This window comes from Pleurodeles waltl, chromosome 9, assembly GCF_031143425.1.
Source record: "Pleurodeles waltl isolate 20211129_DDA chromosome 9, aPleWal1.hap1.20221129, whole genome shotgun sequence".
NCBI lineage: Eukaryota > Metazoa > Chordata > Amphibia > Caudata > Salamandridae > Pleurodeles > Pleurodeles waltl.
Window position 1 is genome coordinate 335,225,633 of NC_090448.1, and position 144,179 is coordinate 335,369,811.

Genomic DNA, 144,179 nt, shown 5'->3' on the forward strand with positions numbered 1-144,179 from the left:
CTTCTTACTGATTGCAGAAGATCCGCCTGAATGGAGGGGTCCACCACTCCACATCAATGGCAGTCTGTCTGGCTGTGTTATTTTGTTTGGGTTTTTGGGCGACAGATGCTTCCAGGGTAGAAGTATGGGGTGGGGGGCAGTTGGGGGTGGGAAGTTCACCAAGAAGTTAAGTAATCTTGTTTCCACAGAGTTTATTTATGGTTCTTTTATGTTATTCCTTTGTTTGAGACTGGGCTCTATGATGGGCCTTCAATACTCTACCACACCGCAGTGCTCCACACATCCACCACACTGACACAAGTCCTTTCATGGAACGTGAATGGACTCCTGGACAAAATTAAGGGATCCGCAGTGTTCAATATGCTTAGCAGATATCCCCCCTCAGTAGCTTTCTTACAAGAGACCCACCTGCTTGGCACCAAATGCTAGCACGAGGAGGGTATGATAGGGTTTACCAATCGGGATTTTCAAGGGGCTCCAGGGGATCGGCTATCCTGCTTCTTCGCTCACTACCCATGGTGGTTACCGCCACCCAGTCTGATCCACAGAGACGATTCGTAGACGTGACCGGTTCAGTCCACGGGGTGCCGATTAATCTTGTAAGTGTGTACGCTCCCCCAGCAGCCTTTGATAACTTCTTACTCTCGCTTTGCGGGGCTTTGTCAGGACTCCCCCAGGGGACAACCCTAATAGGTGGGGACTTCATCTCCGTCCTAGACCCCAGGCTAGACGTATCTGGTTCCGTATCTGCCAGCCGCTCTTCCTGTGCAGTGAGATTGTGTGGATGGGCTGAGAGTCTCGGCTTGTGTGAGGTTTGGAGAATCGGGCACCTCAGGTTGAGACAATACACATACACCTCGGCAGCACACCAAACGCACGCCAGAATAGACCTTATGTTTATGCCGGCGTTAGACGTTGCTGGGGTTACCGGGGCTGAGATATTACCGCATGGGGTCTCTGCTCACGCTCCACTACAAATTCGAATGGGAGGTGCGGACTCAGCACAGCGCCCGATATGGTGCCTGAACGCATGGCACCTGCAGGACAGTGAGTACATCCAGGCGGTGCGAGACCATCTTACTCAATACTTTGAGCAAAACGTGGGGTCTGTACAATCTCCAGGCACGGTATGGGCTGCTTGCAAGGCAACATTACGGGGCCATGGCAAGCATCTTCTCCGCATACGGGAACACGCACGCAACTCGCAGGTGTCAGAACTTGAAGCTAGGGCGCTGCGGCTTGAGCGCCGTCATGCAACCTCCTCCTCGGCCTCCACCCTGAGACAACTCATCACGGTTAGGGAAGAGATTAGACACTTATTGCTGGAAACTGTGAAGCATCTCTGGCGAGCTTCAGCAGCCTGTGTGTATGGCTGGGGTGATAAACATGGGAAGCTCCTACATTGGCTGTCCACTCGACCGCTGGCAAATAGAATTATTGCTGAAATAACTGACGCGTCAGGAACTCTGATTACGACACCGGGTGATATTGCAAAGTGCTTTGCCTCCTACTACGCCCGTCTCTATACGGAGCGCCCCCGGCCAACAGCCGAGAGGGAGTCCCCTCTCCTGGATGATATTACCCTCCCCGGGATTTCACAGGCGACCAGGGAGAACCTAGATGAGACCTTAAGCCTCGAAGAGATCAAGGAGGCGATAGCCAAATTGGCATCAGGCAAAACACCCGCCCGGATGAGTTCCCGGCAGAATTGTGTGATAGATGCAGGGATATCTTGGGCCCTCACTTGCTAAGTATGTGCGAGGAAGCCCAAAAAGCTGGTTGCTTCCCTTCTGGGATTGACCAAGCTACAATAGTGGTGATCCCGAAGACACAACATCCGTCGCGGCACTGCTCGGAACCGTCCCATCTCTCTTTTAAACACTGAAATCAAAGTGCTCTCTACAATTCTTGCCACCAGGCTGAAGCAGGTGCTCCCCTCACTGATACACCCTGACCAGTGCGGATTTATGCCCACGTGAAGTACAAGACACTGCATAAGGCACCTGCACGTGGCATTGGCCCACCGGGAGGACTTGGCCCAGTCCTCCTTAGCTCTCCTCTTGCTGGACTTCGAGAAGGCCTTTGATACCATGGATTGGTCCTACCTGGAACGAGTCCTGCAAAGTAATGGATTTGGGCCCAAGGTCCGTGGCCTCGTGAAGCTCCTTTACTCTAATCCGACCACCCGAGTCTTAGTAAATGGGGTGATCTCAGATCAGTTCCCCATCTGCCGGGGCACTCGTCAGGGGTGCCCGCTGTCCCCATTGCTCTTCGCAGTTGCATTAGAGCCCTTTGCGAAACTGCTGAGAGAGGACCCCTTGGTTGAGGGATGGTTATGGCCCGCCGGGCCAGAGGACTGCGTGGCCCTTTATGCTGACGATGTGCTCATTTATCTCTCTAACCCCGCCAGGAGTGGTTCCCGAATTTTGCAACTCCCGAGGCCTCAGGCTTGAGGCTGAACCCCAACGAAACTCTGCTGGTCTCCCTGTATCCCTCTAGAGAATGCATTGAGTGGCAGCAAAATATTCTGATTAGACGCAACAGTTTTAAGTATCTGGGCGTGCAAGTGTCCTTATTACCGGAACTGGCATGGGCGCTCAACGTCGCCCCGCTCACCCGGCACATTAAAGATGACCTCCAACATTGGCGGGCCCTGCCCCTCAACCTGCTTGGTAGAATAGCACTCTACAAGATGATGATCCTCCCCAGGCTCCTTTATTTACTACCAAACTTCCTATACCCAATTCCTCGGAGATGGTTCAAAGAGATGGACACAGTGGCACTTCACTTTCTCTGGGGCAATGCCCGCCCAAGGCTGGCCCTCACCACCTGCCAGAGAGACGTCTACGATGGAGGCCTGGGAATGTCTAATATGTACTACTATCACCTTGCTATGCACCTACTGGTGATTAATGACTGGTTGGGGGGAGGTTGGTCAGACCCAGCTTACCGGCTGGAGCTCCAAACAATGGGCTTCCCTCAGATCCTCGACACACTATACGGCTGTCCAATTCCCCGAGCAATGCCCGAGGTAACTAGGGTGGTCTTAATGGGGTGGCATGAGGCCCAGAAGGAGTCGGGTTGGTGGAACCGTCTCACTCAACAGACCCCACTATGGCGGGGAAGATTACTGGCGGAGACGTCAGCATTGGAGGGATTTCGGAATTGGGACAACATAGGAATTTCCCTGCTCTGGGACGTCTGGGGAGAGTCACATATGCGATCCTTTGAGAAGCTTCAGCGACTCTTCTCTCTGAACAAAACTAAATTTCACAGATACCTACAACTCCGCCATGCACTACTGGTGCATGTCCAGATGGGTGAGACTATACCTGAATACAGTCCCATGGAGGCGAGGGTGCTGATGGGGAGCCCGGGCAGGGGGGGTCTCACAGATATACTGCTCTCTAATAGCCAGTACGTCTCAACCTCTTGATGGTCCCCGCCGGAGATGGGAGGACTGGGTGGGCCACATAGAGGAGGAGGATTGGAGGGAAGCGCTAATGGCCCCACAGACCCTAACCATGGCGACCTGATTCCGACTACTACAGTCCCTCTATCTCTACACAGCTTATCTCACGCCTGTTAGATTACACAGAGTGGGCCTCCGGCCCCGGGCTGACTGTCCCCGCTGCTCGGGCCCGGACGCCGACTTCATTCATATGGTATGATCCTGTCCATCCATAGCAACTTACTGGAGGGCGGTGTTGAGGGAGATCTTGGGGATCCTGGGAGGTGAGGTTGAAATGGCTCCGGTGCCACTTTTGTTGGGGGCCATGGGGGAGACGGGACTGAGGAGAGCTGATCGGACCTTCTTGGGAATGGCATGCCTGGTGGCTAAAAGAGACATAGGTGGTGATTCCTATCTTGGCGGGCGGCGGTCGAAAGACCGTACCGCGGTCGAAAGACCGCGGCGGTCCTTCTGAGTTTCCCGCTGGGCGGGCGGGCGACCGCCAGAAGGCCGCCCACCCGCCCAGTGGGAAACCCCCTTCCAAGAGGATGCCGGCTCCGAATGGAGCCGGTGGAGTGGAAAGGGTGCGACGGGTGCAGTTGCACCCGTCGCAATTTTCAGTGTCTGCATAGCAGACACTGAAAATCTTTGTGGGGCACTGCAGGGGCCTCCAGGGGCCCCAAGACACCCGTTACCGCCAGCCAGGTTCTGGCGGTCAAAACCGACAGAACCAGGCTGGCGGTAAGGGGGTCGGAATCCCCATGGCGGCGCTGCCTGCAGCGCCGCCATGGAGGATTCCATAGGGCAGCGGAAAACCGGTGGGACACCGCCGGTTTTCCGTTTCTGACCGCAGCTGTACCGCCGCGGTCAGAATGCCCATGGATGCACCGCCAGCCTGTTGGCGGTGCATCGCGGTCCCCTACCCTGGCGGTCTCGGACCGCCAGGGTAGGAATGACCCCCATAATGGCGAATTGGAAGGCTACAAAGGCTCCGGCATTGACCAGATGAGACGAGGTGTGGACTGGTGTGCCCGGCACGAAAAACTTGTGTATGAAGCCAGGGGTTGCCCAAATAAATACTATAAGATACGGGGGAGGTGGGAGGCCTCATGGTGCATCCGACTCTCGCTTCCGGGATGGGGTTGTCCTCTCCATCCCCTTCTTCTCCCTCCCCCTCCCTTCCCCTCCTATCCTCCTTTCCCCTCCTCTATTTCTCTTTCTCTTTCGCCTTCTTCTTTCCTCCCACCCCCCTCAGCACGAGTCCGGAATATTAAATAAGGTATCTTGATCGTAGCAATTACTCACGGGGTTCGTTTGGGACTGAAGCGGTGCCCGACTCCAGGCGCCGATTGGTGCCTTGTGTTGTTTATTTCTTTATGATTTATCTTTTCAACTCGTTCTGTAAAACCAATAAACTTTTGTATAAAAAAAAGAGCTGCATTATCCATGAAGGGCAACTCATAGGCAGCTTCCCCTAGCAAGTGCACCCTCAAAGTGCATGTCTGGTAGTGAGCCCTCAGCGAGAACATCACAGATCAGCGTCAATGCCGGGTAGAAAGGCAAATGTCCAGTGCACATTCGAAAAGGCACCAGAGGCATCAAAACATGGGCTGCACACAATCCAAAACCAGTCTGAATGACAGGGACCAGTTGTACTCCAGTTCTTCTAGGAGTGGTGCTCCGAAATACTATATTCACAACACAGTTGCACTGGCGGAAGCGCTTTCAGTCCTCCTTGTTGTGAAGGGACAGCCATTACGCAGAAAAAAAAGCAACAGCAAAATGCCACCTATTAAAGCCACAGCAATCAGAAATCCCCCCAAAACACTCAAACATATTTAATGCATGGCTGAAGGTAGTAAGCCAAATATAGAGGAAAAGGTGTGAACGAAACCAGAACCAACAGCCTTAAAAAAATTTGCAATTCGAGTATTACTGGAGGAGTTAAATATCCGTCTCACGAGTTCACCAAAGTGTCTCGGAAAGTTTGTACTTAAGAGGGACTAAATCTCTGTAGATGACCTCGCAACTTGAAGCACATAGGCCTTGCGCGCAGATGTAAACGCCACATGTTTTTCAATGAATAAAGCTTTGAGTCTGCTCAACTAGTCCAAATTCCAATCTGAAGTAGCAATATGAGACCAAATCTGCTACTTCCCTGTGTTGTGTAGGGGGAAAAAGGACATTCCTGCAACAGGTGACAATTTGGGAGACCGAAACGACATAAGCTATTCCGGCTTGCATTCCACAACAACTTTCACTTTTAAGGAGCACATAGCTACCATTTGAGCGCACCTGGAACGCAGGTCTAATCAAGGGGACTGGAACTCCCTTCAGATAGCAAGCCAAGTTCGCTGCCGAGACATTACACGCCCCGTGCAAGGACTGCTGCTTACAAACCATCAAATGGCTCACAAAAGTCTTGCATTCACTGCCGCTAAGAAAGACCTCTTTCATGCGATTGAAACATTTGTATGAAAAGGGAAGCTCCCACACCTCGTGTATATAACTATCTCCCACATCTGCCTACTGGAATGTGTTTCCAGCAGGATGTGAATTGAAGTGTTGAAATAGGCAGATTAATAACCCCGTGTACAAATCATTCAGCAGATGGTATTTCAGCCACAGTTAAAGGCAACTTTTTAAATTTCTTGATGTTAAACATGACATAAGTCGCTTCCTTCTTAGCCATTATTTGTTGTTGTTGCGTTAAATTAAATATTGAAAATATGTACCTTGAGCGAATGTGTTGCTAGGGAACAAGACCTGTTTTCAATGTTCGTAGTGTCCATCATAACTGCATAATGGACCTTAGCTGACTCTGTCCATGGTGTAAAGCTGACATGTCACTCTGGGCTATGTCTATAGCAGAAGAAACAATGTTGTTTAAAGTATATATCCGGTCGGACAAGGTATTAATACTATTATCTACAATGGCTAATGCTTTTTGTAAATTATCCTGATCTATTGTCCTTAACCGGGCAGCACTTATTGTTGGGAAAGTTTCCAAATCTCATTATATACTGCATATAAGAAGCGCTTTCTGCGTTATCTTCTGGGGCCTAACAGGAAGTCCTGTAAGTAGTTATTGTTAGACAGGAGACTGATGTGTTCTTTAACAGCATCAAGTGAGGAACTCTTTAACCATTGCTGGCATAATATCCCTACACTATATGCTATCACTATACCAGAGTGTTCTGATGACACATAGCAAGAGTCGGCCTATTTGTTCTAAAACTCCTGTGGAGCTTACAAAACGTGTATGGCACCCATTGGTGTCTACTGGTCACAATAACCACCCACAAGGACGTGAAAGTGATGTGTTAAATGTTCCATTCTGGACCTACTTTTCGAGCTGATCTTCAGATGCATTTATATATTTTTGCCATTTGTCACATTTTGCAGGGGCAGGAATACTGGTTGCATTCAAATCTTTAATCTTTGCTAAGCTTAAACAATTTGTCTTCTGTACGGTTTCATTTTAAAATATCATTTGAACAGGTATCAGGCATGCTCTAAATAAAGCTTTCTTTCCCCTTAGTTGCCAATTTTTAGTTCCCCACACACTTTTTAAGTCAATTGACTTCAACCAATAGTCATAGCCTTCAATAGCTAATCGGAAAACAAAGGAATCAGAATAAATTAATTTTGTATCAATCAATAAGATATGTTGACTTTCCATTACTGACAATTTAAAATAATATGACTCAGCATTTTTTACACTGTACCCAGAGAAATAGGCAAACTTTTCAACATCTGCATATAATTGAAAATGGTCTTTGTGATACTTGTTCTGTGAATAAAATGATGTCCATAATAATTATATCAGAACATATCTCCATAATTTTGGTTAGATTGATAAACATCCTCACTTTCAAATACAGTATAGTACTGCAAATCAGTCATCCTAGAATCAACAGTTTTTACATCCCAATCACCAGAAACTAATCTGAGTGTTATTACATTGTTCATGGAAAGTTTGAATGCATACAGAATTTTGATGACCTCCGTCTGGCCATATAGATTAAACAAAACTTTATCCCAAACAATCCAATCAGGTATTGGTATACTGGAAATGTTCACTAGGGACAAGTCTCTACGGACTTTGTGAGAGGAAAAATGTGGTTTTAGGACCTCATTCACCAGTTCAACTGCAGAGCATTCAGGAAGGTAATGACCATGTATCAGTAAAAAGAAAACGATGACAAACCCAATTCAAAGGATGAAGGCAAGTTCAGTTAATAAGAGCCATAGATAGTTCCATGGAAGAATAAAATAGTTAATTTTGAGCCAAATTATCAGCGTACGTGCTCTTGATAGTTCTGTTGTAAAGGCAGATGAGTCAGTGAAAATGTCATTGATGTCGGCAAAATATCCAGAAGCAGTTTGTGCAAAAACTGGAGCCGTGTTTGGAAGAGGAGAGCTGGCAGAAGTTTTTCGCGGTGGTTCGTGATAGACTACACCATTTGTTTGTGTGGAATTTGAGTAGAATCGCTCAATGTTGTTGATGTTACCTGTCACAGAAGAAGTTAGTGGAACTAATGAAAGACCATTTTCCACCCTCCTCAAGCTAGGAGAGGTATCAGCGTTGCTGCTTAAAACCTGTAGAAGAACATCCTGGTCTGTAGTGAGAGGGATTCTTGTACTGCCCTAGAGTTCTCTAGGTCTGCTGTGCAGGATCGGTCATATGGTGTAGCTTGACATTGTCGATGGAGACAAAACGATTTTCTTTAGACCAAGGCAGCAGTGGTATAATAACAGTTCTGGTACCGTGTATTCCTAGGACTGGAACCGGTGCACGATAGGAAGAACCGAACTCCTTTTTCACAGCAATCTTTTCACACACTAGATTTCCAACTTTTGGAATCCAGCCGGTAGATGTTATTGGTACATCCCTTATTCCAAAGGAGGCGGCACTGGCAGATGCGTTGTCATCACGGAACTGTTGTAAGCCATGCAAGACGGTGACACATTAATTTATATCAAAAGGTGTATCTGCCGCCTCTGAGCCAGGACCATCAAGATCTGGAATATACATTTGTGTTCCGAACAGGCACTTGCACGAGGTATGCCCCCCGGGACCTTCTGGGCAGATTATTAAGTGATCTCTGGACTCCATACAGGTGAGTAAGTCAACTACAACCCTTGCCTAATACTCAGGCTGTTAAGAATTGCTTTAATTCCCGGTTTCTTCGCTCTACAATGCTATTTCACTCAGGATGAAATGGAGACGAATAATGCAGTTGGACCCCAAACAAAGCCCTGGCGTCCGTGAACGCCCTTGAGGCAAATGCAGGGTCCTGGTCCGAGTGGAAAGCCGCAACAGCATATGTGCCGATAAAGACTTGCAAATCTTTAATAACAGTTTGAGCGTCAGCTGAGCATTGTGGCTAAACCCATAGAAATCTGGAGCATGAATCAACAGTGACTAAAATGTATTTGTGTGCACTGTCAGGTGTTAGGGGACCACAATGGTCCAAGTACACACATTGTAATGGTTTGTTTGAAATTAGGAGGGATGTCTGCAGTGAGTATTTGATGGTGGACCCTTTTATGTGTTGAAACAACAAAGGAAAAACTGCTTGATCTGTTTGTATAGACCTGGCCACCAGTAACATGCTTGTAGCAATAATATTGTAGCTGCCACACCAGCATCAGCAGAAGCAACTCCCTCATGTGCTGCTTTGATCAATTCTGGTCTTTGAACTTTGTTGGGAATCGCACGATTACCCACCCCGGTATTACTGCTAGGGCTGTAGTGAGGCATGATATGCATAGGAATATTTGGCAGTATGTGCCTTTGGAAAGGGTGTGCCGTCAGCCGAAGCTTTCACAGCAGCCAGTGTTTCATCATCCAATTTCGTTCTACAACGAGTTCTAGAAGCCATAGCTACTGCTGCTTTGGCTGCTTTCTCAGCCAAAGTATTGCCAGCAACACGTATGCCAACACGTTGTTTCCTAGTGTATGTACAACATGGACATTAGGTAGCTTTTCCTTCAGATCCGCTACTTTCCCCAACAGAAGTCTGTGATTAATGGTGTTACCTTTTGAATCAGTGAACCCATTCTGGCGCCAGTAATACAGTTATTCACTGGAGGACTGGACACAATAGTACGAATCACAAACAATCACTGTCAGCTGTTCAGGATCCGTGTGTTCCAGTGCCATCACCAGAGCCTTAAGCTCTGCCAATTGTGTAGTGCAGTCCCCTAAGGTCTGTGTATAGGTATGCTGTGGATAGAACTCACTATCCTTCATGTAGCCACTCACGACTGTGCAAACAGCGGAGTATTGATGTTTTGTGTCTATAGTTGGTTGGGGTAAACCATCAGTGTACTTAATTGTCTGATATTGTTCAAAAGGCAAAGTGTTTGCTGGACTGGGTATTCAAGTTAGTATTGCAAAAATTCTTGAGTTTGTAATTTTGAATCAAAAGCATAGTCAACATCAGTGGCCATCAGAGATATTGCCCATTGAATCCAACGTGGATCTAGTGCTTTAGCGCTGGGAACTCTAGCTTTAGTAATGGCTTGAAGGGCCGTAATTGGGAATACGACAAAGATGGGTTTCCCCTGGGCCAGAGGTCTTTTTTTAAGGACAGCCATCTGAACAGCAATGAGAATTTTCTCAGTGGTAGCAAAGCACTGTTCTGCTGTAGAGTACAAATGTGATTTGTATGCACTCGGGACGGTCTCACCCTCATTGAACGTTACATAGGTAAAACCAATGGCACCAAAAATGACTCTGATAACAAAGTGTTTTATATTGTCCCTTGTGTGTAAGTATTTAGTTGCAAGCATGTCTTGTTGTAATGCTCTGAGAATGTATGTGTGTTCGACTGTCCAGTATTTGCCAGAAAGGTCAGGACATATTAGGTAGTATAGAGATTTAATGCATTGTGCATAATCTTGAATCTATGTTCTGCTAAACTTTAAAAAGCCCAACACTGACTGGAACTTTTTGATTGTGTTTGGAGGTTGTAATTGTGCTCTTCCCTTCATCTGACAATTCGTATCCCAAGAACAGGACACTAAGGAGGGCTACTTTTGTTTTTTTAAATTGAATTTGTAGCCTATTTCAGCAAATCCCACAACAATGCGGGCTACCCGTCTTATATGTTGCATGAGGTCGTCGTCCATGAAGTAGATCTCATCTATGTAGGACAACGCCTCATTTTCAAGGCTGTGTAAAATAGATGTAACACCAGTTGAAAACAGTAATGGACTGTTCTTGTCCCCCTGTGGGAGTTGGCAATTTTTTTTCTGAGAGCCTAAAGTCTGAAACTTGTTAAGTCCCTACTTTCAGGTGCCATATTTTGGCTGAAAAACCCATTGGCAATACCTAGGGTTGTTTTGTATTTTTTGCACACTATATTGTTCATAAATGCTGTGCTGTGTACATTTTGTATAGCAAATGTACATGTGTGACTGTTTAAATGTATGTCTGGTTTAGCTACGGGGAACAATGGATTGTTCATTAGTGAGACACAGGGTTCAATTATGCCCTGGTACTCTAACTGTGTGAGGATTTCACTCACTGGTGCTTTAGCTTCATGCTTTCTTGGATATTGGGGTTGAGGTTGGGGTTGGTATTTAATGGGTATTACATGATAGGGTGAGTCTTTATCCCACCCTACGTGGTTGTCGTGTAACGCAGGTGCTTGCGCCACTGCTCAATCAATGGCATGTATTTCTACGAGCTTTCAGGGAACAAGGGGCGAGAAAGACTGTTCAATAATTTCTACCCCGTAAGAGAGATTACGTACAAATTCTGGTGCCCAATCCTTCTCGGGCAGCAAAATATCATAAATGGTCACGACGCGATCCCAAAAGATGGCGTTGATTGTGCTTTCAATGTCTCCTTCTAAGTGCATAGCTACTTCATACACCCTGTCAGGTGTGGAGACACGCATGTCCGCAGTCTCAGCTTGTAAGAAGTCATCAGTTGCTTTCACCTCCAGATGCTCTTGAAGATCCTGGTGAACTATTGTGACCTCTGCTGCACTGTCTACAAGTGTTAGTGCCCACTTCCTGTTCTTCAATATAGCCCTCTTCCTGAGTGCCATGTCGTATTATAACTGCTGCCACCTTTTTCTTTTTGAATTGTTCTTTTTGTTGGGGAAGTTTCTCTTCTTTCTTAACAGAAACGTCAGCCGAGCATTGTGAGTCCTTTCTTGGTTTCATGTACTCTGCTCGCTGCACTGAACGCCCACCACTCTCACCGCATTTTTCCGGTGAGTCCTGAAAGGAACGAGATTGGAGTGTATCAGTATATTGATATCTGTCAGGAGTTCTTATACCCTTTTTATTTCTAGGAGTATAGCGGTTTTGAGGGGTCTCTGTAAGCAGAGATTCTCCCCTTTCTTTTTTTATTGTTTGTTGTTTTTTATCCCAGAGTTTTTTAGATCCTAGTGGTGCTTCCTTGGTAGAATATTTATTAGCTTTACCCTGTAATTGTAGTTTAATGGGTCTGGCCCCCAGACTATCTCGATCAATACTAGAGTAAGTCTCAGTGATAATTTTTGGCAGCTCACATTCTTGATCCTGTACAGGAACATCCCGGAACCGCATACACACTGCTAGTGCATCTGCCTCCCCTTTGAGATTACTCAATATTATTGAAGACACTGTAGGTAAATTGACCATCAATTGCACCCCCAAATCAAGGGCCAGGGCAGCCCCATATTCATCTTGAATTTGTTTTAACACCTCCAGAAGAGGGCAAGTGTTGGTGTACTGTGTGCGGTAATATAGAGCGTGGAAAATATCATGCCCCAAGTGTTGCAGTTATCTACTGTGGCAACCATCCCAAATGGCAAGCGCATAGTGAGTATTCTATGTTTATCCTGAGGACTCGTATGGGGAGAAACTGCTTCCAGCGCATTAATTTGTTGAGGTAACAAAATGGAATTTCCTTCCGCTTGGCAGGCCCTTTACCCATGATCGAATGTACAGTCGCAGGGTTAGTGACTGGCGTAGCTTCATGTTGTTGCACTGGGGCAGCACGTGCTGGGCTAGTATTTAATGTTTGCATTACAAACTGTACTAACAGTCTGTAAATTGCCATGAGCTCTGTATATAAGAAGCCAACTTCAGCTACTGCCAAGATTGCTGCATCAGGGTGCAGTGTGTATGTGGCCAGTAAAGGCTAGGTAGGACCATCATTGCTCAGAGGACCTAACGTGTAGTATTGTATGTGGTAGGGCGCCATCAAGCCTATTATTATGTTCTCGATAAGATAGATAGATCTTTAAATATGCATAAGCTCTGTATTGTGCAGGTATGTTAGCAGGTGTGTAGTTATGAAATGTGTTAGTGTTCCCATCAACTGCTGGAAAATGGACCCAAGAATAAAATATTTCCGTTCTGTAGACTGGATGTGCCTCAGCAACAAATGTGACTGCACCCCCCTGGCCCGTGAGACCATTTGCCAATAAATGTGCTGTGAGGGGCGGTTGCATGTTTACTTCAATTACTACCCGTTGCGGGTTCACTATTGTAATGGTAAAGGTATTGTTCAGAGATAAAGACACCAAATGGGGATCGATCCTTTTAAGGTTCAAGCTTGAACAACCTACAGTGTTAGTTAGGTATTACCTACTTAGCTGAGCAGGAAATCCTCAATACCATGGAGGTCTTCATATGTAGTATAGAGGTGCTGTTTTGCTTCTACTTCAGACTGAAAGGAAACACAAATAAAAGGAATTCCAACATAGCAGAGTTCTTAGTCTCAGTAATACATTTATTAGAGCACTTTTTAAGGTTCGAATAGAGGAAACATGCAGGTCAAATGCAGCAACATGAATACACTTCCGAAAATAATCACAGCAGGAGAATAATAATGATCATAGAAACAAACAATGAAAATACACTACTTTAATCATGGATGATATATCTGCATATACAGTGATTATATATTCATTCACAATGCAAAGTAAAAAATAAGAATTCAAAATGCATCACCATAGACCAGAGTAAAGACATCATCTCTTTGCCAACGTCAAGCCGGAAACCTAAATGACTGCAGAAAGAGAGAACTGCCCTCACTGGGAGTAAACCAGGCAAAGACATCCCTCTTCTGGAATGAGTTTGATCTATAACCCCAGTCGTCAAATTTCCCTCTTAAATACCTTAAACAAGCTAGGTAGGAGAATTCTAGAAACTCCCCCCTCCCATATTGTGAGTTGTTGTTCTAATGCTGGCTGTACCAGTCCGTGTTGAAAGAGCAAGTTAGAGATTTGGCCACATCCCAAGGTTCGATCCCAAAACCGAACTGTTCCCTGCTGTACCATAAACATTCTCCTCTGGTACATCTTATCATCTGTGCTCTTTACTTCCCCATATTATGTACCTTCCCTTGGTAAGAAAGAGCACTAAGAGTGAAAACATGAGCAAAAAACATGTTGCATAAGTTGTGCGCAGAAAAATACCTGAATGACCAATGTAACGGTGATTGAAGCTAAGTTAAGCACAAAATGGAGTCAGTGGTCAAGATGGAGCAGTGGATAAATACAGATATCATTACAGGTGCCTTTAGCACATAGTGAGACAGAGATACTTAGGAGGATTAGAATATTAGTGCCTGACCAAACGTTGGTGGTGCCATGTCACATAGGTTCTTGTTCTCCTAATGGGACTACTGGATTTGGGCATCAGAATCACCTGAATTGTGGGTACTAAGTACAGTTCCACACAATGTGATGCCTGGCGGCCTGATCCGGGTTTTCTGGCTAAACAGAATTGCCTCATCTCCACTGAGAACAGGGATGATTGTGCCAACCAGGTGCATGACAGAGAAGACTCCTCAAGGAAATCGTGGTCGATTAGCTCTCATCCCTTTCTCTCAGTTACATTAGTCTCACACAGGCAAAGACAAACAGAAGCAGAATATAGTTCAATAAGGTTTATTGAAGTACCTGTATCTTAGATAAAATGGCATGTATTGTAATAACTAGGATGATTAAACACAAGAGAAGCAAAATTGTGACAAGGAGAGTGAAACACAAAAATAGTCCCACCATACTGTCACTAGAAATGATATATATATATATATTGCCTACCTAAGCTGTGTTAGAGCGCAGCGTGATAATCCCTAATCCGCCCTTCAGGCTTCCCCCCTGGGAAGACATCATCCCCTATACCTGAGCAAGGAAGTCTGTTGTCTAGAAAGATACCATCCCCATATAGGCCAGGGATTCAACAGCCTAAGAAAGCATAATAAAACAACAGATGTTCCACGAAAGGGTCCCCACGTAACGATATGTATGTTTCTGTGAATGTCGGAGACACAGCGTACCACTTTTGCCACCAACCCTAACTGCAGCCTTGAGGAAAGCACAAAGTGTAATAAATGCAGTGCTAAGAAAGTGATGTTTCCTAGACGAAAGAAGATCTAGATAGAGAAAAAAACACCGCAAATGTGGCTAATGCTAGAAAAATAAAATGATGCTTAATAAAATGTAACTGGGCTAAAGTGCATGACGGAAGGCCTAGTTTGCTAAAATAACGAGCCTAAAACATGGCTAAAATAGCTATACAACAGCAGTGCGCTTCAAGACCTGATACACTGATAAGGAACTAATGAAATTGTAATTTCTGGCATATCAGAATCTAAATACATAAATTCCAATGCAATTACTTCATTATTCCAAAAGAAGAACAAAAGGCATATTTGGACAAAAGCAACAGATGCTTTCAAATGTTTCTAGAAACACCTAAAATTCATGATATTTAAATCCAGTCTAGCCATCAATGCTTTTTCTTAATTTAGAGTCATACCAGTGCTTGCTATCATCTGTCAACAGGACACGCAAGGAGTGCCAAAATTAAGGCTGACCTTGTGGATTACATGGCCAGTGAAGGATCGACTTCTTGCACACTCTTTTCCGAGAAAGTAAATATTTAGACATCTTCACCTCTTTATCTAACAACACAAGAACAGCTACATCCATCTTCTCATCGAGCAGCCTCTGTTGTGCCATAAAAAAGGCGTGTCTTAGGAGCCCACATTCAAATCCATTAGTACCAAGAACAAAGACAGTCCTCCTGCTCTTATAAACAGCATCACAGAGGTTTTCTAATCTGGATTTACCAGCAACCCAGTCCCTTTCTTCTAAACAGAGTTTAAAATGTTTCCTTTCTTTTTTCTCCAGGTGTGACACAAGTTCATTGTACACCCAATCAACAATAGCATACTTTTGGGTATCAAACACAATAAATGCATCATATTCACTATTATATGCATTTTTGATACAAGTATTTTCTTTTCGAAATGCTGCCTTGAGTATTTGGGTGGTGTACCAGATGTCCCACCAAAACAGTTTCTTTAGGATTGGAAAAAGCGTGAAAAATGCTACAATTGAAGCAGTGGAAACAAATAACAGGTTGCCATATATGTCCTGGCAGGATTGAGTGTCTATGGAAAACAAACTCTGCCCGTGTTTTGACTCAGGCAAATCACAAACCAAGCCAGTAGAGGCATGCTTCAATAAGAGTTTGGCTGATTTAGAAAACCTAATAAACCAGTGGGCATCACATGTACACTGTAATGGATTTCCACTCACATCAAGGTATTGTAAATTTTGTAAGAGTGTTTCTGGAAGACTGTTTTCATTAATCAACTTAATGTTATTGTTTTTAACAATCAAATATTTCAAGGTGCTGCAATTAGAGAAGAATGCTTGATTTAGGGTTTGAATTTTATTGGATTCCAAACTTAGAAATGTAAAATTGCTTCCAAAGTAAACTGGTTCTTTCGGCAAGAAATTCAGTAAGTTTTGACTAAGATCTAGAATGGTTAAGCTGACAAGGGAGCTTATGCTTTTCCAGTGGAAAAAAGTAATTTCATTAAAGGTGATGTATAACTTTTTCAAACCTCTAGGGAGGTTGTCAATAACTGTATGTGGCACAGTCTGTAATTTATTATAAGAAATATCCAAGATTTCCAATTGATGAAGATTTGTAAATAAATTCAGATAGGTATATGTCCCTCCTTCCCACATCATGTCCAACCTGTTATATCTGAACACTAAGACCTTGAGTGAATGACTCCTTAGCTCACTAGATATCCTTTGACCGATTGTATTATAAGAAAGACTTAAAAATGTGAGGGAAGTCAGATTTTCAATGAAATCAAAACTATGACACAATCCTTTTATCATGAATTGGAATTCGTTATAATTGAGGTACAGTATCTCCAAATGTGGAATCTCAGAGAAAGAATTATTATGGTACAAGTCAAATCTATTATTTGCAAGATCTAAAAGCTTTAATGATTTTAAGTGTAAAAATTGACTCCCATTTAATCGTTGGTCGATGAAATTATAGCTAAGATTGAGGCACTGGATATCGTCCAGACCTCAAAAGAACTCTGGTTCAATTCTTCTGATGTTATTAAAGGACAAGTCAAGCGTCCTGTTGAAGTTTTCACAAGATGGGAAGTCAAAATAGTAAGTATGGTGAGGAAGGGTGCCCCTCCCTCCTGTTGAATAGCTCCAGTGAGGATAGTATTCAGACAAAGTCATTTCTTGGGACAGACTTGGTGGCACATTTTCTGTGAAGCCTTGGGATCTCTCACATAGGTTGGCAAGTGTTAAAATATTTCGAGACAAATCAATGAGCTTCAGACTTGGGGCTTTAGCAAACAGAGTCAAGTTCACTTGATCAATGAAGTTAGTTCTGAAGGTTATGATTTGTAGATCTGACAGCATCAGGAGAGGTTCTATTCCCTTTTCATCCAAATGCCCAAAAAAGTATCCATCAAGAAAAAGGTATTTTAGCGAGTGCATATCTGCAAAAGATGGGGAGAGAGTCAGTTTTGGAAAGAACATCCCAGGCACATAGTTATAGTTCATACACAGCTGTGTGACTGTACTAAGCATGGAAAAAAATGTCCCATTAACAATATCATATGCCAGAAAGTTGTCAGATACATCCAATGATCTTAGGCTGGTTAAAGACACAAACAAAGAATCATTGATTTTGCGCAGAGAGTTCCCTCGAAGTTTCAATTTCCTAAGGTTTTTAAGGTGATGGAATGCATCAGGGTGGATCCGAAGGGCAGAGTTGTTAGCACACGGAAAGCAAGGTTGAGACGAATGGTCACATCTTTGGCAGTTCCACTGGAGATTCAGATGTTCCAATTTGGTAAGACTGTTAAAGTCAGAATTCTTTATTTCAGCTATCTGGTTTTCTGAAAGGTCAAGATGTAGCAGAGTAGGTGGAAGGCCAAGAGGAACACTTGTAAGGTTGTTAAATCTCAATGATAAGATACTCAAAGATTTTGCATCTTTGAACATGTCTTTCAAGAAAGTAAATGAAGAGTTACATGGGTTCCGATAGTAGCAGTTCATGCCAAGATAGAGTTTTCTAAGATTAACTATGCCAGATATATTCTGCAATCCCAATGTAACTATGTTGTTCATTTCCAAATCCAACAGTTTTAAGCTAGAAGGCAGCCATGGCACTACAGTCAAGCTATTTCCTGCAAGTGATAGACTCTGTAAATTACAGAGTCCATTGAAAGCGTTGTGCTCAATTGTCAGTTTGCACGTTTCACCCTCAGCTCGCACTTTGCCAGGTGCACAGTTCCAACTTAAATTGAGAGAAATGAGATTGGGGATCCCTGATAAAGAGTAATTAGCTATAAGTTCAAGGTGGTTACTATTAAGGTCCAGCGTGGTCACATTCTGAGACTTAATGGATGGAATCATTTTTAAATTTCTGTTGCTGCAGTCCACATAGGTGGAGTTGTTGGTGTCGTCACAAGGCAGAAATTGAGGGAAGTCGCAGAAGCAATGAGTATGATCCTTATTACATTAATCTTCAACAGCAGGCTGTTACAAATAGAGATCTAAGAAAAAAAGAAATATTAAATATTTTATTTGTAAGTAGCAAATAAACAGCCTTTTTGCAGAAACCATTACCCACAGAGAATTGTAAATGCAAATGTGATATAATTTCAAGTTGCAGGTGACTGTGATTGAAAAAGGAATTTTAGGAGGATTTCTAGAATGTTGTATTCTAATTTAGCTTGAGTGGTTAACATCACTTAATACAGGAACCTATTATTTCATGATGATCCTGTTGTTGTAGGTCCAAAGGACAGTCAAAGTACTGCAACCTAACTTTCATAAAAGACACATTTTAGATTTATTGATACACTGCACTGGCAATATAAACAATGAACTTATGTAATTGCCTTGATCTCCCTCCTTTACAACTTGGCTGGAAACCCTTCTTCAGACTGGGCTAGAACATGTATCTTAACTATGTTATAGAACTTTGAGGACTGCCACCCTCACATGCCCACCTTATGCCACATCCCTGGTCCACCTATGTAACTGTTGCCTTCAACTGTGATACTAGTTGCTCAGACTAAAGTATCAGGCCAGAAGGCAGTGAGCTGTATGCATTATGGAGAGGTCTGTGGATGCTGCAAAAGAGTGACTGAATAAACAAATTATGTATTTTGTATTCCCTATACAGCTTGTTCTGTCTCATTCAAAAAATGTCTGGGACAATCCCACACTTCCATTTCCAGCCACAAAATGGGGGGAAGCATGGATCACACAGTAACACAGGTAACACATTGCACTGCTGTCATTTGTGTACACCTGATCAACCTTTGCATGATTTATATATCAGTCAAATACATATCAGAGATGCCATAGTTTTTAAGCTTGCAAAATTATAGAACATTACATAAGTGATGTACAGAAATTTTGTTCTTATTGACATCCGAAACTCAAGACATATATTTTATCTCATGTCCATCAATAATTCATAATAAATCATTTCAACAAGTCATCTTTGTTGTCCCAAAGAGGACCATAGTTACAATGATTGGATCTTTTTTGTATGTTTACAGTCAGTCAACACATGTTTCATAGTGGGAACAGCTTCCTCAAGGCTGTAATACTGGAAATGAAACATCAATCAATCGTATGGTAAATTTGTAATCTTAGACCTATTTACTTTTCCCAAACAATCATACTACCATTTCCATTGTAAGAGTTCACCCCACAAATTCATAATATTTATTAGGCACATATGTAATGTTAGCCTCTCTAAGTCCACCCAAACTATAATGTTCCAACATTATTGCAAGAGTCAATCACACAAATACTTAATGTTCAGAACACCAACGTTTAACCAATTGATAGGAATTACTTCTACTATGACTATTACAGTAATAATAGGCCCATATTTATACTTTTTTAGCCCCTCATTTGCGCTGTTTTTTGACGCAAAAGTGGTGCAGACTTACAAAATACAATTATATTTTGTAAGTTTGCACCGTTTTTGCATAAAAAAAATTACACAAATGCAGCGCTAAAAAAGTATAAATATCGGCCATAGTTCCTATTATCCACCTAATATTATTCACAGAAACAGAATATACATGGGTTGACGAAATCAATTATGTACCTTCTTATTATCAGAGGGCCACGTCTATATGCAGATAAGATAACAAACCTGTTCAAATTCTAGCAATAGTTAATTATTGTCTTGCAAATAAATAAATACACAAACCATACAATTAGTATACCTCTGTAACCTCCAACACATATCCATGTGCACCCTTGTGTGAAGCCCACAATTTAGTTTTTCAGCCCTTTAATCAGTAGGAAATACATTCCTATCTTGCTACTTCATTCTAATGTTTTTTCTGAACATGTTTTTACTTTTGATTTGTAACAATTCATTGACTGTTATGCCTTTGGACACTCAGATCCCTAGTTGTTTCTCATTTCAGTATTGAATTGGTATACGTAAACTACTCACTCAATCATCTTTTTAGAATCACACTAACTCGCCTCAAATTAAAATATTTAGACGTTTTTTATGTTATTCAGATGGGTAGACCTGTTAATTATAGGACCATGAATTCTGTTAAGGTGAGACGCATAGAAAGATTGGTATGAAGGCTACTTCACTGGGCTTATGAAAGTATTTCTGCATTGCAAAATATATCATTGAAACAAACTCACCTCAAGGTGTTTGCCATTAATATTTTGCAAGATGTTTACTTAACCCATGTTACAGTCTTCTCCAAAACAGGTAAGAGATAGAAAGCATTTTTGTTTACATTCCTAAAATAAGCCACAACTTTTAATTTTCTTTCTAAAATGTTTTACAGAGACATTTATTTTGGTTCTTTTATAAACATTTCTGTGTTTTTATGAATTCTGTCTGATGCTATTGCAGGGTATGATTTTAAATTTGTCTTTTATACTGTGTTTGACATGTGCACCAGAATCTGGTCACACAGTGTGTCCCAGAAGTGAAAACTATCTCCCTAAACCATATTGGATTACCAAGAAACAAATGCTGTGCTTTAATAAGGTGAAACAGTAAACATCCTAGTCCTGTCACTCGTTTTAGAAAAGCATTTTCCTGTTTTTAGTTATAGTTATTACATATTATATTATATCTGCAAATGTTGATGTTTTAACATTAGGAACTGAAGAATAAAAATATTTTTAAAACTGTCTATGGACTCAAACCCTTACATTCCTCTCCCTTAGGTGATGGTTAATTGACCTTTACTTGATGTCGATGTGAATTATTTTGTATTTAAAGACTACAATGCTTCAACGATAAACAAACACCCTTACTATTCTAAAGTAGAATTACTAATCATGGGGCAAGCGTTTCAAAATCAAATCATATGAGTCCTGGTTACCATTCTTAGAATACCAACTACATGGGAAAGTGAACAAAAGGTAAGTGTTTATTACCTCCATTCCAATCAGCGATCCCCCATAGTCTCACACATGTTTTCTCAATGCAGAGATAGATAGGTAAAGCAAGTAATTTAAATAATGTTATTAATGTAATCAAAATCTTTAGTCATCTAAGTGTTTATTTTATTATTAGTGCTGAATTCTAATCACAGTAAAAGTTTAGTATGGAAAAATCTTTATTTGGATATTATTTGCCAGTTCTTAACTGGATTTGAACCTTGATCTCTATATTTCTGATAGCACAGTTTGCAAGTTTGTGCAATGGATCAAAATATTGGAGCTGGTTGACAAATTCTCCATCACATCATAAACAATAAACATTTAACAGATTCAATTAAGATATCATTCTGGCCAGCGGAGGATGGCGTGGGAGAGTTTCTGAGGCCGATATGGATGCGGCTCCCACGTTTAGAGATGTACTGGAGGCTGCGATAACTCTGGAGGAGGTGAGTGAGGCAGTCACCACGATGGCTAAATCTAGGTCTCTGGGTGGTGATGGTTTTCCAGTTGAGCTGCATCAGACTTTCTCCCTGTTTTGGGGGAAAAGCTCCTAGCGGTGCTTGAGGAGGCCCAGGTCCGAGGCATGTTGCCAGAAACTATGCATCAGGGCATTCCTTGCTTGATGCTCAAGCCTGGAGGGGATCCTGGTGACCCTTCCTCCTGTCGCCCGCTTACCATGTTGAATAATGATGTAAAGCTACTGTGCAAGATATTGGCCACTCAGCTTCGTGGGGTGATTCGGAGCTTGGTACACGAAGACCAATGCAGGTTATCCCTGGTCGCAGTACGACTTATAATTTGCGTCGCTTGGCACATGTCCTGCATGTAACGGAGGGCGAGGAGACTGAGTTGGCGCTAGTATCACTGGACCTGGAGAAGACCTTTGACACGGTTGAGTGGGGCTATCTGTTAGAGGTGTTGAAGGGAATGGGGTTCGGGCCAGGTTTTTGCGCATGGGTGAGGTTATTGTATACTGCCTCCACTGCAGGTGTCCAGGTAGGCGGAGAGCTATCGGACTCCTGGGAGATTGGCAGGGGCACAAGACAGGGATGCCCGCTCTCGCCTCTTCTCTTTGCTCTAGCAGTGGAACCACTGGCGCTCTGGCTACGGGAGAAGCTGGGACCATAGGGTATCCGGCTGGGGTGGACTACTCATGTTGTTTCCCTATATGCAAATGATGCGTTTGTATATCTTTGGGAACCCCTTGTTTCAGAGCCATTGATACTGCAGATGCTGGGAGCATTTGGAGATGTCTCTGGTCTTAAAGTAAACAGAAAGAAGTCCCTCCTGTTCCCCTTGGGGTACCTTTGTGGTGTTCCTCATGATGATTTACCGAGGGTAGGACTCAGGTGGGAAGTCGAGTATTTCCGGTATTTGGGCATATGGGTTACTCACAAGGTGGCTGGACATGAAAACCATAACGTAGAGCGAGTGATCACCAGCCTGGAGCGTTCAGTATTGTTCTGGAATAGATTGCCTCTTTCCGTAATGGGCAGGGCTGCTGTAGCAAAAGTTTAGTTTTTGCCACAGTGCTTATGTCTGGTCCAGAACTCCCTGTTTCCACTGCCGCTCGGCTATTCTGACGTCTGGATAGCTTGCTGATTTCATTGGTGTGGGCAGGTCAACGTAGCAGGGTGGCGCTGCCTGTGTTGCAGAGGGATCTTGAGGAGGGAGGGATGGTGATTCCCTATATTACATGCTACTATTATGCAGCACACCTGCAACTGCTGCAAAATGGATGACGGAATCCGATAACTGGGAAAAGAGATTGTTGGCAGGAATGCTGGATGGGCAGATGCTGGCTCATTTATTGATGTCGGGTGGTCGATCTGAGTTTGTCTTCCCCTATCTAGTCAAGACCACTGCTTGGATTTGGGAGCAGGCAGTTAAGAATGTGGTTCGTAGGGCCCCCTTTGACAGAGAGCTGAGGATATGGGACCTAGCACCCGTTAGGGAAATGCAAATGTTGATGTCCATGGAGGGTTCAATGCAGGGAGGCTGTGAGGTGGTAGGAGATCTGTACCCCAATGGAGAGTTAATTTCCTTTACTGAAGCTCAGGAATCGTGTGATCTGGGCCCTGGGCAGTTTTTGCAATATGCCGAAATGGAGAGTGTGGCCCGTGAGCGTTGGAGTTGTTTTCCGGTGGTCCCCCAGGCCTCTGCAGTGCTGAATGGACTGATTAATTGGGGTGAGGGACACACTTGATTACCCGGTTTTACAAAGCTCTTCGGGAGGATCAGCCGGATGCTCCGAGTGTGGCACGTAGGGTGTGGGAGTACGAATTGGGGGAACACATAGAAGACACTGATTGGGAACTGGCGTTGTCACTGGTGCGTACGCTGTCATGCAACAATAGGTTTAAACTATTACACTTTACTTTTGTGCATAGGAAATACCTCATTCCTATCCGGGTAAACAAGATTGACCCGGGACGCGTACGGGGGTGTCCCAGGTGTGGCCCTTTTGGTGCTTCCTTTCTGCACTTAGCTTGGACCTGCAGGACAGTATATAACTTCTGGATGGAAGTAGCAGGGAAAGTTGAGGAGGTCACGGGATTGGGGGTGGAAGCAACTCCAATGACATGTCTTCTGGGAGTGATACAGAGACCACGGGGCAGAGGGTCCCATACAAGTTAGCGCAGTTGGCGCTGGTATTGGCCAGGCGCAGAGTAGCAATTGGTTGGATGACTCCCCAGAGTCCTTCAGTCCCCCGTTGGATGCGAGAATTAATGGAATGGGGTGCAGTGGAGGAACAACATATGCGCCTGACACGACATGATGAGGGGACTTTAACAGATGTGGTGGCTTGGGGGGCATTACTGGAACAGTTCTCTGGTGTGAGGGAGGGAAACTCGGTGGGCAGTATGGAGGATGAGGAGGGAAAGGGTACGCCTTGAACATACTGGGCATGTGACGGTCAACTTTGATGTTGATATGTTTATGTCTTCTACAGTCTGTATAATGACTGGTCTTCTGTGGATATCGATGGTGGGGGTTGGAGGGAAGCTCGGATGCAGTGGCTCCGAATATATCTCAGCCTGGATTTCTGTACATGAGTCCCTCTGGTACAGTGACATCATGATATAGCATTGTCTCGTAACAATAGCACTGGACTGTATGTTTATTGTTGATCATGTTTTCTAATTCTATCAAAACAGAGTTATAAAAAAAAAACAGATATCATTCTGGAATCAGCATAGTTTTCTAAGGTTATGAGCAATATGTAGCCAAACAACCCCCTGACTTGTTTCTGGCCAGGAGTCCACTTAGCTCCACCAGCCACATCTGTGCCCCTGATCCTCGTCTGCTGCCTGGAATCGAGATGGAGGCCCTCCACCACCCACAGGCACCCGCCTGCGCCTCATCCCTGGTGTCTAGTGGTAGGCTTACTGTATCATTGCATTTAGCTTTTTTTGTTGTTTAAAACTGTTATTCAAGTACTTCTTTGGAATTGCCATTGTGCCTTTGTTTTTGCCCATTTCGTTTTTACTGTGCCTGTTTTCGAGCCCGCCCGGCTCATCTGTCTCTCACTGCTCTCCCAGCCCCTGCTGCTGCGACCCCTGTGGCCCGCCCCCCCCCTTGCGCACCCATTGGTCCCTCGCCTACCACCTCCAAGCTGCCCCTCCCTCCCACCTCCCCCTCTTAATGGTGGCCGCTGGCCCGCCAGAGGCACACCAGAGGCAAGCCCGTTTGCGCCCGCCTGCGCCTGAACAGCGCCCAGCTCTGGTCCCCCTGGTCCTCTCAAGCCTGCGTCCAAGCCAACCCCAAGCACAGACATGGACCCTTTACATGCTATGAATGCCGGTTCCCCAGCCCCCCACAAACACCAAAAACACCCACACGCCCCAGTCCAACTCCAATACGCCCCACAACAATGCTAGCTTGCCCTACAACAACACTACCACAACCCAAAACAACACTGACACCCCCCACAACAACACTATCACGCACCACAACAACACCAAAAACACCCACACAATCCACGCCAACCCCAACACGCCCTACTCCAGCAACAACACGCCCCACAACAACGCTAGCACGCTCTACAACAACACTAACACCCCCACAATGACACTAACACCCCCCACAACAACACCATCACGCACCACAACAACAACAGCCCCTGCAGTCACCTTAACTGCATACTCCTAAACACCCGCTCCATACACAAGCATGCCATCGAACTCTAGGACCTGATCACGTCACACTCCCCGAACATTGCCTTCCTCACGGAAACTTGGATGAATCCCTCATCTGAGCCCGACATAGCCATAGCCATAGCCATCCCAGAAGGCTACAAAATCTATTGTAGAGATCGTCTAGACAAACCAGGAGGTGACATCGCCATTGTACATAAAAACACCATAAAGATCACCACCAACACACAAGACACTCTAGACAGCACAGAACACCTGCACTTCCTAATTCACATAAACGCCAACACCACCCTCTGAGGAACCCTCATTTACAGACCACCAGGACCTCAGCCCCCCTTCTGTGACGCCATCACTGACACCATCAGCCCCCACACCCTCACTTCCACAGACTACATCCTCTTTGGTGACATTAACTTTCACCTGGAGAACCCCCACGAGCACAACTCCACATCCCTAGTAGACAACCTCATGAACCTATGATTCAAACAACTACTCACATCATCCACCCACTCTGTAGGACACACGCTAGATGCGATTTTCACCTCCAGCAACCACATAACCTTCACACACACCACCGAACCCCACTGGACCGACCACCACTGCGTCCATTTCTCCTTCTCTCACACAATGGATTACAACTTGTGCTGACTCACTCGCCCCTCTTAGAAGAAACATCACCACCTGCAACATCAAGAATGCCCCCTGGCTCACCACTGAACTCGAAGCCTCCAAGCGTGAATGCCGCAAAACAGAAAAAAGCTTGGCACCAAGATCCCTCAATGACCAACTTCTCCACCCTCAAAACCACCATACGCAAACATCACCAACTCATACGGACCACCGTAAGGGCTTACTACAAGGAACGCATAGACAGTAACTCACATAACAGCAAGAAACTCTTGACCATCATCAAAGAGCTCACCAAACCCAAATCCTGCAACATCGACCCCACTCACACACAGAATGTCTGCATCTCCCTCTCCAACTACTCCTCCTCAGAATTTTAGACATACACAACAGCTTCACACCACCAGCACTCACCACCTCCACCACCGACACAACCAACCAACCTACTACACACCTGGGACCCTACCACCGACGAAGAAACCGAAGAAACCATGAATTCCATGCATTCAGGCTCCCTCCGCTACAATGCAGGAATCCGACACAAGGCCCTGGACTGGCTCGCCTCCTTCCACGCCGAAAGGACCCAGAAAGTCTGCCTCCCTCCCTTCCAATCCCCAGCAACCAAGATCATCTGCAGAGTTCCCCATGGATCCTCCCTCAGCCCCACCCTTTTCAACATTTACATGGCCCCGCTCACCAACATCCTCCGCCCACACGGAATCACCATCATATCCTACGCAGACGACACCCAGCTCGTCATCTCCCTCACCAGGAACCCCACCACCGCCAAGACCAACCTCCACGCCAGACTCCTAGACACCGCCAAATGGATGACAGCAAGCCACCTCAAACTAAACTCCAACAAAACTGAAACCATCATCTTACGCCCCAACAAAACAATATGGGACGACTCCTGGTGGCCCACCACCCTACGATCACCGCCAACACCCACCACCCACGCACGCAACCTCAGCGTAATCTTAGATTCTTCTCTCTCCATGACCCAGCAAATCAATTCTATCACCTTCTTCTGTTTCAACACCCTCCGCATGCTGCGAAAAACCTTCAAATGGATACCCATAGAAACCAGAAAGACTGTCACCCATGCACTCATCAGCAGCAAGCTAGACTACGGAAACGCCCTCTACGCTGGCACCACAGTCAAGCTTCAGCAGAAACTCCAAAGGATCCAAAACGCAGCCGCACGCCTCATCTTGAACCTCCCACGCCATGAACACATCTCCGCCCACCTCAGATCCCTTCCCTGGCTTCCTATCAACAAAAGGGTCATCTTCAAGGTCCTCCTCCTCGTACACAAATCCCTCCACAACACTGAACCAGCCTACCTCAACGAAAGAATGAATTTCCACAACCCGCTCGGCACCTCTGCTCCGCCGACCTCGCCCTCGCCACAGTCCACCGCATCCAACGCACCACCTCCGGAGGCAGGTCCTTCTCCTACCTCACCCCCAAAACCTGGAACTCCCTCCCCACCAACCTCCGCAAGACCCAGGACCTCCTGTCATTCAGAAAACACCTCAAGACATGGCTTTTCGAACAGTAAAATGGCAGCCTCCTCTTCCCCCCCAGCGCCTTGAGACCCTTACGGGTGAGGAGCGCGCTCTACAAATTTTTTGATTGATTGATTGATTGATTAAAACAACTACAAGTTATCTGACCTGGCTTTAATTTTATTCCACATCCAGTTGGTTATACATTCTTAAAATCGCTTACACACTATATTTGCATTGTATAAATAGTAGGGATAATATTTTTTTTAATATGAAAAGATCGGAGCATTTCACAATTTTCTTTCAGCATGTTAAAACATAATTTAATTAATCAAAATGTAGTGCTAGAGTAATCTGTATAGTTCCCTATCTGAATTCAGTCCACATCCCAATACATCTAATTTATTGATTTATGTTGTTTAAAGGCACTCTAATCTTTGTTCAGCATCTCCTCCATGGTTTTATACAACATGTTCGATACCCAAGAATCCAATTCCATTGGTATTGAGTGTTTCCCTAACATGTATATCATCATGGCATATTTTGTATGCTTATTTCTCAATTCTTTGAAATGTTTTCCATCTTTTGTTTAATTTTTTTGTGTATACACAATATACTGCAATTCACATACACAAATGATCAGATATATACCAAACTTAGCATTAGAATTAATAAATGTTCTTGTTAGAAACTTCTTTTTCTTACTTGGATATTTAGATTCATTGATGTTGTCAAGAAAACATTTACAACAGAAACATTTGTTACATTTGAAGTTGTGATCATTCTTGTTTGCATGTCTAATTGTATTACTAGGAATAAGTATTACTGCTGGAGCTTTTTAAAAAGCTATTAAAGGTTTTTCAGACATATAATTACATATATCCTTGTCCTATTTTAACACTTTGCAATGTTTACATAGATGATTATCAATTAAATCATTATCAGCACTAAAGGTTATGATAAATTTGACTTTTTCCTCATAGCTATGCTCAGTTTTATATTTGTCCTTCAGTAGATATTTTCTTTCAACCTTTACTCTCGCTTGAGCTTGTTCAATGTTCTTAATTCTATACCCTGTTTCTAATAATTTGTTTCAGTTCAATTCAATTTACTTTATTGGCAAATTTTACCATGAAAGCTACAACTCATTCAAACAATTTCCATAAATCACAGATAAAAGTATCACAATAAATTATATTAACATATGATAGAAATTCAATATGATTAAAACACGAAGTTCATGACATTCATAGAAGATTAAAAATAGTTAAAAATGATCTAACACACTTAGGGCCAGATGTAGCAAAGTTTTGCGAGTCGCAAATGGCCCGAATCGCTATTTGCGACTGTGCAAAATCGGAAACGGGATGCAAAAATCCCATTTCCGACTCGCAAAAAGCGATGCGAGCCGTTACCGACTCTCAAAATTTGCGACCCCATTTTGCGACCCGCAAATAGGAAGTCGCAATTTGCGAGTCGCAAACCATATGCAATAGCAACTCGCAAATTGCGACTAGTCGCAAAAAGCCCAGTTTGCATGTCCCATTTACCACTAACTCAGAGCAGGTGGTAATCATTACCAAAGTATAAAAGGAGACCCAGAAGGCATCTGGGTTACTCAAGATGGCGGAGATATACCTGATAGCAGTGAGGAGGAGAGCCCACGCAGCCCAGCAGAGGAGGAGGAGGAGCCACAGACAGGAGAAGATCTATAGAACAAGGCAGACTCTTTTTCAGCAAACTGAGGAAGAGATATATGATAAATACCGCCTTAGCAGCGCAGCCATACTAGAATTAATTGAATTACTAAAACCACAGCTAGAACGCCAGACTCTGCGCTGCTGCGCCATCCCTACGCATGTGCAAGTGCTATGCTCACTGCACCTCTTGGCCTCAGGGAGCTATCAGGGGGTCATTGCTGTGCAGGTGGGGTATCTCAAAGTGCACTGTGAAGGTTCCTCAGGGCATTCCTAGATGCCATACTCACACATATGTCTCACTTCATATACCTACCCAGGAATGAGGCAGAAATTAACAGCACCAAGCTGGACTTTTACCGGATTGCCAACTTTCACCATGTCATAGGATGTGTAGATGGGACACATATTCAAATATGCCCCCCTGCAAACCTGGAACATCTGTTCCGCAACAGAAAGTGTACCCACTCACTCAATATTCAGGTTGTTTGTGACGCCCATTATGTCATCACTGACATTGTTGCAAAATTTCCAGGTAGTACCCATGACTCCTACATTTTTAGGCACAGTGGGATACACCAACGCCTGGAACGTGGGGAGTTTGGAGATGGATACCTCCTAGGTAGAGCTGCATACACCTCGTAGACATACACACAGGTCAATGTGCACACCAACCAGGACTTTCTAACAGTGTAATGTTTGTGCCCAACAGGTGAAAGTGCATATGCTCTACGGCCATGGATAATGACTCAGTTTTTAACACCCAGCAATGATTCCGAGAGGCGATACAACAGTGCACATAAGAGGACCAGGAACATCATTGAACGCACCTTCGGATTACTGAAAGCAAGGTTCAGATGCCTCCACCGCAGTGGAGGTGCCCTCCAGTATACCCCCATTACAGCATTCAAAATTGTTGTCGCATGCGCCATCCTGCACAATATTGCCACCCGACGTGGGCTACCTCTCACCCCTGCAGACCCTGATTCTGAGGATGAAGAGCAAGAGCAACCACATCGCCATCATGGGGATTGGAGTATAGCAAATCAAGGCAGACGGAGACGGGAACACATCGCAACCCAATACTTTGGAAGGTACGTGTCAACTTCAACCATACTCACCTACTGACCAAAAACTCCATTTGTTAAGTAGAACAAAAAAACTATTTAATATGTGCAAATAATACAACTATTTACAATTACTAACTGTTCATGTTCATCTAAATGCAAACCATGCATGGGGCACATTGCTGTCATGTGCCCCAACATCAGGGACAGGGTTCACTCTATGTCCTACGGCGGCCTCTGCCAGCCTGGCTGGTCCCTGGTGGTTCTGCAGTGCTCTGCCTGGTACTCCCACTCCTGAGCACCTTAGTGTCACTGGCAGAGACACTGCTCACTGTAGAGCCCTCTTCGCTGTCCTGGGGTGTGTCCCCTGTGCCCCTGGACAGATGCCGTGCCTCCATTAAATCAATCACATGTGTGATCCGGCCCAGGCCTCTAGCCACATCCCCTGCAAAATGGCCCATTTCTACTTGGAGGCCAATTGTCCTTCTCGACAGGCCAGTGGTGTTAACAGCCAGTCTGCCAATTGATGTGGCCATCCTGTCAAGCCTCTGTAGCAGCTGACGGTCCCTGCGCCGCCCACCCTCGCCCTATGCCAGTAGTCCTGCCACCAGATCCCTCATGGACAGGACTAGGTCCCCAGTGTTTGTGGCAATCACGTCCAATGGAGCTGCTGCATGCTGGCCTCGTTGTTTCTCACAAAGCGGTGCAGCACCCCACTAATCCGCCCTAATATATTGTTTTGCAGGCGCTGACCACGGAGCAGCTGTGCCTCGCTGTTGGTGGTAGATGGACGGCTGGACGCAGCCTGCAGCCCTGCTCTCCTGTACCTGCATCGCCTGCGCAGTGGTGGATGCCCTGTGTGCTCTACTGTGGCACTCCTGCCTGTTGCTTTCGCAGCCTCCTGAAACACAGTTGCAGCAGGTGTGGACATCACAGGGATGGTGTTGGTGGTGCAGGTGGGAGTGGTGGCAGCTCCTGTGCTGTCCTCATGGGGCTGGCTGCTGTGGCTTGTGGTGGTGTCTTTTGGGAGACCTGTGGGACATGGGGAACAGACTGTCAGTGTCTACTATCTGTTGCACACTTCCTAATAAACATTTGCCTATGAACTGCCTATTTGACTACATTTCCCATAATGCATCATTCTGGTGTTTGCTACCCTGAAATGGAGCTATCTTGGCTGTGCATGCCCCTGTGTACATGGTGGGTGGGGGTATGGCATTGATGGGGGTACAGGCATATCACATGGTACTCACCGGTTGATGTAGTGGGCTCAGAGGTGTCCAGACCTCCTATTCCTGTCACTGCCTCCTGCTCCAGGGTCTCCTCCACCCTTTCTTCCAGGGGTGTGGGTGGTGGTACAGATGATGGTCCCCCTCCTGTGCCTCTCATCTCCCGGAGCCTTTCTGCCACCCTCTCCTTGGTCCGGGAGCGGAGGTCATACCACCGTTTTTTTATCTCTTCCACACTCCTGTGGCTCACCCCCAGGGAGTTCACTTTTTCTTGGATCTTTGCCAGAGTTGTTTTTTTGGTGGCACATTGAGGGCTGCCTTTCCAAAGAGTTCATCATAGTGCTGACAGCATTTTTCTGTCAGCACCTCCAGCTCCTTCTCAGAGAATTTTAGTTTTCGTTTTCTAGGTGTTTCAGCCATTGTAGCTGCTGTTCCTCCTGTTTGCAGTTCAGCAGTTTAAAATCCCAGGTGTATTTGTAAACCCCCTGGCTGTGATGTCATCATCATGTGCCAGGAAGTGTTTCCAGAGTGTTCTGGAGTGGTTTCTGGAGTGTTCTGCAGCACCTGCAATCAATTTACATGGTACTCGCAATTTGCGACACCCACTCGCAAATTGCGAGTTCGTTTTTTGCGCGGTCGCAAAAAGCGACCTCGCAAACAGCGGACTCGCTATCTGCGTTGCGACTCCGGGTGCGAGTCGCAAATTGTACACGGACATCGTACCTGCATTCCTATTAGCGACACGCAGTTTGAGAGTCGCACATACTCGCAAATTGCGAGTCGCTAATTTTTTTGTACCTACATCTGCCCCTTAAAACCTACACCAGCGGTATGTCTTCATAGTGGTATCTTATTTTCATAGCTATGTTAAGAAAATTTAAAACAGCATATCAAAGTTCTAAGGTTGACAGTCTTTGCAAAAGCTCTAATTCCAAAATATGGTTTCTCACTCTGAAACTTCGCCATATTGGGACTAAAAAAGTTTGTCCCTGGCAACAAATATTGTGCAAAATAGGATAAAGTGATGTGTGCTCTGCTTAATGCTATTGTTACATCTACATGGGGAAAGTATGCAATATCATATTTTCTGAGTAGGAGAAGCTACCTTCAAATGTATTTTATTTACCCTCAAGAGAGTTAATGATGTGTGTTTTCTATCCAACCCAGATATGGTTTTAGAAGTCTAGTTGTGGATAATGACACATAACTTGTGACTGTTTCCAAATTTAACATGCCTTCAATTCTAGACTCCCTGCATTTCTCCAAGAACACATTCTTAATCACAGTTTTATTATTGGAATTACATGGCTGTGGATTTGTTGCAAATTCGACCATGTCACTATCTCTACAGACTTTTCGTACATAGGCAGGCCCTCATTTTGACCTCGGTGTTCTTTTTACAAGACCGCTGAGGTACCGCCGTGCTGAAGACCGCCAGTGCAGGCAGTTTTCCGCACAACGTATCATGACCGCTGGCAGCCCTCCGCCCTTTTTTGGATGGAGAGCCACCAGCAGCCATACTGGAGGTCGGCGGTGAAGTGGAAGCTGCTCCACCTCCACGTCATCAGAACACCGCCCACCTAATCACAACCCAGGATTTGGTGTGGCGGTGTTCTGGTGACGGGGAGCTGTTGGCGAAGCAGCCCCCATGGATCTCGTTCCCTCCAGGAGGATCACCGGAACAGGTAAGGTAATGGTCCGTTAGGGGAGAGGGGTGGGGGGTGTTGTGTGGTGTGTGCGTTCATGGGGGTGTGTGTGAGTGTGTAGAGGGGGTGTCTGAGTGTGTGTATGCATGCAGGGGGTGTGTTGTGTGTATGGGAAATGTGTGCACATTTGTCTGTGTGTATGTCTGTGTGTATGTCTGTGTGTATGTGTGCGTGTATGTGTGCGTGCATGTCAGCGTGTTTGTGTAGTTGATGTGTGAGTGTGCATGTAGGGGGGTGGGAGGTGTGTATGTCAATGTTGGGGGGTTGGGGATGGGGCTCCTGCCACCTTTGGGGGTTTGGTAGGGTGTCGTGAATGTGGGGGGAGGACTCGGGGGTGAGGGAGACCCCTTTCAGTGCCGGGGAAGGAGTTCCCTGGCACTCATAGTGCCTACCGCCATGGATTGCGTGGCGGTACAGAACCCCACGAAATCCATGGCAGTATATGGGGTCGTGATACCGCCGGCGGTGTAGTGACGGCCACCAGCCAGGAGACCGAAGTCTCCAGGCCAGCGGTCGTTACCACCCTGGCAGTCGGAGTGGAAAAGTGGCGGTTTGGCATGGCGGTCACCGCCATGCTTGTAATGTCATTTTTCTTACCGCCGGCCTGTTGGCGGTATTACTGACATTCTCCAACGACTGCCAGGGTTGTAATGAGGGCCTTAATGTTAAACAGTCAGACAGGACCTGACCTCTGGGTTTCCCCAACACTCAATCCAAAGCAAAAGCAGGGCTATCTTTATTTGATCTTCGAAATAGGGGAGTCCCAATTTCTCATGGGCGATAATCGTTGCTGTGCATTTTGGTGCTGCCAATAATCTGCGGGAAAAGGAGTTTCCAAGATGCTGGAGTGACTGGACAGCCCCATAATCCCAAACCCCTGCACCATAATGCCTATAGATAGGCACTTGCTCCTGTATAAACTAAGCTTCTCAGAATTGGGTTCATTTTTCAATTTACGGGTGAATCTCAAGATCACCTCTGTGTTTCTTCTCAGTTGTGCTTTTGCTGAGATGAGTTTATTCCAGCTAAGGGTTGAGCTAAAAGTAATACCTAAATAACTAAAGGAATTCCCCTTCTCCAGGCATATTTCCCCCATGAAAAAGATCTTGGGTTTGGAACACAATATACCACAGGTCATGGCATATGTTTTAGCAAAGTTTACTTTTAAATCAAGGGAGACCATTAAAGATAGGAAAGAATCCACCAATATCTGGAGGCCATTTGAGGTGTAAGACATTATAACTGCGTCATCCCCATATATCAGGATCAATATATGTTGGTTCCCCATCTTTGGCATGTCCTTGCCTGTGTCTATTAGGTGTTTACTGACCCTGTTAATATATAAAATAAATAGAAACAGTGCCAGGATACACCCCTGTCTCACTTCTCTATTAGAATTGATCTGATTAGTCTTCTCTCCATCTTAGCCATAGCGGATCAAGATTGTAAGATCCTGATGTAGACGCTTGATCAGCTATAGTAGATCATGATCCAAGCCCATATTACCCATGATCTGGCACAGTTTTGTCCTATTTACAAAGTCAAAAGCACTAGTAAGATCAATAAAAGCCATGTGCAATGTGCCTTTCTCACCTAACGCATACTTACCAGCTATGAGCTATACATTTACGGGTCATTATGAGCTTGGCGGACGGAAAAGCCTGTCCTCCAAACTCCCGCAGTCAGGTTGCCACCAGTGCAGTCACCTTCCCATGGGCCCCATTAAGAGTTTCCCGCTGGCCCAGCGGGAAACAGCCCACAACATTGACACCGGCTCATAATTGACCCGGGGGCAATGCTGCAGTGCGTAGGGTGCACCAGCACGTGTTTCACTGTTCCAGTGAACAGCGTGACTGGGCTGGCCATGGGGCTCCCTGCACTGCCCATGGCAAGTGCAGGGGCAGTGCAAGCACCCCCTGGATCCCCCTGCACCCTGTCTCCGCCAGCCTTTACATGGTGGTGCTACCACGAGCACCGCCAGTCTCTCCTGTGGAGATAAACTGGCGGTGCTGGCGGTCCAAACGTGAAGCAACCGCCATGGTCATAAAGGAGCTTGCAGAGGAGGCAGACCCCTGGGTCAGCACCAGAGTGTCCAAAAAGGTACCGGAGAGTGATTCCAAGAAGGATGTTTGAGGTCCCACCGAGCAGACTGAGGAAGAGGTCAAAGGTATCATAGACAAGCCCCAGAATAAGGTGGGGGCAAAGAGTTCCCATGCTCCTTCTGAGTACAGGGGGAGCTTCTGGAGGGTAGTGGCCCAGGGCACCCCATTTCTAGCACAGCATACAAGCAGAGTACCTCTGTCTGTCCTAAGAAACAACCGACTGGCGGAATTACTAAGGAGGTGGCCAATATGGCCTTGAGGGTAAGTCTCTGAGGACAGGTGGTAGAAAGTGCCATAGTCTCCCGTGGCTGGGAGATAGACTCAGAGGGTGATCATGTGATTTCTGAGGGTGGGAGATGTCACTTCCATCAGGTCATAGTAAATGGGATACCTGTCACAGCTCTGAGGGTTACCTGTGCCAGCCAGACCATGGTGGTGGAAAGGCTGTTTTCCCCCAGATCAGCCAGGTGTGAAGGGTAACTCAGGACCATGGGCAGGTCTTCTTCAGTCCTGGCTTTGGAGTCCCTGGAAAAGGGTGGGAAGGTGACCCAGAGGAAGGTCATAGTTAGTCCCCAGATTCCCATTGACTGCATTCTGGGGAATGAGCTACACCTGTAATGGACGATCTGGGAGGGCAGCCTCCAGGGCACCCTGAAAGCTCAGGTGTCTGTGGGTATCACTCCCAAATAGAGGGTATTGAGACCCAGATGGAAGGGCAGGGTGTGAAAGGCTCACCCCTGACCCCTGCTCAGTCTCAGTGTACAGACCCTGGGCTGAGTGGCCAGTCTCAGGCTACCACCCCTGAACTGATGGAAGAGTAGAAGAAGAGTGCCTAACACCTGGGGCTGTTGCCCCACACTCTGAGGAACTTCAGAGGTCAGATAACCCTCAAGAGCAGTTAGGAAGCTCCTTGCCACCCCAAGGCTGGAAGTTAAGCCAGCTCAAGGCCCTGCTGGGAGCCTCCACTTGACAGTGGATGGCCCAGGGACTGGCTCTTGACACCAACAGTTGTCAGTGGCCTCTGACAAGTGTGGCTGTACTTACGGCCAGAGTTTTCCTTGAGTTGGGGACAGAAGTCTGATCCAAGGGGTGGAATGGGCCATATCCCTTTGTTGGCCATGGTGGTACCGTCTGCCTACTAGGATGAATCTGTGAGCAAGTTAATGTTATGTGCCTCATAGATGGGGTCCACCATTGAGGAGAAGGTTTCCCCATGGATCAGTCCAGTGGCTCAGGAGTGTAGTGACAGACGGATCCCACAAGTGCAACTGCAGAAAAGGCCAATTGTCCAGGTTCTATAGCCTAAGCAGGGAACCCCATCAAGGTATTGATCAGTCTGCCTTGGCTTTGGGGGGGGGAGGTGTGTTTAACTTTGCCCTCTCTGTAAGGTCAACCCAAGGTTTCTGCCTTCATCCTTTCTGTTTTCTGAATTTCATTTTTGTTGGCATTAGGACTCTCTGCAATTTATCTCTGTTGACCTCTGTCAAAGTGCTTGTGCTCTCTCCTTTAACCATGAAAAAATTGGCTTGCACCCAATTGGCATGTTTAATTTACTTATGAGTCCCAAGTAAAGTGGTACTACATGTAGCCAGGGCATGTAAATTAAATGCTACTAGTGGGCCTGAAGCACGTATTGTACCACTCTCTTAAGTAGCCCTTGAAAACATGTCTCAGGCCAGCCATTGCAGCCTGTGTGCAGTTTTCAACTGCCACTATGACCTGGTAAAATAAATCTTTTGCCAGGCCTAAACTCCTTTTTTATTACATATAGGGCACCCCTGAGGTAGGCCCTGAACAGCCTGTAGGGCAGGATGCAGCATATTTAAAAACATTGGACATGTACTTTTAAGTTTTACATGTCCTAGTAGTGAAAAACTCCTAAATTTGTTTTCACTACAACAAAGCCTACCTCTTCCATAGGATAACAATGGGTTACCTTTATTATATTTGCTAATTGATATCGTTAGTTTGGTAACAGGTAGAAATATCATGTTTGATCTCTAAGAATTGTAATTTGAAATCCTCTGTAATGGTAAAGTAGGAGTCTGAAAATGTCACTTTTAGGAAGTTGTCATTTCTTGTCCTAACCATTTTGTGCCCGCAACCTGTGTTCTGGGTCACATGACTGCGATTAGAGTGTCAGATGACCTTTCTGTATTGCTCCCAGACAGTGAGACAAATGGGGACTTGCTGATGGCAGGATGGGCCATCCTGCCAGGATGAGAGCACTTGAGCTGCTCTTCACCCCACTTTCATTTCAAAGGAGCTGCCTCAACACAGTCACTAACAACTTGACACCATTTTACTGTTCCCCTAGACTTCTTAGAGCCTGGGCAGGGGAAGGGGAAAAATTCCAGAAAATTCCAGAACCAGATGAAAGAAAGACCTAGAAGTTTCTGCCACTTCAAAGACTGGTAACAGGTATAAATATTGGACCTCAAGAGTCAATCTCCAGTACACTCCTGGACCTGAAGATGACACTCAGAAGGCCTGCCTTCTACTTTAAAGGACGGTCTCCTGCTTGAGGTCTGCTTTGTACTTCAGAGGACTGCCCTGTTGTTTGAGGCCTGAATTGCTGTTTGAACCCAGGACTACCAGAGTGACTCCAAGGGCTAGATGGCTAGTCTCCTGTTCTGAGTTACAGGGAAACAACAAGCTCCAACAAATTAAACCATGCCTGAAGTGAGTCCTAATCTCCAAGTGGTGCCCACCCAGTCTTGGACCATTGGAAGTGCTGCTAAAGCTGCCCAAACAGACAAAATCAAAAACTTGGAACTTAGAAACTTTTCAGCCACAAAGTGCTCTGAGAACCAACAGAAGCCCAGGACCTACATGCTTGCCAATGCACCCACGGTGCATCGCCTATCAGTCTGACTTCACGGTAGCTCCTGCTACATGCTTGTCTGCAGAAGCATATCCTGTTCCGTGCTTTCGCTTCAGACAGGTGTCATGCCTTGTGACGCACTCTTTGGCTACAGCCTGCAGCTCTGTCCTGCTGGAGATTTTCCACTCTAAAACAGTGAGAAAGTCCAAATGTAGAAATCTTCAATATGACTCAGTCCACTGACTTCCTGCAGATGATGTCTCTTCCTCAGACACTGCTGGCTGCTTTGGACCGCTGAACTTTACATTCTTAGACATTTTTTGTCAAAAAGGTACGCTTCCCAAGGGAAGGCGTAACGAGGAAAAATACCTTTATTTTTCCTAATTTTATCCTCTTTCTGTGTGTGCTGCATTCTGCAGCACACATAGTAAGAGGAAAAATCCCCCATGGATTGTTTTTGTGCAGGAAGGTGCCTCTTCTTGCACAAAACAATCCTGCCAACAACGCAGACACGCTTGCATCATGGTGCAAGGGTGCCTGTGTTGGCGCTAGGCACCAAACTGTGCATCTCTTCTGGCTGAAAGGACAAGAATGCACCATATCTTGTAAATACGGTGCAATACCGCCCTTTCAAATGGCGTAGGGCAGCAGTGAAAGGGTACAGGAAAAGGAACAGAATTAGATAGTAGAAAATAATTTTGGAGAATGACACAGTCTTGTTTGGTATGATGCAATATTAAGAGCCAAAATACTAGCGCTTCTGGGCCCTAATTATGCTGCAACAGGACTCGTCTTATGTTGTGTGAGAGATTTTCAAATCCTTCACAAAACAAAGCATCTTTTGGAAAATTATCCTAAATTGCCCGTCATTAATATTACTAGGGCAGGAACTGACTTGCAAACCCTTGTGAAATGTAGTGAATACTGGGATGGGATTCCTCATGGGACAGCATATCTCCATTTCAGTATTTCCATTTGCAAAATCTGCTTATAGCAATGCCTGTCCCTTGTAAGAAAGGATTTACAGTGTCACAACAGTGACACATTATGAATACATTGGGGAGTGCAGGCAGTGGTCAAATTTTGACAACTTACACCATGTGCATGGTTACAGGTGCCCTCTGCACACACTAGCCAATCCATATTCTGTGACACAAAATATTTGTGCATACCACTGCAAAGAAAAGAGGAAACTCTCCACTTAACCGCCATTTTTCCTTTCATATATTACACAGTGGCTGTTGCCATTGTGTATAGTTAAGTCAGACTTTCCATAGGAAAAACACTTTTTGTTTCGCTAATACCTATGGCACTGTTTGGTGATTCTTCTCAAAACCTTTCAAAGAAAAACAATCATCCACCTCATATCCTTCATGGAATGATTTGCGCAGATCCGTCAATCGGGGGCCAAGAAAAATTAGATGCCCCAAACATTGATATCCTATGTTGACTCCAATAGGAAAGTTTGGAAAGTGATACAGTAAAAACAATAGAATGGAATTTCAACAAATTTGACAAAATGTTAGAGCTTTACTCTGAAAACAAGCGTATTTTGTGATGTGATGCAAAAATAGCATGATTTCTGCTGTCTCCTGCCTAAAAGTGCCACTGCTTTAACAGAAGTCAATAGTGGAAAATAGATTCCCCCAGATTGTTTTCAAAATCTCCCACTTTCCTATTCTAAAATGTTGGCATGTGTGATTATAGGACTCAAGGACATTATCCCTGCATCCTGAAAATTAACTAAATTATATGTAAAGGGCCAGGGCAAACACCCCCTGACCTCTAGGGCCATGTAAGGGGTCCCAAAGGTACACACCTAGGGTTTGCCACAACATGGACAACATGCTATGGCAGCAATTACAGGACTCGGAGGCATGGTACCAATTGAAATGCATTGTAGAGAAAACTGGTTATTGAGGATCACAAAAAGGAGCACATATAAAGAGTGATAACAGAATTTATGCGCAATACAAATCATTTGTTGGTGGTACCATACTCATTTTAGGAATTGTGGTGTGTTCTAAGTTGATTTTACCCTGCAGAAAATGCTATTCGTCTGCTGGTATTTAATGAACCATGTTTGAGAGAAAATTGTTTTTGTCATGATTTTCTCATGGAAGTTGTGGAATGTGGTCCAGAAGCTAACATAGCAGTATATTTTCTATAAATTCACACTATCCTCCTCAAAGACGATGTGAGAATAAAGTCTGGCATTCTGAGTAACGTGTACTCGCAACAGCAACCAGTGCGTTGATTTTCCTGTATTCTACTGCAGCCTGCCACAGTGTTCTATTGAACAATGTGACGAAACAGGGTGTATTATATGGTGTGGTTGTTCGAGCTCACTGCATAATACACTTACCAATCCCTTTAGGACTCTTAGGTTTCATTTGTCAAATCTTCACCTCAACCCGTAGTACAGTGGCTTTGAGCAGTAAGGCTTGCGCAAAAGGAACAAAATGTAAGCATTTAAACAGCAGTATTAGAAATTGCCCCTTTCTACAGGGTTTCCCCTGTCTTTTTGGCTTTTGAGCTCCTGTTTTGATCCTGTCCTGAAATTCGTTTTTGCTGCTTTAGGACTCTGGGCACTTTACCACTGCTGATCAGTGCTAAAGTGCTCTCTGTCTAAATTGGATTGGTAATTGGTTAATCCATAATTGACATATTTGATTTACTAATAAGTTCCTAGTAAAGTGCAGCAGTGGTGCCCAGGGCCTGTAAATCAAATGCTACTATTAGGCGTGCAGCACTAATTGTGTCACCCACCGGAGTAGAGCTGTAAACATGTACCAGACCTACCGCTGCAGTGTCTGTGTGGGCAGTTTTAACTGACATTTGGACCTGGCAAGAGCATCCACTTGCCAGGCCCAAACCTCCCGTTTTACTACATGTAAGTGAACCCTAAGGTAGGCCCAAGGCAGCCCCAGGAGCAGGGTGCACTGTATTTAAAATGTAGGACATGTGCTGTGTGTTTTACATGTCCTGACAGTGAAATACTACTAAATTCAGTTTTCACTATTGCAAGGCATATTTCTCCCATACATTAACACGGGGATTGCCTTGAAATACCTTTCAAGTGTAATTTCCCATTGTGAGTAGATAGAGATATGGAGTTCGGGGTCTCTCAACTCACAATTTAAAAATGCCTCTTTTGGTGAAGTTGTTTTTTAAAGTGTAAGTTTGAAAATGCGACTTTTAGAAAGAAGGCATTTTTCTGCTTTACTATTCTGTTGAATACACTTCTGGGTCAGGATGTGCTTGTGAATTCACTCTAGGCAGTCACACAAAGGGAGCTGAGGTGTGCCCTGCGTGTCCTTAAGGGTCTTCCTGAGCTAGAGTGGTGGGGGAAGCTGACACTTGCATCTGAATAGGGCTGTGCTTGTCCTTACATAAAGCTGTCTCCAACCACCTGGAGTGTGTCTGGGGTCAGCGCAGGAAAGGCAGGGTCTTGTGCATTACAAAGACATTCCTTTGAAGTTTGCCTACTTCAAAGGCAAAAATGAGAATAAGTATTGGTTCTCTGAGACCACAACTTCAGAACACTTCTGGAGTGAGGACATTCTGCCAGTAAGAAGAGCTGGATGCTATAGGAGAAGCTGCCACTCTGCCTGTTGCTTTAGTTGTGCTGGCCTGCTGCGTCTGTCCTGAGAGTGAAAGGACTGGACTTTGCTTTCTACTTCCTGATTGCCAAGGTCCTCCCAGGGCTTGAACTGAGCTTGCCTCCTGATAAGAAGTCTCATGGACATCAAAGACTTCATCTGCCAGTGCCTGGACTCTTCTGCTGAGAGTTCTGACTTGCAAAGAGGTGCCAAATCTAGTCCCTGAGCCCTTGGAAGTAGAAACTGGTGTCCTGAGGAAGAAAATCTACATATCGGATCACTGCAACTGAAAATCGAGGCGTCACTGGGCTTCGGGCAGAAGAATCGAATCAGCACCTGTCTTCTGGCTGAAGGATCAACGCAGCACCTGTAGGACCAAAGCAGCACCTGTTCCACCGTGGCTCTATCATCACCGTGCGTCTGGATTTTCCCACGCATCATCGCTGGGTGTAATTTTTCCATCACCCTTCCACCGCAGCAAGGAACCAAGGATGTGTGACCAGAAACCAACACATCATCTCTCCTGCGCGGAGAGAACCAATGCATTACATCCCGCCAGTAAAGAGCCAACGCATAACCTGCCCTACCAGTAAGGAAATGACACATCACCTCCCCTGCCAGTAAAGAACCGACGCATCATCTCCTCTGCCAGTAAGGAACTGATGCATCACTTCTCCTGCGAGGATAGAATCAACACATTACCTCTCCTGTCAGTAGGGAACCAGCGCATCACCTCCCCTGCGCAGTAAGGAACCGATGCATCGTTTTGTTTTCCGGCACCTCACCTCCTCTCCGGCTCGCATCGCCCTTGTTTTTGACACATTCCAGGTACTGTGTGTTAAAAAGAGGTAACCATTGATTCCTCTGGATTAAGACTCTTTGCAACTTTTTAAAAGTGGTATCTTTGCTTGTGTATGTTGGATTTTTGTTGTTTTGGTTTTGTTTTATTCAGATGAATATTGGCTATTTTTCTAAACTAGTGTGGAGTTTTTTTGTAGTATTTTCACTGTGTTACTGCATGTGTGTATAAATACTTTGCACATTGCCTCTGACGTAAGCCTGACTGCTCGTGCCAAGGTACCAAGGGGGTGAGCAGTGTTTTACTTAGCTGTGTGACTCCCTTACCCTGACTAGAGAGTGAGGATTTCTACCTGGACAGGGTGCAAACCACTGCCAACTAGAGTCCTTATTTCTAACAAGCACCAAAACAATTGAAGAAGAAATTGGCATGACTCTAAAGAAAGCCAACACCAATTTATAAACATAGACCGTATTTTTATGTGAATTTAAATGCCACAATGGAAAAGATCCCATTGGAGGGTTGCAGAGATATAGAATTTACAAGGTATTATAAATCAAATCATTTTACTCAATTAAGAACAAGCATTCTGAAATTCAATCAATTTCACACTTACAAACCATTTCTCTAAAATATTTGGGCTAATTGTAATGCAGTCACTTGGAGTCACTTTAGGTGACAAACTACAGCAGGAAGCTAGTCAGGAGAACCAGTGAGGTCCTCAGAATAAGTTCCAGCAGGAGGTAAAGCACTCTTCAGTCAGTTCCAGGCACTTTTATCCTTTGCAGGGCTTTCCTCTGGAAGTGATCCTGTTACGAGGGATGAAGGATGCTAAAGATTCTCAAATGATGCTGTGGATGCAATGCTGTCGACAGAGATAATGCTGCAACTTCTTCTCAGTTCCTGAATGGGGTGAGGTGATCCTGGTCACAGGGTCAATGTCCCACAAAGTCCTCTCTGTGTGGGCACAAGTCCAGCCATCACTAGACTACGAGTCACCAGTATCTCGTCACAGGCCAATTCTTTCTGGGTCGATAACTCATCCTCTGGAGGATCCAGCTGCACTCTGATGACACTCCTGGGCTCAGCTAACTGGGATGTAACTTTGTTCATGGAGTCCTGGTCCCTAGTACTGCAATGTCAGCAGTTGGTGGTGGGTTGAAGACTTTGGGCTACCAACTTGCTCGAGCAGGGTTCTTCAGCTGTTATGTCCCTGTGCTGCAAGTAAAGGCCACTTAACTGGCTCTGGGAGTCTTTTGGCTTTGGTAAGGCTCTGGAGGCGACTTCTCCTTGAGCAGTACACAGCAGACACAGTTCCTCTCTTTTGCTAGCCAGCAGGTGTACGCCATGACAGTCCAGCCTCTCTATGCCGATTCCATGGTGCAGCAGGCTAGTCCTTCCTCGATCCTTTAACCAGTCCAGTTCAGATCAGAGTTCCGGGTGCCAGGTGTGCTCTACTTATGTCAGAAAATGCCCTCAGTGCAGAATGCGGTTGGTTGCCAAAAGGCAACCAAGGTCTCTCAACCTAACGATCACTTCCTGCAAAGTGCGGCACCTGGGAATCTCAGAATGTACCATTATTCCTACTTCTAATATGACAGGACCCCTCTCCCGGCATGTAGAGCTCCCTAGCTCAAACCAGAGGTGTGGCTATCAAGGGGGCTACATGCCCCTGGAAAACTGGTTTGGCAACTGGTTTCCCCTCTTCTGTCCCTAGTGCCAGCCTGTCTGCCTGAACATGGAGCAGCCCCTCTCCCAAGTGTTACCCATTTGAACTTCAAAAGCAGCTTCTCCCTTGAAGCTTGCCTTTTAAGCTAACACCCGTATGGCTTCCTGCAAGAGGGAGGTGACACCTCCTTCCAGAGAAGGCCCCTAAGTATCCTTTCCTGGAAGTCGCTACCACATCTATCCAGGAGGGCAAAAATCTCTCTTGGCGACAGGACCCAGTGTGCCACTGTATGGGTACAGGGGACTAAAGGCAACAAAGTGGCAACTTTGTTAACGTTACACACTGCAACTTGTTACATTAATTTCGACCTGTGAACCAAGTTGGGCTTAATATAACAAGTTGTTTGATACCTTGCATGACCCATTTGGGTCGCACCATTCCAGAGCTGTGCAGCTGAGGGGTCAGTGTGTATCTCTGTACTCACCAATTGGGCAACCAAGAAATTACAGTGTTGTGTTTTTACCATCAGAACATGTAAAATTATGTGTTCTGCCCGTGGCATATGTTGCACCCTGTCCTAGGACTCAGTAGGCCTGCCATAGGTATGACTTACACATATACTCGGGTGAAGTCTTGCATTGCAATTACTTTAAAAGGCAAAGTCGGGCCAGCAGTTCAAATAGCTCTTTCAGCCTGCAATGTCAGGCTGGGAGTCTCATTTTACTCATGTCACACCCAGGGTAGCACAACTAGAGCTACAGGTCCTGGGGTGACCCTCTAAATTATAAGTCCTGGTCACCCTCGGTACCATTTACTAGGGACTTACATGCAAGTTACCTCAACCAACGGGGTATGAGCCAATTACACCAGTTAAGGATAAGGGCACAGATACTAAGGTCTGGTTAGCAGGCCTCAGTACACTCTCAAAGCTGGAAACCCAGCAGCATTAGTCCAAAAACCTAAGGGTAACCATGCGAATAGAGGTATTTCCTTACATGGCCCCCCTAGGTAAAGGTGATGAGCAACTAACCCTTGTCCTGGTGGCTCTCATCATCTAAGTGGAAGAACCTGGAAAGGCCAGCTGCGTTGGAATGGTCATTCCCAGGTGTGCGTTCCACTGTAAAGTCCATACCCTGAGGGGAAATGGACCAACTCAGAAATATGAGGTGCTCTCCTCTGCATCAGCAACTTGAGAGGCATGTGGTCAGTTTGAACTCTGACGTGAGTCCCTGCAGGTAGGGTTTCAGCTTCTTCAGGAACCAAACCACAGCAAAGTCTTCCCTCTCAATAGTACTGCTCTCTGAGAGGAGTCACCTGCTAATGAAGGCAACTGGCTGATCCTGGCCCAAATCGTTCACTTGTGACAACACCTCCCCAATCTCATGTTCAGAGGGATCTGCCTGAACAAAGAATTCCTTACTGACGTCAGGTGCCTTCAGGACAGTTGCTGAGCACAGAGCTTCCTTCAGGGTGTCAAAAGCCTTCTGACACTGCTCAGTCCAGGTAACTTTCCTGGGCTGTTTCTAGGGCGTCAATTCAGTTAGTGGTGCCACTATGGTACCATAACCTTTTACAAATCTCCTGTAGTATCCAAAGGCTTTGACTCGGGTCTGGGTCTTAGAGGCTTCCCAGCCAGAATTGTCTGGATCTTGGGCTGGAGAGGTTGTACATGGCCTCCCCCTACCAACTTGGTGGCCCAAGTAAACAACGGAGCCTTGTCCTATCTGGCACTTACTTGTCTTGACAGTCAGGCATTCTTGCTGCAGAGCCTGAAGCATTTCCTTGATGTGGACCAGGTGATCCTCCCAAGTGGAGCTAAAAAAAAACAGCTTTGTCATCAAGATAAGGTGCACAGAAACTATCCAGACCTGAGAGTACTCTATACACCACCCTCTGAAGGGTGGCAGGTGCATTTTTCAACCGAATGGCATCACTTTGAACTGAAAGTGGCCTTCAGGTATAGATAAAGCAGACCTCTCCTTGACTCCGTGGGTGAGGGCTATGCGCCAATAACCTGATGTCAGGTCAAAAGTACTCACAGGTGTCCACATCAAGGGTAGACCATGTTGCCAAACCTTCGGTCAAAAGGGACAGTTCAGCAAACTGCATTAATACTGATGGCAGTCCCATTGTTGCTGTTCTTTCAAGGTGAAGGAGAGTAACCCCTTCCATGCTTCCATCTTGGGCATTAGAGGCCCATAGGTCAGGGAGAGGTTCACTCTCTTCTTCCTCTACTCCATCTATCACCATCAACAAGGTGAAGTCTAACCTGTCATAGTGCAAATTGAGCCAGTTCATGTGGATGACTCTGTAAGAGTTCCTGGGAGTACCCACATCCACCAAGTAGGTGACTTTCTCCTTTTTTTCTATGATGATGTATGGCCAAGTCCACTTGTCTGGCAGAACCATGGGTGCTACTTGCTCCAAACCCTACACCAACTGCCCTGGCTGGTACTCAACCATAGGGGGCTTCTGGACGTACCAGTGCTTTACAATCTCCTGGCTGGCCTCCAAATTCTTCTTCGCCTTCTTCATCTACTCAGCCATCCTGGAGAGAAGGCCAAGCACACTGTCCGCTATGTCCTACGTGGTTGGATTTCTTGATGAGTAGTTCATAAAGACTAAAGCCAACTCCTTTTAGGGGGACCGCCCTGTAGAGGAATAGCAGGCATGGGAGAAGGGCATCCCACCTCCTCCTGAATTTCTCAGTCAACCCCAGGACCATGCCTTTCAGGGTCTTGTTGAATCTTTCAAAGAGACCATTTCCCTTGGGGTGGTAAAATGATAAGTCCAATCACACTCATCCCACATGGCTTTCAGATAGGCAGATATGAATTTAGTGTCTCTATCTGAGATTGCTCCTCAGGGAACCATACCCTGATGAAGATTCCAAGGAATGGTCTAGCTACTGCAGTGGCAGCGACTGTCCTAAGAGGAATAGCTTCAGGGTATCTGGTGGCATGATCTACTACCACCAAGATGAATCTATTCCCTGAGGCTGGTAGGGAATCTAGGGGGCCAACAGTGTCATTCCACACCTCTCAAAGGACATTCCCACCATGTAAAAGTGGTATCGGGGAGCCTTTGGTTTCCTCCTGCATTACCACTATTCTGGAAAGTGACACAACTCCTTGACCTTCTCAGACATCTGGGTCAGTAAAAGAGATTGACAGCCTTTCAGGGTCTTGGCCTGACCCAGGTGTCCAGTTAAGGAGATATCAAGGACCAGGTTAAGAAAAACGCTCTGTACTGCTGAGGGACCAACGGTCTCTTGGAGGTCCCTGGTTTAGGGTCCCTTGGCTAGCTGTACAGGAGCCCCTCCTCCCAGTATACCTTATGGGAACCACTGGTATCCCCTTGCTCCTGCGTGCCTGATAGTTAATTGTTACAGGTCTTTTAGAGTAGGGAAGGCTCTTTATCCATTACTAAGATCCTCCCTAGAGGGACTGCCTACTCCATGGAGTTCTGCCAAGTCTGGCAAGTTTACAGGTCCAATTACGTCCGCAGGCACCAGGCCTTCCCCCTGAAGGTAGGGCTCCTTCTGGGCCTGTGGACCTTTGAAGGCAAGGTAGCCAGCCTTCTTCCCCCTTCTGTTGGCTTTAGAGACCTGGTCCATAGTTTCAGGTTCTAGGTTCTCTTGACTATTCTTCAGGACCTGTGCTGCTTTGGTAACGCAGACACACTCAGGTAGACCCAGCATGCCTGCATGGGTTCTTCTCTCTACTTCTCCCCAAGCAGAGGTTTTCAAGTCATTCTCCAACAAGTACTCTACAAGGATGACAAGGGACACAGCTACTTTCTTCGGTCCAATTATTTCTCCCCACTGTAGGAAAGTAGCCTCTTTCTAGCTTGGTTATCCCCACTTTTGGCCTGTTTGCTAGTGTGTTTGACTGTGTTCAGTGGACTCCTGCTAACCAGGACCCCAGTGATTATGCTCTCTCTCCCAAAAGTCTGTATTCATCCTCCAATTGGCATACTGGTGCCCCATGTAAGCCCCTAGTATATGGTACCCAGGGCATTGGGGTTCCAGGGGATCCCTATGGGCTGCAGCAGTTATTCTGCCACCCATAGGGAGCCCATGCAAAGGGTTCTGCAGGCCTGCCATTGCAGTCTGTGTGAACCGGTGCATGCACCCATTTTCAATATAGGTCACACACCAGGTCACTATAGGCACCCCTGTGGTAGGCCCTCTCAGCCCAGAGGGCAGGGTGCATGTAACAGGGTGTGAGGGCACCCCTGTACTAGCAGAGGTATCCCCACAAACTCCAGTCCCATTTTCCTGGAATTTATGAGTTTGGGGACGCCATTTTACACATGTACTGGACATGGGTCACTACCTATGTCCAGCTACATAATGGTAACTCTGAACTTAGGCATGTTTGGTATCAAACATGTCAGAATCATACCCCAATACTTTTGCAAGTATTGGTTTGATGATTCCATGCAATCTGGGGGCCCTTAGAGGACCCCCGGCATTGCCACCACAGCCTTCTGAGGTTTTCCAAGCTGCCCTAGCTGCTGCCGCCTCACAGACAGGTTTCTGCCCTCCTGTTGCTCGAGCAGCTCCAGCCCAGGAAGGCAGAACAAAGGATTTCCTTTGGGAGAGGGGTGTTACATCCTCTCCCTTTGGAAATAGGTGCTACAGGCTTGAGAGGGGTACCCTCCCCAAGCCAATGGTAAGGCTTTTGAAGGGCACATTTGGTGTCCTTCTTGCATAAACCAGTCTACACCGGTTCAGGGACCCCCAGTCCCAGCTCTGGCGTGAAACTGGACAAAGGAAAGGGGAATCACCACTCCCCTGTCCATCACTACCCCAGGGGTGGTGCTCAGAGCTCCTCCAGAGGGTCCCTGGGTTTTGCCATCGTGAATTCAAGGTTGGCAGGGAACTCTGGGAGCATCTGAGTGGCCATGCCAGGAAGGTGACGTCAGAGCCCCCTCCTGATAGGTGGTCACCCATCTAGGTGACCAACACCCCTTACAGGGCTATTTAGGCTCTCACTTTAGGGTGGTTCCTAAGATTCATCTTGCAAGACTCCAGCAGGATTCCTCTGCAGCCTCAGCTTCGGTTTCTGACCAAAGAAACTGCCTCTCCAGGACCGACAATCTACAACAAGGACGAAGATTTTGCCTGGAACATTGTTTCTCCAGCACCTTCCTGCAACTTTCCCCAGTCGTGCATCCGTTGACAGCCTGTCTTCAGCCTGCACAAGAAAGAAGAAGAATCTCCCTTGGGGTGAAGGAGTCACACCCCTGCATCTGCAGGCACCAACTGCAACAACAACCAGCTTCATGGATCCCCTCTCCTGCTGAGCTGCGTGGATCCTGCAACCCTGGTGGTGGTTGCAAGTGGTCCAGACGGTCCTCTCTCGCAGCTGTCCACGCAGGACAGTACCCCCTTGCACTGTGTGTTTGCAGCTGCCAAAGCTTGATGGCACTTTCTCCAAGGGATCTTCAGATATCTTGAAGCTCTTGCCCCCAGCACTCCATCCTGCTATGCACAGTTTCCTGGGTGGTTCTCCTGCGGTGTGGGACTCCTTTTCGTAGTGCTGTGTGCGCTCCTTCTTTGACTTCTGTGTCCCCGTCCTGTGGGACTCCTGTGGGTGCTGCCTGTGCTTCTGCGGGCTCTCTGTGTTGCTTAGGGCCCCATCTTACTCCCCTTCCTGGGTAGTGTCCACCTGGTCCTTCCTGGTCCTGGGTAGCTCTACGTTTCGCCAATCGCGAGTTTTGTGTGTGCCAAGGCTTGATGGTCGAATCTGAAACTGCAATCCTCCATCTGGCGTGGGACATCACCTGCATCCTCCAGGAACTTGACTTCATCTTCTTGGGTATGTATGTATGTATCGAGTATTTGTAAAGCGCATTCCGGCCCAAGGGCATCGAATCGCTAACTAGGGTGAGGCTGTGCCGGCTCAGGGAGAGACTCAAGGTTAAGGCGTATCGCGGGAAGAGCCATGTCTTAACCCGTTTCCTAAAAGTAAGGTAATTATGTTCTCTCCTCAGTTCCAGCGGGAGTGAATTCCAAACCTTAGCAGCTGCGATAGTAAATGCTTTGTCACCCCACTTTACCTTTTTGGTGCGGGGGACTTGAATTTGATAAGTGCTGGCAGAACGCAGCAGCCTTTTAGGTCTGTACCACTGTAGTTTAGTCGTCAAAAACTTAGGACCAATCCCATATGCGGCATTGTGGGTGATACAGAGGGCTTTAAAAGAGATCTGTTGGACTACCGGAAGCCAGTGCAAGCTTTCAAGGCTCTTCTCAGCAGAGGCCGAGTGTGGCAGGTTCAGTAATAACCTAGAAGCAGTGTTCTGCATCAGCTGCAGTTTATTTAGTGATCCTTTATCCAGATTGAGCAAAAGCGCATTCCCATAGTCCAATCTGGAAGGCCAAGGCCAGAGTAGCAGTAGCTCTCCATGGTTTTGGGATATAGGGAAACATTTTCTTCAATTTCTTCAGAATCCACATACAAGTTTTAATGATCTGATTAACCTGGGGTTTAAAGGATAGACGATCGTCAAACAGTAGTCCTAAGTTCCTAGAGGTGGACCCTGGCACAGGAAGAGTGCCACACTCTTTGGGCCACCAATTGGAGAACCACTGTTCCCTCTTGATCCCAAAGCAAAGGATCTCCGTTTTTTCATAGTTCAGTTTTAGCCAGTTAGCCTTCAGCTATTCACCGCTAACATACAAGCGTTAAAACGGGTCGCCATTTCCTCCATGTCTTTGTTAATCGGAATGATAAATTGGGTATCATCTGCATAGGAAATCGGGATGAAGCCAAATGAGCGTATCAGTTCTGCCAGCGGGGCCACGTAAACATTAAATAGCGTAGGGCTAAGCGAAGAGCCCTGAGGAACCCCGCATGGCAGAAGATAGGCAGGGGATCTAAAGTCTCCACTGCTTACTGTAGCCCACCTATTGGATAGAAAGGATTCAATGAGCTTAAGGGCTTGGTCTCTGATGCCTATCTGATGTAAACGTTCTAGCAGGATATGTGGAGCAATGGTGTCAAATGCTGCAGACAAGTCCAACAGAACCAGAAAGACCCCCTGACCCTCATCTACCAGTCTGCGTATAGTATCAGATGAGGAGATGAGAGCTGATTCAGTACTGTGGGATTTCCGGAATCCGTGTTGAGAGATTTCTAAGCCTCCTGACTCTAACAGAAAGTTGACCAATTCTTTATTAATATATTTTTCCAAAATTTTGGCCAGGCAAGGAAGCAAAGCTATTGGGCGTAAATTAGTTAAATCATCAGGCTTACCAGTTTCCTTCTTTTTTAAGGGGATTCTGATGGTTTCTTTCCATGCCGATGGATATATGCTAGTCGTAAGGACCTCCTGAAAAATAGGGACCAGCATAGATGCCACCAACTCCGGGACCAGTTGAAAGATGGCAGGGGGACAGGGGTCTCATGGGGAACCTGATTTGCATTCGAGGAGCAACTTACAAATAACCTATTGAGATGGAATTTTGAACTTAGAAAGTAGACAGGGATTTTCGGGAGCACCAGTGGATGCCATAGAAGGGAGCATCGGCGTAGCTGCCATGGGAGAGAAATTCCCCTGAGCCTTATCCGGAATGAAGCTAGAGTAGATGTTTAGAATTTTACTTTCGAAGAATTTAGCAGAAGTTTTGAGAATTCTCCACCTTTGGCGTGCCCAAGGGAGTGGTAGGAACATTAATAACTCTAAATAACTCTCTGGAGGAATTGGCTGCCTCTCTAATTTTAAGTGTGAAATAATCAGATTTAGCCACAAAACAAGCCTCTTTGTAAATATTTATCTTCATCTTCTTGGGTGCAGTGCTGACTCTCCTTCCTCACCATCGATTCATCTCTTGTGCCTTCAGTCTGGTGGGTAGGGGCTCCTGCCCTTCCTGGACTCTGCTGTGCTTGTTGGACTCGCTTCCCTTCTTCCACAGGTCCCCTTGTCCAAGAATCCACTGTTGGTGTCTTGCAGTCTCTTTTGGGTTTTGCATTATACTTCATTTTCCATTAGCAGGTGTTCTGGGAAATTTACAGTGATTTACTCCTGCTTTCCTGGTCGCTTTGGGCTTTCATAGTACTCCCAGCTCCCCTCTACACACTCCATGTACCTAGGTAGGGGACAGACTTTCACATCTCATTTGTTTAGTATATGGTTTATGCGCCCCAGGACCATTTTTCTCTGTTGTGATTTCCACCACATTGCACTTTTTGTTTTCTAACTGTTTTTATGCCTATTTCTGCATTCTATAGTTCATAACTTGTGTATTTATTACTTACCTCCTAAGGGAGTATAGCCTCTCTGGTATTTTTGGTATTTGTGTCACCAAAATAAAGTACCTTTATTTTTGTAACACTGAGGCCCATATTTATACTTTTTTAGCGCCGCAGTTGTGCCGCTTTTTTAATCAAAAGCAGCGCAAACTTCCAAAATACAATTGTATTTTGGAAGTTTGCGCCGCTTTTGCGTCAAAAAATGGCGCAAACATGGCGCTAAGGAAGTATAAATATGGACCTGAGTGTTTTCTTTCATGTGTGTAGGTACATAGGGCCTGATTTATACTTTTTTAGCACCGCATTTGCGTAATTTTGTAACGCAAAAACGGTGCAAACTTACAAAATTTGATTATATTTTGTAAGTTAGCGCCACTTTTGCGTCAAGAAATGACACAAATGTGGGGCTAAAAAAGTATAAATCAGGCCCTAAGTGTGACTACAGTAGGATTGCATGAGCTTTGCATGTCTCCTAGATAAACCTTGCCTGCTCATCCACAGCTACCTTAAGAGAGCCTGGCTTCTAGACACTGCCTACACCACACTAATAAGGGATATCTGGACCTGGTATAAGGTGTAAATACAATAGGTACCCACCACACACCAGGCCAGCCTCCTACACTGTATTCCCCAGAGCCTTCACCTCCCCCCATTAGTTTTTGGCTACTGTTGGTATTTCTCCATACTAGGAGGCATCTAAGCCAAATGTTCAATGTTATTCACCCTCCTGGACACTAAAGTGTCCTTTAGTATCCTTTGGTATCCCTAGGGGCAATCTCCCACCCCCTCCCTACACTGGCCAACCCTTGTACTGGTTACAGGTGGGTGCATTTTTGGTGCACACTGCATCTCCCCTCTTGGCGTCTGCCAAATTCCAGTCAAAACGGACCCCAGCATTCAAGGGGTGAAACTTATTTCCCTGATACCCCTTTCCCATTGAGTGGGGTGCGGATTGAGGTTCCCCCCTTTTGCATCACCTGGGGGCTCCACTTCTTTTTATCCTTTCCCTCTTCTTTCCCCTATAAGGGGACTTTTTGAGGTCCCTCGTACAAACCCACTCATCAGCTATTTTGGCCAATTCCCTGAAGCTAGACAGCTTAGAGTCAGCACCTCCTTACCATCCTGCTACCATCTTCTTTGGATCAAATCACAGTCTGGCCCTTCTCTCCTCCAGGTCCAGTCTTTTTTCAGCGAGGGCTATGGCTCACTCCTCCAGGTCCAGAGGTGTTTGGCTTACCTGGTGGGATCTCTGGCTGGTGACAGAGCCAGCATGGCTGCTGGCTCTGGGGAGCATTCTTGGTCTAGAAAACAGGGATAGGTCTCCACCTGTCCCACTTGTTCCACTCAGGATAATGTGGTTGTTCTCCATATCATATTCTCGTCAAGTCCCTTTGGCATACTCATCTCTAGATATGGAGGTAACCTGTGGGTCTCCTCCCACACTCTGAGGGCCTTGATGAGCTCCTTTTTCTTGGCCTTGGCCCTCATGTTGATCTTTCGGTCTTTGCAAAATGTCCTCAGCTTATATCTCTTGAAGGAGGACAAGTTTGCTATGTCGAGCTCCAAGTTCCTTTGCTGAAGTAGTGGCTCCTGAAACATTTTCAAAACTTTTTAGAAGACTTTCTCAAACTATTGAACTTGCAGACTTTACCTGAACTTTCTCAAACATTTTCTAACTCCTTGAAAACGTTTTTGCAATCCTTGGAAACATTCTTCTGGAATTAAACACACTTGACAATCGCCTGGGAGGCAAGAGACTTCTTTTCTGGGGGACCAATTCACAAATATCCTCTGCAGTCATGGCGGAGGCGCCGCAGTCTCTCCACACTTGTGGGAGAACCTCTGCAATGAGAAATGCAGTGCTGAGATTCCAACACAACCGTCAAGACTCTGTCACAATAGCAGTCTGGGCCTAATAGTGGTCAAAAGAGACATGGCCAGGTATTAGGGAGCCACCCACCATTAGGGAACAGAAAACGGGAATGGACTTATATATGGCGGCCAAAAAGGACACATACAAGGCTAGAAGCTGTCCAAAGAAGTTTTACAAGGTATGGGGTCCCTGGAGGAAATACTAGTGCATAAATGTGGGGAAAAATGAGGAAGGGTACCCTCTTGACGCAGTCCCAGAAGTGCACAATGAAAGACCACCTAGTGTGGCACAGCGCCCCATGACTAATTGAAAGCTGAGAATTAACTGAAATACATTGTATTATTGTAAACACTGAACAAATGCAAATCCCCTCCAATCTAATTGCTATTATAGGTATGCAGTTGAGCACCATCGAATGCTCGAAGAAAAAACACATAAAAATATTTTTTTAAAAGACTGCCACGACTGCGGAGGGTCTTTATGAATCGGACCCTAGGTGTCTACTTATACAGATTCTCAGTGTCTCAACTTCAAAAACTGGAGGCTACTGCTAAACAAACATTCTGGATCCAACCAGTAGTGAGGAAATGGGGTGTATTATATGGTATAAGGCGTGGTTGTGCGACCTCACCTTGCAATAAATTTGCCAACCCCTTTAGGACCCTTAGCTTTTGTTTGTAAAGCCTTCAACTGAACCCTAAGTAGCTGTAGCTCTGAGTAGCAGGGCTTAGCTAAATGAACAAGTGTAAAGTATTTAAACAGCACCAAAACAATTGAAGAAGTAATTGACATAACACTAAAGAAAGAGTCTGCATTTTTATCTGTTTTACACACCACAACCATAAAGATCTGCCAGTGGGTTCCAGAGCTATAGACTTGACAATGTAAAGTAAATTAAAACATTTCACTCAACCACAAAATATAATTGGCAAATTCAAATAGTTTGATACAGACATTTTTCACTAAAAAGATTGGGCTAGTTGTAATGCACTCAATTGGAGTCACTTTAGGTGGCCAATTCCAGTATAGAGCCAGTCAAGGGGACTAGCAAGGTCCTCAGAAAGTTACCTCAGCAGGTGAAGCAGTCTTCAGTCAGTTCCAGGCATGTTTATTCTTTGCAGGGCTTTCCTATGGAAGTGATCCTGATGCAAGGGATGAAGGATGCTGAAGATGCTCAAAGGATGCTGTGAATGCAATGAAGACGATGGGGGTCTTGCAGTGACTACTCCTCAGTCCACGAAAGGGCTAAGGTTATAGTGGTCACAAGGTCAACATCCCATAAAGTCCTCTCTGTGCAGGCAGAGGAACAGTAACCACTGGACTACTGGTCAGCCCAGTATCGTGGTTACAGGCCAATCCTTACTGGGTCAATAATGTGTCCTCTGAAGGACCCAGCTGCACTTCAATGACATTGCTGGGCTCAGTGAACTCGGGTGTATCTTTGTGAATTGGGTAATTGTCCCTGGTTCTATATGGTGGCAGTTGGGGGCAGGTTAAAGGCTTTGGTCTACTAACTTGCCCTAGCAGGCTTTTTCAGCTGTTGTATCCCTATGCTTCGAACAGGAGGACAGTCAGCTGGCACTTTGATTCTCTTGGCTCTGGCTGGGCTCTGGAGGTGACCTCTCCTTGACCAGGACATGGCAGACACAATTCCTATCCTTTGCTAGCCATCTGGTTTAGCAGTTGCAGTCCACAACAGTGCAGCCTCTCTTTTCCAGTTCTGCAATGCAGCAGGGCAGTCCTTTCTCAGACCTTCTTCCAGTCCAGTCAAGATCTGTGTTCAGGGTGCCAAAGGTGCCCTACTTATCCTTAGAAATTGCCCTGAGGGCAGGATGCAGTTGGTAGCCAATGGGCTGCTGGGCTCCCTCCCACTTCATGATAATTTCTTCAGAGTGTGGCATCTGGGCATCCCATTCTGCCCACTTCCAATATGGCAGGACCCCTCTTCCGGTGTGTTTAGCTGCCTAGCGCAAACCAGAGGTGTGGCTACCAAGAAGGGTACATGCCCATGGAATCCAGTTTGGCAACTGGTTTCCCCTTTCCTGTCCCTAGTGCCAGCTTGTCTACCTGAGCAATGGAGCACCCCCTCTCCCAAGTGTTGCCTATTTGCCCTTCAAAGGTGACTTCTCCTTGGAAGCTCGCCTGTTGGGCCAACAACCGTGTAGCTTCCTGTTGGAGGGATGTGACACCTCCTTCTAGAGGAGCCCCCTATTGTATCCGTTTCACGGAGTCACTAGCAAATCTCCCCAGGAGACCATAAAGCTGTCTCAGTGACAGGACCCAATGTGCAACCGGTATGGGCACAGGGGACTATAGACAACAAAGTGTCAACTGTGCTAAAGTTGCACATTGTAATGATACAATAATTTCAACCAGGGAATCAAGTCGGTTTTCATGTAACCAGTTGTTTGATACCTTGTATGACCCACTTCAGTTGCACTGTTTCAAAGTTAGCACAGCTTAGGGGTCAGCATGTAACTCTGTATTCGCCAACTAGGTGACCAAGCTTTTCCAGATTAAAAACAACAGTTTTGTGTTTTTACCACCAGAACATGTAAAACTACATGTTCTGCTTGTGGGAGATGTTGTACCCTGTCTTAGTACTACTTAGGCCTGCCATAGGATGACTTACATATCCCCGGGGAAAGTCTGGCTTCGTCATTACTTTAAATGACAAAGTCAGGCAGCAGCTCAAACTTCTCTTTCAGTCCGCAATGGCAGGCAGGGGGTTTTACTCGTGTCATACTCAGGGTGGCACAACTAGTTCTCCATGCCCTGGGGTGACCCTCTAACTTACGTGTCCTGGTTACCATGGGTACAATTTACTATTAACTTGCAGGCAAGTTAGCTTAGACAATTGGGTATAAGCCAATTTGACATACTAGTTTAGAGGTAATGGCACAGGCACTGAGGTCTGGTTAGAAGGCCTCAGTGCCCCCTTAGAGTTGAAAAACCAGCAGCATAAGTCCAAAAATTTGGGGTTGACTATACATTTTGCTGTCAGCCTCAATGCCATTTTACTGCATTTCTTCATGCCAGTGGACACAGCTGGTGTGCAAAGTGCTTCCCTTTTAGATTACCTTCCCCCTTGCTGAGTGGCTTGGTGAGCGTTAACTTCTCTTTTGCAGTACCACCTCCCACACAAGTGCAGAGAGAACGCTCTTCAGCCCGGCTGTGTATTTGGCTTCAGCCCCACCCACATTCCTCCTTCAACTACTCCTGAAGCTGATCCTTCTTTGGAGGTAGTTATTCCACTGATGAGAAACACCTTTTCAAGGGTTGTAACAATTGTAAATCTTTAGGATCCAGTTTGGGTTGTAATAATAATTGAAGTCATGCATGTGCTTGGGAGTAGTTAACCATGCGCTGAAAATTACCCCAGATATTACCTCACTCATGACAACTTTTAAAACATCAATAGAAATATCAATGAAAACATTAAAAGTCAAATTACTGGAAAAAAAACTATGCACTTAGCCTGCGAGTTATAGTTACTTGAAATACTGACCATTTTCAGAAAGATATAGCAATATGCTTGTTGGGTATAAAAGGAACGGATTGCAAAGGAATCAGGTAACATCTCTTGACAATTGATGTTTAAAGAGAGTTCTCATCTGGATTATCATGCCTTTGTTATCTCGGCGCAGCGAGTGCCCCAACCCAAAGCCTGGAATCAGATTCTACCACCATGTCTGAAACAAGACCAAAAATGGCCTTCCCATTTTAAGCGTCCATGTGGTCGAGACACCATTGGAGTTTGTGACACACTTCTGAAATGAGGGTACCCTGATCTGGGTAAGACAAGTCCTTCTGGAAATGAGCAATCTTCAGGCGCTGCAGAGCTCAATAGTGAAGTGGGCCCAGAAAGACTGCCTGAATAGACAACGCCAATAGGCCCAGTAGTATTGCTAGCCAACAAAGAGTGAGCGTTATCAGTGCAAATCTCCTTTTTTATTGCTCTGGTTTTTTGGGATCAGAAGCTAACATGGCTGAGACAGAGTCTGTCAGGAAGCCTTTAAAGATTGTTTGCTGAGCAGGAAGGAGGTTAGTTTTTGTTACAGTTGATGAAAAACCAGAGATTCCAACAGGGAAAGTATGAGGTACAAGTGATTTTGAGCAGACTCATATTGTGAGACATCAAGAGGAGTTCATCCAAGTATACAATCAGTTGGATAACTCTGGCTCTCAAGAACTCTATCATAGGTTTCAGAAGGTTGGTAAAGCAGCAAGGGGCTGAGGATAGCCCAAAGGGCATTGCCAAGAATTCATAAGTAAGAGGTTGCCTTTGAAACTGTAAGAAGCAACGATGTGGAGAGAAGATTGGCATTGTCAAGTAGGCATCCTTCAGATCTAAGGGGACAATCTAATTGCCTTCTCCTAGAAGGTTTCATAACAAATGGATACCCTCCATTTTCAAATTGTGGTAAGACATCCAAGAGTTGAACTCTTTGAGACTGATCACCAGACGGAATCCTCCACCTTTTTTGTCCTCAAGGATGATGTTGTGTATGAATCCCGAGGGAAGAGGACTGCATTGAACTATGGCATATTTCTGGAGTCCAGATGATAACTTCTGGTTTATGAAGTGTATTTTGTGAGAACGAAAGTGAAGCTGATGAAGGGTAAAAGTCTGAGCTGGAGTCACATAGAATTCTAGCAAAAACTTTGTAATATCTGAAGAAGCGACAAATCCTGGATTATGTAGCCCCATTTGTGAAGAAAATAACAGATTCTGCCTCTAACTCTGTATGGAAAGAAGAAGGAAGACTCACCTTTGTATAGAGGTATTATTAGGTGTTCCTCAGAAACCTTCCAGGTAGAGCCATCCTCTGGAGCCTCTTGCTTTGAATGTCATTCCACCCTGATAAACTTCTTCTGGTCTGGCCTCAAAAGGAGGAGCCTTGATACTGGAAATGGTCGGTATAGCTGCTCCTGCATCATCCAGCCCGAGCAAAAAGGTGAGACTGAAAAACCTTTTTAAATGCTGCCCGGGCCTTATCTAGTGAGGTGAAGTTATTAAGGAATTTTGCCACCTCCATTATGAAAGGATCACCAAACAGAAGCCTATCGGCAGAAGGACCATCCTCAGACTCCTTAACAATGGTTACACTTCTTATACATAACTATGTGACAGGGAGACCACCCACAGATGCGTTACCACCCCTCTATGGTTGATACCACACTGTATGTTGTAATGGGAGTGTATCGTTTTTGTTTGAATAAGGGAGACACGTGGCAATTCCTGCCAGGTGTGGGTAGGGGATATGGGACAGTTGGTACATAGGTAGTCTTGAAACTGTTAGATTGTTGTTATTTTGTTTTTTTGTGCACACCCAGGAGACACATTTGCACCCTTCCACCTCGAATCGATGACTGTTACACAGACCACAGTGTGACCAACTCTAAATGTTACATTCATGTCCTGGAATATTAGGGGTTTAAATAACCCACGCAAGGGGAAACAAGTTCTACAATATTTAACGGGACTTGGGGTGCAGATAGCTTTCCTGCAGGAGACTCATTTCTCACCTACTTCTAGTGGTACATTTGCTAAACAATGCAGCCCCACAGATATTACTCAAACTACAGCTCCTATTTCAGAGGGGTCTGCATATTGATTATTACAACTTTATCCTTTTATCATCAGCACACTATTGCAGACCTGCAGGGCAGATTCATTCTGGTGCGAGGCATGCTAGTGGGTCGTAGAATGGCACTACTCAATATATATGCCCCTAATATAGACACCCCAGATTTCTTTTACATGCTCCAAATGCACGTAGACAGAGAACCCCCGGGCCACCTGATACTTGGGGGAGACTTTATTCTTCTCAAGGATAGACGCCTGGACACCACATCCTTGCACCCTACTTATAAAACCCAGTCCCTGAAAGTTTAATGCAATATATGCCATACCCACTCCCTGCGGGACGCCTGGCGGTTATCACCCATAGCCACACTGACCTACACATTCTATTCCGCTTCTCATGATACCTGGTCCTGCATTGATTTTTGGCTCATGTCACCACAAAAATTGCCCTGGCTCTGTTCTGTCTCCCACCTCCCTTGGACCCTCTCAGACCACTCTCCAGTCTGACTCGACCTAGGCATTCCTTGCGCAGACTATATTTAGTGTCCATGGCACTTCTCCGCTACGGCCCTACTTTAAGAAAGTGCCATCTTTCTTGGCATGTTACCCCTAATTTCTGCCTGTTTGTCAGTGTGTTTTGCCTGTCTCACTGGGATTCTGCTAGCCAGGACCCCAGTGCTTATAGTTTGTGGCCTATATGTGTTGTCAGTATGCTTGACTGTGTCACTGAAGTTCTGCTAACCAGAACTCCAGTGCTTATGCTCTCTCTACTTACCAAATTTGTTACTACAGTTTAGTGACTTCATATTTCAATTCTTATTGGCACACTGTCCCCCCTTATAAGTCCCTAGAATATGGTACCTAGGTACCCAGGGCATTGGGGTTTCAGGAGATCCTTATGGGTTGCAGCATTTATTTTGCCACCCATAAGAAGCTCATACAAACCTTTCATCCGGACTGCCACTGCAGCCTAAGTGAAATAGTGCACACACTATTTCACAGCCATTTTACACCACACTAAGGGGCATATTTATATTCTGCTTGCGCCAAATGTGCGTCAAACATTTTGACGCACATTCAGCGCAAACCCTGCCCCATATTTATACTTTGACGCCCGACCCTGCGGACGTCAAAATCCCACCATGTGCGTCATTTTTTGGAAGGGGGAACCTGCCTTGTGTTAATTATATGCAAGGTAGGCGTTCCCTTCCAAAAAATAAGTTTAAGGCATGTGCGCTTTATTTATACTCTGGCGTAATTTTGACGCACAGGAGGGGGCGGGCCTTAAAAAACGGCGCCCATCAGGCTGGGCGCCGTTTTTTAACACCTGGGGGCCCTCCCATGCCCCCAGGGACACCCTCTGCCACCCTTGCCCACCCCAGGAGGACACACAAGGATGGAGGGACCCATCCCAGGGAAGGAAAGGTAAGTTCGGGTAAGTATATTTTTTTATTTTTTTTAAGTGGCATAGGGGGCCTGATTTGGGCCCCCCTACATGCCACTATGCCTAATGACCATGCCCAGGGGACAGAAGTCCCCTGGGCATGGCCATTGGGCAAGGGGGCTTGACTCCTGACAGGAGTCATGTCAATGGAGGTTGGGCGTAAAAAAATAATGGCGCAAGTCCGGTGTGAGGCCTGATTTTTGCCTCAGACCTGACTTGCACCATTTTTTTACGCACAACCCCCATTTTCCCATACGCCGGCGCTGCCTGGTCTGAGTCATTTTTTTTTACGCGTACCAGTCCGCAGCGCCGGCTAACGTCATTCCTGAAATAAGGCGCCCGCATGGCGCATTGGAATGGCGTTAGCCGGCGGTAAAATTTTTGACGCACAACTGCGTTGGCGCAGTTGTGCGTCAAAAAGTATAAATAAGGGCCTAAGTAACTTATGAGTCACCAATATCTCTAACCTTCATTTACTGGAGGCTAGGTGCAAAGTTACTGTGTGGGAGGGCACCCTTGCACTAGCAAAGGTGCCCACACGTTGTCCAGGGCCAATTCCCCGGACTTCCTAAGTGTCGGGGACAGCGTTATAAGCGTGCACGACAGATATGTCAATCCATATATGAAGCTGCACAATGGTAACTAAGAATATGTCCATGGAAGGTGTCTAAGATCATGGAATTGTCCCCCCAATACAAATCTAGTATTGGGGGGGCAATCCCATGCACCCTGGGGGCTTCACAATGGACTCCCAGTACTGCCAAACCAGCTCTCTGAGGTTTCCACTGCAGCCCCAGCTGCTGCCACCTCACAGACAGGTTTCTGCCCGCCTGGGGATTGAGAAGCTCAATCCCAGGATGGCAGAACAATGTATTTTCTTTAGGAGAGGGGTGTTACATCCTCTTCCATTGGGAATAGGTGTTACAGGCATTGGAGGGGTAGCCTCCCAGAGCCTCTGGAAATGCTTTGAAGGGCACAAACGGTGCCCTCCTTGCATAATCCAGTCAACACCGGTTCAGGGACCCCCAGTCCCTGCTCTGGCGCGAAACTGGACAAAGGAAAGTGGAGTGACCACTCCCCTGTCCATTACCACCCCAGGGGAGGTGCACAGAGCTCCTCCAGTGTGTCCCTGGTGTTAAACATCTTGGATTCCAAGGTGTGGGGACCCTCTGGAGACCTCTGAGTGGCCAGGTGACGTCAGAAACCCCTCCTGATAGGTGCATTCCTGGGTAGGTAGCCAATCCCCCTCTCAGGGATATTTAGGGTCTCTCCTCTGGGTGTTTCCTCAGATTCGGTGTGCAAGATTCCTCTAGGACTCCTCTGCATCCTCTGCTTCAGCTTCTGACCGTCGGATCATCCATAGACTGCTTCAGGAGCCGCTGTAACTGCAACAAAGTAGCCAGTACGACTCCTGTGACCTGCAACTTCAGCTCCAGCCACCATTTGCAACAGTTTCCAAGGTTTGCATGCCTGTCTTCACCCTGCACCAGAAGAACCAAAGGAATCTCCTGTGGAGTGACCGAGTCACTTCCCTGCTTCTGCAGGCATCCTTCTGCGATGACAACTGGTACTCTGGGACTCCTCTCCTGATGACGAGCATGCTCCCTGCAACACAGGTGGTGGACCGAAGTGACCCAGACTGTCCAAAGGTACATCTGTCCAAATTTGGTGGAGGTAAGAGCTTGCCAGTGTTGACATTGACATTGTTGGCCCCCTTGACCCTCCAACTGCTTCTGGTAATAGGTTAATCTTGGTGGTAGTGGACCATGCCACAAGATAGCCAGAATCCATCCTCTTAAGGACCACTACAGCACCTGCAGTGGCAAAGGCCCTCCTGGGAATATTTTCCAGGGTGGGCTTTCCTAAAGAAGTAGTATCAGACAGGGCTAGTAACTTCTTGTCTGCATACTGAAAAGCTATGTGGCAGGAGTGTGGTGTAACCTACAAATTCACCACACCCTATCATTCACAAACAAATGGACTAGTTGAGAGATTTAACAAATCCCTGAAAGGCATGATCATGGGACTCTCTGAAAAACTCAGAAGGAGAGAGGATGTCCTCCTGCCATGCCTCCCTCTTGCCTACAGGGAGGTACCCCAGAAAGGAGTGAGCTACAGCCCTTTTGAACTCCTCTTTGATCACCCTGTTAGGGGTCCCCTTGCTCTTGTAAAAGAGGGGTGGGAGCAACCATTGAAGCCCCTTAAGCAAGACATTGTGGACTATGTACTTGGCCTCAGATCAAGAATGGCTGAGTGTATGAAAAAGACCACTAAAAACATTCAGGCCAACCAAGAGCTTCAAAAGCAATGGCATGACCAGAAGGCTGTCCTGACTGAGTACCACCCAGGACAGAAGGTGTGGGTTTTGGAGCGTGGGGCATCAAGAGCACTCAAGGACAAATGGAGTGGACCACATTTTATTGTGGAGAAAAAGGGTGTGGTCACTAATTTGGTAGACCTTGGCGCTGCCAGAAGTACCCTTAGGGTACTTCATGTCCATTGCCTTAAACCCTACTATGATAGGGTAGATTGAACCCTACTCATGACCACAGATGAGGGGCAGGAGGAAGATAGTGACCCTCTCCCTTACCTCTTCTCCAACACTGAAGCTGATGGCTTCATGGAAGGAGTTGCACTTGCTGACTGCCTCACAGCAGAGCAGATGGAGGACTGTAAGAATTTACTAGGCCTATTTTCTAACCTCTTTTCACTTACACCTGGTACCACTCCTTGGTGTGAACATACCATTGATACTGGAGACAGTTTACCTGTCAAAAGTAAGATTTATAGGCAGCCTGAGCATGTCAGAGACTGTATTAAGTCTGAGGTGCAGAAACTGTTGGACCTAGGTGTTATTGAGCACTCAGATAGCACCTGGGCCAGCCCAGTAGTGCTTGTAGTGCTTGTCCCCAAATCGCATAGCAAAGAAGGAAAGAGAGAAATGCGGTTTTGTGTGGACTATAGACGGCTCAATACTGTAACTAAAACAGATGCTCACCCTATACCCAGGGCAGATGAGCTCAGATCTGTCAAATATCTAAGCACCTTTGATTTGACTGCAGGGTATTGGCAAATCAAGTTATCAGAGGATGCCAAAGACTGCATTTTCAACCATTGGAGGGCATCATCAGTTTACAGTTCTGCCCCTTGGTTTGAAAAATGCACCTGCCACTTTCGAGAGGCTGGTGAACACAGTCCTCCAAGGTCTGGAAGCTTTCAGTGCAGGATACTTAGATGATATTGCTGTATTTGGCTCTACCTGGGTTGACCACCTGTGGAAAGTTATGGAGGCCCTGCAAAAGGCAGGTCTCACTATCAAGGCTTCAAAATGCCAGATAGAGCAGGGGAAAGTGGTTTATCCGGACTACCTGGTAGGTGGAGAACAGATTAAACCACTACAGAGGAAGATACAGACTATTTTGGAACTGGGCTCCCCCTACTACTCAGACCCAGGTCAGAGCCTTTCTTGGTCTCTGTCAACATCAGGACAGTGCGCGCTCTACAGGCGACGTAAATGCAAAAACCCAGTCCTTATGCAGAGGCATATTTCATGCATTGTGTTTCTATGCAGTATCATAACCTTTTGCATTGCAGAGCTTTTACCTTGAAAAGTCATTAATGCTGTTTGTAATTCATTGTTCATTTGCAAAGGTTGTTTGCAGGACTACAGGGTGTGGTGCTTTATTCTAAGACTTTTTAGAAGCCTTTCTTGCAGCATGGTTGGGTGTGGCTTGTGGACGGGGCTTGGCTCTATATAAGGGATCCAGCCCAGCTCCACGTGCTCACTATTCAGAGGTCCCGGTGCAGAGCAGCAACATTTTCCAGAGCTCCTGTCCCGGATGCCTATCCAGTCATTTCCTGGCCTGCACTTGCTTATTTGGTGATCTTCAAGCAGGGCGGTAAGGCAGAGGTCGGGTTAGGCCCGACTCCGTTTTCCAGTGACATTCGAGTTTTGGGCCTAAACTTGAAATAGCGTGTGCGATTGTTTTCATGGCATTCGTATCGTGAATTCCGAATCAGCAACAGTGTGCGCGATTCATTCCAGGCATTTATTTCTTGGCATTCAGATCGGAAGTGTGCGCGATCATTTCATGGCAATTTGTATCGTGAATTCCGAATCGGCAACAGTGTGCGTGATTTCTTCCAGGCATTTACTTCTTAGCATTCAAATCGGCAGTGTGCGCGATCATTTCATGGCATTTGAATTGTGAATTCCGAATCTGCAACAGTATGCGCGATTCATTCCAGGTATTTATTTCTTGGCATTCAGAGCAGCAGTGTGTGCGATCATTTCAAGGCATTTACATTGTGAATTCCGAATCAGCAACAGTATGTGCAATTCCTTCCAGGCATTTACTTCTTGGCATTCAGATCGGCAGTGTGCGCAATCATTTCATGTCATTTGAATTGTGAATTCCGAATCAGCAACAGTGTGCGCGATTCCGTCCAGGCATTTACTACTTGGCATCCGGATCGGCAGTGTGCGCGATCATTTCATGGCATTTGTATCGAGAATTCAGAATCTGCAAAGGTGTGTGCGATTCTTCCCCAGCTTTTAACTATTGAATCATAGATCGGCGTTGTGCGCGATCGTTTCATTGCATGTAAATCTAGATGTTCGAATCGGCAACAGAGTGCGCAATTGTTTCCTGATGTTTAACTTTTGAAATACAGGTCGGCGGAGTGCGTGATCATTTCTAGACATTGAAACTTAGATGAGCAGTTTTGATTAAAGTGCATAAAATTCTCTGAACATTTGAGTCTTGAAACTCTTAATCAGAGAGTGACGTAAAAGTGTTATTCATGGTACTTGTACAGTTCCTTCATGCAGAGAAAAAAAAACATGTGCTCTTTGATTCTTGTTACAATGCAGAGATTATTCTAAGAAGTATTTTGGAGAGAGTTTATTGTTCAAAATGTAATATACTAATTCTGGAATGTTCATGAGAAAAACCTTGCATAACCTTTCTTGATTTCCAGGTACCTAGATTCTTGAGGCCTAGATATAGTGAAGCCTTAGGCCATTCATGTTTTCAGCATAAGTGTTTATTTGAAACAAAACTTATTGAAAGTCATTGTGATTAATCTTGAAATTGTGTTGTTTAACTCTTGGTTCCACAGGTCTCCTTCCCCGCTGCTCCCAACCCAAAACCCATTCCCCCACTTGGCCATTCTTTAACTCTGTGCTGTATAACTAGTGGAGTTTGGAGCTGCCAAGAGGTGGACAAGTTGGGAACAAGCGCAAGCCCCAAGGATCTGGTCTCCTTGACAATCTCACTGGGTATTACAGGAGGTTCCTTAAGAACTATGGCTCCATTGTTGCCCCTCTTAATGACCTCACCTCTAAAAAGATGCCTAAAAAAGTATTGTGGACAGCCAGCTGTCAAAGAGCTTTTGAGGAGCTTAGACAGGCTATGTGTACTGCACCTGTCCTAAAAAAAACAAATTACTCTAAAAAAATGTATTGTCCAGACAGATGCATCTGAACTTGGGGTTAGAGCAGTGATATCACAACTGAATTCAGAGGGCCAGGATCCACCTGTTGCTTTTATCAGTAGGAAGTTGACCCCTAGAGAAAAGCGTTGGCCAGCCATAGAGAGGGAGGCCTTTGCTGTGGACTGAGCCCTAAAGAAGTTGAGACCATACTTATTTGGGACTCACTTCATTGTTCAGACAGACTACAAATCTCTCTTATGGTTAAAACAGATGAAAGGAGAAAACCCTAAGTTATTGAGGTGGTCCATTTCCCTACAGGGGATGGACTTTACAGCAGAACATAAACCTGGGAGTAACCACTCCAATGCAGATGGGCCCTCCAGATATTTCTGCTTAGACAATGAAGACTCATCTGGGCAAGGTTAGCCTTATTGTCCCTCGTTTGGGGGGGTTGTGTAGGAAAGTACCATCTTTCTTGGCATGTTACCTCTAATTTCTGCCTGTTTGTCAGAGTGTTTTGCCTGTCTCACTGGGATCCTGCTAGCCAGGACCCCAGTGCTCATAGTTTGTGGCCTATATGTGTTGTCATTATGCTTGACTGTATAACTGAAGTTCTGCTAACCAGAACTCCAGTGCTTATGCTCTCTCTACTTACCAAATTTGTCACTACAGTTTAGTGACTCCATATTCCAATTCTTATTGGCACACTGGACCACCCTTATAAGTCCCTAGTATATGGTACCTAGGTACCCAGGGCATTGGGGTTCCAAGAGATCCTTATGGGCTGCAGCATTTATTTTGTCACCCATAAGGAGCTCATACCAACTTTTCATCAGGACTGCCACTGCAGCCTGAGTGAAATAGTGCACACACTATTTCACAGCCATTTTACACTGCACTAAGTAACTTAAAAGTCACCTATATGTCTAACCTTCATTTACTCAAGGCTAGGTGCAAAGTTACTGTGTGTGAGGACACCCTTGCATTAGCAAAGGTGCCCCCATGTTGTCCAGGGCCAATTCCCCGGACTTCAGGAGTGCGGGGATACCATTATAAGCGTGGACTACATATATGTCAATCCATATATGAAGCTGCACAATGGTAGCTCCGAATATGACCATGTAAGGTGTCTAATATCATGGAATTGTCCCCCCAATCCAAATCTGGTATTGGAGGCCCAATCCCATCCCCCTGGGGGCTCCACCAAGGACCCCCAGTACTGCCAAACCAGCTCTCTGAGGTTTCCACTGCAGCCCCAGCTGCTGCCACCTCACAGACAGGTTTCTGCCCTCCTGGGGATTTAGCAGGTCAATCTCAGGAAGGCATAAAATGCATTTCCTTTAGGAGAGGGGTGTTACACCCTCTCCCATTGGAAATAGGTGTTACAGGCATGGGAGGGATAGCCTCCCAGAGACTCTGGAAATGCTTTGAAGGGCACAAACAGTGCCCTCCTTGCATAATCCAGTCTACACCGGTTCAGGGACCCCCAGTCCCTGCTTTGGCGCGAAACTCGACAAAGGAAAGGGGAGTGACCACTCCCCTGTGAATCACCACCCCAGGGGGGTGACCAGAGCTCCTTCAGTGTGTCACTGGTGTTAGCCATCTTGGATTCCAAGGTGTGGGATCCTCTGAAGACCACTGAGTGGCCAGTGCCAGCAGGTGACATCAGAGACCCCTCCTGATAGGTGCATACCTGGGTATGTAGGTAATTCCTTTCTCAGGGTTATTTAGGGTCTCTCCTCTGGGTGTTTCCTCAGATTCGGTTTGCAAGATTCCTCTAAGACTCCTCTGCATCCTCTGCTTCAGCTTCTGATCGTCGGATCAACCGCAGACTGCTCCAGGAACCGCTGTAACTGCAACAAAGTATCCAGGATGATTCCTATGACCTGCAACTTCAGCTCCAACCTGCATTTGCAACAGTTTCCAAGGTGTGCACATTTTGAGGACTGCCTGTCTTCACCCTGCACCAGAAGAACCAAAGGAATCTCCCGTGGAGTGACGGAGTCACTTCCCTGCTTCTGCAGGCCCCCTTCTGCGACGACAACCGGTACTCTGGGACTCCTCTCCTGATGACGAGCGTGCTCCCTGGAACTCAGGTGGTGGACCGAAGTGACCCAGACTGTCCAAAGGTCCAGCTGTCCAAATTTGGTGGAGATAAGAGCTTGCCTCGCGTGCTGCAACAGTACCCCTGTGCACCGTGTCTTCTGCAGCTCCTTGAGCTTCTGTTCACTTCTTCCAAAAGTCCTTCGTGCACAGCGTTGCCCAGGTCCCCAACACTCAATCCTGTGACACACAGCTCCCTGAGTTGTTCTTCGGTGGCGTGGGACCTTACAGTGTAGTGCTGCGATGACCGCACTTTGCATCTTCTTTGTCCCCATGTTCTGGGACTCCCGTGGGTGCTGCCTGGTCTTCTGAGGGCTCTCTGAATAGCTGAGAACCCTCTCTGTCTCCTCAGTCTGAGTTGAGACTCCCAGGTCCCTCCTGGGTCCAGGCAGCTCCCTTTTGATGCAAACCGCGTACTTGCTTGAACCAAGGCTTGTTGGCGGAATCCAGCAACACAAACAGCCTGCATCCAAAAACTCAACGTGGTACATCTCCTACACCATGCAGGAACCCACAGCCATCTTCTTTGGTGCTCTTCTGTACTTTTCTTCTGACTGGAGAATCCACTTTTGCACCTTCTTCTAGGTTGGCTGGGGCTCCTGTCCTTCCTGGACTCTTCTTCGACTTCTGGACTTGGTCTCATCTCTCCACAGGTCTTCAGGTCCAGGAATCCATTGTTTGTTGCTTGCAGTCTTGCTTGGTTCTTGCAAAATCCTTTATCATGACTTGTAGTGTGTCCTGAGGAAACTTCCTGTACTTTACTCCTGCTTTTCTGGGCTTTGGGGGGGGGGGTACTTTACTTACCTTTGGTGCTTTCTTACACTCTCAACACCCCTTTACATAATACACTTGCCTAGGGGGGAATTTGACATTCACATTCCACTATTTTAGTATATGGTTTGTGTTGCCCTTAGGCCCTTTGCAATCTATTGTATTTTCTACTGTTTGCTCTATTCTATGACTGTTTACATACCTGATTTTTGTTACCAGTGTAGATATTGTGTATAGTACTTACCTCCAGAAGGAGTATTGCCTCTAAGATATTTTTGGCCTTGTGTCACTAAAATAAAGTACCTTTATTTTTGGTAACACTGAGTATTGTCTTTCATTGTGTATAAGTACTGTGTAACTAGTGGTATTGCAGGAGCTTTGCATGTCTCCTAGTTCAGCCTTGGCTGCTCTTCTACATCTACCCCAAGGTAGCCTAAGCTGCTAGAACACTGCCTACATTTCACTAATAAGGGATAACTGGATCTGGTATAAGGTGTAAGTACCTTAGGTACCCACTTCAAACCAGGCCAGCCTCCTACACCTATGTGACGAGGTATTTCATTCGTACCTCTGCACCTCTATTATAGAATACTTTTCCATTAACGTGGCTTTGGTTACATCTAAAGCTACACTGTAGGAGGCATTCAAGGCATACATTAGAGGGATCACTATAGCTATACACTCACGTCTCCTGTGACCTATCCGTCGGGATATTAGCCGTGTTGAGGCTGCACTAGCTGATGCGGACAGCAGGCAGCCTTGCAACCAGAAGGGGCATGTTTGCTTGCCTGAGCCAACTTGTTAGTTACATTTCGGGATCTGGCGGAACGCAAGGCCAAATTCCTGGGTAAATATGCCAGGGAACGTTGGTATGGTGAGGGTGAGAGGCCCAGCCGCATCTTGGCATGCCTTATACAGCCCCCTAGGTTGATTTCTTATATCCTTAAACTGCAGGAGCCCAGCGGCTCGAGTACCTCAACACCCTCTGAGGTACAGATACTACTATTTAATTATTATAAGCAACTTTACACCACCCACGTGCAGAAATGTTCCATGGAGATGCTGCAGTATCTGGAAGAGGTGGCCATGGTGTGGCTGAGTTCACCACAGCAGCAATATCTAAACGAGCCCTTCACGGATGAGGAGGTGATGCTGGCAACTGATTCATTAAACAGCTCTAAGGTGCCAGGTATGGAATGGTTTACGGGCGTCTTTTATAAGGCATACAAGCACATCCTGGCTCCCCACTTTCTGGACGTGTACCAGGAGGCCATGGATGAGGGAGTGCTCCCTCCCACGCTCCGGTAGGCTGTGGTCACTTTGTTAATAAAACCAGACAAGGACCCCACCCTACGTGGTTCATACCGACTGCTGTCACTTTTGAATTTTAATAATAAAATTCTGGCAAAGATGATGGCTAACCGGTTGTCTCTACTGCTGGACCAGATAATCACACCAGCTCAATTGGGATTTGTGCCTCACAGGTTCACGCCACTGAACCTGCGTACAGTATTCACATTTCTTCATAGAGTTTCCCCTAAGATACCGGCCACGGTTGCCTTACTTGACACGAAGAAGGCTTTTGATTCATTAGAATGGCCCTTTTTAGAGGCCACTTTCCGTAAGCTTGGCATGCCCATGTTTCCTTGATATGCTGCTGTACTCCTCTCCTACTGCCTGTATTAGAGGTGATGGCACATTGTCACAGGCCTTTCCCATCACTAGGGTAACTCAGCAGGGGTGCCCCCTGTTGCCCCTCCCTTTCATAATTGCGAAGGATGCCTTCAGGAGAAACACATACACAGAGGATTGCAATTCAATACCAGACCCCTATTGGTCTCCTTATATGGAGGTGACATCCTCTTGTTTCTCTGCCACCCTGACACCAACCTGAGTCCGGTGTTGGTGCAGATTGCTTGGTTTGACAATTTCTTGGGATTATGGATTAACTGGCATAAATCAGAGCTATTCCCCCTCACGGAGGTCTCTATCCCCGGGGGCTGTGAGTTCCCTCTCTCCTGGCGTGAGGACCAGGTCAAATTTCTGGGTATCTATATACACAGATAGAGGGAACATATACTCAGACTAAATTATGGACCTGCAATGGGAAGACTGAGGCCCATATTTATTCTTCTGTTGCATCGAATTTGCGTCATTTTTTATGCAAATTCGGCGCAAACTAACTCCATATTTCTATTTTGACGTGAGACATGTCTAATGTCAAAATATAGGAGTTTGCACCATTTCTTGGATGTGTGCAACACAAAAGGATGATGGACTGGTGTTGAAACTTTTCAAAACACTCAACCCCAGTCACAGATCTAGGTTTAATTCATCGTTCTTTTGCTCACCATGCCACCCCAGTTTGGCCCCAACTATATGCAAAAAAGTCTTGACCCAGTTCCCCAAGGGAACAGTCCAGCCCAAACCCCCAGGCCAGGTCCTCCCTGGACCAGAAACGAGCATCCTGGGAGCAGTTTCAGGGTATCACCCTTCATCAACCAGGTTAGCTTGAATCCAGTGGCACAGTGAGCAAGGGACGCACGTCTGGGCATACCCTTCCCACGTAGGGCAACTTTAGCAACACAAAAGGATGATGGACAGAGTGTTGAAACTTTTCAAGCCCTCACCCCTAGTCACAGATCTGGGTTTAATCCATTGTTCTTTTGCTCACCATGCCACCCCAGTTTGCACCCAGCCATATGCAAATCAGACTTGATCCTGTTCTCCATGGACACAGTTCAGCCCGAACTGCCGGGCCAGGTCTTCCCTGGACCAGAAACAAGGATTCTTGTTGAGAAGTGTCAATGAGATGCAAGGTAGGCATTCCCATCTAAAAAATGGTGCTATCCCCGTAGCCCCATATTTATCCCCTGTGCTCAAATGACGCACGATTGGGATGAGGGGCTAAATAATGGTGCAAAGCTTGCTTTGCTCCATTATTTAACTCCTGGGTCAGACCAGGCGTTAGGGGACCTGTAGACCCATTCCATGGTTGAACACCATGGAATGGGTCCACAGGTGTCCTCCCCAAGCCCCAGGAACACCCCCACCAAAGGGACACCGGAGGATGGGGGACCCCCTCCCTGGTAAGTCCATGTAAGTATTTTTTATTTGTATTTATTTTGCCATCGGTGCCCTAAGTTAGGGCCCCCTGCATGACACAGGGTGCAATGGCCATGCCCAGGGGACACTTGTTCCCTGTGCTGGCCATTGGGGTGGTGGGCATGACTCCTGCCTTTCCTAAGACAGGAGTCATGGTTTTGGTGGTTGTGTGCCAAAAAATGGCGCTAGTCTGGTTAGAGGCTTTTTGCCTCTAACGAGCCTACGGTCATTTTTTGATGCACAACCCCCTCCTTCCCTACCACCACCCACACTCGGCTAGCGTCTTCTTCTAAGATGCCAGCCCAAGTTTAGCGTAGGCTTGCCCCATTCAATAAATACAGCGCCTGGCTGGCGTTGTTAAATGACGCAAGCTGACACAACTTTTTACCGCAAAACTGCGCTAACACAGTTTTGAGGCAAAAAGATAAATATGGGCCCAAATATGCAGATAGACCGCTGGATCTGCCTCCCTATCAAGGACTGGCCACAATGCATTAATTAAAATGGTAGTTGTAGGAACCTGGCCTGGTGTGTGGAGGGTACCTAAGGTACTCATACCTTATACCAGGTCCAGGTGTCCCCCATTAGTGTAGTGTAGGCAGTGTCTAGAAGCCAGGCTCTCTAGAGGTAGGTGTGGATGAGCAGCCAAGGCTTATTTAGGAGGCATGCAAAGCTCATGCAATACCACTGTAGTCACACAGTACTTACACACATGAAAGAAAACACTCAGTGTTACAAAAATAAAGGTACTTTATTTTAGTGACACAATTACCAAAAAGTACTAGGGAGGCAACCCTCCAATAGGAGGTAAGTAACACACTAGATATGAACACTACTAAGCAGATATAGGCATAAAAAGTGATAGAAAACAATGGAATAGCAAATTGGCAATAGTGGCCCTAGGGGAAGCCCAAACCTTATACTAAAAAATGGAATGCAAATGCAGGACCCCCACCTAGGTAAGTGGAATCAATCAATCAATAAATAAAAAAAAAATGTAGAGCGTGCTACTCACCTGTGAGGGTCTCAAGGTGCTGGGGGGGGGGGGGAATCGGGCAGGGGGGCAGGGAGGGTCACTGATCGAACAACCATATCTTGAGGTTCTTTCTGAAACCCAGGAGGTCTTTAGTTTTTGGAATGTGTAGAGGGGAGCTGGGGTACTAGGAAACCCCAAAGGTGAGTACCACAGTGCCCCCTAGCGATCAGGGAGAAAGGAGTAAGTTACTGAATTTTCCCCCAAACCACCCAAAAGGACAAAAATGAAGAAAATGCAACACCCAAATAAGACTGCAAGACACCAGCAGTGAATCCTTGAAGAGGAAGATCTGTGGAAGAAGAGGACCAAGTCCAGTCCCATACCGGATAGATGACTGCAGTCAGTCAGTGGTGTGGAAAAGCCACCAATAAGCCTTGCAAAGGCAGAAGTCGCAGTGAAGCAAAAGTGGAGCTGCCGGGGACTAACAAGGGGGAAGTCCTAAGGGGACCCTCAGCAAGGCAGAGAGTCCACAGAAGAAAACGCAGCCCCCCACAGAAGACCCACTGGAAGAGGAACCAGGAGTCGCAGAAGAGCCCATGCAGCACAACTGGAGAAGGGTCCCACGCCGCAGGAGAAGCATGCAGAGGGCTGTGCATCACAGACCGCCAGCCCGTTGAAGACCCTGCTGGCCCAATAAAGAACATTCCGCTGGGCCTGGACATTGCTGACGGCTCCACATGGAGCCGTGGTCAATGTTGCAGGGCGGCGGGTGCAGCAGCACCCGTCGCGCATATCACTGCCCGTAAATCGGGCAGTGACGTGTGCGACGGGGCTGTGCACGGGGCCCCTGCACTGCCCATGCCAAATGCATGGGCAGTGAGGGAGCCCCAAGGTGGGCCCCAGAGCACCCCTTCTGCCAGCCTTTCCCTGGCGGATGAAACCGCCAAGGAAAGTCTGGGGGAACACAGGTTCTTTATCCAGCTGGCAGCGCTGCTTGCAGCGCTGACCTGTCGGATAAGGAACTCCGCCATTGTCAGGCTGCCTGGCGGCGGTAGCCTGGTGGTGGCGGAGTTCTACTTGTGGTAGGTCTCCCGTGTGAACAATATATGGCGGTCCAGACCGCCATGCCGGTGGCGGTAATTTCCACCACCACCGGCATGGCGGTCTGAGCAGCCATGTCCTTAATTACCCCATAGTTCTTAATGAACATCCTATAATACTCAGAGAGGCCTAAAAAGGTTCTCACCTGAGTTTGAGTAGTGGGGGGAGACCAATCCAAAATGATTTGCATTTTCCCCTGTAGTGGTTGAATCTGGCCTCCACCTACCAGGTGGCCCAGATATACAACTTCCCCCTGCTCTATCTGGCACTTAGAGGCCATGTTAGTGAGACCTGCTTTTTGCAGAGCCTCCAAAGCATTCCAAAGGTGGACCAAGTGATCCTCCCAGGTATATCTAAAGACAGCTATACCATTTAGATAAGCTGCACTATAGGCTTCCAATCCTTGGAGGACTGTATTCACCAGCCTCCGATATGTGGCAGGTGCATTTTCAGACCAAAGGGCATCAGAGTAAAGTGATGGTGATAATTCCCTTCAATGGTTGAAAATGCTGTCTTTGGTTTAGCATCATGTGATAATTTGATCTGCTAATATCCTACAGTCAAATCAAATGAGCTTAGATACTTGGCAGATGCCAGTGTATCTATTAGCTCATCTGCGCGAGGGATAGGATGAGTATCTGTCTTTGTGACAGTGTTGAGCCCTCTATAGTCAACACAAAACCTAATTTCTCTTTTCGCATTCTGAGGGTGAGGTTTTGGGACTAGCACCACTGGGATAGCCCATGGGCTGTCTAAGTGCTGAATGACTCCTAGGTCCAGCATCTTTTGCACCTCTGCTTTGATGCAGTCTCTAACATGGTCAGATTGCCTATAGATTTAGCTTTTTATGGGCAAACTGTCCCCTGTATCAATGGTGTGTTCACACCATGTGGAATGACCATGTGTTAGAGAGAACAGTTCTGAGAACTGTCCTAGGAGACTCAGAAAGGCAGTCAACAAGGACTACCCCATCAACTGAGCCATCAACTGCAGTGTTGGAGAAGAGGTCAGGGAGAGGGTCACTACTTGCTGCCCCTCATCAGTGGCCATGAGCAGGGTCATGTCAGCCCTGTCATAGTAGGGCTTCAGGCGGTTCACATGAGGCATCCTGAGGGGGCTTCTGGGAGTGCCTAAGTCCACCAAGTAGGTGACCTCACCCTCCTTTTCCACTACTGTGTGGGGGCAACTCCATGTGTCTTGGAGTGCCCTAGGAGCCACAGGGTCCAGGACCCACACCTTCTGCCCTGGCTAGTAAACAGTCAGAACAGCCTTCTGGTCATGCCACTGCTTCTCCAGTTCTTGGCTGGCCTGAAGGATTTTTAGGGGCCTTTTTCATGTACTCAGCCATCCTTGATATGAATACAAATACATAACCATTATGTCCTGTTTAGGGGGCTTGAGAGGTTACTCCCAGCCCTTCCTTACAAGAGCAAGATGACCCCCAACAGGGTGCCCCAACAGAAGTTCAAAAGGGCTGTAGCCCATTCCCTTCTGATGGACCTCCCTGTAGGCAAAAAGGAGGCATGGCAGTGGGACATCCCATCTTCTCCTGAGTTTTTCAGAGAGTCCCATGATCATGCCTTTGAGAGTTTTATTAAATCTCTCTATCAAACCATGGGTTTGGGGGTGGTAAACTTGTAAGTAACACCACATTCCTTCCACATTGCTTTTAGGTATGCAGACATGAAGTCTCTCTGATACCACCTCTTTAGGAAAGCCCACTCTTGAGAAAATTCCCATGAGGCCCTTTGCCACGGTAAAGGCTGTAGTAGTCCTTAGAGGAGTAGCTTCTGGGTACCCACCACCACCAGGATAAATCTGTTTCCAAGGGCTGTGGGCGGGTCTAAGGGTCCAACAATACTCACCCCAACCCTCTCAAAGGGAACCCCCACCACTGGAAGTGGGATTAAGGGGGCCTTTGGGGTGCCACCTGTCTTCTCATTGGCTTGGCAGGTGACACTGGAGCGACAAAACTCCATAGTCTCTTCTGACATGTGGGGCCAGAGAAAGCGAGGGACAAGTCTGTCCCAAGTCTTACTTGCCCAAAGTGACCTGCCAGGGGAATGTCATGTGCCAGGGTCAACACAACTCTCTGTATTGCAGAGGTACTACAATCTCCTGGTGGCACCAGGTTTGGGTTCACTTGCCTCTGAATACAAGAGGTTGTCTTCCCAGTACACCTTGTGGGTGTTACTGACATCCCCTGCTTCTTGAACGACAGCTTGCTGTCTCAAGCCCTTGTAGGGAAGTACCCTCTTTCTTGGCATGGTTACCCCCATCTTCTGCCTGATGTCAGTGTGCTTGACTGTGTTCACTGGGATCCTGCTAACCAGGACCCCAGTGATTATGCTCTCTCTCCCTTAAATGTGTTTTTTTGGCTACTGTTAACATAGTATTTCATCCACAATTGGCATACTGGTGTCCCTTTATAAGTCCCTAATATATGGTACCTAGGTACCCAGGGCATTGGGGTTCCAGGGAATCCCTATGGGCTGCAGCATATATTTTGCCACCCATAGGGAGCCCATGCAAAGGCTTCTGCAGGACTGCCATTGCAGCCTGAAGAAAAGGTGCAAGCACCCTTTCACTGACATTTACACTGCACCAGGTCACGTATAAGTCACCCCTATAACATGCCCTTCAGCCCTGAGGGCAGGGTGCAAAGTAGATGTGTGTGAGGGCACTCCAGCACTAGCAGAGGTGCCCCCATGACCTCCAGGACCATTTTCCCAGACTTCATGAGTGCTGGGACACCATTTTACACGTGTACTGGACATAGATCGCTACCTATGTCCAGCTGCATAATGGTAACTCTGAACATAGGCATGTTTGGTATAAAACATGTTGGAATCATCACCCAAGGCTTCTGCAAGCATCCTTAGAGGACCCCCAAAATTGCCATTTTAGCCTTCTAAGGTTGTCCAGGCAGCCCCAGCTGCTGCCGCCTCACAGACAGGTTTCTGCCCTCCTGTTGCTTGAAAAGCTCAAGCCCAGGAATGTTACACTCTCTCCCTTTTGATATAGGTGTTACAGGCTTGGGAGAGGTAGCCTTCTGAAGCCACTGGAAATGCTTTGAAGGGCACCAAATGGTGCCCTCCTTACATAAACCAGTCTACACCAGATCAGGGAGCCCCAGACCCCACTCTGGCACGAAACTGGACAAAGGAAAGGGAAGTGATCACTCCCCTGTCCATCACCAACCTTGGGGTGGTGCTCAGAGCGCCTCCAGAGGGTCTCTGGGTTTTGCCATCTTGGATTTAAGATTGGCAGAGAACTCTGGGAGCATCTGAGTGGCCAGTGCCAACAGGTGACATCACAGCCCTCCCCTGATAGGTGCTTAACTGGTTAGGTAACCAGTCCCCCTTTCAGGGCTATTTAGGATCTCTCTCTTGGGTGGTTCCTCAGTTTCGGATTGCAAGGCTCCAGCAGGAATTCTCTGCACTCTCCACTTCGACTTCTCACTGAAGAAACTTCATCTGGACCCTCCAGGAACTCTACAAGCTGCAACAAATAAGCAAGACGCCTTCTGCAACATTGTATCTTCAGTTCCTGCCAGCAACTGCAACTGTTTCCTGGTCGTGCATCCTCTGAGGACAGCCAGCCAGTGCCAGAAGAGCGAAGGTATCCCCCTTGGGGTGAAGGAGTCACTCCCCTGCTTCAGCAGGTACCAACTGCAAAGACAATCAGCTGCGTGGATCCCCTCTCCTGATGAGCTGCATGGATACTGCATCACAGGTGGTGGACTGAAGTAGTCCCGACAGTCCTCTCTTCCAACTCTCCGACTTTGGTGGAGGTAAAAGCTTGCCTCCCCATGCAAGACAGTACCCCCTTGAACTTTGTATTTTGCAGCTGCCAAGGTTTGTTGTTGTCCTTCCTCCAAGTTCTTCGTGCATCTTGTAGCTCTGGCCCCCAGCACTCTATTCTGCGATGCACAGCTTCCTGAATGATTCTTCAGTGACGTGGGAGCCGTTGTGTATTGCTGCATGGGCCTCTTCTGCAACTTTTTTGTCCTCGTCCTGTGGGACTCCTGTGCACGTTGCCTGTTTTTTTGTGGGCTCTCTGAGTTGCTGAGAGCCCTCTCTGACTCCCACTCCTGGGTAGAGTCCACCTGGTCCTCCATGGTCCCGGGCAGTGCCATTTTCCGATAACCACAAGCTTTGCGTGTGCCAAGGCTTGCTGGCAGACTCTAGTGACGTAAACTAGACAACAATCCTCCATCCGGCGTGGGACATCACTTGCATCCTCCAGGAACACAACTTCATCTTCTTGGGTGCAGTAATGACTGTACTTCTTCACTGGTGGTTCTTCTTTAGCACCTACATCCAGGTTAGCAGGGGCTAATGTTCTGCCTGGACTCTTCTGCGCTTCTTGGACTTGGTCCACTTCTTCCACAGGTCCTCTGGTCCAGGAATCCGCTGTTGGTGTCTTGTGGTTTCTTCGGGTTCTTGCTTAATCCTTCTTTTAGTTTCTGTGTGTGTTCTAGGAAACTTACTGTGATTTACTCCTGCTTTCCTAGTCACTGCGGTGGGTTCTAGCATTTACCTTTGGGGTTTTCTAGTACTCCCAGTTCCCTTCTACACACTATACTTGCCTAGGTGGGAGACCAACTTTCGCATTCCACTTTCTTACTATACGGTTTGTGTTCCCTCAGGCCCATTTCTAAGTATTGTGATTTTCACAAATTGCATTGTTTTCTAACTGTTTTGATGCCTATTTCTGCATACTAATGCATATCATTTGTGTATTACCTAACTCCTAAGGGAGTATAGCCTCTATGGTATTTTGGTATTTGTGTCACCAAATAAAGTACCTTCATTTTTGTAACAGTGGGTGTTTTCTTTCATTCGTGTGACTACTGTGGGGGTGATTCTAACATTGGCAGGCGGCGGAGGCCCGCCGCCAAAGTTCCCCCGACAAAATACCGCTCCGCGGTCACAAGACCGCTGAGGGTATTTTGAGATTTGCCCTGGGTTGGCGGGCGGCCGCCAAAAGGCCGCCCGCCAGCCCAGGGCAAATCTACCTTCCCACGAGGACGCCGGCTCCGAATGGAGCCGGCGTAGTGGGAAGGTGCGACGGGTGCAGTTGCACCCGTCGCGTATTTCAGTGTCTGCCTTGCAGACACTGAAATACTTTGTGGGGCCCTCTTACGGGGGCCCCTGCAGTGCCCATGCCATTGGCACTGCAGGGGCCCCCAGGGGCCCCGCGGCACCCCCTACCGCCATCCTGTTCCTGGCGGGAGACCCGCCAGGAACAGGATGGCGGTAGGGGGTGTCCGAATCCCCATGGCGGCGGAGCGCGCTCCGCCGCCATGGAGGATTCTCCCGAGCAGCGGAAAGTCGGCGGAAGACCGCCGACTTTCCGTTTCTGACCGCAGCTGAACCGCCGCGGTCAGAATGCTCGACGGAGCACCGCCAGCCTGTTGGCGGTGCTCCCGTGGTCGGTGACCCTGGCGGTCACCGACCGCCAGGGTCAGAATGACCCCCAGTGTGACTACAGTGATATTGCATGAGCTTTGCATGTCTCCTGGATAAGCCTTGGCTGCTCATCCACAACTACCTCTAGAGAGCCTGGCTTCTAGACATTGCCTACATTTTGTGGGGTGTGGCCAAGATGGCAGCGGAGTAAGCTGAACTTCTCGATTCTCCGCTGCTCAGGCCTTTCAATAGCTATGTTTTGCGGGCAACCAAGCTCCTAACTGACCTCACTGGTGCCAGCCCAGAGTGCGGACATACCCCCATCTACTGGTGAAGTCAGGCTCTACAGTGGCATCTTCTTTGGCTGAAGACCTAGCCCTGAGCAGGACTCCTCGCCCAGCAATTATGGCACCGTATACCATATGTGGCTCAGTCCGTGCATCAGGACTCCACTTCGCCAGCCCTTGGACGACCAGAGGCACAACGCGCCAAGTCCTTGCCTGGACTCCATTCCCTCAGAGGTACAAGGCTGAACCTGCTGCAGCCTTCTAGAGTTACCCCACCTATGATCGGCGGTTTCAGAGCGCCGCCTCACATCGCGCAGCGCAGCTGAATTTAAATCTACTAAAACAACACAAAGGCCTAGGCCCACGCTTCAGGGAATCATGCGCGTGGGCCCTCTCAATGAGCAGTATTCTGGCAGTCCCTCACGAGAAGGGGAGGCAATACTGGCAGAGGGCCCCTCCCGCAGGCCTCTGCCTCCACTGCTTCCAGGTTGTGCAGGAGCAGATACCAGGAGTTCCCCAGACTGCCCCTGAAGTGCCGGCCTACAGAACTGAGCTGATGCCCATGCTGGCCTGGTGAGTGCAAGGTGCACAGTGACTCAGGACCTTTGCTGGGGGGAACCCACACACTAGATGACCCTAGGCACACGGCGCGTGGGTTGGTGCCAGCAAGGAGCGAGAGGGCCATGGTCTTGGGCCTTACTTTGTGGGGCCCACACACTAATGGACCTACTTTATCCTGTCGCTGCAAATGGCCTCTGCTGCACTATTGCCTACCTTTAGCTCTCTAGAGCTCCTCACTGCCCTGTGGCCATCCTCTAGCCTACCCATGCCAGCGTTATCTAAAGGACATTCACACAAAATCAGTACTGTTTCACCCGGCCACAATTCCTGGCTTTCTGTTGAGCTCTTGCCTGCCTGAAGAGTTCTTGTTCTCCTCACTGGCCCACAGACGCACCTTGGCCTATAGCACGCCAGGACCGTCTAAGCGTGGTATTCTATGGTAACACAGCAAAAGCAGTCCCTTCTAATCACCAACCCTTAGGTCATAATACATTCAGTTCCGTATCCTGACCTCCCCCCCAGCTACGGCCATGGCTAAGACTAGAAAGGACCATTCAGTATGGGAAAAGCTAACCGGTTCCACCCTAACTCCTGCCAAAGACTCAGCCTCCACCACTCTGCCCCAGGCACAGCCCGACCAAGAGGAGCGTTCTTGGCCTCCCTTTTTGAATCACAGAAAACTGATATTCAAGACCTCAAAAAGGATCTCTCTCAGAACATGTGAGAGCTGAGACATGACTTGTCCTTAATGGGAGAATGGGGCTCGACCCTTGAGGATAATGAAATTGCGAGAGGCAAGGAGGTGGCGATGCTGTGCCGAAAGGTCATCCACCCCCAGGAACAACACAATGACCTCAAGGCCCAGAAGGAGGACCTTGAAAATAGGTCACGCCGTAACAACATTCATCTTAGGGGGGGTCCCTATGGTGGGATGCTGAGGAGTCGGACCATTGCCCAGGCTCTTTTCCACTCTATCCTTGACTAGGATGAGAACGCTGAATTACATCTGGATAGATTACATTGGGTCAGCCGGCCCACTGGACCCAATGCCTAGACATGAATATCCTAACCTGTGTGCACGACTTTCAGATCAAGGAGGACATTCTGAGAAAAGCCAGAACCAAGCATCTGATTCACCGTCGCGGCCACATCATTGGACTTTTCCAAGATGTTTCACTCCTCACACTCCGACGCCGCAGGGAATTTAAACTACTCACTGGTTTCCTGCACACCAAAGAGGTGACCTATTGCTGGGGGCACCCCTTCAGGATGATCTTCTGCTGGGAAGGCCAGTTCTACCAACTTAAAACACTAAAGGACGCTCACTGGTTCCTGGGCCTGACGGATGAACCATCTTCTCAATCCATGCCTGGTTCCCCTCGTGGGTCTCCACCCCTGGCAATGCCCTGGCAGAAAACCAGCAAACGCAAAAAGCACCCTCATCCTCTGCCGGAGGAGCGAGCTCCGGAACATCAGGAGTTGCTGGACAGCCTGGCCTCAGGTACTGATGGGCCCCCCTCATAGCACTTGCCCTATGTGCAGTCTGTCCCCAGGCGATCTTTACGGGGCGGGTTTAGCCTCTGCCTTACACGGTCTGTGGTGACAGAGAGCCGACTGCTAATTTGTACTACTGGGCTTACATTTTAAGTTGCTGGTCCATGCCCATAATGTGCGCAATTAACTTTTCCAAATTATAGTTCATGTTGTATTACTGGTATTGTTTTGTATGGTTTTATTCCTTCACTACATATGGTCTTAATCAGCACACTAGGACAGTTGTCGGGGCACCAGGTTACCCCCAAGCTAGTTATCTCCCAACCTGACCTCCGCTCCCTCAACTACGCACCACTTTCTTGACTAATCCTCCTAGAGCTTAGGATAATGAGCTTCAATGTATGAGGACTCAACAACCTCACTAAACACGCAGCCATGTTGTCACTTTTGGAACCCTTGAGTAGCGACATGTGCCTCCTACAGATGACTCATCTGCTCCTCAAGGGCATTTCTAGGATGCAGTCACGATGGTTCCCTTGTCAACTCTGGTCCTCCAATTCCACAAAATCAGGGGGTAGACTCAAAGCTTGCAGGCTTAGGTTGGGTTCCTTTTGTTTTACTGTGGCCAACCTGTATGCACCTAATGAACAACAAGGAACATTTATTATAAGTGCCCTCACCCCGGTGCTCCACTCACTGGATGCTATCATATTATTCAGCAGTGACATAATCCTGGAGATGGACAATGATCAGGACTGATCTGGCCAGCGCTCTGAACAGACTGGGGCCTTTGGTTTTCTCTACCTAGCGCACAAGACTACACTTTCTATTCAGCAGCTCGCAAAACATGTGTACACATTAACTATTTCTTAGCGACCCAAGCCCTACAAGTCCTTGTCTGTAACACTTTTATCACTCCCATATCTCTCTCTGACCATGTCCCCTTGACCCTGATCGCACACATCGATTCTAGTCAGCATAGGACATCAGGCTGGCACCTCTGGGAGAGCCTGTTCCAATCTCCATCGATGATTGCATCCCTCCGTAAGGTGATTGGTGATTTTCTCCAAAATAATGATAATGGTGAGGTGTCCCTGGCCTCTCACTGGGAGAAACTGAAATTAGTGGTAAGAGGGAAACTTAAAGTGATACCAGCTTCGGGACAACGGCCGCTAACGGGAGAAGTGACAAGGACTAGAGCAGAAACTTACAGAACTTGAGGCCATACGTAAATGCACTGGGGTCCAAAGGGTATGTAGGGAATTGGAAAAGGCTTGACTACAACTGTGTGCTTATATCTAGATACGGCAGAATACGCAATTATCTACCTGAAACAAACTCTATACAGGGAGCACATGCTGCTGCTGTATGCTCGTACATTGCCTCCAGGCCAAAATGCATACAGGTTTGGTCCAAATGATACGAACCAGCCCGACTAGTTTAGAACGCACAGATGTGCAAATTGCATCAGCATTTCAACGATTTTTTAGCACCCTATATGCAGCTTCAGACAACAATTTCATTGAGTTTGTGGGCTATCTCAAAGACATCTTGCTTACTCCCTGTACTCCACATGACTCCAAAGCGCTGGAGAAGCCCATTCGAATAGAGAAAGTTATCTCGACCATTGCCTGCCTGAAACCAATGAAATCCCCTGGTCACAATGGCTTTCCCTTACCATTCTACAAGGTCTTCTGTCATGATCTGGCCCAACTACTAACACGCCTTAACAACACCTTTGCGGACACTGCCTCCCTCACCAGTTCTATGCTAGAAGTCTTGATTTTGATTATCCTGAAGCTTGGCAAGGACCAGTTGCTTTGCAGGTCATATAGACCTATTTCAATTTTGAAAGTCAATGCCAAACTCTTTATGAGGATGCTAGCCCAGTGTCTCAACCTGCTTATGCCTGGCTTGATTGACCAGGACCAGGCGGGTTTTATTCCCATCCGTCAACGTGGAGATAACGCCACATTTTACATCTGTTGGATAAGGTACACAGATCCCTATTAGTTTGCGACTCTGGGGCGTTTTGGCTTTAGAGACAAATTCCATAGGTGAGTCCGTAGTGTGTACAGCATACCTAGGGTGGCAGTGAGAGTAAACTGGGTGATGTCTGAGTCCTTCCCCATTCAATGTAGCACACAACAGGGATGCCACCTTCCCCCCATCTCTTTGCCGTATATATGGAACCCCTGGCCCAAAAGACACAGGGGGTCATTCTGACCCTGGCGGTAGACTACCGCCAGGGCCAACGACCGCGGATGCACCGCCAACCGGCTGGCGGTGCATCCCAGGGCATTCTGACCGCGGCAGTACAGCCGCGGTCAGAAACGGAAAATCGGCGGTGTCCCGACGGTTTTCCGCTGCCCTGAGGAATCCTCCATGGCGGCGCTGCAAGCAGCGCCGCCATGGGGATTCCGACCCCCTTACTGCCAGCCTGGTTCTGGCGGTTTTGACCGCCAGAACCTGGCTGGCAGTAACGGGTGTCGTGGGGCCCCTGGGGGCCCCTGAAGTGCCCATGCCAGTGGCATGGGCACTGCAGGGGCCCCCTAACAGGGCCCCACTAAGATTTTCAGTGTCTGCATAGCAGACACTGAAAATCGCGACGGGTGTAACTGCACCCGTCGCACCCTTCCCACTCCGCCGGCTCCATTCTGAGCCAGCATCCTCGTGGGAAGGGGTTTCCCGCTGGGCGGGCGGGCGGCCTTCTGGCAGTCGCCCGCCCGCCCAGCGGGAAACTCAGAATAACCGTGGCGGTCTTTTGACCGCGCAGCGGTATTCTGGCGGTTCCCGTTTGGCTGGCGGCACCCGCCGCCAGCCAAAGTTGGAATCACCCCCACAGTACAATCTATCTACATGGACGATGTAATCCTAGCCATTACTGACCCGATGTCATCCCTTCCCCCCCTCATAGCAGAACTTCAAACTTTTGGGAACCTATCAGGTCTGAGAGTGAACATGGAAAAATCCCAGAACCTATACGCTTTCGCTAACACCATTGCATGAAGCTCATCCCCGCTTACTGTTCCCCTTTGTGTGGGCATAAGATTCTATACCTTACCTTGGAATCAAACTAGCGAGCTCTGTACACAAAACCATCACACTTAACTACGCACCCCTTATTACCCAAGTATTACCCAAACTAAACATATGGCGCTGTCTCCGCCTTTTGTGGCTGGGGCGAATAGCGGCCATAAAAATGACTGTACTTCCACGCATTTGGTACCTCTTCCAGAGAATTCCACTGACCCCTCCAAAACACACCTTACGGCCCCTGCAACTGGACCACCTCTAATTCTACTGGGATGGGAAGAAACCCTGTTCTATATCCTGACATGGGAGAGGGGACTGGCGGTTCCCCTTCTACTGCGATATTACCAGGCCTCCCTGCTTCACTTTTTGGTAGAATGGAGCAGACCTCTCTTGGAGAAACACTGGTGCTTCATGAACCAGGCTGTAGCAGGCTTTCACATATGGAAAGAACCCTGGCTTCCCCGGAAGCATCGAGCATGGGGTCTATATTCATCTCCAGTAACTAGCTGAGTCTTCCAAGTATGGGAAGCTGTAGCGATCAAAGCTGGTTTAACCTCATTTCCGTCCCCTATGACTCCATTCTTGTTCAACCCGAACTGTACCCCAGGGATGCAATGAGATAGCTTTCGGAGCTAGCAGGAGGTTGGGTGCAAACAAAAAGGATGTCTGTTTGATCACGAAGGGGTTATCCCATTGGAGAACTAAAATCTGACTATGGGCTACCAGAAACAGACTGTATCCAGTGCCTCCAGATAAGGCACAGGCTGATGCATCTCTCTATGAAGCCACCCACTGAGAGACCCCTCACACCCTTTGAAAAATGGGTATTCCACAAAAAAGACAACAAACACCTCATCACTGAACTCTACAACCTGCTGGGTAAGGGCGTCATACTGCCCAGAACTCCTGGACAATCTAGATGAGAGTCTGAGTTGGGCAAGTAGGAAGACACCCTTTGCAGGGCCCGACACTTTACGTACAATATGGAAACTATCGAAACAGCAAACAAAATAGTGTTGTATTGGCACTTAACCCCAGCTCGGATCCAGACATGGGACCCTGAAAGCTCAAAAGACTGTTGGAGAAGATGCACCTTGCCCCACCTTCTGTGTCATTGTCTAAAACTTGGACGCCATTGGGAATGCATTCTGGATGACATAAACCAAGCCTTCAACACCATGAACCTGAGGTTCCTGGCCTACACTATTTCGGGGCTTCCTAATCCACTGACATTCACGCTTCATTCACTAAGAGTAAGGTGACCACCCGTCCGTAAATTTCACGGACTGCCCGTAACTTCACTGTGCTGATCGTTGTCCGTGATGAAAGGTTAAATGGCCGGCATTTGTACGTAATTTTAGCCTTTCACCAAAAGGACAACGGAGGCAGGGCGAAGTTACGGTCAGATCAGTTTCCCCAGCTGGATTGAAGGGCAGGGAGTCTCCTGTGCTCTGAGGGAGGGAGGGGCAGACAGATAAGAAAAGGCCTTCTTGCCAGGGTGTCTCCCTCCCTAAAGAAATGCAAATGTGGGTAACTGCTAAATCAGCAAATGCAAAGGGGCTTGAAAACCTGCATTGACTTTAATCAAAGAAGTCACTTGAAGCTTTCTGATAGCAAAGCTATTGGCGGTCATTACAACATTGGTGGTAAAAGCCGCTTACCGCCGTGCAGAAGACCACCAACACACCGCCGCGCCCGCGGAAATCTGCCACAGCCATTATGACCCAGAGCACGGAATCCGCCAATATTCAGACACCCACACAAGTCCGCCACACCAAAGGTCAGTGATAAACTGGCGAAAACACAACCTCCACCGTCACGCCAACAGAAATACGCCCACACTATCACAACACACGAATCCACACACACACATACAAAACACAACCACATTGGACAATTCAAAATACACACACTTGATACACATACACACACCACTCCCACACACCCAATACAATATAAAACACACACCCACATCACCCACAAACCCCTACGACTACAACTGAGAAAGAAGCACAGAGACACCACCATCAACAATACTAGCATCCACAGGCCCACAACACCATCACCCACATAACTTCCACGCACCTCACACAACACCCCACTACATATCAGCACACTTATCACCACACAAATCACCCACACCACTCCATGGCACGGCAAAGACACCCCAGGTTCTCGGAGGAGGAGCTCAGGGTCATGGTGGAGGAAATCGTCCGGATAGAGCCACAGCTATTTGGATCACAGGTGCAGCAGACCTCCATTGCAAGGGAGATGGAGCTATGGCGAAGAATAGTGGACAGGGTCAACGCAGTGGGACAGCACCCAAGAAATCGGGATGACATCAGGAAGAGGTGGAACGACCTACGGGGGAAGGTGCGTTCCGTGGTCTCAAGACACCACCTTGCGGTTCAGCGGACTGGCGGCGGACCCCCACCTCCTCCCCCACAACTAACAACATGGGAGGAGCAGGTCTTGGCGATTCTGCATCCTGAGGGCCTCACAGGACTAGATGGAGGAATGGACTCTGGTTAGTCAAATCTTAACTATTACATCCCCCACCCTACCTGCATGCCATCACATACCCCCACCCTCACCCCCATCACTCCAACTCCTCACAAATGTCCCAACATCACAAACCACACATCCCAACACCAAGCCCTGCATGCAACACCAAAGCATGGACACCCATCACCAAAGCATGCCCACTGCACCAACCCATACACCCCCCTAAACCATCATCACACAAGGTACCACACAGGAATGCAAGCACTGGGGTACACGGTCACCCACCCATTGCACACCATGGCACACACAGACGTAATAAACATCCTTTTATACCCCTGCAGGACCCCTATCCAACGTCACCAGACAGGAGGATCCACACATGTCCACACCACCAACAGAAGAGGCCCACAGTGATGACAGCACCTCTGTCCAACTGGATCTAGATGACCAGCCCGGCCCATCGGGGACCTCGGGACAGTCGGTTCCCATCACACAGTCACAGGCCACTACAGAGCTTCCCCCCTCTGGAAACACCAGCACAGTACCCACCCAGCGGGCCCATACCTCTGTCCCTAGGACACGTCAATCAGCAGTATGTCCACCATTACAGGGAACCCAGGCTAACCCACCACCCCAACAACAGGGACCTGGGGGCAGTGTCAGTGGGCACACGGTCCAGGGGACGGAGGCCCAGGAACAAAGGGGAACTGGGAGGGCTGCTGTGCGACAGGGGGAGGACAGGCCAAGGGAACCCACTCTCCACGAGGCCCTCTCCAACGTCATGGGAGCCTACCACCACTCCCAGGAGATGATGGCAATGGTACTGGCCAAGTTTCAGGAGACCCAGCGCCTGCAGGAGGAACAGAATTTGGGCTTCAGGGAGGAACTCAGAGCCATCAATTCCACCCTGGGCACCATCGTAGGGGTGCTGAAGGAAGTACTGAACACCAGGTGGGACACTGTGGCACAACAAGGGGCCCCTGACACTAGCCTGGAAGATGAACTGCCCACCACCTCCGCCGGCGCTAGTGGACAGGAGGCACCGCCACCGGACCACCACACCAGCACCCCACCCCCTGCAGAGGGAGAACCACCCCGCAAACGGTCCCTGAGATCCAGGAAAAAGACAGAGAACGATGCCAAGACCCCACCAAGAAATGAGACCACCCGGAATGTCATCTTTCTGTCCCACTTTGTCACCCTGTCCATCCTTAAACTGCCCCAGCTCCACTTCCTATGCCCATTTGGGAAATGCACCTGTGAGACTAATAGACTGGACTCTGCCATGGACATTCCTCCACCATCACCCCTCACCATTTTGCAACCCCCTCCAATATTGAGCACTAAAATAAACACCCTTGAAGCACAAAACAATCTGGAGTCAGTCTGTGATTTCGGAATAGTGTATTAGCAATTACTGTGGCAAAAAGCTCTTTCAATTGTAATGTCAACATACCTATGTCACACAGCTCTAGTCCATGAGGAATCAAAGCAGATGTCACACAGTGGGACCCACATCTGTGAAATCGTAAGGGAAAGTGACAACTCAGTGACCATACACTGGGTGAAAACGACAGACAGTAGAGAGGTAGTAGTGTTAAAGTACATGTAGTAGGCAGGTTTTGTATTCTTACCTGTGTCTCACTGGAAATATTGCAGGATCACTGAGTCCCTGTTGTCCATGTCTTCTTCTTCTGCTTCCTGTCTTCACTGTCCACAGGCTCCACAGCTGCAACAACACTGCCATCTGGACCATCCTCCTGCAGAAAAGGCACCTGTTGTCACAAAGCTAAGTTGTGAAGCATACAGTAGGCCACAATGATCTGGCACACCTTCTTTGGTGAGTAGAATAGGGATCCACCTGTCATATGGAGGCCCCTGAACCTGGCCTTCAGGAGGCCGAAGGTCTGCTCGATTATCCGGGGCCTCATTGTAGCGTTCCTCTGCCCTTGTCCTGGGATTCCTCACTGGGGTCAGTAGCCATGACAGGTTGGGGTAACCAGAGTCACCTGCAAATGGCGAGGGACAACAGTTAGACACACACTAACCTGTAGGGATAACCCCAGACCCAGACAACCATTCCCACTGTCTTGCTTCCAGGTGCTCACCTAATAGCCACACACGGTGCCTCTGGAGTTGACCCATCACATAAGGGATGCTGCTATTCCGCAGGATGTAGGCGTCATGCACTGAGCCAGGGAACTTGGCATTCACATGGGAGATGTACTGGTCTGCCAAACATCCCATCTGTACATTCATCGAATGATAACTCTTCCGGTTTCTGTACACCTGTTCACTCGTGTGGGCGGGTACTAAAGCCACATGGGTCCCATCAATGGCACCTATGATGTTGGGGATATGTCCCATGGCAGAGAAATCACCTTTCACTGTAGTCAAATCCTCCACCTGAGGGCTAACGATGTAGCTCTGCATGTGTTTCAGCAGGGCAGACAACACTCTGGACAACACGTTGGAAAACATGGGCTTGGACATCCCTGATGCTATGGCCACTGTAGTTTGAAATGACCCACTTGCAAGGAAATAGAGCACTGACAGCACCTGCACTTGAGGGGGGATTCCTGTGGGATGGTGGATAGCTGACATCAGGTCTGGCTCCAGCTGGGTACACAGTTCCTGGATTGTGGCACGGTCAAGCCTGTATGTGAAGATCACATGTCTTTCCTCCATTGTCGACAGGTCCACCAGCGGTCGGTACACCGGAGGATGCTGCCATCTCCTCACATGTCCCAGTGGTCAGTGCCTATGAAGGACAACAGCGAGCACAGAGTCAACCAACTCAGAGGTAGAGGTACGTACCCACAGCTTACACAGAACACGAATCATAATCCAAAAAGTGGCCTGTATGTGTGTTGAGTCTAGGCCTAGGTATGTGTGACGCAGTTAAAAATGAAGCCATGTGGGCCCCTGAAATGGCAGCTGCCTGACCTCTAAAGTGGGACAATGGGATGTGAGGTAACTGTGCTGGCATTGTACACCGGCGCAATGCTGCATTGGTTAACATTGGACCCTGTGGGTCCCAGGAGCCAATGACGTACGCCGGCGGTGACGGTACGCACCGCCGCGGACGTGACTGCCATTTTCTGTCTGTTCAATCACTCGATACCTGATCTTCGACAGGAGAGGACCTACACTGCAAGTGCTGCTGTGACCTCGGTCTAGAAGAGACAATGGCTCGAGTGTCTGGGGAAAGGGCCCCTGCCTTCACATCGGAGGAGTTGGAGAAACTCGTGGACGGGGTCCTCCCCCAGTCCACGCTACTCTACAGTCCTCCAGACAAACAGGTAAGTACACTGGGAGCATGCTGTATGGGCTATGCCTGTGTGGAGTGGGGTTGATGTAAGAAGGGGGGGGAGATTGAGGCATGCCTGAAACGACGGTGAGTGCATGTGCCACATGGCAACGGTAGGGATGGGGGCCAATGACTGTGACGGTGCAGTTGGTAATAAGTTTCTCTTCCCCTGTACAATTCATGTAGGTCAGCGCCTACCAGAAAAAATATATTTGGCGTGCCATCGCCAAGGACATCCGGACCCTGGGGGTCTACCACAGACGGAGCACCCACTGCCGGAAAAGATAGGAGGACATTCGCCGCTAGAGCAAGAAGACGGCGGAGGCTCAGCTGGGGATGACCTCCCAACGTGGGAGGGGTGCCCGTCGCACCATGACCTCCCTGATGTTCAGGATCCTGGCGGTGGCGTACCTGGAGTTGGATGGGCGCTTGAGGGCATCACAGCAGCCACAAGGGGGTGAGTACACTCTCATCCTGCTAATTTTGCACGCAGTGGAGGGGTCTGGGTGGGGGAGGTGGGCTGTGGGTTTCCCTTGGCCAGGGCGAGTTCAGTAGGCAAGGTCCCTCCGTGAGGCAGGCCATGTGGCACCCCACCCCACCTCTGTAGAGTGGCAAGTACACCTAGTCATGCCCCTGTGTCATCCATGTGTGCAGATGTCGTCCATAGCCTAGTAGGCCATTTCCCAGGGATTGAACAGTGGAGACCAAGAGCGCGGCGTAGTGCAGGGGGCTTCTGTGTCTGTCGTGTCCGCCAACGGTAGCGGTAATGCATGCACTCAACATGTCTTTCTTCCGTTGTCCCCCCCCCCTTTTTGTGGTCTCCCTGTTCTTGTGTGCATTAGCATCATCATGCGGAGGAGCAGTGGCACCGGCGCACGAAGGGGCTGCATCCCACATCGCCATGGAGGGCCACACTACGGACTCGGACTTCACCAGTGGGACGGAGGGCGAGGGGAGCTCCACGGCGGGGACAGGAGCTGACACCAGTGACACAGACTCGTCCTCTGATGGGAGCTCCCTTGTGGTGGTGGCAACATCTGTGCCCCCCCATCTACAGGTACAGCCGCCACCCCCCCTTCCAGCACCACCCTCCCAGCAGCCCCTCAGCCTTTGCCCTGTGCCCGCTCACCCAGGAGGGTGGTCATCACCTTCGCCCCAGGCACCTCAGGCCCTGCCCCAGTCACCCCTGCTGCCCTCAGTGAGGAGGCCATTGACCTCCTCAGGTCCCTCACTGTTGGGCAGTCTACCATTTTGAATGCCATCGAGGGTGTAGAAAGGCAGTTGCAACAAACAAATGCATTCCTGGAGGGCATTCATTCTGGTCAGGCGGCCCTTCAGCGAGCTTTTCAGACTCTGGCCTCAGCACTGATGGCAGCCATTGTCGCTGTCTCTAGCCTCCCCCCTCCAACTTCCCCCACCCAGACCCAATCCCCTCTACCTCAGCCTATCCCAAGCACACCTTCAGACCAGCATGCACACACGTCAACACACAAGGGAAGCTCTGGCAAACATAAGCACCACACATCCCACAAGCACTCACGCAAGCATCACACACTTGCAGACACACCAACATCCACTGCCTCCACTGTGTCCCCCTTCTCCTCGTCTCCCTCCTCCCTACCAGTCTCGTCTACACTCACACCTGCATGCACTACATCTACAGCCACTACTGCCATCACCAGCACACCCCTTTCACATGCAGTCACCACCCCCACTACCATTCACACGTCCCCTGTGTCATCTCCCAGTGTGTCTGTGACGCCACCTCCCAAGATACACAAACGCAGGCACACACCCACCCAACAGCCATCCACCTCACGAAAGCCTCCAGCCCATGCACCTTCACCCAAAGTCAGCAAAGAACACCTCCTACAACCACAACCTCTTCCTCCACTCCCAAACCCCCTCCAGCTACCCGTCCCAGTGTCTCCCAAAAACTTTTCCTGTCCAAACTTGACCTCTTTCCCACACCTCCCCCACCCTGTCCATCTCCTAGGTCCCAAACCAGCACCTCAGCCACAACATCTCCGGGACCAGTGGTGCCAGTAGTCACCGGAATCTGGAGTGCACCGGCCACCAGGGCAGCCAGTGTGGCACGGAGCCACAGCACGGACAGTCCCCCACCTGTCAAGCATCAAAAGTTGGCCAGTGCCCGGCGGGAGAGGGGGAAGACTCCAGCCACCAAAGCCGCTCCCAGGGGTCCCGGTGGGAGTGTGGAGTCAGCTGCGAAACCTTCCAAGGTGGGGAAGGGCCACAAGAAAGCAGGAAAGTCTGGGAAGGAGACCGCCATCATCCCTCTGCCCAGGAGGCCACAGCCATCATCCCCGGTGCCCAGGAGGCCACCACCATCATCCCTGCTGGCCAGGAGGCCACCGCCATCATCCCCGCTGCCCAGGAGGCCACTGCCATTATCCCCGCTGCCCAGGAGGCCACCGCCATCATCCCCGCTGCCCAGGAGGCCACCGCCATCATCCCCGCTGGGACAGAGGGGACCGCCAGCACAAGCCCCGCTGGGACAGAGAGGACCGCCAGTACAAGCCCCGCTGGGACAGAGAGGACCGCCAGCACAAGCCCCGCTGGGACAAAGAGGACCGCCAGCACAAGCCCCGCTGGGACAGAGAGGACCGCCAGCAGCTGAGTCATTGCAAAGGAGCCGGCTGCCTCAAGCACCGCTGAACAGGGCACCGCCGCTCCAAGCACCGCTGAACAGGGCACCGCCGCTCCAAGCACCGCTGAATAGGGCACCGCCGCTCCAAGCACCGCTGAACAGGGCCCCGCCGCTCCAAGCACCATTGAACAGGGCACCGCTGCTCCAAGCACCATTGAAAAGGGCACCGACGCTCCAAGCACCGATGAACAGGGCACCGCCGCTCCAAGCACCGCTGAACAGGACACCACCGCTCCAAGCACCGCTGAACAGGGCACCGCCGCTCCAAGCACCGCTGGCTCATGAGCACGAAGGGCACTGACGCTACTGAGTCCGTCACGAGCAGGATGAAGCCCTCTGGCCACAGAGCCCCCTCTAGAACCAGTGGAGAAAGGCATCCACTACTTCTGTCCTTAGCAGGATGAAGCACTCTGGGCACAAGGCCCCCTCCAGAAGCAGTGGAGAGATACATCCACTACCTCTGTCCTTAGCAGGATGAAGTACTCTGGGCACCATGCCCCCTCCAGAACCAGTGGAGACTGTCATCCACTACCTCTGTCCTTACAGGATGAAGCACTCTGGGCACCATGCCCCTTCCAGAACCAGTGGAGAGATACATCCACTACCTCTGTACTTAGCAGAATGAAGCACTCTGGTCACCATGCCCCCTACAGAACCAGTGGAGACTGTCATCCACTACCTCTGTCCTTAGCAGGATGAAGCACTCTGGGCACAAGGCCCCCTCCAGAACCAGTGGAGAGATACATCCACTACCTCTGTCCTTAGCAGGATGAAACACTCTGGGCACAAGGCCCCCTCCAGAACCAGTGGAGACTGTCATCCACTACCTCTGTCCTTAGCAGGATGAAGCCCTCTGAGCACCAGGCCCCCTCCAGAACCAGTGGAGACTATCATCCACTACCTCTGTCCTTAGCAGGATGAAGCACTCTGGGCACCATGCCCCCTCCAGAACCAGTGGAGACTGTCATCCACTACCTCTGCCCTTAGCAAGACGAAGCACTCTGGGCACCATGCCCCCTCCAGAACCAGTGGAGACTGTCATCCACTACCTCTGTCCTTAGCAGGATGAAGCACTCTGGGCACCATGCCCCCTCCAAAACCAGTGGAGAGATACATCCACTTGAGAGACTGTGGCTTTGCACTCCCCAGGATGGAACAGTGGGCAATCCACCCACTGTAGAGACTTGTGAGACTGTGGCTTTGCACTCCCCAGGATTGAACAGTGGGCAACCCACCCACTGTAGAGACTAGTGAGACTGTGGCTTTGCACTCCCCAGGATTGAACAGTGGGCAACCCACCCACTGTAGAGACTTGTGAGACTGTGGCTTTGCACTCCCCAGGATTGAACAGTGGGCAACCCACCTACTGTAGAGACCTGAGAGACTGTGGCTTTGCACTCCCCAGGATTGAACAGTGGGCATGTGGCCCTCTCGTGGATTTGGTGTCGTGCACTCAACCGGCTGAGGTGCCCCCCCTTCCCTACCCCTGAGGTGCCTGTTTTCTTGCTATCTGATGCCCCTGCAGTGTTCTCTCCGTCATGGTCGGGGATCTTGTGTGGGCCTCGCCCATACCGCGTGGGCCCAGTGTTCCACGGACTTCATTGGAGCACTACCTGGACTACTAAGTTTCGGTGGAATGCATTCCCAAGGAATCACTATGAATGTACTTAAAGTGACAGCCATGGGATTCTTTGAGGGGAAAGTCCAGTATTTTAGTCCAGTCTGTATCTTGCGGAGGTTTTGGCCAAATCAATCACCCAGGTAGTATGACGAGAAGACCTGGAGTGGTTTCCGTGTTGTAGGAAAGGTCTGTACACCCATTCTATCAGTTTGCCACCAGTTCCTATGGTGTAGAGCATCTGGCACACCTCTTGTAGGGTTAGTGCTAGGTAGCAGACATGAAATAGGGAATTTAATGACTATTTAAGGTGGTTGTAAGTAAGGAGTTGACCTGGGTGAAGATGGTAGTCTGCCACAAGGGTTTGGAGATTTAGTAGCTCGCCGTCCAGAAACAAATCCCCAATGTGCTCAGAGCACAACCATCCTGTGCAAGTGGGAAGGTTTAGCAAAGGTAATGCAGGAGCACAGGGTTTCTTTGGGTTAGTGAGTTTACATGTTCTAGCAAGGCAAGAGAAAGTTGTGCATGATAACCCCGGATGGTGATCCGTAGAATGGTCAGTAGGAAACAATGAGCAGTGCATTAAGCCTTCCTTAAAAGTCTTTACTGATAAACCCCATCTCATGCAGGGAGGTGGGCAGAAAGCCAGCGAGCCACCCATTGGACCTGTGCAGCTGAATAATAGCATTCTAAGTCCAGAAGACCAAATTTAGCCGCAGTCACAGGTAGCTTTATTGTAGAAAGAGCTACCCGATGGAGCTGCAGCGACCAAATCAGATGTGGCATGTCTGAAGAAGGAATGAAGGACGAGCAGGCGAAGGTTTGAAAAATAATACTAATACTAGTGCGCCACTACAGAAAGCAGAAGAGACGACCAAAAAGCAAACTGGGCTTGGAGGGACCGTGACACTCTGCCAAGATTTCCATCCTGCAAATCAGTGGGTGAATGGTAAGTATTAATCACTAGGTATCGAAAGGCAACTGGTTCCCAGTTCAATCTGAGATCTAATTGTATATAAAGCAGGCAATTGCCTTGCACAACCTTGCAAGAGGTCTGTCCCCTGCTCACCCTTCACAAGCACGAACAGTGGACCATTGCACCAGAAGAGTTTGCCAAGGTGGATGGGTGTATCTTGTTCAACCACTTGACAGTGCCTCTTCTGTTTCCCTCCTGTGTGCAGAGACAACTCCCTCAGTACCCAATACCGTCCAATAGTCTTGGTGGACCCATCTTGTCTGATTTTAGGAACTGTCCCACCTTGTTCTACTCTTCCTTATTTATCCAGTTCTGAGCAACGACCCTTTGAATCACTTGCTGTGGATCTCCCATTTGATCTCAATTTCATTCTCCTCTTTTATTATCTCTGATTGGTAGTTTGCGCTCCCATTTCTGAGATAAATATAGAGTCCCAGACATACACTCTAGTGCTGTGAGACTACAAACAAGTTGTGGGTACCTCACACCCTGACATTATGTGTGAGACTGTCAGCCACACCATCTGCCCTGCCTCTTTAAAAGAAATTTAGGTTAAAAGTCCATGGGCGGTTGGGGTGATTTGTTTAAACTAGCATACAGTTAATTACCTTAATGTTTCCCAAACTGTTTGCCAGGGGTTTTAAAATGTTCAAAAATATAATCAAAATGTTGCTGTTACTTTCTCTTCAAGAAAGATTGGGTAGATCTGGGTAGGGGTGATGGCCTTGACGTAGGGCTGAAGGGCATTAATTACTACTGAACAAGAGGTAAATGTGACACCTGAATGTAGCATACCAGGAGGCAATCACAAAAAGACTACCGTGAATAAATAGTGCTATGTTAAAAAGGAGTAAATAAATGCACTGACAACATAGTGAGGCATGGCCTTTTGGGTGTGTCTGTAAAACTGACGTTTGGTCTTGAATTGTTTTCCTGAATTTTGACCCTTTGTCCTGAATTTTTTACAGTCCAGTCCAGAATTTTCCTCAATGCCAGCTGGTTACCCTAACTAAGAGGGAAACAAATGGCCTTGTCATTAGGGGCCACAAACCAAGTGATACTTTCCTTATGTGGCATGGATAGGATTCCTGACTACACCTCCTGGCTCCACGAATTGTGATTCATACTGAGAATGGAAAAATTGTCTCTAGCTATTGATCAACAGAGCGATTCCTATCCTGACTTATGGGCACCATTCATTCACATACATTCCACCAAATTCAACGAATTAACCTGCCCAGCCTACCACCTACTCCCAGTGACTGAACTTACTGACAGTTTAGCCTTAACCTAGTCTACCTGGCCATCGCACACTCTTCAATATTTACTCGCCAAGACACGCTTTCACTTCAGACCACTTAGGTATCTCTTATGAAGGAATCAGGGGAGGGGGTGGAGGGATTTGCTTTGGGTTATGATTGCTGTTTTTTCAGAATTCCCTTAGCAATGCTGCTGACCCCAGGGTTGTAGGCAGGCAGCTGTATTAATCTAAGTTTTGAATGTTTAATTGACCCTACCAGCCCTCTGTGTTGTAGGCGATCAGCTGTGTAGGTTTGTGACTGGCTGATAAATAGAACTGATCAATAAAATATATTGCCTATTAGTATGGACGTCCTGTGATTCCTACACCTTCTAGTCCTTGTTGTCTTATGTAACATTTACTATAGACTGATTTACACACGCATGATTGTATCTATATAATGCCTGCGAGGTAAAGTGCTCTAACGCCGTAACTCTGGCATGAGTAGCGCTAAAAATCAAATAAGATGCATGTGAGAGAGAAGCTATGGAGAGATGAGAGGCACCGTTAGAGGGTGGTAGTAAGGGAACCCGTGCAGGAGGCGGTCATGGTGTGGGCACCAAAAATGATTGTCGCATGGGACGCTACCAGCCCTAAAGCCGGCCCTGGCCTTCTCTATAGGTTGCAGCAGCGATGACTTGTCCGCATTTCTGGAGTTTATTCCTTAGTTCTATGCTGCTCTGCTTCAGGTCTCAACCTTTATATACACACATGTATAGAGCTCATCTCAGTAAGCTGATCTTCAGACTGTAGCGGTTGTGCCCAGGCCAACTGATCACTTAGATTTAAAAGTGCTCTTTAATTTTTGGATGGAACCAACCAACGATTTAAAAGCTTACCTTCCTGGTGGTGACGTACAGCTCCATGCCAACCAGCTATAAAATGTGCTCTGCCATATTGATTTATTTGGTGATGAAGGTCCCCCCCAAAATACCCAATGTATCGTATACATCGGAGCCAGACAGCCCTGTAACGTGCCAGTATCTCTTCCATATAAGCAAAAGACAGAATACAGGGGATTGGGAGCACCACAACTCCGTTGTGTTGATTTGTGGGTCTGCCTCAGAGACGAGGAATACACGTACACTAAGAATAGTGCACTCCTACACGGTTGACAGGGAACACATGTTCCCTGGACAGGGGACGCACATAAATGAGAGAATAGAATGCATAGGCAAGGTAATACACTTACACTAGGGAAGGTGATTCACAAGACAGGAATCGCACACACACCTGGCTGCAGTTAGCTATTTGGCACAGAGGGACACCTGCAGTGGGATAGGAAGTAATCTAAAATGGGACATGGAGAAACAAAGATGCTCACAGAGAGACATATGAATATACTCTCTGGGACAGGAAGAAACTGACGTACAGACAGACAGAGAGAAGGTAGCTGACATCTTGACAGAGGGCTACTGACTGGAAAAGTTCACATATACTTTGGAACAGGTAGACAGAGAAAAGCATCCTGGGACGAGAGACTCTTAGCCACACAACGTGGCACGAAGACAATTTGCCCTTGTTTTTTATTTAGTGTGTGGAATGTCTAGGCGGCTGAGCATCTTAGTGTATTATTATGAGGACAACAAACTGTTTTATGTTGAGTGCTGTCCTCTCCTGACTACACACAATTTAAGCACTGCCTTAATCTATGATAGGTGGGCATGCCATTGCAGGCTCAAACCGGCTCAGACCAGAGGTCTGACCCCTGCTCTGTTAGGAGTCCTAATTAAAACAAGCATTTGCAATGCAATAGGTCTCCCATTTGCCTGAGGTAAAGCTGTTGGCATTGTAAATTCATAACTGGACTTTTCTTGCCACACAAATTGGTGAACCCAGCCTCATAATTTCGTGTTTTCGTCCCATATAATTCCACTGCATATACCTAAAGCACTTCCATTTACCTTCTTCCTCTATCTGCAGCCAGAAATGAAAATGTTGCCATTTAGCATCCTAATTTAAATCTGCCATGGTAATTCCAATAGAATACCACTTTCACCTCCCCACCATCAGAGTTATTGGCTGGCAAACACAATTCCCCCTAAAAAAGACAAAAGACAGCCACCCATAGTGTAATAAGGATGTTAAAGTGGCCTGAATCATGGTCATAATTGTAATAAGGAGAGATTATTAAAACATATAAAATTATCATATAACCCCTTATCAGAAATAAACTTTTGGCATTAGACTGTCATGCTCCAAACAGCACCTAGAGGGCACCATAACAAAAATACCATTTGTAAGAAACAGGGTCATGTAACCATATTGTTAGCTTCTAGAGAGCATAACTCCATGAAAATAAAAAAACAGGTGAAAGTAATGCAGTGTAACCATATACTTAGCCCCTAGAAGGCCTTTTTAGGGCTAGCATGCCTTTTGCAATATTATAAACAAGGGCTCTAACCCCTTTGCTGCCAGGCCTTTTCCCCTTCTGGTGCCAGGCCTTTCTTTGGCTATTTGGGGCAGTTCGCGCCTAGGCCCTCATAACATTTTGTCCTCATAAGCTACTCACACCAAAAGTGTGTCCTTTTTTCCAACATCCTAGGGATTCTAGAGGTACCCAGAGTTTGTGGTTCCCCCTGGAGGAGACCAAGAAATTAGCCAAAATACAGCGAACATATCTTTTGGGTTTTTTTTTTAATGGGAAAAAGGACTGCAGAAGAAGGCTTGTGTTTTTTCCCCTGAAAATGGCATCAACAAAGGGTGTGCAGTGGTAAAATCACCATCTTCCCAGCTTTCAGGAACAGGCCGACTTGAATCAGAAAACCACATTTTTCAACATGAGTTTGGCGTTTTACTGGGACATACCCCATTTTAACTATTTTTGTGCTTTTAGCCTCCTTCCAATTAGTGACAGAAATGGGTGTGAAACCAATGCTGGATCCCGGACAGCTAAAAATTTCTGAAAGGTAGACAGCATTCTGAATTCAGCAAGGGGTCATTTATGTAGATCTTTCAAGGTTTTCCTACAGAAAATAACAGCAAAAATTTTAAAAAAATATTGAAATTGAGGTGAAAAGAAAACAGCCATTTCTCTCCACGTTTTACTCTGTAACTTTTTTCTGCAATGTCAGATTTTTAAAGCAATATACCGTTACATCTGCTGGACTTGTTTGGTTGCAGGGAAATATAGGGCCTGTAGGTTCATCAAGAACCCTAGGCACCCAGAGCCAATAAAGGAGCTGCACCTTCCAATGGGTTTTCCTTGTGTACCGGGCACACAGAAATTCATTTGGTGAAATATAAAGAGTGAAAAATAGGTATCAAGGAAACCTTTGTATTTCCAAAATGGTCACAAGATAAGGTGTTGAGAAGCAGTGGTTATTTGCACATCTCTGAAATCCTGGGGCCCCATACTACCATGTGAATTACAGGGTATTTCTCAAATAGTCCTCTTTTTTACACACTGTCTTACGCTTGGAAGGAACAAATGTAGAGAAAGACAAGGTGCAATAACACTTGTTCTTCTATTCTGGGTTCCCCCAAGTCTCCCAATAAAAATGGTACCTCACTTGCGTGGGTAGGCCTAATGCCCGCGATAGGAAACACAACATGGACACACATTTTTACATTGAAATCTGACGTGTTTTTTGGAAAGTGCCTAGCTGTGGATTTTGGCCTTTAGCTCAGCCCGCACCTAAGGAAACCTACCAAACCTGTGCATTTTTAAAAACTAGACACCTAAGGGAATCCAGGATGGGTGACTTGTGGGGCTCTCACCAGGTTCTGTTACTCAGAATCCTTTGCAAATCTCAAAATGTGGCAAAAAAAACACTTTTTAGGACAGAAAGTTCTAGAATCTGAGAGAAACCACACATTTCCTTCAACCTAGCATTCCCCCAAGTCTCCCAATAAAAATGGTACTTACTTGTGTGGTTAGGCCTAGTGCCTGCGACAGGAAATGCCCCAAAACACAACATGGACACATCACATTTTCCCAATGAAAACTGACCTGTTTTTTTGCAAAGTGCCTAGATGTGGATTTTGGCCTCTAGCTCAGCCGGCACCTAGGGAAACCTACCAAACCTGTGCATTTTTGTAAACTAGACACCTAGGGGAACCAAGAATGGGGTAAAATCCTTAGCAAACCTCCAAAATGTGGCAAAAGAAACACTTTTTCCTCACATTTCAGTGATAGAAAGTTCTGGAATCTGAGGGGAGCCACAAATTTCCTTCTACCCAGCATTCCCCCACATCTCCCGATACAAATGTTACCTCACTTGTGTGGGTAGGCCTTGTGCCCGCGACAGGAAATGCCCCAAAACACTATGTGGACACATCAAAGTTATCAAATACAAAACTCCCTGTTTTTACAGGGGGGCACCTGCATTTTTTGATCCTGGGCTCAGCAGTCATCTAGGGAAACCTACCAAACCCAGACATTTCTGAAAACTAGACACCCGAGGGAGTACAGGTAGGTTTGACTTGCTTGAATCCCTCAGTGTTTTCTGACCCAGAATCCTCAACAAACCTTAAATTTAACTAAAAATATCACATCTTTCCCACATTTCTGTGTGGGATCACCGCACCGGCACAAATTTCCTACCACCCAACATTCCCCTCAGTCTCCTGAACAAAATGATACCTCACTTGTGTAGGTGGGCCAAATGCCTGCGACAGGGAAGAGCCAAAAACATGTCGAAATTGAGGGGGTACCAAAGCGGGTCCAAAAGGGCAGTTTGAAAAAAAAAGTTTTTAGGTTGACAAGTGGGGCAGAATTTTTATTTGAATTTGTATATATGCGACAATGCTAGGTGGTAGGAATTTTGTGGATTCCTGCAGATTCTGGAAGTTTCCATCACAAAAATGTGGGGAAAATGTGTGATTTCGAGGAAAATTGGAGGTTTGCATGGTGCGGAGTGCATGTGAAGCACACCACCCTGGACTCACCCAGATGTTTAGTTTTCAGATGTGTCTAGGTCTCGTAGATTTTTTTACATGGCAGTGTCCCAAAGTCCAAAAAGTGCGGTCCTCACCAGTCCAAGTGGGACGATTTTGAGAATTAGACAAGCTCTCATGACCCAAATGTACAACCAAAATAATCAAATGTTCTCTTCCTTGCCGCTGGGATAAGATCTTTTAGTGTGTGGGGGAGAGCTGTTGGGGTGGGGGCATAACCACCCCGGTACTGGTTGGTAGCCACCACCCCATTATTTTGTATTTTTTTTTAATTCCCTGGCATCTAGTAGGCTTTTTGCCCCACCCCCTAGGGAGTGGATTGGGGGTAATTGCTCCATCTGCCCTCCGGTGGGCAGAACAACTTTGTCCCCATTTATTTGGGGTGGGGGTATGGCTATACCCCCACACTCTTTTTTTAAAACAAAATGTTCCCTGGTGTCTTGGGGCAGATGGGCCTTACAAAAATAGGCCGATCTGCCCCTGGAAGGGGAAGAATGTGCCCCAGTGGGGAGCGACCCTTGCCCAAAGGGCTGCCCCCCCCAAACAAAACACACACACAAACACCGATCCCTGGTGCCTAAGTGATTTCTGCCCCCCTGGGGGCAGATCAGCCTAATAGAAAAAGGCTGATCTGCCCCCAACGGGGGCAGATATGGCCTAAAATAAATTTGCCCCCCAGGGAAGAGACCTTACCTAAGGGATTGCTCCCCATCTGTAAAAAATTAAAAAAACTTAAAATACCTGGTGCCTAGTGGTTTCTGCTCCCCTTGAGGGCAGATCAGACTAATTATCCCTGGTGCCTAATAGCTTCTGCCCCCCCCAGGGGCAGATCTGCCTATTTCAAATAGGCCAATCTGCCCCCAGGGGGGCAGAAAAGGACTCATAAATAATTGTCCCCCAGGGGAGAGACCTTTGATCAAGGGGTCGCTCCCCTTTCTTGTTTTTGTAAAAAAAAAAAACTCCATGGTGTCTAGCGGCTTCTGCCCCCCCGGGGGCAGAAATGGCCTAATAAAAAATTGCCCCCCAGGGGAGCGACCCTTGCTCAAGGGGTCACTCACCTTCATTATTTTTGTAAAAAAAAAAAAAAACTCCCTGGTGTCTAGTGACTTCTGCCCCACCTGGGGGCAGATCGGCCTAATTAAAATAGGCCGATCTGCCCCAAAAGGTGGGCAGAAGTGGCCTAAAATAAATTTGCTCCCCATAGTAGCGACCCTTGCCCAAGGAGTCGCAACCCTTGTGTGAAACTGACATAAAAAAATATCCCTGGTGTCTAGTGGTTTCTGACTCCGTTGGGGGCAGATTGGCCTAATACAAATAGACCGATCTGCCCCCAAAGGAGGGCAGTAATGGCCTAAAAAGAATATGCCCCCCAGGGGAGTGACCCTTGCCTAAGGGGTCACTCCCCACCTCTAAAAACATGGTTTTTAAATTATCCCTGGTGCGTAGTGGCTCCTGCCCCCCTGGGGGCAGATTGACCTAATTAATATGGGGGGGGCAGAAAAGGACTCATAAATAATTGCCCCCCAGGGGAGAGACCCTTGCTTAATGGGTCGCTCCCCTTCATTGTTTTTGTAAAAAACAAAAAAAAACTCCTTGGTGTCTAGTGGCTTCTGCCCCGCCTGGGGGCAGATCGGCCTAATAAACTATTGCCCCCCTGGGGAGCTCCCCTCATGCCAATACCACAAGAAAAACAAACCAAAACACACATCCCTGGTGTCATGTGGGCATTTCTGCAGCCCCATCGCTTTAGGATCGAGCTGCAGAAATTCTCAGGTCTTTACATCCATGCCTCTGCCTGCCACCACCCTCTGATCGGAAGAGAGATGCCCAGTCCTCTTCCGATCCAAGCTGGAAGCTGAGCTTTCAGCGCGATGGGGGCGGCCTCTAATGAGAGATCATGGGTGGGGAGCGTCAGGGGTGGCAGGGGAAGCCATCATACCTGCACGTTGGGGGAGGGGTGGGAGGCTCATGTAAGTCACGCAAGCGCTCCCCCATGAGCCAGTCCCTGGACGTAACAGTTTACGTCCTTGACACCTCAGCGAAGGATGTAACCATTATGCCCATGGCGGGGAAGGGGTTAAAACAAAACTTCTCCCAGCTGTAAAACAAAAGTTCTAGCCATGAGAGAGCTTAAAAGACACTGAATGGTGGGATGGGTTATTATTTGGGGTCCTCACTAACCTAATGTCATGACCCAGAGATGATGTTGACAGAAAGAGTATTTTGCAGGTGGTCCCATTCTCCTAGGACCACCACAGGGTGAGTTATGAGCAAAAATGTTTTGTAAATGTAATGCACTGCAAAGCATTATGGGGTGAGTTTTTGTGCCACAAATATTATAGTATGTTGACTGCAATGCTCAGAATAGCCTCTAGAGGACTCCCCAATAAAAATGGCATTTGTAAGAAACATGGTCATGTAACTATTCAGTAAGCATTTTAGAGAGCATAACAGCATGAAAAAAGAATGGGAGAAAATAATGCAGTGTAACCATATATGTAGCTCCTAGAGGACGTATAGCACATTATACATTATCAAGGTTAGAAGGCCTATTGCAATGATATTACAAACAAGGCCCATAAAACATAACTTTTCCCAGCTATAAAACAAAAGTTCCAGCCATAAGGGAGTTAAAAAGATAATGAATTGTGGTAGGGGTTATTATTTTGGAGTCCCCACTAACATAGTGTAGTGATCCAGAGACAGAAAGAGCACACCGTGGTGAATGTTTTGAGGGTGGTCCAGGTGTCCTAGCACCACCACAGGTTGAGTTATGAGTAAACATTTTTTGTAAAAGTAATGCCCTGCAAAGCATTAGAGGGTGAGTTTCCGGAGTGCAGTGAATATTGGAGTATCTGCTCTCCCGCTGTGCCAGAAGAGCTGCTTTTGCATTGAGGATTTCTATTTTATGCAGAGCATTTACCAATTTCAAGTGTTTTTTTAAGGGGAGAGCCACAATAAATGACTATGATTAGGTAACTATGCATGCTACTGTGGGTGCCAACAAAGAAAGGACTATAAAAACAAATTAGCTGGTCTGGTTTTCCAGGTGGACACTGGGATTTGTAGAGGCCAATAAATTCAAGAGTGGAGGCATTCCACAGGCCGGGGTCACTGAGAGAAAATGGACCACAGCAGTTTGCCTTTTAAATCTGGTGGTCACTGAAGGAAGAAGCGTTGAGTAGCCCTTCCTGGTAGGTTGATGATAGTTTACTAGTGTCAGGCTCCCTGACTGGTTCAGTGCAAGACACAGAACCCCAAAACTTCACTCAGTACTCTTTTGTGATGCCTTGAAACCGTGTCCTACACCTAAAGTGCCGTGTAACATCTTGAATATGTAAGGCCCTATAATCCCGCCTGTAAAACCATAAGGGTCACTTTACAGTCATGCAGATGTGGTCTCGCTGACCATGTAGGTGCATTGTGCTGTACTAATATATAAATAAAATGATTATTGATATGATGGAAGTGAAAGGCATACTGCCACTGCACAGATGGAAGGCTCATTGCTACAGTGTAAGTGAGTCGACCTTTTCAACTAATGGTTTTGGGTTCACCCTTTTAACTACTGGCATTCTTTGCAGGGGCATAGGAGACAATATATTTCTGGGGGGGGGACAGAGACAGTCTTGGGGACTTCTCAATTGACCCTATACAAATCGCCCATTATTTGCAAAATGCAGGCTCCGATAAATGTACACAATCATATAGTTTGGAAGGAAATAGGGAGAAAAGAATGCACGTTGTCAGTTTGAAAGTATGTTTTATTGTTATTCACATTCACAAATTATTTAGACCAAATATGAAAAAAAATTTGATTAACCATGCATCCTCATGCACCAAGCAAATAAAGGTAGGAGGGAGAAAAGGAAGAACATACCTTTTGTGCCCCGCATCGATCATGCCTCTCACCTCATGCAAATTGAAACCACGCTAGAAATATCTAAAGCGTTCAGGTGCAATAATTGTAAACTGTGCTATGAAACCGTAATTCCAATAACACTTCTGTTCATCTGTGCCATCTTGGCAGGTCAGCTCCACATCAGTCAAAACTGGGAGCATTTACACTGAAGAAGCTCTTGGTGTTACAGACTAATACATGAGATTCGGCGATTCCTGTATAAACAGCAGTCATTAATTTCTATATGATCGGCTACTTTTGATGCATCAAGTCACTGATTATAAAGAACAGACGTCAGAACTCGACTATTATAAGGTTATTACAGTCCAGTTTTGACTTGCCTTCTGCCAGAGCCAGCAGCCAAAGTGAAAGGCAGGTCAGGACATGGAACATAATTAAAGCAGCTGTTTAAAGCAACAAATTGAACATTGCTTTTCTTTCTTCTGCTCTACTTTAATAGCTTAAAATTACAGAAGCTACGCACTACGGCAGTGATTCCCAACCTTTTGACTCCTGAGGACCTCCACTGAATCACTACTGGAAGCCGGGGACCCTCATGCAAAATGTATAATTTAAATTTCAAACATCAAAACAGTATTCGCTAAAAATACACAAGTAAGTTCACACCAAACAAATACTCGAATTACTAAAGATCAAATTATTTTATATTGGAAAAATATCCAAGAATCGAAAAATTTTAATGGGAAGGTTGGCTCTACATCTCAGGTGACTAACTTTTCCATGTTTAGTCTTATTTAGGAAAGCTGAATCCTCAGGTCAGATTCTACATTTCCCAAGCGATTTCTGTTTTTATTTTTTAGGTACGTAAGATCTGAAAAGGCTTTTTCACATAAATATGTGGTGGGGAAAGGAAGTAAACCATAAGGGCCTCGCATTTCTCCATACTCTCTCTGTCACATATAATTCATTTGTTTAATAGCACCTCTCATACCAGTGTAAGGTGTTGGAGCACATAAAATACTGTTCTTTGCATGATACACATTCTTTGCAGCAGGCATATTAAGCATCTGCACTTCCTTAGATGAGTCAAAACTGCCATTAGACAAAACCCCTACCTCTCTCCCACAGGTACATTAATCACCACAGTTATCTTGATGCTTTTATTTTTGCCCGAAAGCCTCTGGTGACTGCTAAGAAACGGGGGAGGAGAGGCAGGGGTATCAAACATTTTTTAAACAAGAACACTTAATCTGTGTATGGCTGCCGTCTCTCCTCCGTCCTCTTCTCTTCCTGACTCCCGGCAGCACGGAAGCACACAGGCTCCCAGACTCCCCTAAGCCAATGAAAATGCTGCTGACAGCAGCATCATGATTGGTCTAAGCAGCCTGGTTCAGCACTCAGACGGGGAGTGGGAACCTTTTCATGTTCTCTACCTGGCTGTGCAATACAGCCAGTTGGGGAAATACTAAGTGCGCATGTCTGTTTGGCCAGCCCAAGACGGCCGGCTAAACCATCTTGTGCACTTCTGGTGCACATTCCACTATTCCTCCATGTGACACAGTCCAGCCTACTCTGCCCTAACTTGGCTCTGTTGTAGAGTGGAGTAGTGTCAGAGTGGAGTAGAGGGGAGAGCAATAAAGAAGAGTGCAGTGGCAAAGAGTGGAGTAAAGTAATGTGGAGTGCCATAGAGAGAGTTGAGTAGGGTGTCTTTGAGCATAGTACATTGTGGTATAGTGCAGTAGCATGGAGTGTCATAGAGTGGAGTGGAGTAGAGTATCATAGATTAAAGTGGAATAGAATGTCACGGAGTGGAATAGAGTGGAGTAGTATGTCATAGATTAGAGTGGAGTAAAGTGGCATGGAGTGGTGTAGAGGCAATTGTAGAGCGTAATGTCATAGAGTGAAGTGTCGTAGAGAGATCTAAAGTGAAGTGGTGCAGAGTACAGTGATGCAGAGTAGATTTGCATAGAGTGCACTGGTTTTTAGTAAAGTGGTGTACAGTGCATTGGTGTAGAGTGCACTGGTTTAGAGTAGAGTGCACTACTCTAGTGGTGAAGAGTAGAGCCGCAGATTGGAGTGGTACAGCATAGATTACAGTGGCACAGAGTGCAGTGGTGCAGACTGCTGTGTCGTAGGGTGATGTGGTGCATGGTAGAGCAAACTGCTGCAAGATAGTGGCGTAGAGTGCAGTGATGCAGCATAGAGGGGTTTAGAGTGTATTGGCATAGAGTGCATTGGTGAAGAGTGCAGTAGAGTGGTACAGAGTTCAACGGTGGTGAGTAGAGTCAAGTGGTGCAGAGTACAGTAGTGTAGAGTTCCGTGGCAAAGTGTGCACTGTTGCAGAGTAGAGTGTCATAAAGGGCAGTGGTACAGAGTAGAGTGGCATAGAGTGCAGTCGCATAGAGTGGCATAGAGTACAGTGGTCCAGAGAAGAACAGAGTGGCGTAATGTGCAGTGTTGCAGTGCAAAGGGGGTCATAGAGTGCAAGTGGTGTAGAGTGATGTAGAGAGCAGTGGTGTTGAGTGCAGCAGTGCAGAGTGGAATAGAGTGGCGTAGAGTGCTGCAGTAAAGTACAGTGGTGTATAGTAGAGTGGTGTAGAGTGCATTGACGTAGTCTACAGTGGTGCAGAGTAGAGTAGAGTGGCCAATACTAGAGTGGGGTAGAGTGCATTGGTATAGAGTAGAGAGGTGCAGAATGCAGTGGTGCGGAGTAGACTGCAGAGGCATGGAGTGGTACTGAGTAGAGAGGTATGGCATGGAGTTGTGCAGAGTAGGTTGCAGTGGCATGGAGTGGTACAGAGTAGAGTAGAGAGGTGCAGAATGGAGTGGTGCAGAGTAGATTGCAGTGGCATGGAGTGATCCAGAGTAGAGTAGAACAGAGTAGAGTGGAGTGACATAAAGTGGTGTGTGCATAGTGTGGTAGCACACTGCATTACAGGCAACACATCTTCAACTGAAATGACCATTACATTTGCACAGACACACAATTTTACTGATAAAAACATACAGCACACAAATGTTAATGTGTGGAAATGTAATTACCTAGTGTATTGATTTGTTTTAACCATCTTAAAATATTTGTTTCCACTACACTTATATTCTTAAGTATCTGCAAATTTCCATCAAAAACATTTAAAGTTTGTTGTGTGGTAGATAAAAATAGCATCCTAAAGCCTTCCTCCACACCCCTAGGAGCTAGCATGATTGTCATATATGTTCTCTCACTTTGAAGTCAGAGAAAGAAAACTAAACGCCAAGCTCAATGGGAAGACAGAGCCTGTAATTTGACCTTGGTCTTTGAATGCACGGCAAGTGAGACAAGGTAATAACAATATTTGAAGGCCTGTTTACAGACATCGAACACTGGTGGAAGGATACAGTATACAAGAGATGCTCTACTGGCGGGACAAACTCAAGCTGGACAGCCTAAATCAAATCAGCTAGCAAATAGAAACCAAGCAAATGTAAGTTACAAAGCCAAAGGTAAGCAATGGGTGGAATTGTCCATACTTAAGCATATTGAAGTATATGATCTTTTCTATATTTAACATTCTCGTTTGAATTTTATTATAATTTTCTTTAATTAATTTTCAAATTTTATGAGTAGAGACAGAAAAAATGGCAAATAAAGAATAATAGTTACATGAGGATACATTGGTGATAGGGCCACTAGAATTATGCAGCAGGGGAGGGCCAAATTATGTGGCAGGGTTGACTAAATTATGCAGGCAGAAGAGGCAAATTATGCAACATAACAACACACATTTTGTGATAGCATTTCATTATTTTGTCATTCTTACACTTGTTAACACTCTCTGGGCTAAAGTTGTACCTCATTAGTGGCAGCTTAACACCTAAATATAGCAACAAGCAAAAGAAAGGTTAGCAGTCAACTTTTGCAAAGGGGCCCTGCACTGTACACCAACACGTGTTGCTGCACTTTTAGTAACTTTTGAACCGTTTTTGTTTAAATCTGCAGATTATGCAGTAGATGTTAGATTTTGTGGTAAATGTGGCAAATCCATAACTAAGCGAAAAACACTGCAGCATGCAATTGCATAATTCTAGTGTCCCTGGTGATAGCCAACCCAGGCATCAGAAATACAGTGTCCGTATCAATGCATTTGCATAAATCTGCACATATTTCATACTGTTACAGGACAATACAGCAGTCCTGGCCCATAACAGCGTGTATAAGAGGCCCTAAATGGCAAGATACAGTCACAGAGGAGTTCCATAAAAATATGTAGGAATAAGGCTGAAGGCTGAGTTCAATAGATCAAAGCTGTCGGGTTTGCTAAAGTCATTTAGAGGACATACATGCCTAAAATGAAAAGTGGCTTCTCCCTGTTAGCCACGCTGAAATCCAATCCTTTATTACTTAGATAAAAAACACACTTGGCCCGATTCACAAAGAGAAACTTAAACATTTGGTCTAAATTTAGACCAAACGTCTAATTTTACGATTTTGGGGAATTCACAAAGGGCATTTACAAGTAGTAACTTTACATCTGCATTTGGGGAGGATCTCCGTTACGTGTAAATGTTAGAAAGAGATACCCTTCTAGTAGCTAAATTGTATAGTGTGAAAAGATAACATCTTGCCTTCCGTGTTTCAGTGAATGGTGTGATCCTAGGCAACTGCAAATACTCAGGACAAGTCCTAAAAAAAGAAGCGGGGACTAACCAAGTTAGGGAGTATGCAAGTGGCATCACAACGCATGACATCAGGGTGTGTGACATTGCAGGTGGCATCACAACCCATGACCTCAAAGAAGGTGGCATCAGCTCTTAACACCTCCAGACATATGTTTAGCAGGTCTATCATGAGTATATTTGAGTGCTTTACTATATCTAACAAATGAGATTTTGCTTTGGGGTTGTGCAGGAAACGTTATGCAACCTTGACACAAAATCTGGGCCTCAATTTATAAATTTATTTTTTGGAGGCTCTGCCACCAAGAAATTGGCTTAAGGGAGAAATGTTGCAGTAAATCAGCTCTGCTTATTTGGTGCAAAGTCTGCATTTTAAAATATCTTCTGGGGGTTAAGGCATCTGCTGAAGAGATCTTTGTGTGCCCAGTATATCTCAGGGAATAATAATAATGTGTATGATGTAAAGCGCTTGGACACCCTGCATTGGATTAAGTAGCGCTAAAAAAGAAATAAATCAAAATAGTGGTATTTAAATTGTTATTTGTGTAAATACTGGATCAGACCAACACATCTGACATTCTTACAGTGCATACCTATCTCATATATGCAGGGTCTGAACAAAGTGAAAATCATGTCTCTGTTAGATACCTGTGAAGTAATAGCAAGCTGTGTGCTTTTGTTTCCTAAATAACAGCTATGTGTGAGGCTCCAAATAGTTTCCAGCTAGAATAATCAAACAAAAGGAGGCCTGATGGCCCCTTATTTTCAACCTGTGTCCAGACCCAGCAGAAATTTACAATCAGAAAGCCCTCTTTCATGCTGCCCAGAAGGAAGGAATGAAAGTGCTTCTGAAAGTGTGTGCAGGCGCTTCTGAAAATGTCAAAATACCTCAAAACGAAATGGCCCTGCAAGATAGAAGTGAGAGTGGAAATTATTTTGTCCCCTTGTCCCCCCTCCTCATCCCCCGTTCAAGATAGAAGTGAGAGGGGAAATTATTTTGCCCCCTTGTCCCCCCACCCTCGTCCCCCGTGTCCCCCACACTCCAAAATCTGGGAGGGATACATCCCCTGCATCCCCCACACTTCCTACACCCATGATTTTTTCTCAATCCCGTCCTTGCTCAACCCAGAGAAGTATAAATCTCTCACCTAATGCTGCTGGCTGTTTAAGTGTATCCATCCACCTTCCCTCGAGAGCTTACATGATATTTTCAACTATTGCCATCAATGTCCACTCCTGCTGGCATGCTCCTGCATGGTTTGATCTAATTTGCTATCACTACTTGTGTAAGCACATTAAATCACCCACTTATTGGCCTTGTCAGTGCTTGATTCACATGTCATCTAGTCTTGTGGACATGGTGTATCGTTAAATGGTTTGTCGTGCTTTGTCTCTTAGGGCAAAGTCAGACCTAAGGCTTGCCTCCTCCTTTGAATTTGATGGCTTGCCCACCTTCACAGCCCCCTGAGAAATTGATGTCCAGCAATTTTTTTAATTGAAATAGGACAAGAGTGTAATTCTGCTTATAGTTCAACTTTAAACTCTACATTCAATTGAGGCTCGCTATCTAGCGCTCGGTCGCGGGAATCTTGCACAAGGTAAACCCCTGGGACTTATTTTAGATTCCAATTTCACATAAAGGCTGGCGTTGGATCGCCCAACCAGCCACTCTAGTGTTCAATCACATATACTATATCCTCCAACTAAAAAACTTTTCTACAGTTGTGCAGGCTTTTGCCTTTTCATGGTTGGAAGCAAGCAGTAACTTATTTGACAGCCTTCCCGAGTCTGATGTGGCTCCTAACGGGGTAGTGTGTGTGCTTCTCCTGCCTAGAAATGTCATATATCTAAGAGGCTCCTGTCTCGAAGGTGAGATTCATCACATTTTCGTAGAACTTGTGAAGACCAAAAGAGACATACAATATATGCTATAATTCTGCTTGGGAGTGGGGAAGTAATGTTGAAGAGTAATTTAGGTTTTGCTCACTGACTTCACACGTCTCCCATGACCTCTTCAGTTAACTGATGGTGAGAAATCAATGCAATTAAATCCGGTGTATCCGATTTTCTAAGACATTTGCTTCCCCAACTCTCACAGGCTCAAAGAGCTTGTTTTACGAGTGGGAAATCTAGGTATGGTATTCACAAACCCTGAATTACACTCAGGAAGGGATTTACACTCAGATTATTGTAAGGGGTCCCATGCTGTGGATGCCTTAAAAAGATTGGGAACAATCACAAACACATGAGTTTGAGAGCATTCATAGTCTTACTTCCAAAAGTGTCCAACAGTGAAAGTAGTAGAAGATTTGCTACTTTGGTAGGAGTCAATTAATTGCCAGGGTGGGTGTGGAAACGAGGAACTCTCAAAATTGTTGGGGGTACTGTGGAAGTGGTTCTGTCAGATGCAAAAATATTTTTCTTGAGGATAAAATGACTACTTCACAAAAGGTACTTTCGCATACCCAACTGTACACTTTGCAGAGTTAGGCATGCAGAAAACCCCTCTCATGGATGCAAGTAGGTATTCACATTCGTTTTCCTATACTACCAGTGGAAATCTGAAACAAACATAGGTTTGAACCCATTGTGTAAAACCAAGGTTCTTCTGTATAAGAATGTCTTGCACTAAGTTTATACTGTTTTAAAGAGAATTATTTTCCGAATAGGCTACCTAGAGAGATTTAAAGGTTTTGGGGTTAAGATTAAATTTTCAGACCAAGTAGCAGTCCTACAATGACGTTTTGAACTACTGAGGTCGAGAGATGGCCTATATAGTCCACTTCTGAGTGGATAGAAATCTTACTTGCTGATAACCGATTGGAGGATAGCAAAACAGCAAGATTTATTATTTTTAACTCCTACATGTGGATAGGAACAGGCTGGTTCTACAGTTTCTGTAAGGGCCCAATGCGCCCATACATCTAGGAGTAAAATACACACCAGACAGCTATACCTAAAGTAACTCACCACACACACACGTAAGCAGCGTTTGAGATCTCATGCATAAAAATCTGTTTATTTAGCTGTGGGTCAACTGCATCTGTCTTTATGTCCAAGTGATAAAATATGAATAACTCGCAAAGTGAGACATCACAGCACTTACCATTGTGTGTCAGTACTGAAGATTCACAAAGCGCTTCCTGGGCGCCTGCAGCCCAGCTAGTGACATCTGTACAGAGGACAGAGCGCTCCCCACTTCACCCTGAGCCGGCGACCACACGGTCAGGCCTCTTAGCACTAACCCTCCTTCTACGTCCAGTGTCCAGACTGCAAGGAGCTTCCCTCAAGAACACACACTGAATAACCAAGTGGAAGTTCTTTTGCGCAACCACCAACTTTCGTTTCTGTGATCTATAAAAGAAAACCTTTTACAGGAAATGTTCTTGCATCACTCTTTAAAAAACAAGCATTGAAAACACTAATTGGTTTTGCTTTTGGTTGAGAGAAGTAGCTTGCTCTTATTACTCTGCAGAAAGTCCATTTCATTCCTTCACCACTTCATCCTAAAACTGATTGATAAAGGACATTATTTAGAATCCATTAGCCTTTAATGGATTACAGAAGGAGATTTGTTTGACTGTATTACCCTGAACTGGTTACACAAGATGTTCTATTACAGGCCCTGCACTACTTAAAGAAGGGGTTACTTTACTTTGATTACTCCGATTACATACGCCTGCACTGACTGGAGGAGATTACTAAAAACACTGATTATTTCATCTTGTGTTAGAGAAGGAAATGTTAATTGTAAACCTAATATTGACTCATAAGTATCTTCAATGAAATCATAAACATAGAATATTCCTGCTCGCCTGTGAGGATCAGGGAACACTTAGGACGTGATTACGACCTTGGCAGATGGGCTATTCCCTCACAAAAGTGACGGATATCCTGCCCGGCGTTCTAAAAGTTCCATAGGATATTATGGAACTTGTAATACCCGTCACTTGTGTGAGAGAGTAGCCCATCAGCCAAGGTCGTAATCAGGCCCTTTATATCCAGAAATAAGCCTAGGTACGTGTAGGAGATTAGCTGTCATTACCGAAATACACGCATAATTCCATAGCCTCCACGGGCTATTTTTAGCGACTTCTTACTTTTGAAGCCACTAACAGAGCACTGCATTGCAGAATGAAACCACTCGTGCTACTGAAGCTGCCTTTCTTCACGTGGAATGTTCTTTAGGTTAGACAGCTGATAGTAGAAGAACATACAGTAGACAATCCATTTGTAAACGAGTTGCGCGTATTTTCAAACCAGTATAGGTAGGCCCAAAGTCTAAAAAACAGTTTCTTATATTTTTATTTTTTTCCAATAAATATTTACAGACGCTTCCTCCATTAGATTACTATAGGGAGCTTTACAATGGATTAGAATAGATGTATTATTAAAGAAAATTGGTAATGATGTGAAAAATCAGAAACAACCTTTGCAAGAAAGAACGTGTGCGTCGTCATGTCTATCCTGCTGTGATAAAAATATTTTTTAAAACGTGTAAGCTTACACTGCAATGAGAGCTTGAAGCTTGCTGACTCTGCAAGCTGAGGCTATGGTACAAGAAAGGCTACTTTCCAAGTTAGGTGCTGCAATGATGTGAAGGTTCAGATGGTGATGCCATCAGTTTTGCTAGTACCAGATTAAGCTCCTACGGAGGACGGGGCTACTCTCTAGGAGGTCAGGTCCTCTGGAAAATCTCCAGAACCCAAACGTCTTCAGTGACAATAATTGTGAAGAATGGTGTTTGATTAGGATTACTTTTGTATGCTGGAATCACAGCCCAGTGCACGTTTTTAAAGCAATTTGAGAGTTTGACTATGCTAGCTAAAGAAAATATGAATCTATCAAATCCCCTTGGCAGGACAGCATATTGTGGTCACGCACATAACCATATAAACTCACCTGTTACAATTAGACTTATTTAAAATAGCTGTACTGGGGCCAAGATTTATCAGTTTTTTTGTTTTCACGCTAATTCACCACAACCTTAACTCCATATTAATATTTTGACGCTAGACTAGTCTAACATTACAATATTGGAGTTTGAGTCATTTTTTTGATGCATGAACCCACCTTGCATCAATGAGATGCAAGGTGGGCGTTCGCATCCAAAAAATGACTCTAAGGCCCTAGCACCTTATTTATCCTCCCATGCAAAAATGGTGCACAGGAGGTAGGTGGGCCTAAATAATGGTGCTAAGCCTGCTTAGCGCCGTTATTTAACGCCTGGGTCAGGGTAGGCGTTAGGGGACTTATGGACCCATTTCCATGGTCAAACACCATGGAAAGAGCCCACAGGTGTCCTCCCCACGCCCCAGGAACAACCCATCCACACCAGAGGGACACCAGAGGATTGGGGACCCCATCCCAGGTAAGTAGAGGCAAGTATTTACATTGTTTTCAAAGTGCCATTGGGGCCCTGAAATGGGCCCCCCTACATGACACTGGGTGCAATGAGCATGCCCAGGGGACCCTTGTCCCTTATGCTGGCCATTGGGGTGGTGGGCATGACTCCTGTCTTTTATAAGACAGGAGTCATGTGGTATGGATGGTTTTGCGTCAAGAAATTAAGCTAGGCTGGATAGATTCATGGTTTTTTACTCTAACCAGCCTAAAGTAATTTTTTGGTGCAAAACCCCCTTCTCCCATACTGCCACCCCCACACAGTTAACATATTTTTTTTCTGACGCTAGCCCACCCTTTGCGCTGGATTGTGCCATTCCATTAATATGACAACCGGCTGGTGTCCTGGAATGGCGCAAGCCGGCGCTATACTTTTTGATGCAGTTTTGCATCAAAAAGTATAAATATGGGCCTGAGTGCCCTAAGATAACTGTAACCCATGCCCCCCATGCACAGTTTTTTAATGAATATTTTTACAACAAATGTTACAGTGAAATTATCAGTGATGTTATAAAAGATGTCATGAGTGCTGTAATATCTAGAGTAATTAGCAGTACATGGCAAGGGCGCGAGTTATAGTTACCTTAGGGCACGAGTTACAGTTACTCAAAATAACTGTAATTATAACAGATGAATTTCTATGGTTTTGCACATTTAAAATTTGAGCCTAACTATAACGCACCTTTGTTTTTTCAAGTGAATTTCTATTTTTTTTTATTCTATTCCATAGCTATAACACCCCAGTAACCTTTGTTTTTCTTAGTGAATATCTATGTTTATTTTTTAACATAAAGTAATTTTACTTACTATGCGTTAATCGGAGCCAGGGCTTGCAGCCAGCTCCCTCTAACCACCCAACTTCGTACCATTAAAGGCCTTCAGCTGTGTGTGGTGGGGTTTGGCCGCAGGACCAGCAGCCAGCCACCTGTAACTACCCAACCCTGCACCATTTACAATGAGAAATGTTCTGACAAATATGAAAAAAATGAATTTGACAAGTAAAAAGAGTGAGATCACCTTTCTTTATGTACCTCAAATTTTTGAACTTGAAAATAATTTAAAGCTGAGCAATGACAACTGACACACCTAAACTGGAACCCTTAACCTTCTTTGTGATGGTATGAGACATTAATCACTAGGTCACTGGTGATTCTTTACTACAGAGTGACCAGATATCTCTATGGCATTCAAGCTAAAAATGTTGATTTGGAATAAGACGTAAATGTTACATCACAAGGAATGTTTAACATTCAAAACACGAGTAAATAAACAGACACACTGCAATGGGATACTAGAATAAGCACCTTCAACCTACTGAGTGACAGTCCAAGAGCTTTAGCAGTAGGCCAGAGGTGACTCTGTTCTGCTGTGCATCAAAAGGTAAGTATAACATTCCATTCAAACATCTTGCTAGTGTGACACTTTGAGGTCATTGTATGGAGAGACCATTTAAATAACAATGTCTCTCTTTCTCTCTCTCTCTGTCTTCCATCTCAGTATGTGATGGAAGACAGAGAGAGAGAGAGACAAAGTGACAGGACTGCGGAAGGACCATCAAGGCCCCAGTGGTCCTAGCCGGCTCCCTGCATTCTGCAGGAGCCGGCACTGCTCCCGCAAGCACGGAGCTGCTTTAAATAGCAGCTCCCTGCTTGGCGGGAGCAGTGTTTTCATCTGTTACCCTGCACGCACATTTGCTTGCAGGGAAAGAGATGAAAACTCCGCTTTCAGCAAGCAGGAGCTCTTTGACAGCCAAGCAAAAGCAAGCAGCTACCTCCCGAAGTAGGCTCCTCAGGAAGTAGCAGGAGCTGGCCCTAGGGGATGGATGTCCCCAGGGTCATCTATGGCTCTTCGAGGGGATCCATGCGCCCCCGCCCATCGTTTCAATGTAGCCTCAGGCAGGTGGTGATCTTTGGGGCCAGGAGTCCCCGACGGACCCCCTACTTTAACCCCCTGGGTGCCCTGGACGAGGTGATCCACTAGACCACCAGGGATTATGTTTACCTTATGTTTTTGGGCAGCGACCCCTTAGTCAAGGGTCGCTGCCCCGGGGGCAATAATTTTTTATGTGTTTCAGCCGCCCCCTTGGGGCTAGATCGGCCATGTTTTTGGCCGATCTCGCCCCCGGGGGGTCGAAACCCAATAGGCGCCAGGGATTGTGTGGTGTGTGTGTGTGTTTTGTGTGTTTGTGGGCACCCCTTGGGCAAGGGTCGCCCCCCCAAAGGGGGGAAATTAGTATTGGCCATTTCTACCCCCCTGGGGGGGCAGATGGGCCTATTTTTTAGGCCCATCTGCCCCCAAGGAGGGCAGAAACCACCAATACGCCAGGGATTTTTTTTTTTTGTTCCCCTTTTTTTGTTTTGTGCTGGGGGTGCCCCCTTTGGCAAGGGTCGCCCCCTAAAGGGGGTATAGAGCTGTTGGCCATTGATTCGCCTATTTTTTTATGCCCATCTGCCCCCAAGGGGGGCAGAATCCACTTAGGCACCAGGGATCTTGTGTGTGTGTGTGTTTTGTGTGGGTGGGGGGGCGGCCCCTTTTGCAAGCGTCGCTCCCCAAAGGGGGGCACATTACGGATGAACATTTCTGCTCCCCTTGGGGGCAGATCGGGCTATTTGTTTAGGCCTAGCTGCCCCCAAGAGAGCAGAGGCATGAGGGGAATTTTTTTTTTTTTTTGCTCCCCTTAGTTTTTTTGTGCTGGGGGCACCCCCATTTGCCCCCTTTGGCAAGGGTCGCCCCCCAAACAGGGTACAGAGCTGTTGGCCATTTCTGCCCCCTTGGGGGCAGATCGGCCTATTTTGTTTAGGCCCATCTGCCCCCAAGGGGGGCAGAAGCCACTTAGGCACCAGAGACAATTTCTTTGTCAACTGGCGAAGTATCTGTATTTGTGATTATAACAGTTTATTTCTTCTTTTTGTTCTAGTTGTAAGTTTTTGCTTCCTTTGCTGTGGATCCTTGCGGTTTTGGCAGTAGTTGTCCTGCGGTTTGCATAGTTGCATGTTTTAGGTAAGTGAAAGCAATTTACTCCAAAGGAGTATTGCTGACATGCATGAATTACAGTTTGTAGGTGGTGTACTAAATATAGTATTGTGTGTGAAATTGTCCTTAGATATGGGCACAATGATATTTGTGTTGTCATATGTCTAATTTCCTTTTTTCTTTTTAGTGGGATATCATTGGTGATTGCTGTGTCTGTTGAGAGTAGTTGCTGGTGAGTTGCTTTTTCAGGCAAGTGAGTGGTATCTTTTTTTAGTACATCACTCTTTGTGATAAAGCTACACCTTGTTTATTCGTTATTTTAGTGCTGGTGGTTGTTGGCAATCCATTTGTTGTTAGTGAGGATCATGGCTAGCCGCAGAGTGACCGCTCAGCAGGTTGTTGGCATGCTTTTTGAGTCGTCTTCAGACCATCATTACGAGACTGACTCTGCATCTGAGGTAGAGGAGGAAGTGAGAGATTCTGGCAGTGAGTTTTCTGTCCGAGAGGATTCTTCTGATGACGAAGCCACACTCTTAGTGCAGAAGAAGTGTCTGTTTTAGAGGAGGACATTGATGTGCCAAGAGTGCAGCAGCCTGGGGCTGTAGGGTTTCCCATTAGAAGACCTGACACCTGGTTGCCCCAAACATGGAGCAGCCACAGTTACCTGCATTTACTGGTCTCCCAGAGTGTAGAGTCAATACGGAAAACTTTTTGCCTGTCAATTTCTTTCACTTGTTTATGGACAATGTATTTTTGGAAGAGATTGTGCAGCAGACTAATGTGTATGCGGAGCAATATTTGAGGGACAACGCTGCCAGACGTAGGCCTCAGTCTAGAGCTACTCAGTGGGTTCCCACATATCTTGAAGAGATGAAAAAGTTTTTAGGTTTGACTTTTTTGATGGGGTTGATAAGGAAGCCGTCACTGGCTTCTTATTGGTCTACTTGTCCCTTGATGGCAACGGCTATATTTCCTGCAACTATGACTCGTAATCGCTATTTGCTTCTTCTTCTTATGCTGCATTTTGTAGGCAATGCTTTAGCCTTGCCAAGAGATCACCCTGATTGTGACCGTCTTTTTAAGATTAGGCCTGTCCTTGATCATTTTGTAGATCGGTTTTTAGAGGTCTATGTTCCAGGCAAAGAGATAAGTGTGGACAAGTCTTTTGTCCTTTTCAAGGGCCGTTTAGTTTTTAAGTAGTACATTCCTATGAAGAGGGCACGGTATGGGATTAAATTGTATATGCTGTCAGAAAGCAATACAGGATACATGTATAATTTCCAGGTCTACACTGGTAGGGATTCCAGTATTGACCCTCCTGGTTGTCCGGCCACTTTTGGAGTTAGCGAAAAAATTGAGTGGGAACTTGGTAGACGACTGTTTAACAAAGATCACCATTTGTACGTTGATAATTTCTACACTGGAGTGCAGTTGTTCAAGGAGTTGTTTAGAGTGGACACTGTTGCTTGTGGCACAATCCGTTCTAACCGGAAAGGCTATCCAAGGGAGCTTGTCTGTAAAAAACGTGTACAGTGCCTTGCGGAATAATGAGCTGCTAGCTCTGAAATTTTCAGACAGGACAGTTGTGTACATGCTATCTACCATCCATGATGAGAATACTTCCCCTGTGACTGTTTGGGGCCAGGTTGCCGAAGCGCGCAAACCTGCGTGCATTTTGGACTACAATAGGCACATGGGTGGTGTTGATAGAGTAGATCAGAGGTTGGAACCTTACACTGCTCTGCGTAAGTCTTATGTGTGGTATAAAAAGTTGGCCCTACATTTATTTCATCTGGCAACTTTTAATGCCTTTATTGTGTTCAAGGATTGTTCACCTGAGTCAAGGATGACATTTGTGAAATTTCAGGAGTCGGTGATAGAGAGCCTTATTCTGGTGGAACAGGCAAGAGTTCCTAGAGTAGCAGTGGTGGAGGAAGTGGCTAGATTGAAAGATCGCCACTTTCCAGATCACATTCCTCCCACTTCCAAGAAAGACTTACCCACTAAGAAATGAAGAGTATGTGCCCGAAGAGGTATCCGGAGGGAGAGCGGGATGTACTGCCCCGATTGCCCTTCAAAGCCTGGGCTGTGTGTGCCTGGCTGTTTCAGAAATTACCACACCAAGAAAAAGTTTGAGGAAATACCGTGAGCGTAAACTGCCTATTTTATATTTTCGTATATTCCGTTTCGCGGTTGGCATTACTGTCATGTATTTAGTTAGAGCTTTTGTGTTTGTAGTTTTGTAGGTGTTTTATAATTAGTGGTTTCTTTGTTGTTTATAACTGGAAAAAAAGTGATGGTGGTGTGCGTGAGGTGGCGCTTGGCTGGTGGTGTGTGTGGGGTGGCACTTGGCTGGCGGTGTGCTTGGGGTGGCGCTTGGCTGGCAGTGTGCGTGGGGTGGCGCTTGGCTGGCGGTGTGCTTGGGGTGGCGCTTGGCTGGCAGTGTGCATGGGGTGACACTTGGCTGGCAGTGTGCGTGGGGTGGCACTTGGCTGGCGGTGTGCGTGGGGTGGCGCTTGGCTGGTGCTTGGCTGGCAGTGTGCGTGGGGTGCTGCTTGGCTGGCGGTGTGTGTGGGGTGGCACTTGGCTGGCGGTGTGCATGGGGTGGTGCTTGGCTGGCGGTGTGCGTGTTGTGGTGCTTGGCTGGCGGTGCCAGCCAAACGTCAGTCCACACACTCCCATCAGCTAGTGTGACTGCTGTATCAGGTATGTGGGAGTATGTAAGTGATGGGCCTTTAAGTATCGCTGTCTATTGATGCAATTGTTGTAATGAGCTGGGCCTGTGGCTCGCGGCATGAATGGTCTTGTGCATGTCATGTATGAAAGGTGTGTGAATGGACTGTAAAACGGTTGGTGCCTTGACGCGGCTTTACAGCTCACGAGCTGTGAGTCATTGGTTCAGTTTTTGGCCTTTCAGTTATTAACAGTGCATTTCACTTATGTGAAATCTCTTGTTAATAAAATTTGATCTACTGAACCATCACTCACCCTCGTGCCAAATCCAACCAGTATGTGTGGTACAAATGACAAAACCTGCTCCACTGTAATCAGGAGTCGCAGCACACTTGTGACACGCTAGGTGTCTCAGGTGAGACCCCGATGATGAAGCATGCCACCAACTTGGTTGGTGGGTGAGGGGTCTTTTTCACATAACCTAAGAGCGTTTCTTTTCACAATTTTAGTGTTTGGCACATCACGTACATACGTGGACACATCAAAATGATTTATTGCAAAACTACCTGTGTTTGGGGGGGAAGGGGCACCACAAACCCTTTGTTGATGCCATTTTCAGGGAAAGAACCACAAGCCTTCTTCTGTAGCCCTTTTTTCCCATTTTTTTTTTAAAAAGACGAAATTTTCACTGTAGTTTGACTAATTTCTTGGCCTCCTTCAGGGGAACCCACAAAGTCTGGTATCTCTAGAATCCCTAGGATGTTGGAAAAAAAGGACGCAAATTTGGCGTGGGTAGCTTATGTGGACAAAATATATCAGGGCCTAAGCAAGAACTATTCCAAATAGGCAAAAAAATGCCTGGCACAGGAGGGGGAAAAGGCCTGGCTGCGAAGGGGTTAAGTTATTTTAACCCTAGGGGGTGGTGGTCTCTGGGGCGTGTGGGGGCCTCATGGCATCCCCTTACATTATATTTATTGCCCTGGGGAGGTTGTGGTCCCCGGGGCTGCGCTGAGGCCACGTGTTTTCCCAATGCATTATATTTATTGCCCCAGGGAAGTGGTGGTCCCCAGGGTGCAGGGGTCTGCGCACCCCCCCCCCATACATTGTATTAATTGCCCCAGGAGGTGGCAGCCCCTGGGGGCGCTGCGTGGGCCCTGCATAGATTTAGGAGGATGTGTCCCAGGGAGGCAGCGGTCCCTGGGTGCCGGGGGCTGTGCAGCCCCAGCTTATCCTAATACTCCTGCCCCGTGGAGGTGGTGGTCCCTGGGGCTTTGATAATCCCTAGGAGGGGGGCCTCTGCACTCCCTTCTGTTTTTTATGAATGCCCCCGGGACCTGGGCCACCCAGGGGATAAATAAAAGGCAAACGGGGAGTCTATGCTTGCTTAATCCACTGCAAAATTCGTGAATATTTGCGATTTTTGCTGTGAATAAAAAAAATGCTTTTCAGTACTGGGGGTTGGGGAGTCCCTGAGGAACCCCTGCACCATGGCTAGGGGGGTAGGGTAATATTACCCTGCCGCCTTTATTTCAGTTTTTCTTTGAGACTCAGCTGCAGATGTGTCTCACAATGGCTACCAACACTTTCTGGTTGAAGTGTTGGCAGCCAATCAGATCTCTGCCCAAGATTCGCACCTCTAGATATATTCACTGAAATGCCAATGGTTTCAGGGGCATTGTAGTTAGGAATAGTACTAAGAAAAACCTTAGAAGTTCACTGAAAAATCCAAAAGTTACAAGGGCATTAAATTTAGGTTCAGATTTTACACACCTGAAACCATGGAAAGTCTGCAGTTATGGTTATACTTATCTCAAGATACTATAACTCGCACCCACGCCATGCAGTTTTCTCATCAGTAATTTCATTGCAAATGATGCAGTGATATTAGCAATGATGTAATAGAAGATGTCATGACTGATGTAATATGTTGGGTAATTAACAATGCAATTTAGTGAGTTTCTAAGGTTTTTTTTAATTCTATTTCCTAACTCTAACGTCCCTATCATCTTTGTTTTTTGCCAGTGGATTTCTAGGGTTTTTAACATAAAGTAACATTTAATGACCATATACATTAATCCAACCACTGCTGTGCACAGCCTTATACACATATTCATTATTACAGTTATAGTTAGGACCAGGTTTCCATAGGAAAGGTTTTTTTACTTTTGCTAATAACGTTTGAACTGTTTGACGAATCTTCACAAAATTTTCAAAACTAGTTTGCACTCAGTTCAGCTGCAGTCTGGGCAGTTTTGTGGTGATGCATGAAGCGGGGGCCATGAATAAGTGGGGGTCCGAAAATGGGTTTTCCCCATACAATTTCCCATAGGGATTTTAGCAAATTACTACATCCCGATCCGCTGGACAGAATTACATGAAATTTGGCAGAAAGCTAGGCCTTGGTCCAGAAAGATCTCGTTTTGTAATTTGGTATAAATCTGTTCAGTAGTTTTGGAGTAATTAAAGAAAAACAATTTATGTACATTTAGAGACATGGATCAACTGTGGTGGATCCGCTGATCCCCATGCCAACAACAAAGCAATGATTGGCTGGCTGCAACCTCAGAGGAGAGTTATTATTGTCATTTTGTGTACTGGTATTCAGTCCTGGGGCGGGGGAGAAATAAAACTTAAAACTGATAGAGGCTGTCATGGTACAAGGAGCCTGATCCCCGTGGGACTGATGGAGGCGGTCTGTGAGGAACCCCTTCTGAGCAAGAAATTGCCAAAAAATGTTTGTTTTGTGCCACACAAGAATCTGCAGATCCTCCTCAGTGCTCAGAGTGCCCCCCACACGGATCCACAACAGATCCGCAGATCCAGATCCCAATTTTTTTTTAAATACACTCACCCACAAACCCACTCACACACTCGCTCACAAACCCACACCCACTCAAAGACCCACAAAACCACTACCAGATCCCGGCAATGACCCACACACCCACTTACACAACCACTCACACACCCATGCAGCCACTCACATATCTGCTCACACCCAGAAAACCAGTCACACACCCACTGACAGACCCACACAGGCATTCATACACCAACTCACACACCCATACAACTACTCACACACCCTTACAGCCACTCATACACCCACATAACCACTGGCACACCCACTCATAGACCCACACAGCCACTCATCCACCCACTCACACACCCACAAAGCCACTCAGACACCCACACAACCAACTCACACACCCACTCCACACAAGGCCCTGTGGCCAAACCCCCGCTGTGCAGGGCCAAGGATCGTGCACAGCATGGGGTTAGCTCGATGTGTAGGATTTCCCGCAGGCCAGGTGGGCGGCAAACCGCCCCCCACTGTGCACGGCCTTTGGCCGCACACGGCAAGGCTGTTGGATTAACGTATGGTCATTAAATATTACTTTACGTAAAAAAAAATCTTAGAACTTTACTGGAAAAACCAAATGTTACAGGACCATTATATAGTTATGAAATAGAATAAAAAAAAACCTTAGAAATTCACTGGAAAAACCAAAGGTTACAGGAATGTGATAATTAGGTTCAGATTTTACACACACAAAATCATTGAAATTCCTCAGTTATAATTATACGTATCTCAAGAAACTATAATTCGTGACCTAAGGTAACTATAACCCGCGCCCTCATCATGCACTGCTAATTACCCCACATATTACCTCAGTCATGACATGATAGCATCATATATATATATATATATATATATATATATATATATATATATATATATATATATAAAAATGTATATATATATATATATATATATATATATATATATATATATATATGTATGTATATATATATTAGACCTGACAGCCTTAGGCTGGTCATACCCCAACCTTTTGCCTGCCTCCCACCACTTTTCTGACACTGTTTTTGCTGGTTTTAGGACTCTGCGCACTTTACCACTGCTAACCAGTTCTAAAGTGCAAATGCTTCCTCCCTTAAACATGGTAAAATTGGTTCATCCCCAATGGGCATATTTAATGTATTTATAAGTCCCAAGTAAAGTGCACTACATGTGCCAAGGGCCTGTAAATTAAATGCTACTAGTGGGCCTGCAGCACTGATTGTGCCACCACCATATGTAGCCCCTTAACCATGTCTCAGGCCTGCCATTGCAATGCCTGTGTGTGCAGTTACACTGCCACTTCGACTTGGCATTTAAAAATACTTGCCAAGCCTCAAACACCCCTTTTTCTACATATACGTCACCCCTAAGGAAGGCCCTAGGTAACCCATAGGGCAGGGTGCTATGTAGGTAAAATGCAGGACATGTACATATGCATTTTCTATGTCCTGGTAGTGAAAAACTTCTAAATTTGATTTCCATTAGTGTGAGGCTTCTGCTTTCATAGACTAGCATTAGGCTTGTCCTCATATACTTTTTGAGAGGTAGATTCTGATCTGAAAGGGGTACCAGGTCATATGGCCAGAATGGTAATAGAAAATCCTGCTTATTGGTAAGGTTGGATTTTACAATACTATTTTAGAAATGCCACTTTTAGAAAGTGAGCATATCCCTGCACTTAAAACCATCTGTGCCTTACAACCTCTCTCCAATCAACGTCTGGTCTGTGCTGGCTGATGGCTCCCTTGTGCATTTCACCCAGACAACCACAAACATGGGACACACAGACACATCTGCATTCCTCTGCATACAGAATGGGCCTTCTTGGGCTGGAAGGGTGGAGGGCTTGACACTTATATTTCAAAGGCTAGTGGCCTGCCCTCACACAAATGACTGATAACCCTCCACAGGGACCCTGGCAGACAGAACAGGGCTGAAAGGGGAAATTGTGCTCTTCAAAACCCTTCTTTGAAGTCTCCCCCACTTCAAAGACACTTTTGAGTATTTAACTGTGTCTCTGACCCCACCAACTCAGACACTTCTGGACCTGCACCTGAATTCTGTCAGATGACCTGCCTGGATGCCCAAAGAACTCTCTGGACTGCTTTACTGAGAAGGACTACTGCCATGCTGTTGCTCTGCTGGCCTCTGACTGTGCTGAAAGGACTTTGCCTACCCCCAACAGTGCTCTCCAAGGGCTTGGATTGAGCTTGCCTCCTGTTCTGAAGTCTCAGCGATAGCAAAGACTTCAACTACAAGCCTTTTGCTAGTACCCGACTCTAGCGACTCCTGAATGACTTCAGCGATGCCAGCGATGCTGCACCCTGCTCCCGCTCCGTGGAACTCGCTGCGCGCAACAACTGCAGCCTGCAATGCAAGTCCGATGTTGCCACAACTCTGCTGACGTCACTCAGGTTCATCGCGACACTGTGAAGTAGACATATCATGTCCTGACAGACTGGAATCAGTGACCCTGCCGGGTCACAAGGAATCGATGCATCACGGCCGCCGCTGCATCATCTTCCCCTGCATTCGGATGGAACCGACGCCTCAACTCCACCTGCTTCGCAGCCCGGAACTGACACCTCTTTCCTCAGAACCTGTAAGTGACTGACCCTGCACTGACTCCAGCGACACCTCTTTCCGACTCCGTGCAATGTCCTTGTTCTTCATTTTCAAAAGGTATTGTACCTGGGAGTCCGTGTGACTCTGTGACTGGCACTGGTGGTGTCGGATTATTGGGAATGACTCCGTCAACGACGCCGTGATAGCCCCAGTCGCAGCTATTGTGTTTCTAGGTGCTTTAGTTGGATTTAATCTTTACAAATTCATAACTTTGCTTGTGTACATTGGATTTTCCTTGCTTCAACAGTATTTTTTTCAGACAAATATACTCTCTATTTTTTTCTAAACCTGTCTGGTGTCTTTTGTGGTGTTTTCACTGTGTTATGGTATAAGTTCTGCCACAAATACTTTACACATTGCCTTCCAAGTTAAGCCTGACTGCTCAGCCCCAAGCTAGCGGAGGGCAGGCACAGGATAATTTGAATTGTGCCGTGACTTACCCTGACTAGGATTGTGGTCCCTACTTGGACAAGGGTGTATGCTTCTGCCAACTAGATACCCCATTTCTAACTATATATATATGTTAACATTTCACTTGTACAAAACCAGTGAAATTCAGCAGTTATAGTTACCTGAGCTAACTATAACTTACGTACCTGCAATGCACTGCTTATGACTTCACATATTACATTACTCATGGTTTTGTACGAATGAAATAACCCTAGAACCTTTGTTTTTTTCAGTGAATTTCTAAGTTTTTTTTAATTCTATTTCCTAACTGTAACGTCCCTCTAACCTTTGTTTTTTTAAGTGAATTTCTAAGTTTTAAAAAAATGTATTTCCTAACCGTAACCACTAACCTTTGACAGTAAGTGTGTGAGTGCATTAGTGTCTTAGTAGATCTGTGAGTGGGTGTGACTGAGTGGGTCTTTGAGTGGGTGTTTGAGTGCCTGAGCTCTGTGAGTGGGTGTGCGATTCTCTGAATAGGTCTGTGAATGGGTGCATGAGTGTCTAAGTGGGTCTGTGAGTGTCTGAGTAGGTCTGTAAGTAGGTACATGAGGCTCTGAATGCGTCTGTGAGTGAGTGCATGAGTTTCAGGATGGGTCTGTGAGTGAGTGCATGAGTCTTTTAGTGGGTCTGTGAGGGTGTGTCTGAACCTGAGTGGGTTTTTAAGGGGGTGCATGAATGTCTGAGAGGGACTGTGAGTGGGTGTGTGCATGTCCGAGTGGGGCTGTGAGTGGGTGCATGAGTGTCTAACTGGGTCTGTGAGTGGGTGCGTGAGTCTCTGTGTGGGTCTGTGAGTACATGACTCTTTTAAGTGGGTCTGAGTGGGTGGATGAGTGTGTGAGTGTCAGAGTGTGTCTGTGAGTGGGTTTGTGAATGTCTGTGTCAGTAGCTGCGTGAATGACTCGGCCACAAAGGAAACACACCTGCCCATTTATCCAACAAGAGTCCACTGTTTTGCACAAAATGTCTACCCAACTGAAGAATTTTCTGTTGGCTAGCTAGTAAGTGCTATCTCGATGGGTAAATGTCCAGTGTGTTTTATACACTACAGCTGCGTAATAGACCAAAAGGAAATGTTTCCAGCAACATTCTGTGCGCATGGCAATGTGATTGTTCCTCGTGCATCTTTCTCCAGAATTCTATGATAGCATAAATACTCCTGTAGAGAGGCCAACGAGACTACAAAGACGCAAGTCTCCACCAAACCATAGTCTTTCCTCTCAGCTATATGATATAAGTGCTTCTTTGTTTGGTGGAGATGTCCTCATATTCCTGGGCATCAAGCATACGCCACCAAAATCCGCAGGAGGTGCACTGGGGGTGCCTTTGGTAAGCTGTATGTCATCCTGGCAAAAGGCATCCTGGAGAAGACCTTTGTATACTACTAAGGTGGACGGGGCCACGGAGGTGGAGCTTCCAAGTGAATTGCACTTTTACATACTTGTAGCAATGGACTCCGCTCTCACCAGGAGAGGACAAGAAAGATCCCACTTGTCACAGTCACATACAGATTGCGCTCCAGTAGATCTAAGATACATTCATTTCCACAAAGGATTTCAGATTTTTTTCAATATGGAATCACCGAGCAAACACACTTGCTTTGCCTTCGCCAAGCCAAGGAGATTGGCTCATTTGTCCTTTCCAGAAGTGGAGTTTCAACTGGGGCACCTGCTACGTTTATACTTGTAAGTGCTTCCTGTTGAGGTTTAACATCTGCTAAATGAGAATCATGGCCAGAACAGAAGCTCACCTGATTTTTTATTCAACAATAGTCCACAGTTTAGCACAAAATGTCTACCTTACTGGAGTACTTTTTACTCGTCAGTTAGCAAGCGCTACCATGTTAGGTAAATGTCCAGTGTGTATTCTACATTACACCTGCCTAGTGGACCATGAGGAAATGTCTGCAGTGACCTTGTGTGCATTTAGGCCCTGATTTCTACTTTTGTACGCAAACCTGTGTAAGTGCTTCTTTGCTTGGTGGGGATTTCCTCAGATTCCTCGGCATCAAGAATTCACCACCAAAACTGGCAGGAAATGCACTAGGGGGCCCTTTGGTAAGCTGTCCATCATCCTGGCAAAAGGTGTGAAAACCTTGTATAGTACTAAGGTGGAAGTGCAGGGGAAATTCATTGAGGGAGAGGGGCTGCGCGCCCCCCTTCCCAGGCAGATTTAGGCCCTGAGGATCCCATCCCCTGGGGCTCAACACAGTTCAGTGGTGAAGGGGTGGCCATGCAGCCCCCATCCCCTGGCCGATTTTAACCCCAGTGACCCACCACCCGGGCCTAGCCATGTCTCCTGGGTGCCACCCCTGTGTGCAGCGGGGCCACGGTGGGAGCCTCAAGGCCCTGCAGTCCCAGTCGATCCGCCGCCTCCTGCGGGAGCCAGAATTGCTGTTGCGCACAGCATTGCTACTGCACAAAGGGAGCTGCAAAACAGCAGCTCCCTGTGTGCAATAGCAATCGTTTCATCTCTCTCCCTGCCTGCATCTCTGCAGGCAGGGAAAAAGATGAAACCGCCACTTGCAGCATCCACTTTGATAGCTGTGGCCAACTGGAACTGGAGTGTTTGCTCTGACTTGGAGTGAGCTTCCGCCAAGTCAGAGCAAACAGCTATGTCTTGGGGATGGGCAGCCCGGGACATAGCAGGAGCCGGCTAATGGGGGTGGCGTTCCGCAGGGCCATTATTGAGTCTAGGAAGGGGGGCAGCACTGCTCCCATCCAGCATTTACAATTCGCCCCGGGGAGGTGGTGGTCCCCAGGGGTCCACAACGGATCCCCTCCTTATTTTATTTAGTAGCCGCAGGGAGGTTGTGGTCTCTGGGGCCCAATTGGAGTCCAGCAGGACCACCTCTTTTATAGTTATAGTTTTTTGCCTCAGGGAGGTGGTGGTCCAATCAGCTCTCAGGGCACATATAAGCCTTGAAGGGGGGCCCCATGCACACCCCTCCATTTTATTTTACTGCAAGCCCCCGGGACCTGATCCACCCAGGGGCATGATTAAAAACCCGGGCGGGTTCCCACTGGGACCCGTAGACGAAGGCTAGAGGGTCAAGGTATAAGTACCTTGCCTCCTTTTCTTTTTTTTCTGTGATTTTTTGGGACTTGGTTAAAGCATTTCCCTGCACAATCTTGTTATTCTTCGTGAAGTCGTCGCGGAGGAACCACAGCCCTAGATATACACATTTGGGTTTCCTTAAATTTCTCAACAACTACTGAACGGATTTACACTAAATAACAAAAAGCACAATCTGCGGAGCAAAATCTACCTTTTTGCCAAATCTGGTGTCATTCAGTCCAGCGGTTCCTGCTGTAGTCATGTTCAAACTCCTATGGCAATTTACATTGGACATGCTTTTTTCTCTTCCCCTTTTTCTCGCCCCCCTCCCCTTTATGGATCTTCCTGAAACTTTCCATGCACAACAGGATTTACTGGCACATTTTTTGGGGAAAATATCTTGAAATCCGTCGAACGGCTCCAAAGATATAGGCAAGTCAAAAAATGCTTCTCTGATGGTCCTAACTATAATGACCTTTTAGCAACCGCCAGTAGGTTGGTTTTTGTGTGTGTATATATATATAGTCTAAGGCTATATATATAATTTTTTCTTCACTAAAAAGCCTAAGGTTACAGGGACGTTATAGATGGGTTCATATTTTACTCGCACAAAACCATAGAAATTCAGCTCTTAGAGTTATTTCAAGTAACTATAACTGGTGCCCTCACCATACACAGTTTTATCATCAATAATTTCACTGCAAATGTTGCAGTGATATTATCAATGATGTCATAGAAGATGTCACAAGTGATGTAATGTCTGGGGTAATTAGTGCATGAGGAGGGCACAAGTTATAGTTACCTTAGGGCATGAGTTATAGAGACTTGAAATAACTCTAATGAAAACACCTGAATTTCTAAGGTTTCGTGCGTGTAGAATCTGAACCTAACTAAACGTCCCTGTAACCTTTGGCTTTTTAGTGAATATATATATATAGCAATAACATCTATATGGATAGAGTGATATTGTGGGTGCGATATATCGACGATCTGTTCATTATCTGGGATGGCACAGAACAACTGCTGTTGGAATACATAAATGTATTAAATAATAATCAATTCAACATTTATCTAGATGCCATCTACAATAGAGATACCATCTCTTTTTTGGATGTCCTACTACAAGTAGAAAACAATCATTTAAAGACATCCATATATCGAAAGCCCACGGCTTGTAATTCTATATTACATGCCAATAGTGGACATCCCCACTCACTGAAATGGAGCATTCCATATAGCCAGCTACTGCGGGCCCGCAGAATATGCTCTGATGAAAACCAATATGAGTTGGAATCTAAGGCTATGGTGAACAGGTTTTTAAGTAGAGGCTATCCTCCAAAAATCTTAAATGATGCTTTACACAGAGTACGGAATAAAAGCAGAGATGAGTTACTTTTTAATAACACAGTAACTAGTAATGATTTCCAACATTCAGCACCTAGAATATTTCTCCAGTACAATCAACAACATGAGTCACTCAGAACTATACTCCAAAAAAATTGGCATGTTTTACAGAACGATCCCATTATTAATGATCACATAGAAACCCATCCGTCCATAAAATTTCGTAAAGCACGTTCTTTGGGAGACTATCTAACTAGAAGTTATTTTTCAGTAAAAACCAATACATCTTGGTTGAGCCAAAAATGTTTGGGATTTTGGAAATGTGGCCACTGCAAGGCCTGCAAGTATGCTAAAAACACATACAAATACCAAACTTTTGATGGTCGACAGTGCGAGATCAAAGATCGGATTACATGTGACACTGAATTTGTGATTTATGTAATCGAATGTGGATGCCAGAAAAAATACATTGGAAGTACCATTCATAAATTAAAAGTTAGGTTCTTACAGCATTTTAGAGCCATTAAAAATCAGGACAAGACCTATCCTCTGGCTAAACATTTTTGGGAAGTACACAAAGGAGAATGTGGCACTTTAGCTTTCTATGGCATCAAACACATTAAAAACAACTCCAGAGGTGGCAATAGAACACTCGAGCTCAGACAAATGGAATCCAAGATGATTTTATTATTGGGATCTGAGTCCCCATTGGGGCACAATCTTGATGCTGAGCTCTATGTCCATCTTAGATGAAAACACACTGTTCATTGCTTTTTAGATGGAGACTCCCCCAGTGTTTCAATTCCTAAAAATAGTAGTGCTAATTTGGTAGTATGTTATCTATATTTCCTTTTTAGGAAGATGGGTGATAAGATCTTATCTACTTAAATGATCGTGCCATGATGTAATCTGTAAAATAGACATGACTTAATAACTTTCCCTAGTTTGAATTCATATCACAAACTGATGAAACATAGATGGAATTAGTTCGTATACAGATTTGTACTGTACCATTGATGATGATGTTTGATTCCATTTTATTCTTCTATAACTTGGCGACTGAAGAATATTAAATATCATATATAGAGGTATATATGCACATCTAGATTATAACATGGACCAAAAGATCAATAGATCTGACTGTTTTTAATTGGAGTTTTTGTAACACTTCTATGCACTTTATATGCTCTTTTGCACTTATTATTAGTTTAGTTTTTCAGCACATTGCACTTTACGCCAAGGCCTCATTTTAATACAACATATTTATATGTATGTGTATGGAATTACCTAGTATACAGATAAGGACAGTGAGGAACTAGATTTGATTATACGGGCATCCGATAAAAACTATGGTATTAAAACATAACTATTGTCACTACCTAAACATGATTTTAATACAAGACACTAATCAATTATAAATAATTATATGTATATATAACGAATGATAATTTAAACAGTGTAAAATTGAAAAAATTGATATTATCGTTTCTTCGTTTATATTTATACTATTATTGTCCTTGTTATTTAATTAATGTTTTTATATGATCAAACATTATGAATTATTGGAAGCAATTGTCCTTTTTCCTAATATATTTATTATTCAATATTTATTCCTTATGACTGTCCAATTTTAACTTTGATGTTATCTGTAAATATTGGCATCAATGTAGGTTTATTCCTCTATTAATTGTTGTATCTATAATAATTATAATTACACACTTCAAAATGGCCGCCGCGTTTGTAGTACATCACAGTGTTATAGAAATAAATGTAGGACGTAATAGCTATATGTAAATGATGTCGGCTGATTAGCCAAACTGTCCAGTAGAAGGCGTTTTGCCGAAACGCGTTGACAGACATCTCATTCGGGACTCTGAATTACCTATATAAGCTAAATAAATAAATTTATCAACTAAATACGAGCGCTTTGGACTCAATTGACTTCGACACTTGGGAGATACGTGATGGGATCGGTGCAGCCGTCAGATGGCTATCAGTCCATCTGTTGATGAAATAATATATATATATATATATATATATATATATATATATATAACCTACTGGTGGTCGACTGGAACTCCTCTTAATCTCTGCTGCAGCAGTGCTGACCTTCTTCGTCCACCGTCGTCCTGGTCCTGCATCCACAGAAGGGTGGGTAGTGGCTCCTGCCAATGTACAATACTTGCCAACAATTTCAACTTGGTAAGAGGGAGATTTTGAAGAAAAAAAACTGGGGTATTGATTTTCCTCATTTACTTACATTGAGAAAAAAGAGATTTTAGGCAGGAGATAGATAGAAAAAAAGCTGCTTTGGGCTTAAAACCATTGGAATTCTCCTGCCTTTATCAGGTCTGATGGCATGTATTGTTGTACTGCCACTGCCGCCTCCTCCCCCCCTCAATGTTCTGTTATATTACCACAGCCTCTCTTGCCTGTTCTACATCCTTGGTTCATTGCCCCTGCCCTCTTTCCCCCTGCCCTCCATAGTCCATTGTGCTACCACTGCCCCTCCTGCCTGCCCAGCGTGTTCTACTTGTTGTCTCTGCACTCTATTTTCTGCTCTCAATTATCCAAGTCTGTGCCCATGACCTCTGCCTCCAAACAGTATTCTAATGAACAACTAGAACGATAACTTTCTATATTTGTTACAAAAGTGTTACAAAAGTGTGGTACACCTGACGTCATCTTGATGTAATCAAAACTATAATACCTAAAGCATTTCCTTCTTGTTAGCTAGAAAATTTGTCATTCTATGTAAGAACTGGAGGCGAGGATTATGCATGTTTAAAGCTTACTGACAACTAGAGTTGCGGCCTCCAATATTGGTTTAAAATGTAACTTTTTGAAAGTGAATTCCGATGACCAATCCGCTGAATTCATGATGTCTTCCAATTTACCACCTACCTGGATGGTTTTGGATGCCATTGCCCGTCATGTGGAATGTGCCCCAAACCTACGGATGTCAATACCTGCCTCTGTGATGATCCACCAAACTAATCTAGTAATAGGAGATGAAACTGCTTTAAAAGGCTTCTGTAGGGCAATAAGGAGTTGAGTCACAACTGCAAGCCTGACATCAAGTGTTATGTCCTCGTATGCCTTGATACATCTGACTATGCATAATTTAGGATGATCTGGGAAAGCATGATAAGATACTAACCTGATTAGTTTTTGTCCTTCTGGAAATAGAGAAAGCAACACCTTCTGGAGTGAAGACCCTAGCTGATAAATCGAGGACTCTAACATCAGAAACTCTTTTGAAAGATATGAGACATAAAAGAATAGCTAATTTCTTTGAGAATTGTTTCCAAGATAGAAAATATCTTGCCATTGAGAGAGAAAATTTAAGACTATGTTAACATCCCAGAGACCCGAATATCTGGGTTCTGGAGGTTTGGAAAGGCGAATGCCCTTCATTAATTTACATACTCACAGATGTACGCCAACTGGTTTCCTGTCAATGGCGATATGTCCAGCAGAAATTGCTGACCTAAAAGAGTTGATTGTACGATAAGTCAGGCCCTATTGGGCAAGTTCAGCTAAAAAGTTCAGGATGTAGGTAAGTTCTGCCCCTAAGGGAGCAAGATGTTTCTCCATACACTAATGATTCCATTGGTTCCAAGCCGATCTGCATGCCTTGGTTGTACTTGTAGACCAAGCTTGTTGAATTAAGTTAGTAGCTTCTTTTGATAGGTGTTTCATTTTCCAAAGTCCCCGGAAATCCTCCAGGCCACGAGGGAAAGATGGCCCTGGGGAACTAACGGCTGAGGAGAGCTTTAATGATCTAGAAGTATTGAAGGGAATGATGGTAGTTTTATTGGGTGATCCCAAGATAGCTCCATCAGAGTTGGGAACCATGCTTGAGATTTCCATATCGGAGTCACTGGCACCAAAGATGCAATTTGACGTCTTACCTGAGCTGCTACTCTGGGAATCATTATAAACGGAGGGAATGCATATGGAAGATCCTTTGACCAGTCCTCGAGAAAAGCGTCTATCACTATTGCTCCCGGGTCTGGTCTCCAACTGACATATCTCGTCAGTTGGTGAGTTAGTCGAGAAGCAAAAAGATCTAAATTGTAAGGACCCATATTTTCATTAGGGCTAGAAAAAAGTTCTGATCCAGTTTCCAATTTGTATTGTCCACGAAGTTCTTGGAGTTCCTATTTGCCACAATGTTTTTGATCCCTGGGATATATTCTGCAGTTACCGAGATCTGTTTCTGAAGGTAATAATGCCACAAATCCTTTGCTATTTCTGAGAGGGCTTTTGATCGAGTGCCTCCCAGATAATTGATGTACTGGACTGCTGATATGTTGTCCATTCTCAGGACAATGGAACAACACACTTTGTCTCTGGTGAGAGATTTTCTTGCAAAAGATCCCGCTAGGAGTTCGAGGCAATTGATATGGAGAGTTCTTCCTCTGACAATCTGCCTCCCATGGATATGTCCCCGCAACTGGGTTCCCGTTCCAGATGACTGGCATCTGATTCTATTACCATGTCTGGTGATGTGCAGAATATTGCTGTTCCGTTCCAAGCTTCCATGTAGTCTATCCACCACTGGAGCTCCGTCTTGGCTTCCAGAAATAAGGAGATTATCTCTGAATAAGTCAGTCCTCTCCGGAGATGAGATGCTTTTAGTCTCTGTAATGCACTGTAGTGAAGGGGACCTGGAAAGGTGGCCTGAAATGACGATGATAGAAGTCCCACTATATATATCAATTTTGATGAGTTGATTACAAAGCAGAGATTTTGAAAGAGCATAATAGTTGTGTTCAGACTGAATCTGAGCTGAACTAAGGATTGATGAATCAGAAGTATGTTGTCTAGATAAATAATCATTTGTATTCCTCTGGTAGGTAGGAATTCTACTACCGGACGTAGGAGTTTGGTGAAACACCAAGGGGCTCAAGACCGACCGAAAAGGAGAGCTTTGAATTTGTATATTTGCCCTCTCCATGCAAATTGGATAAATCTCTGGAAAGGGTGAAAAATGGGAACTGAAAGATATGTATCCTTGAGATCCAACCTGAACAGCCAAACTTTCGGAAGCAGGATGTCTCTCAAAAGATGAATACCTTCCATCTTGAAATGATGATAAACTATCCATTTGTTGAAATCTTTTAGGTTTATGACAGGACGAAACCCTTGTCCTACTTTTCTACAAGGAAAATATTGCTCAGAAACCCGTTTGGGTGAAGTACCGACCTGGAAATGGCTCTTTTTTGCAGAAGATCCTGCACTTCCAAATCTATAAGATTAATTTCCTGTGTTGAGAAAACTAAAGGTCTGGGTCGAGTCTGTTGGATTGGAGATCCATAAAATTCTATGTGAAAACCCTGTTTGAAGGATCCAGGGATCCTTCGATTTCATTTCCCAGCTGTGAGAAAATCTCTGAAGCCTTCCCCCAAGATCTCGAGGGGAAAAAGAGATAATGCTTACCGGAATTTCCTCCTGGTGCGTTAGCCACTCCTCTGACACGGCTGTTTCTGGCTCTGCCGGAAGCTCAGGAAGGATAGAAGGTTCCTTGACGAACGTCATTCCAGCCGTTGTTCCTTTTTGGGTAAGGTCTCAAGGGGCCTTAGTGCTAAAGACGGGGGAAGAGTGTCCCCTTCATCGTCTGGCCCCAGCAAAAACCTTATTAGGGAAAATCTTTTTTTACGGAAGTTTGAGCCTTGTCCAAGCCTGAGAAAGTTGCAACGAACTTCCCTAGTTCTTTAACAAAAGGATCCCCAAAAAGGTTTCCTTGGGCAATCGCCCCTGCCTCTGAAGTAGCCAATTCCCTGAGAGTAGGGTCTATTTTTATGAGGAGCGATCTTCTGTGTTCTGCTGCAGTTCGCATTTCCAAGGAGGCAAATGGCCCTTTCTGCCCAGCCAGCTACAATGTCCAATGGAGTTCCGGTGTGCTTTGCCTGTTTCGCTAGTTGTATGATTTGAGTCAGAGAGCCAACCACGTCTAGGAGTTTATCCTGGCAACCCCTCCAAGATCTATCAATCCCCTTTTTTAGGTCTTTAATGTATTTGCTGAAAAAGGTGCATAATTTTGGGTCAGTGTCAGAAGTGATGGCTACCTTGCTGGAAAGGGAAGGTCAGAGGCATCCTGCCCTAAATCTTGCCCTGACTTCTTTTTCCAGAGGCTGGCAAATCTTATTTGCCACATAATCAGCCAATAATCAGGTTCAGGAACCCATTCTGAGGATCTGGGGTCGTAAATTTCTGATGAATTAAGCATATCAGATTCTTCCTCTAGAGAATCAGGGGAAACAGAACTAGGATGCCAGGGTCTATTTATCTCATGTTCCTCATCCGAGGAATTTTTGGCATCCGATACACACTCCCCTCCAAGGCAGATGTTTAAGTGTGTGCACATTCTTATGGAAGGTCTCTGTAAGCTTATCAAAACCTTCCAGGTGCCTAGCGTCAGCCTTAGTGGCATTCTTTCCTCCTGATTTAAGACCACTAGGGCCTCGTAGATTGTGCAGGGTCACTAAAAACCTCTGGAATGCTCTTAGCGAGCTTGTCAACCTGTTCCCTGAGAGGTGCAATGGCGATAGAAAGCACTTCATTCACCTCTGGGGAAGACATTGAGGAGGCCACTCCTGTTTAGCATCCTGAAAGGATGAATTTTCATTACCACTATTATGGTCCATTATGAGGGTGGGAGCACAAAGAGAATAAAAATATTTTGTTTAAAATAGTAAAATATATTTTATGTTTTTTATTAAAATATTTTTAGAATGTGGAAAAAATATTTATAATCTATTTATTTACCCAAGTTTTACTATGGGTAGCCCCCTAACTGGTGCTCCTAAATAAAATATATTTAGCAATACACAGAATGAATTAAAACACCAGTAGGTGGTGCTGTTGCTTAACTATACACCAACCGGTGTATCGAGTGAGGGTTGGTTCGGGGCTACTGAAGCGTCTGACAGGAATTTGAAGAACTTCCTGTCAGGCTTTCCCCAAAACACACACAGCAGTCAGCTGGAGCGATCCCAAAAAGCTGCCTCAGACATTGCTGATGCACCTGACAGGTCATCGAGTGGCGCGCACGTACCCTTGTCATACCTGTGAACTAAAATAATAACCAAGCACTGGGGAAGACACCTACTGTGCAAATACAGAAACGAATATTAGCGCTTACAGAACTATTCATAATAAACCATTTCAGTTGTAAGGAAAATGTCACAAAGAGGGTTTCACTTAACTGATGAGCAGTGAAGAAAGACAGAACAGGAAGCAATGTCATATGTTTATATATGTTGGAATGAACTCTTATTGGACTATGTTTGGACTCTGATACCCAGAGCCTCATGGGACATGTAGTATTCCATAGAGTTTTTTTCTTTTTTTCTTTAAATCTTCTGTATTAATAAAGTGAAGAAAATTATGCATAATCCTCGCCTACGGTACTGACATAGAATTAGCCCATGCCTAAAACCAAACTGAACGTGTCCTTGTGTAATGTAACTGATGCTCATGTAAAGCACCCCAATAACTTCAGGTCAAGTCTGCACTATATAAAACTACAAAAAGACCAAAGAAGCAAGTGTTTTGCACACTTTTGTCATTTGGTTGTACTTGGGCTACATTTGGGTGAAATTTGTGCTACATTCGGGCTCTTTTATCTCTGGTGGCCATCTTGGGAGACTTATTTGTTATGAGGCTCCCTAATTTCCTCATTTACTGCAGTACCCTCAGTAGAAAATGCTTTCAGTTTTCCTCTTTGATTCGGTCAAGATGATGTTTTGATGTGCCTCACGTTTGGTATAGATTCAGAATGTTGGCACTCTAGTTGCTCATTAGAACATTCTAGTAAAGCTGCTGATCACCAGGGAGTTAAATGGCAGTCTGCTGCTGGTGTTGAAAGTGCATGTTTTAGTCTGCATGTTAGAATGTTTTAATGAAATAGAAGAGGAAGATATTTGAGAACTCACTTAAAACATGTCCTAATTTTTTCTTCTACAGCACTAACCATAATTTCTGTAACAAAATGAGCCCCCTCATTTTGTACCTTTCTAAATTAATTTTTTTAAGCTTTAGAAGTTTGATTCAATCAAGATGGCTTCAGGTGTGCCACACTTTTGTCATAGGTAAGACTGTTGGCGCGCTAGTTGTTCTTTAGAACAGTCTGGGAGGCTGCATTAGAGCACAAGGGAATCAACTAACAGGCTGCTCCTGTTGGACATAAGTTTTACTGAGAATGTCAGATGTCATTCTCATATGGCTGAGAAAGATATTGTGATTTTACAGAAAATATGGTTTCATTTTAGCTTCTAGAGAACTGTCTATACTCTCTATGGAAAAATAATGAGGAAAACTTTTTCTCTAAACATGGTTCGTGAAATCCCACCAGAAGGCCACCTCACAGGGTAAAATCACCTTAGAACACACCAAAGCTCCTAAAAGTAGTAAGGTACCATCAAAAAATGATTTAAATTGCAACTAAAATCTACCATCCTTTATAGCGACTTTTTGTGACCCTCAAAACCTACCATTCATTACCGTGTATTTCAGTAGGGCGCTATCAGGTGGCTGCCAGCACTACCTGATTGAAATGCTGACAGCCAATCAACTCTTACCATGAGATCTGTGCTTAGGCTCCTCCCATATATCTGTATTTCCCTTTACTTTAATATCTCAAAAATTACTAAAAGAATTTACACCACATAACAAAAAGTACGATATGTGCACCAAGATCTAGCTTCCCATTAAATTTGGTATGATTCCGTTCAACAGTTCTGGCTATAGTCATGTCTAAAGATCCTATGGGAGAACGCATGGGGAAAAGGAGTTTTGGGACCCCACTCCTCTTTTTCTTGCCCCCCACTTGACGCATCACCACAAAACTTTAAACACAGCAGCTGAACTGACCGTTGTTTTAGTTTTTAACATTTTGTGAAGATTCATCAAATGGCACCAAAGTTATTGGCAAAACAAAAAATGTTTTTCCTATGGAAACTAGGTCCTAACACTATCTACTGGCAACAACCAATAGATAGATAGATAGATAGATAGATAGATAGATAGATAGATAGATAGATAGATAGATAGATAGATAGATAGATAGATAATTTTCAGTTGGGATTTTTTGGTAGCACACAGAGGTGAGGAAGTCAGCCAATCATTGTCTTATTTGAGACTGATCCTTCATGAAGGAAGATAAACACTGCTGTTGTTGATGTCCTTCATCTCTTGCAGATCTTCTCTGCTAAGGAGACTTGTTGTTAGCCTTCAGGCTGTAGTTGATAAGACCACTGTAAAGAATGAACTCTATCTTCAATAGTAATGGTGGTCTTGGTACGTGTACTGTGATGTATAGAAATTTTCAGCTGAGCTTAGGCTTCAGAGATGCTAGATGTAGCCAGGAAGAGAATCTGAAAGAAATTCTGCAGAAGGATTTTGAGAATGCTGACTCTGCTGAGTCAATAGAAGAACTAAAGACCGGATTATATACCTAAATACTTCCAGAACAACTTCTCTAAAGTCCTATCTGCATTCATAGGGAAGATTCTCTATAAAGCGGTAAATTGTCTATCCCCTCACTCTGTCATACCAGCCAACAAGAGCTGCTGTGCTAGCCATTTTAAAGGCAGTTGCTGCAGTGTCATAAACCTTCTGCCCAGCAGAATTAGTCTTTTTTACTACCCCTGTCAAAGGAAACTGACATCTCAAGAGCTGAAGCATGCCTATTGGTAACCCCTGCGACAATTACAGAGCCTATTTTGGGCTTTTGGCACAAGGTTTTAGGGTCTTGCTCCGGTGGTTTTTATTTTTCCAGAGTCTTGGTATTGCTATTTTAGTTCTAGCAGATAACGGAAAATTATCTTCTGTGAGATCTGGGACTAAAGGCAATAGAAGCCCTGACGAGGTTAGTGATAGCATTGTCTCCATAATAATGAAACAGACGTCTGTGGGATTTTCACCATGATGTATAACTTGGATGCTCCCTGTAGAAAGATACCCTGGAAAGTTGAGATGTGGTCTTTTGGACAGGAATGCAAAGGAGACCTGGTAGGTTAATTAGGTGTATTGCAAGAACATGAAGCAACAGTGTCAGAAGTATCATGTCTAGATGAAGCGGTTGAGGGAGATCTTCTTCTCTTACGTTTCGGAGAATGTTCTACTGGTACTGATTGAACATACACAATGGCAGGAAAACGAACCGGATCCAACGGAATTGGCCTCTTTGAAATATAAGCTATCAAAGTAGGTATTTGGATCATCAGTGGTTTAGTGAGAGGAAGGAGAGGCATCAATAGCACCTGAAGTTTGTCCTTGAAGGACTCCTCATCACTGTAGGCCTTGTTGGCATAGCAGCACTGCAAGAGAAGGACACTCTGATAAGATTCAAGATGGAGAATGTGAAGCCATTGATGACGCTCAATGAACAGACCTTAGGTGCTTGGACTTTCAGTTTCTCAAGGTAGATCTCCTTGATTTTATGGCAAGACAGGAGGCTAGCATTATGCATAAAACCTTTTATTCACCACTTCCAAGCAGCAACCTTCAAAGCTCCATATTAGAACCAAGTATAAAATAAAACCGAACTTCAGTCCATAAAAATCACCCTCCTCTCCTCCTCTTTTGCTTGCTGCTTTTGAACAGATAAACATACCTTATATACGTTCTTTAGAGAGATTATTTAATTGGTATTCTAAGTATATATTGTTTTTTTTTCATTATCAGGTATGTTTGATCTAATATTTATAAGGACGTAATGTCAGAACCGAATTTATGAGTTAGGCTTAGATATTTAGTGCTTTTTTATGGACCAAATGTTATTTTTCCTGTGTTAAAGTACAAAAATGTGTGCTTTGGTGCTGTATGCTACAATAGAGATGCCTTCGATGTCGAGGCCGTGGCATTCAACAGCCAGATAAAACTTTCAAGGGCGGTTTGACTTTCGTCTTAAACTTCGCCGTTATAGATGCTGTCGAACTGGCTTTTGACGGTGAACAATTTGGAGTGGCACCATCATTTGCTGTTGAAACATATGACGTCATACAGGAACCTCTGGAATGGGGGGGAATGACCCAAGCCGTAATGGTAATGATGATTCTGCTTCATGATTTTCTTTAGATCTCCCTCTTCGGGACTGTTTTAAGGAGAAGGGCGTTCCCAGTGAATGAAGCCCTGAGGTCTTTCAGCTTTCCCATGAGGCACATTCTATCACTTTCTTTCATGGCTCTTTTTTATTATTTTTTGACAAAACTCCCTGTCGTGTGTGAAGGTTATAAATGGACTACACACATTTTATGCGGGTCAGAAGCAGCCTTCTTCCTCTGACAGAGGAGCTTTCACAAACTGAGACGACATTTACAGAGAAAAAAAAACCTAAGATGGGCAAAAAAAGTGAAATT

The 144,179-nt window shown here is 46.2% G+C and overlaps 2 protein-coding genes across 2 annotated transcripts; both read right to left on the reverse strand.

The window, feature by feature from the left end:
* Window positions 1-15,276: 15,276 nt before the first annotated feature.
* LOC138259266 (toll-like receptor 7) lies at window positions 15,277-16,710 on the reverse strand. Its single transcript, XM_069206878.1, has one exon. The coding sequence runs from the start codon at window positions 16,609-16,611 to the stop codon at window positions 15,277-15,279; it is 1,335 nt and encodes a 444-aa protein (XP_069062979.1). The 5' UTR covers window positions 16,612-16,710.
* Window positions 16,710-114,698, reverse strand: LOC138259265 (toll-like receptor 7). The gene is made up of 2 exons (XM_069206877.1): window positions 114,538-114,698; window positions 16,710-18,302 (listed from the first exon to the last, which is right to left on the reverse strand). Exon 2 carries the CDS (start codon window positions 18,160-18,162, stop codon window positions 16,810-16,812), a length of 1,353 nt encoding a protein of 450 aa, XP_069062978.1. The 5' UTR covers window positions 18,163-18,302; window positions 114,538-114,698; the 3' UTR covers window positions 16,710-16,809.
* Between the last annotated feature and the right edge of the window lie 29,481 nt (window positions 114,699-144,179).

Bases quoted from the DNA above. Each gene is read 5' to 3' on its own strand.
- LOC138259265 (XM_069206877.1), bottom strand. From the start codon at position 18,162: ATGATTCCATCCATTAAGTCTCAGAATGTGACCACGCTGGACCTTAAT.
- LOC138259266 (XM_069206878.1), bottom strand. From the start codon at position 16,611: ATGATAAAAGGATTGTGTCATAGTTTTGATTTCATTGAAAATCTGACT.